This window comes from Phaenicophaeus curvirostris, chromosome Z (assembly GCF_032191515.1).
Source record: "Phaenicophaeus curvirostris isolate KB17595 chromosome Z, BPBGC_Pcur_1.0, whole genome shotgun sequence".
Taxonomy (NCBI): Eukaryota; Metazoa; Chordata; class Aves; order Cuculiformes; family Cuculidae; genus Phaenicophaeus; species Phaenicophaeus curvirostris.
Window position 1 is genome coordinate 12,443,337 of NC_091431.1, and position 144,179 is coordinate 12,587,515.

The 144,179-nt window shown below is 40.8% G+C and overlaps 3 protein-coding genes across 3 annotated transcripts; 2 read left to right on the plus strand and 1 right to left on the minus strand.

Moving 5' to 3' along the window:
- The first annotated feature begins 5,568 nt into the window (after nucleotides 1-5,568).
- ATG10 (autophagy related 10) lies at nucleotides 5,569-92,282 on the plus strand. Its single transcript, XM_069880149.1, has 7 exons — nucleotides 5,569-5,786; nucleotides 10,718-10,834; nucleotides 61,829-61,955; nucleotides 69,284-69,381; nucleotides 90,346-90,443; nucleotides 90,722-90,841; nucleotides 91,202-92,282. The coding sequence occupies exons 1-7, from the start codon at nucleotides 5,673-5,675 to the stop codon at nucleotides 91,212-91,214; spliced, it is 687 nt and encodes a 228-aa protein (XP_069736250.1). The 5' UTR covers nucleotides 5,569-5,672; the 3' UTR covers nucleotides 91,215-92,282.
- A 9,372-nt stretch (nucleotides 92,283-101,654) lies between these two features.
- Nucleotides 101,655-104,006, minus strand: RPS23 (ribosomal protein S23). The gene is made up of 4 exons (XM_069879942.1): nucleotides 103,896-104,006; nucleotides 103,516-103,675; nucleotides 102,242-102,362; nucleotides 101,655-101,850 (listed from the first exon to the last, which is right to left on the minus strand). The coding sequence occupies exons 1-4, from the start codon at nucleotides 103,897-103,899 to the stop codon at nucleotides 101,704-101,706; spliced, it is 432 nt and encodes a 143-aa protein (XP_069736043.1). The 5' UTR covers nucleotides 103,900-104,006; the 3' UTR covers nucleotides 101,655-101,703.
- A 10,603-nt stretch (nucleotides 104,007-114,609) lies between these two features.
- LOC138733281 (V-type proton ATPase subunit S1-like protein) lies at nucleotides 114,610-132,066 on the plus strand. Its single transcript, XM_069880338.1, has 7 exons — nucleotides 114,610-114,807; nucleotides 120,791-120,831; nucleotides 121,652-121,713; nucleotides 123,377-123,618; nucleotides 127,796-127,846; nucleotides 128,601-128,844; nucleotides 130,094-132,066. Exons 1-7 carry the CDS (start codon nucleotides 114,611-114,613, stop codon nucleotides 130,394-130,396), a joined length of 1,140 nt encoding a protein of 379 aa, XP_069736439.1. The 5' UTR covers nucleotide 114,610; the 3' UTR covers nucleotides 130,397-132,066.
- The last annotated feature ends 12,113 nt before the right edge of the window (nucleotides 132,067-144,179 follow it).

Here is a 144,179-nt window from a genome sequence, read left to right on the forward strand (position 1 = left end):
ATGGCTCTCCACATTTCTCCTCATTTTGCTCCTGGCAACGTATGACCACTTTTGATTACTCCTCCACTTACCCCCATGTTATGTCACAAGGCACTGCCTTGGTGTCTTGGACATTCTAATTTCACATTTCCACCTCTTTGTGTTCATTAGGGAAAAGGTATAGAATCATGTATTTATATCGTAGGGAGAGAAGGACGATTAAGACTGCAAAACCAATGAGAAACATGCAGCTCAAACTGGCACTGTTGAGCTTCTGGAAGAACAAGCAGAGGAAAAGACTTGCGGGTTGGAGACTAAAACTACAGTTTTAATGCAATAATAATAACAGCAAAGAAAATAATAGAACGTATAAGCGTATATGAAATCATGCCCGCACCTCTACCTTGTTAATGGATTTTCACCAGACAGTGCTTAACTTCAAGCTTGTTTTATTCACAGCTCAGAGCTGGGCCATCACCTCTGTGAGGGGCAAAAGCCCCCACAAAATAATCTGATATTTATAAATTTTAACATAGCATTACACAATAGGTATTTATTTAGAAAAGTTCTTGGTGTTTTTCCATGTGCTCCTAGTTCTTTATTCTTCACTAACTCGAAAATCCACCTGGATAATTCATCTCCTCTGTCTTGTTTCGGTTCTCCCTCAGAAGTGATGCTTCAACAGGTCATGTTTCTCCTCTGGTCATAAAAATCACTTGCTTTCTTTCTTAAGACACATCTATTCACCTCTGAACTTCAAAGAAAAACCTCAAGCTGTTCATTAACCTTATACCTATATCTAGTCTATGCCTTTGTGAACAGCCCCTCCCCAGCTTTCTTGTAGCTCCTTCAGGTACTGGTAGGTCCCTGTAAGATCTCTGAGCCTTCTCTTCTCCAGGCTGAACAAGCTCAACTCTCTCAGCCTGTCCTTGTATGGGAGGTGCTCCAGCCCTTGGATCATCTTTGCAGCCTCCTCTGGACCCCTTCCAGTGTCCCAGGCTGCTCAGGGGGATGGCTGAGTCCCCAGCCCTGCAGAGATACATGACGCTAACTTTCAGAAACTGAAGTTATCCAGATGAGACTTGGCTGGGTGAGAAAACTGATCCTGGTTTGGCTCAGACCACAACACTGTCCCAGCCTCAAGGAGGCTTGTGTGGGGCTTGGGGGGAGAGGAAGAGATGAAGAGGGAGGAAGAAAAGGAGGAGGAGGAAGAGGAGGAGAAGGAAAAAGAGGAAGAAGAAGAGGAGGAAGAGGAAGAAGAGGAGGAGGAGGAGGGAGAATAGGATGAGGAAGAAGAAGAGGAGGAGGAAGAGGAAGGGGGAAAGAGGAGGGGGAAGAGGAGAAGGAAGGAGGAGGAAAAGAAGGAAGCGCAGGTGGGAAGGAGGCAGAGGAAGAGGAGGAGGAGGAAGACGAGGAGGAAGGAGGACAAGGAGGAGGAAAGAGGAAAGAGGAGGAGGAGGGGGAGGAGGAGGAGAAAAAAGGAGCAGGACGAGGAGGAGAAAGAAGGAGGAGGAAGAAGGAGGAGGAGTAGGAGGAAGGAGGAGGAGGAAGGAGGAGGAACAGGGGGAGGAGAAGGAACAGGGGGAGGAGGAGGAACAGGGGGAGGAGGAGGAACAGGAGGAGGAGAAGGAGGAGGAAAGAGGAGGAGGAGGAAGAAAGACGAGGAGAAGGAGAAGGAGAAGGAGAAGGAGAAGAAGAAGGAGGAACAAGAGCACGAGAAGCAGCAGCACCACCCCTACCCTCCCCTCCCGCTGTCCCCCTGGCGGGGCGGGGCCGCGCGTGCGCGTGCGCGGGGGGGGCGGGCCCCGCAGGAGGCCGCTCGCGCGCGCGGAGGCGGCGGGAGGCGGAGGGCGCGGTACGTGGGGGGCGGGGCGCGCGCTCCTCCTCCCCCACCTCCCGACCCCCCCCCGGCCCCCGCGCTCTCTCCTTACGTGCCCCCCCCCCCCCCACTCTGGGTGTGCGGGGGGCTCGGCCGGGGGGTGGGGGGGATAAGGGGTGGGGGTGGGGGGGGTGCTTGTCACGTGACGGGGTCGCAGTAGCCGTGGGGATGGCGGGAGTGGGGGCCTCGTGGGGTTCCACAGGGCCGAGGGGCCGGCAGCCGGGTCGGGACAATCCCCGGTTTCAGTACAGGGTGGGGGGTGACGTGATGGAGAGCAGCCCTGCAGAGAAGGACTTGGGGTGCTGGTCGATGAGAAGCTCGACGGGAGCCGGCAGTGTGCACTGGCAGCCCAGAAGGCCACTGTGTCCTGGGCTGCGTCCAAAGAAGCATGTCCAGCAGGGCAAGGGAGGTGGTTCTGTCCCTCAGTTCCTCTCTTGTGAGACCTCATCTGGAGTGCTGTGTCCAGTTCTGGAATCCTCAACGTAAGGAGATGGAGCTGTTGGAACGGGTCCTAAGGCGGGCTGGAAGGATGATCAGAGGGCTGAAGCGCCTCCCATACTAGGACAGGTTGAGAGAGCTGGTGTTTTTCAGTCTGGAGAAGAGAAGGCTCCAAAGAGAACCTATAGCAACCTTTCAGTACCTGAAAGGGGCCTACAAGAAAGCTGGGGAAGTCCGATTTAAAAAAGGATGTAGTGATGGGACTAGGGGCAGTGGGTATGAACTGGAGAGGGGCAGATTTAGGCTAGACATGAGAAAGAGTTTTCTTCATAGAATCATAGAATCACCAGGTTGGAAAAGACCCACCGGATCATGAAGTCTTAACTATTACCATCAATCACTAAAACATTCCCCTCAGTGCCTCGTCCACCCCTCTTTTAAATACCTCCAGGGAAGGTGAATCAACCAACTCCCTGGGCAGCCTCTGCCAGTGCCCAATGACCTTTTCCATGAAATATTTTTTCCTAATGTCCAGCCTAGACCTCCCCTGGTGGAGCTTGAGGCCATTCACTCTCATCCCGTCCCCTGTCACTTGGGAGAAGAGGCTGGCACCCTCCTCTCCACAACCTCCTTTCAGGTAGTTGTAGAGAGCAATGAGGTCTCCCCTCAGCCTCCTCCAGGCTAAACAACCCCAGCTCTCTCAACCGTTCCTCATAAGGCCTGTTCTCCAGCCCTGTCACCAGCTTTGTTGCTCTTCTCTGGACTCGCTCCAGAGCCTCAACATCCTTCTTGTGGTGAGGGGCCCAGAACTGAACACAGGATTCGAGGTGCGGTCTCACCAGTGCCAAGTATAGAGGCTGGTGATGCACTGGCACAAGTTGCTTAGAGCAGCGGTGGCTGCGCCATCCCTGGAAGTGTTCAAGGCCAGGTTGGATGGGCCATTGAGCCCCTGATCCAGTGGGAGATGTTCCTGCCCATGGCAGGGGGGTTGGAACTGGATGATCTTTAAGGTCCTTCCAATACAAACCATTCTATGACTATGATCTCTCTGGGAAGCAGTGATAGGAGCGAAGGGAATAGCAGGAAGATGTGCAGGGAAGGGTCAGGTTGGATATTAGGAAAAGGTTCCTTGTTCAGACAGTGGGGGAGCACTGGAACAACTGCCCAGGAGAGAAGTCACAGCGCCAAGCCTGAAAAATATTCCAGAAGCATTTGGACAGTGCCCTCAGACACATGGTGTGAGCGCTGGGGTTCTTGTGTGCAGGGACGGGACTTGGTCTTGGGGATCCTTTTGAGTCCCTTCCAACTCAGGTCATTCTGTGGTTCTGTCACTCTTGTAGTGATACCAGAAATGCCAGTCTGTAAGACTCATATTGGTGTTTTAGAAAGCAAGCATCTTTTAATCAGGCCTCAGCAACAGAAGGGAGTGATCTCCATCAATTGTGTGCAACAAGACAAGAGCTGGGTACAGAATGTATTTCCCACTTGCATGCATATGTATAAATTTTCCCAGCAATCTTATGCATATTCTATTACTTTCCAAGGTCTAATTCTAATGTTACTACGAAACTTCACAACATTCGAAACTCTTACTAATTTGGGGCTGGCTCCAGCTCTCTGCTTGACTTTGTCTTTGAGGTAAGAGATTCCAAACAGAGGTGATTACAGAAGAAGAGACGTGGATTTGGCACAGATCATACTTCACACAAGGCTTTATCGTCAGAGAACGAACAGTGTCTGGGAAAGAAACTGTCTAAAAAAACCCATGCTCTTAGTGAAAGAAAACATGCCCTCAGGAGGACATTCTGAGTAACTTTCAAATAAACAAATGGCTTATATTAAACTTTACTACTTAACTAGTTCTTGTATCAGGTGCCAATGGCATGATACCTCTCTGCAGCTGCTGGTTTCCTAAAGCACGTATCTCTGTTTAAATTGTATGTGGTAACTACGCTTTCATTCTGTGCTGTACCACAGTTTCCCGAGTCCATCATCTGGACTGGGAAGTTTGGGAATTGCAGAAACATTTATTGTGTCTCTTCCACATTTCCTCTTGATGTCCAGGCAGCACAAACAGTAAAAGGCTTGGGTTGACTGGTATTGAAAATAGCACATTTTCAAGTGCTAGATAAATGATTGATGTCATTGGGCAGAGAGGTTGTGATTTAGGGCCAGATCCTGGCAAATAATGGACACTGCATGACGTGCTGTGTCCTTTGTGTTTCTTCTCAAGAAATGGTGTGGTCTAATTGTAATAGTTCCTGAGTATTTCTGTGTGGTGCTGCAGTGATACCTTATGTCGATGAATACATTGAAGCAGCTGTATTTATAATACTTTTTTCTTCTTTCAAAAGGGATGTAAAACTGGCCAAATTCTCTGAGAAAGCGTTCCTGTTATCCTTAGGTACTGGAGGAGAAGGATTTGAGGGGTACATAAGGTGCTTGTTTGAAGCACCCTGTAACCCCAAGAAGCCACAATGTTTGGCCTTTGAGGGCTGTACTGCTGGCATGAACAGGAACAGCTGCTCCAGAGGGACTATGATGATGTGTCCTTTAGGTTCTGTCTCCACAAACCCTTGAGATGTTAAGGTTTTGTGGAGCCATTCTGTTCCCCAAGGAAGAGGTGGCAGGTCCATGGAAGTAGCCCACAAGTGGATTTAGGTTTCTGGTTACCAAAGGGACCATAACACTGAAGAAACTTATGTCAAAACTGCAGTACTGTGTCCAGGTTTGGGCTCCCCGGTGTGGGAAAGACAACACCATAGTGGAGCAAGTGCAGGGAGGGGCCACAAAGATGATTGTGTCTGATGTACAAGGTGAGGCTAAAAGAGCTGGTACTCTTCAGCCTGGAGAAAAGAAATGTGAGTGGGATCTTATTCTCTCTCATCAGTTATTTGTACATATTTATAAAGAAGATGGAGCCAGACTTTGTTTATTGCAAGGAAAGCACAAGAGGCAACGAGCACAAGTTGACATGCATTGTTTATCCTTTAAACAGAAGAAAAATAATTTACTCCTATGTTAACTGAACATGGGAACAGGTTGCCTAGAGAGGATGTGGCGTTCATCCTTGGAGATAATCAAAACTCAGCTGGTAGTGATCCTGTGCAGCCTGCTCTAGCTCAGCCTGCTGTGGGCAGAGAGATTGAACTAGACAGTCTCCAGAGGTCACTTCCAACCTCACTCATTCTGAGTGTCTGTCGTTTTCTAATGTACATGAAGAAAAATGTCTTTGCTTTACTTAAAGAAGCAGGTATTTTCCCAGTGCTTTGTTTTTTTTACTATTCAGTTGTTAAAAATCACTAAAAGTTTTCATTGTTCATTTTGTTCGTCTGTCTGTACTAATGTTTAGTTTGCTTGGCAGGTGTCCTGTGGCATGGCAGGTGAAGAGGACTTCTTTTTGGAAGAAAAGAGATTCAAGCAGTACTGTGAAGAATTCATTAAACATTCACAGCAGATAGGAGATGGCTGGGAATGGAGAAGTAGCAAGGTAAAAATAATGATAATGTTAATTTTTAGGTACTCCTGCTGGCCTTTTTGAGGGGTTGACAGCTGCTGCAAGCTGGACTATCTTTTAAGGGGGGTTTACTTCATGTCAAATAAATGGCATTTTATGCAGCTGGTCCAAGGATAAAATAGTGCAGGGATGGTTTACTGAGGATTTAGGCCAGTACATGTATTGTATAGGGTTCATGAATCCAGAAAAAACTGCTGGGATGGTCTAGTGCAACTTGTGTAACAAAGGGGTAGAATTACCTGAGATGATTTCTGTTTTGATCAGAAAATGTCTTTCAAGGCATTATGTAGTCCTCATTTTCAGAGTTCTTGATCATGGGGAAGCAGTCACATCTCTCAGCAAGGCTTTTGAATGGTTGACTATATTTAAAATGGAATTTAAAAAAAGCTTTTACTTTTAATCTTAGCTGCCTGGCTTCGTGTTCCAGGGATTGGTAGCCATTGCCTGTTAAGCTGAGGATCCTTCTTTTATTGGAACTCTCTCTGTTTTGGTACTTTAGATTTGGATCAGTTCATCCCTTTAACCTTGTCAGTGTAAAGGCAAAATATGTTGAGCTCCTTGACTATTTGAGGTGTTTTCCAATATTTTAGCTAGTCTTGTGCTCTCCACTGGATCCTTTCTAGTATGTAAAAATCCTTTTTTTCAATTGCGAGCAAAACTGGACAATGAATGTTGTATCACTGTGAATTCTAAATCTTCCTATTCTGGGCAAGAAGTGTCTGTGGTTATATATCCAGGGATCACTTTAACCCTTTTAGCTGAAATAGCTGAGGCTTTGCTCTAGATGTGTGCCTTAATATTTTCAATAAAAAATACATCTTAGTTGCATACAGCAAATAGAATAATCTATATTAATGATCAGTCCTTGCTATTTGCTGCTTTCCCATAACTTTCAAACCTTACCAATAATAGTCACATACTATTTCTAGATCATTAATCAAAATTTTAAGTAGTGTGGGCCCCGGACTAGTCTCACAGGACCCCATAAGAATAACTTCTTTTATGATGGTTCCCCGTTTTTAAGTTACATTTTAGATCTGCTAATTAATGATTTTTTCATCCTTTTGTGTGTATCAGGTTACTGTGGGATTATTTTAATTTTTCAATTTCCCCTTGTGGAATCAACAGTTAGCTTATGGAAGCCTGAGCCTATAATGTCACGACTTCTGTGTTTATCGACCAAACATACCTTTTTGAATTATGCTGACAAAATCTGTTTTTCTACAAATAGCTATATTTACTGTGTATATTTCTTCTTTTAGTGTATTCTATGTTATGTCTTTGTTTTTCTTGGGATGGTGTCAGGATAATGTGTATAGAGTTACACAGATCAGGCAGTATATAAAGATAAATTGATACATGCTGGCTTTCTTCAGTGTTCTCTGAAACTTCAACAGCACTTGAAGACTGAAAAGAAAATCGGCAGTTGTTAGGTACTAATTTAAAAATACCTAAAGATAGCCGCTTCATGCTAATGTCCTACTTAACCACCACTGCGCTGAAACCATCATGATAATTATGGCTTATGACTACATAATTTGTTGTTGTTCTGTAACAACAACAGTAATATTTTGAATACTTGCTTTTTTTAACTTTGAATGCTTCTGTTATTTTTCATCTAATAATAAATCCACACTGTTCTAGGATTTCTTTTTGCCACCCATTTTTGATGGGTGTACGTTTTCATATGTTCTCTTGCTTCTGTTTTGAGGAATGGATGATTTGGGATTGTCATTATTATTATCTGTATTTCTTCTGTCTGCTGTAGAAAATTTACTTATCTAAGTTTTGGTATATTTTTTTTTCCTTGTTCTGGTTTTGGGGTTTTTTTTTGTACTTAAATAGCTTTGGTGGTTGCCCGTACTGTCATTAATTTTGAGGAGAAAAATCATGCTTGTACCATTTTGAAATGCAAAAAGGTCCTATATATGCCATCATTTCTACAAGTAATTGTATATTAGCATTTGTAACCCTTTCATCACAGATGAAACAGAATTTCAATAAGAAGCAGGATCTTGGCCTTAGATGCATTCTGTTTAGAAGTTTTTAAAAGAGTGCAAATATTAGCCAAGTGTTACAATGCACCCTTTCTTACAGGCAACCATTTGAAACTCTAGATTTCAGTCCAAGGCTGTATTTGTGAGGATTTATTCAACAAAGAAAGATGCTCTGAGCTTCTGTTGGGAATTTAATACATGAATCAAAGTTTGAACTTTGTATGAAATAAGAAGCTTTGGTGGAAATAGTGGAATGAGATAGATTTTTGTTCTCAAATATAAAAAAACACTAAGAGTTTTTTTAATGGGCCAAGTTGGTGACTTTGTGATTTCGAGATGTGATAAAAACCAGGCCATTGAGACTATTCATTTATAGTATGTAGTGTGGGAAGGAACCTTGTCATGAACAAGATGCCTCATTGTCTTTTTTGCTTTTTTTTTGATGATCTCTGTGTAGTGTGTAGTTTGGGGTGCTCCTGATTTTATTGAAGTAGTGTGCTTTGATCACATTCCTCATTCTATACTCGTGTAAGTAGACCCAATGGTAGTAATAAGACCACACAAGTAAACCAGGTTTGTAGAACTGTATTCTTGGGTTCCTTTGTTTTCTGCAGAGATTAAATTTAGGTGATGAAGTACTGATTGTTGTTGTGGAGCTGGCTCTTATGGCATAAACTCACATGGCCCAAGAAGAAACCTGTACTTACAGCTGTGAGTAAAATGTTCTAATGATGTTATTTTTATAATCTACTTTTTTTTTTCCCCAGAAGAAACCTAAAAAATCCAAGAGCACCTCTACTATAGGACTTAATGGAACTAAACTTGGATGTAGTTGTTAGGGATGGATAGTTCAGCCCTAGCTGTGAAGGCTGCTGGCCGTTTGCTTTCTGCTTTATGTTTCTTTCTTATTTAGTTAGGTTAGTCTAGGTAATCATATTAAAGGCTATATATTAGTTCATTTTTGTTTATGGTACTCACAAGGCAGTTGGAGTAGAAATGGACTCCCTTTCCCCATAAATGAGATCAAAGTCCTTGCTAAAGTATTGACTTTTTTTGTAGGGGCAGAGGTGTACAAAATATGTAACTCTACAGACAGTGCTACAGGAGAGATGATTCTCTTTCTTGCCACCTCTCCTCTAGCCTCTGACATACAACTGTCAAATACAAAGACTGCCCACTCCATGTTTCCAGCTATCCGTAGATATTTTTTCATGGCACTCAAATACTACAGGATGCAAAGGCTGTGGAGCTTGACTCCTTACTGCTGAGAGGAAGGACTGGTTCAGGGAGGCGAGTGCTGTTATCTAACCATTCTCTGGCAAAGCTCATTGTGCCTTGAGGTGTTTTACCTCTGTGGGTTGCTGTAGTACTCTTTTTTGCTGCTCTTAGGGGGATAAATACCAATGCAGGTAGCTTTACTTTTGTTGACACTCTACAGGGAGAAGCTCTACAGGGAGAGGCTTCACAGAGAGTGTTGAGAGTGAGAGATGTGTTTTTTGTATGGCTAAGTTAGGCTTAATTTTTCTGTCACTGTTATCCTCTGCATGCTTGAGTCTTCATTGCACAAGATGCAGTTGTTTCTGCAGCCAGGATGGACAGCAAAATTTGGTGGATTCATGGTCTTGATGAGATTAGTGAGAAAATAAGGCATGCAGCAGGAGAAGTTATGAGTAAGCTAATTGCTCATAGTATGATTCATGCTTAAAAATTCATGGACAAAAATACATGTAGAGAACATTATCATTTTTTATCAAGTGTGAAGCTTGATGAGAACAAAGTAAACAAACATCCCATAGCAGATTTTTGAGGTACGTGGATTATACAGTGTTCTTGAAAAGAGATAACTGATGTGTCAGAATAAAACCTGTGTTGATTAAAGGTCAGAATACATTAAATAAACTGTGTCAGCAATGGCAGATTAACCAAAAAGTTAAATTATAGTTAAATTTGCAGCCTAGTCAAGCAATTTAATGCTACACAAATGAATTTCATAGGGAGATTGTTTTGAATTGAATCCCTTTTCCTCAGATGTGGTGCATATGCTTTCTGTGTTTGTCTAGAATAAAATGTAGTGAAACAGCTAATAAAACCCCAATTTATTTATTTGATTTCAGAAATAAATTCCTAACATGCAGCTACTGTTTTTTGTTCTTCCTGCCTTTCAGAATGTACGTTTTTCCAGTGATTTGTTATTAAACTTTTGCTCTCCTCTTCTAATTGAAAAAATGTTTATATATGTTTGCATATAGTATGGCTAGCAAGGGAGGAGGTCTCCTAAAACCTTCTCCTGCCACTCTGAAATTGCACAAGGGCCTTTTACAACAGGAGATTGTGTGACCTGGGAAGCAGAATAAAAAGGGAACTGGGAGAAGATACAGCTTTGTCTGTTTTCTCTTACATTTGTTCCTCAGAGGTGATCAAGTGAAGGGAACAAATTGTGACTCTGCACACCTAGGTTCTGAAGTGTTAGGTGTTTTTTTTTTCAGGACTTTAAAAAAGTTAGAAGGGGAACAGAGCAAAAATAAACCAATCTACCAAGAACTGGGAAGTTTATACTGGCATGAATGCATTGTTTGAAACAGATAGGTCGGAATTGTTAACAGCCACTCATCTCTTCATGACCTCAGTGCATTGCCTTTCAGTTCTTTGGTCCTTGTCGTGATTCCTGGTTGTCTAATGACATTAATAGCTATATTAAATTTTACTTTTACTGTTCAGGTCTTTGACTTGCTTTAACATCGAGCACTACCTGTGAGAAGATGCTGTGAAGTAGTGCAGTCATCTGTGCCTATAAAAAGCCTTGGAGCTTATGCCTAAATACCATGCTCTGTTTACTTTCTAGAACAGTGATAGGATTTAGCATATTGATTACAGAAACTTTTTTTCTTTGTTGTTTTCTGAATACAGGACTTTGCTGATGGTTATCTTAGTAAAACACACTTCCAAGTAAGAAGCAGAAACATCCCGCCAGATCTTGAAGAGAGAAATGATAACATTGAACAAATGTTATTTACACATGTTGAAGTAAGTATGGATTTTAGACTTCTGTGTTTATAAAGTAAATAGGATTTTAAAAATGCTATACTATTAAATAAAGTCTCTCCAGAAAGATTTTAGATCTTAACTTACCAGTGGCTTTTAATTATCCTTCTTATAGTTCTTGTTACTCAGATACACAGCTATATTGGTGACAAAAACAGGAAGGAAACTGCAAGGTTTCAGCATCTTTTATGTATATTTTTTCCTTATTGCACTGTGATTCAGTAACATTAAGGAAACCTTTTTTTTGGTGTTTTTTTTTTGTGGAAAAAGGATGAAGCATCAAGATTTAATTATCTTGGAGGTAAATATTAATTAAAAAAAATCTTTGAGGTTTATGCTCATTTGAAGTGATACTTACTGAACAAACCTACTTTTTAAACTTAAAGTACTGAGCAATTTTTTGAAAGTGGTGATGGGAAATAAAATAGATTTGATGTTCTTGAAGGAGAATAAACTTCTTTCTTCTAGAAAATAAAACTCACTTATTAAACTCAGAGGGAACTGATCTGAATAATTATTTGCTTGTTTGGTTCTGTATTTGACTACTCAAGATACAAACTAGAAATTTACTCCCTTGTTATGCTGTTACCATAAATATGAAAAGAAATACTGGATTATAATTGAAAACAATGTATTCTCTATATTAAAAACTATTGGCTAGGTTGACATGGTATATTTTCCAGTACCTTTTTCTGGTACAGGACCTGAAATGAGTGCTCTTTTGTGCTGGCTTCTGAAGAAAATGGCACTTAAAACAACCATGCAGTCTGTTAGTCTGTGATGTAGTTTCTTTTACTGATTTTTGAGTTCCATTGAAGGTTCAGGTGTATTTTAAAGAGGTGTAGATATCAAAAAGTATTTGGTTCTTAAAATTTTTGTGAAAGCAGTTGACTTGGTAGGTGAAAATGACTTTTACTGGTGGATGAAAGTCTGCTTGTTATGTTCTGTCTTGCTTGTCAGTGCAAGTACAGGACTGGATGAAAGCAGCACTATGATCCCTCCGAGTTCCACAAGGAACATCTGCTGTCCAAATAACACAAATATCAGCTGAAAACATGACATGGTTCTGTTACCAACAGAATAATTCATTAAATTCACTAAAAAAAAAAATATTTTACAACCCCATTGCTGGTGCACCAGCTTTCATATGAATTGGAATCTGTGTAAACATTAGAATTTTCACCTAAATTCATTTCATGAGTATCACTTATAAGCATCGTATGTATGTCATCTGAAGGGTAGCTGAAGCATTTTCAGTTTTCCTTTAATTTAAATTCCAGTATTTATCCCCCACAACATCCTCCTGTCTAAATCGGAGAGATATGGTTTTGATGGGTGGACAGTATGGTGAATAAGAAACTGGTTGAAGGGTCATATTCAGAGAGTAGTGGTCAATGGCTCAAGGTCTAGATGGAAATCCATGACAAGTGATGTCCCTCAGGGGTCAGTATTGGGACTGGTGCTGTTTAATATCTTCATCAATGATATTAACAGCGAGATCGAGTGCACCCTCAGCCAGTTTGCAGGTGACACCAAGCTGAGTGGTGCAGGTGCCACACCGGAAGGACGGGATGTCATCCAGAGGGACTTGGACAGGCTGGAGAAGTGGGGCTGTGAGAACCTCATGAGATTCAACAAGGCCAAGTGCAGGGTCCTACACTTGGGTCAGGGCAATCCCTGTCTTCAGTACATGATGGGGGATGATATGGTTGAGAGCTGCTCTGCAGAGAAGGACTTGTGGGTGCTGGTTGATGAGAAGCTCGACATGAGCTAGCAGTGTGCGCTTGCAGCCCAGAAGGCCAATCGTATCCTGGGCTGCTTCACAAGAAGTGTGGCCAGCAGGGCAAGGGAGGTGATTCTGCCCCTCTGGTCTCTTGTGAGACCTCATCTGGAGTAGTGGTCCAGTTCTGGAATCCTCAATATAAGAAGGACATGGAGCTGTTGGAACAGATCCAGAGGAGGCTACAAGGATGATCTGAGGGCTGGGGCACCTCCCATATGAGGACAGGCTGAGAGAGTTGGGCTTGTTCAGCCTGGAGAAGAGAAGGCTCCAAGGAGATCTTATAGCGACCTTCCAGTACCTGAAAGGGGCCTACAAGAAAGCTGGGGAGGGACTATTCGTAAAGGCTTGTGGTGATAGGTCAAGGGGGAATGGATATGAACTGGAGAGGGGCAGATTCAGACTAGACATTAGGTAGAATTTCTTCGTGCTGAGAGTGGTGAGACACTGGAACAGGTTGCCAAGGGAAGCTGTGTTTAAGGCCAGGTTGGATGGGGCCTTGGGCGGTCTGATCTAGTGGGAGGTGTCCCTGCCCATGGCAGGGGGGTTGGAACTAGATGATCTTTAAGGTCCTTTTCAACCCTAACTATTCTATGATTCTGTGATTCTATTTCTTGAAGATTAGTATTAGTTCTTCAGAGGTTGTTACTTAATTGTCATTACAGTGGTGTTCATACTTCATTTCTGACATATAAGTACACATTACTGTTTATATTCAAAATTGCTTTTTATGATTGTGACTTTTTATTTTATAGTGAATCCAGTCTTCTTTACAGAGTGTATTTTAGAAGAAAATCTTGTGAAAATCTATTGAGTCCTCCTTCTGTAAAGAAGTACCAGCTGTAGAAAAGTGTCACAACCCGAAAAGGCTTCCGAGCTTGTAAGATACTGAAAAAAAGAGTTTTTAATATATTCAAATATAAAAATAAACAGTCTTTAATATACTAGAGTATGATTCCAGGCCAAACTCTATGGTATATCAACATAATAATATTAATAATTGCCTCTTGAAATATTGTGAGAGATTTCTGTGTTTTGAATCGTGGAAATGTGTAGGCCCTCTATGAGAAGAAGCCTTTTATCCTGTTGTGTATCAGCAGTAAAATTGAAGAGTGAAGCAAGAAAAATGTCTTATAAAATTGTGTAGCTTATAAGACATGAGGGTATGCTTCAGAAAAAAATTGAGTTCCTTCTCCACAACGTTCACTGACTTATAGTGATGATGTCAAATCTATAGTCTTCATTGAACTGAAAGGTAACCGAGGTATGGGCATTGTCTGGTAGCTGCATATTTCACAACTTTCTGTTTCAGAATTGCTGTCGTGATTTAGGTTTTTCTATATTGCGTCTCTACTATTTGTGTTCTGAGATATATATCCATCTGGCTACAGTCTGATATTGTCTTTTAAGGTGTGGCAGCAGATACAACACACAGTTTTATGTAAGAGAATTACTAGGAACAGCAACAAAGGAAAAATGAGGAAATAAAGGTCTGAGTAATCAATAACCATTGTTAGAAACAACCTATGTTGACAAAAAGACAATGGAAAAAAATGTACTGTAGTAAATACAGGGCATAAGAGGCCACAAGATTTTCCTCTCCTATTCCTGGTAATCCAGTTCAGAGATTACAAACAGGACATTAGTTTTGGCAGGCAAGGTGAAAATTGAAGCTGGAGGGAAGTACAGGAAAGTTATCCATAGTGAGGACGAAACTCCTATTTAAGTCATTGAACCAAAGGTGCATCAGGGAAGATACGGTGCTGAATATATCAATGAATATATCCTGTTGTAGCAAAGAGTTGAATTAGGATGTTGAAACTGCAGAGAGGCAAAATTATTTCTGTTCTGTTCCTTTTTAATCTATGAAGAGATACTGAAGTATAATGATACAGTGCAGATAATACACAGAACAGCTGAAGTAACTTTATTCAAATAGAAAATGAATTATCAGTTATCTCAGTATCAAAAATCTGCTATTCTCATGGGATCTCCAGGGAGTCCAATGAAATTATTTGAAGTGTTTATTTCAGTTCATTGGTTATATGGACAGTTATCGTTTCCAGCTTTCCAACTCATTGTCTGGTATCTAAATATTTGGAGCTTTGCTGTTGAAGGAATGATGAATAACTGTGTATTGTGGTCTTTTATACAGAGCAGTGTATATTATCTGGTATGCTTGGTTCCATTTACACAAGTTGTGTTTTCATCTGAAAACCAAGAATAAAATTTGTGTGGGTTTCTTTATGCTTATTTTAGATATCTGCAATATAAAGCTTGTCACTTAAATCTTTGTTTCAGTCAGAGGCAGTAAAAAAGCATTTTTGGATATGTATCAGTCATCCTATTTTAGATGTCTTCTCTGGGAGAAGATGAATCTAAAAGGACTATTTTCTTCCCTGATGATGAAGGGGAGCTAGATGATAAACTTGGATGCCGATGTTTGCATTTTATTATGTGAATCTCGTACAAGAAAATACAGATCTGAGCTCATTAAAATCAGTAATAGTTTTGCTAGTGACTTCACTGAGGCTGAGGTTTCAGTATGATGGCAAAGCTTGTACTTAGTTGGGAGCTGTATTTTTTAAAATAACAACTTAAAAGATTTAAAGATAAAGTGTTGGGGCAACTGACATTGGCTGAAGCTTTGATTGAAACCCTTACATTGAGACTGGCATGCTTATGTGGTGGGACGTTGTGGCTTTTGTGGTGCTGGGAGTCAGAACTGGCAGTTGCAACCAGTACATGTCATGGATCTGTGTGTGCTGCTCTGCCAAAGTACCACCCTTCTTTTGAGGGGATGGTGGTGCAAGTTGCTGTGTTCCAGCTCTTGTTGGAACTTCTCACTTGCACAGAGGTTCCTGTTCTGCAGGAATTGCAAGATGCTAAGGATCAGCTAATTGGCAGTAAGTTGCTGTAATGCTCTGTAGGACAAGCAGGAAGACAGCAGGAGCTAAGAACAAGTTTGGGGACCAGTGGTCTGTACTGCAGCAAGTTGGCATGTGATCAGGTATGAAGCAGGTTTTCCATTTCTGGAACTTGAATGCTTCTGCCATGCATGTGATAATTAGTTAATTGATGGGTTCTTCAGCTCACTGGCAAGCCTGCAGAATTCAGACTGTTTCTGTTATCCTTTTCCATGTCATTGAACCAGTAATATTTCCTAGTTTCCAGTCACAGTCTTGCTAATTCCTGGGCTGTCCTAGGCAGTAGAAGAATTACCTTGTGAGCCTGTATGAGGACTGTATAAGGTGCTGGGAGTTGTGAGAAGGCACATGTCTTTAAGTGGACACAGTGTAAGTGTTGTGAGTTGGATTTTGCTCCTTGTATTGGAATGAGCCTTAACTCAAGCTTAGGTGAAGGTGTATGTTTAAAAGGATTTATGTCGACATAGGTGCAGTGACACTATGAAGTGAGGTTCCTGGAAACAGGTATCCTTAAATGCTAATATGTACTTGGAGCAGTTTAAGAAAGTTTCTTTCTTGGCAGTAACTGAGTTGTCAAGGTATTTATCTAACCAGGTGCCTGGAAATCCTTTTTTATGCAGCGTCTATCTTTCCATTTGCTATCTTACTAGAAGAAGATTGAGAATATTCTTCTGGAATGCCATTCTCTGATTTCTGATTAGATTCTTGATTAGTTTAATCAAGATGTTTGTTTTAATGTCCAGATCTGTAAACAGAAACTACTAATGACATCATAGCTCACTGTAAACAAACTTTTGACCGAGATTGTGGAAGGCAGTGTTCTAACCAGTGAGATCAGATTCAGTCCCTAGGATATGAGCTGAAGAGTTCGTAAAGCTTTTAGAGTATCTTATAATAGAATAAAAATAGCATGAGATGCAAAACAAGGAACTAATGCAAACACAGTGTTCTATTTGAAAATTTTTAAGTTGCAATTTTGTTCTTCTTAAATTTTTATTGAATCAGTCATTGTCTTTCTGTGCTGTCCTGACTGTATGCCAGATGAGTGCCATCTATACTTCTCCACAAGCAGTTTAAATCTTGTGTAACTATTATACTGTATTTTGGCTAATTCAGCAGCAATCATCAGTGTATGTTCTTTCGTGGTGCAAATAAAATCTGTCCTGCTGAGAGGTCTGTCAGGGGCTGTATCAATGAACATGGAATTGTGGCTTATTTTGTATAACTTTTTTTACTTTTCATTGTGTAACTTATTTATTATATAACAATGAACATGGAGACATGTTTCAAATATTTCTGTATTGAAAATCTTATGTTACTGAGATTTGTTAAAGAGATTCATGTCTAGTGTTCGTTTTAAGCTCTTCAGTGAGTCCAGATGCAATGATGACCAGCTGTAGGAGGTAGTAAGTTTGATGAACTCAGTGTGGGCTTGGTTTTGAGGGTTGCTGTGGCACTGGTATCTTGTGTCAGTAGCTTCGGCTTCCACTGAAACTGGAACTCTTCCATATTTGGTTTAGTTTTGTTTTTTTTTTGCTTTTTAGTCACACTTCTTTTTTCCAGTGTAAGTTAATCACGGTGAACAGAATAGTTTTTCCTGGCTATGACTGAAAATATTCAGATACTACAGAGTCATATTTCACTCACTTTATTATGAGCCCAGGTAGCCAACTGCACTGAAATGATGCATTTCAGTCTAGACATTAGAATTTATCACCGTCCAACTCCTGCTTTTGTGAAGTGCTATGCAGGCATATTTTAAGCAAGGATGGAACAATTAGATATATTATGTGAATTGTTGATAAGGTGAAAAATACTGTACAAAATTCAAAATGAGGATAATCTTCCTGCCTCAAAGAGCTATATTCTAGGAGAGTAAAATAGGAAAATCTGGATTCACTTTATGCATTCTTTTTGTTTGTATTCAAATAGCTCAAGGGGAGCAATAATTTGAAGTAGTAACTCTCTGTGTGTGGTTTGTCTCGGCTCTTCTTGGTGTTGCAGAAGAAGTGAGTCAGCATGGAACCATTTCTGAAGCTACAGCTGTTGCTACTTTAAGACCAAGTGGGCAGGTTGGGAACGTTAAAGGGCTGTTAGTACCTGATGTTGCCTTTGAAAAATGAGCACTGAGCTTCAGAAACAGGCTGATTACTTTTACGTGGACTCCACCTTTGTTGCAGATATTCATTAGTGTTAGTGAAGATCTGCTTGATGGAAGATGTGGGAATGAGTCTGACCTCTTTCTTTAACTTGATAATACTGTGAGATTTGCTGTTCAGCTGTGCTGCTCGTTTATAACAGTTAGAAAATTACAATTCTTAGTAATTATTAATCATTTTTTCTCTAAACAAATCCAGTATTTTTAGAATTAAGAACAACTCCTTTTTCTGTGCAAAAGTAAATAAGATGAACTCAGTGTAAACATTTGCATAACCGCAGTATTTGTTGGATGGCTAAAACATGTGAAATGAAAACCCAGCAAACATTACTTAAGAAGAAAAATGTAAATACATTTAATGGAATCCAGCACTCACTGCAGAAATTAATGAAAGAACCTTAGTAAAGAGGGAGAAAATAAAGCATTACGTACTCACCTAAAACATTGGTTTATAACGAATGGATTTGAGCTTAAAAGTAGTACAGTTACTCAGAAATGGGTGAGTTTACCCCTTGTCTTTTCAGTAGTTTCCCTGTTACTCTGAGAAGGGAAGCTGCACCTTTATTCAGTCCAAAATACGCTCCCTTGAAAAACTGATGTGTAAATCTTTGGCGGCTTTGGTAGCAAGGCAGTATTCTAATTTCAGTATTTCTCATATCTACTTAGACGCTTTTCATGATGCTTCGTGTTCTAGTTCCATTAAGTCTCCCAGGAGTGAGCTCTTCCTTTGGTGCTGCTGTCCAAAATGTTGGTCAGCCTTAATTGGGCCACATTAGATGTGTATGCCCCATAATTCTGTGTTAGCCAGGCCAGTGTTTGGCCTCATCTTCCAAATTCCTTAATGCTTCATTGACTGGTGTATATACTAGCAACCTTTTCAAATGCCAGATCACAGAAAGGGCATCCAAAACGTTGATGGAAACCTGTAAAAAATAAATCAAAAAAACATTTATTCTAAGGAGATCTAAAGTGTGTTTCAAAATGCAGTGAAGTTGCTCATGATTTTGCTTAAAAATGTATTAATCTAGAAGTGGAATTAGCCTTTATTAAACCCCAAGAAAATATTCTGGTTTGGATTTTATTAACCTGAAATGCATGAAAAGGCTTGGCAAAAGAATGACGTTTAGAAATATCAAGGCTAGAAGAAAGTTTTGAGTAGTCATTGCAGACATTTGTTGAGCTGGAGAAACCTCAGTAATGGAAGAGTGCTGTGGTAATGACAGAAATAATTTGAATCGCAGATATGTCCTGCTTCCAGACTCCTTCTTTGATGTATCAGTCTTCATGGAAGAGGCTAGGTGCCTCCTGCAAAGAAAGTCCTAGAGACACAGGAAGTTTTCATTACCCACACACAATCTTTTGTAGGTCATTTTCTGTATGTGACTTCGGTATCATGGCGAATCTTGTTAACAGTAATTTACATTGACTTGACTATCATTTTGGGTGGTGGGACTCTGATCTTAATTCGCTGTCTTCTACATTCCTGGAATCACTTGTGGAGAATATGCACCAAGTGATCACTGTCAGAGAGATTTCTCTGGACTGCCCAGACAGGGTGGATGCCAGTACCTTTCGGTACCAGTTGGCACATTTTCAGACTGGCCAGAGGCATTTCTCTGCAGCACCAATAAGAAAAGAGAGGTAACTAAAACCTTACTGAAGGAAATCTCTGCCTGGTGCCCCCAGACTTCACTGCCTGTTGGCGTGTGGGTGACACCAGTTTTTCTCATTGTACTTCTCGTTCCCTTCCATCAAGTTGGCTTCATCCATTTGCTGGGAATGAAGTAACTTTCGAGTTTGCAGTTAGGTGCAAGATTTAATCAGGTTACGGAGTTTCTGGTATTTCTTTTCCCCAAATTTCTTTGTGCTATTGGTTTGTTTCAGCATTTATATATAGAGAAGTAGTGTAAATGTTGGAGGAATGCGAAGGCCTGATTCTCTACATGCTGCAAAAAGAAGGAATACTGAGAGAATGGCAGGAAGATGCACCAGGAGAGGGTATGGTTGGGTATTAGCAAAAGGTTCTTCACGCAGAGGGTGGTGGAGCACTGGAACAATTGCCTAGGGAAGCAGTCATGGTGCCAAGCCTGACAATATTCAAGAAGCATTTGGATAACGCCCTCAGGCACATGGTGTGAATGTTGGGGTTGTCCTGTGCAGGGATTGGAGTTAGAATCTATGATCCTTGTGGTTTTTTTCCAGCTTGGGATGTTCTGTGCTCTGTGATTCTCTTGATTGCTGTTCTGTTCTACTCACTAGGATATCATATAATAGGTTGGATTGGAAGGGACCTTAAAGATCCTTGAGTTCCAACCCCTCGGGGTCGTGAGCAGGGACACCCACTGGATCAGGTTGCTCAAAGCCTCATCCAGCCTGACCTTGAACACCTCCAGTATTGGGGCAGCCACGACTTCTCTGGGCAGCCTGTTTCAGTGCCTCACCACTCTCAAAATAAATTTTTTTTCCTAATTCCTAATCTGCATCTCCCCTCTTTCAGCTTAAAACTGACTGCTATTGGGTCTCCCCCAAAGCCTTCTCCACTGGGTTGAACAAGGCTAACTCTTTCAGCCTGTCTTCATATGGGAGGTGCTCCAGCCCTGTGATCATCTTAGTGGCTCTTCTCTGGACTCAGTCCAACAGATCCATGTCCTTTGTGCTGAGGGCTCCAGAACAAATTTTCATGAACCTCAGAAATCATATCAAAGCAATTACATAAACTAATTATGAAACTTTTGTGACAACTGAAGAAGCGTGTTCTATGATCTCCAAAAGTGAATTGGTTTTAGTTTAGATGTTACTGTAGAGTGATTTCAACTTTTTATCTTGGTAGAGTTTTCGCTTCACTTTAACAAATAAGTGCTATATCGAACACAGAATAAGGTGCTCTAATTCGGTCTTGGGTACTGTTCAGTTAGTGTTACCGTGACATATTCCCAGCAGAATGTTTTCCTTTTGCAGTAAATAAACCTCAGTTTCATATGGAGCACTCATTGATACTGTGGCAAGTGAAGATGAGTCTCCCAGAATCTGAACTTTGAGAGACTAGCAACACCACTGACAAAATTATTTATAAGCTCCCTTATTTGACCAGGTGATCCCATGTTATTGAAAAAGTATTGTTATTTTTTTTCCATTTACTGAAATTTTTCATTACATAAGACAGTTTTGAAAAAATTGTATGGATAGTTTTAGTCCATCTCGAGAAAAAAAATAACAGACTGAAGTCTTTAAAATTTTAACTTTTTCAGTTGAAATTTTATTAAGTAGTTTGTAACCGTGATTTAATTTCTGAAATGTAGTCTGTCATTTTTGTGCATACCTTTTAAATAAATTTTTATGAGATTGTAAAAAATAATTTTAAAAAATAGTGGCAATGTGGACTTCAACAGTATTTGTCTTTGACATGTAAATTATGCTGGCTAATTCACCTTAAAACCGTGTGGAATTACATATGCAGCAGAAGTATCAGAGAATACAGACTAGGGGAAGAGTCGCTAGAAAGCTGCCTGTAGAAGGAGGACCTGGGCGTGTTGGTTGGCAGCGACTGAACATGAGCCAGCAGTGTGCCCAGGTGGCCAAGAAGGCCAATGGTCTCTTCTGCCAAATGACAGGGGACAGGACAAGAGGAAATGGCCTCAAGCTCCACCAGGGGAGGTTCACACTTGACATCAGAAAAAAAAAAATTCACAGAAAGAGTCATTGGGCACTGGCAGAGGCTGCCCAGGGAGGTGGTTGAGTTGCCATCCCTGGAGATGTTTAAAAGCTGGGTGGATGATGTGCTGAGGGGCATGGTTGATAGGAATGCCTGGACTTGATGATCCTGAGGGTCTTTTCCAACCTAGTGATTCTATGATTCTGTGATTTTATGAATATAGGCCACACCTTCAGGTAGTTACTTACGTGGATTGTGTATTTCCTCTCTCAATTTGCTACAGTAATGCCTTTTTTTTGCAAGACGTGATGTCTTTTGCATCAAATGTTTTGATAACTGCTTGTGTGATGCACCTTGATACCAGGTCGAAACATCCAGAGTCCAGCTTCTACAGTTTTATCAGTGGAAGGGTTTTCAAGAAATTAAAATCTGTTTCTGTTTTCAATTTAAAAATTTTTCCGTAGTAGTCTTAGTAAGAAAAACTGTTGTAAAAATTATTATTTGTTGTGTTACTGTTTAAAAAATAAATGTTCACAATGCAGTGGTGTGTTGTTAAAATGTATTGTGTGAGTGTCCCCCCCCCGGCCTTTTTACTCAGAAAAATTAGTTCTAATTGAGCTACAGTGAGTGGACGAGATACTGAAGCCATGGGGTTGTCAACAGTGCTTATGTTGGCATGTATGGCCCCACTGTGGCACCCTATTATATTATTTAATGTATTAAAACTAATATGTGCTGTAACATAGGGCCATTGTGGCATTTCCTAAGCAGTGCTGTGCTTGAGGATAGCAGGAATGAAGAGTTTAAGGGATGCATATCAGTAGGATACAATGATTCACATATAAGCAAGTAGATGCTGAACACTTCGCCAGTTAAAACATCCAAAATTAGACTATTCAGCCATTGAAAAATGGCAAGGGACAGGCATGTGGTTAAAAGCTCACTAAAATGCATGAGACCCACATGCATTGCTCTCACAGGTTGATTTCTCTCTAAATTTGTATGCATTTTCATATAACACTGTGCATTTTAGGATTTAGTAGAACATGATATATCTTGGTAGTAGTTCAGAATTTTTTAATCACTGAGATATGCAAAATGTAAACGGATTATGCTCCAAGCATGTACATTGAAACTAATGGTGATCTTAAATATAATAGAAAGAAGATTAATGTTAAAATCTCTTCATTCCTTAATACAATTCTTCATGTGTTTGGAATAATCCGGCCTTAAGAAGGTGAAGGGGAGGGATTTTTGAGCAATAAAAATGCTTTTTAAATTAATTGGTACAGATTTATATTTTGGTTTGGCCAGCGTAGGGTATGGAGATGTAAGAGAAGCCTGGGTTTTGAAGTGTGTTTCTGTTCTACGCCCATACCTATGTATGAAGTTAGTGATGGTGGCTAGTGAAGATGGATGGAGTGAAGAAGAATGAGCCTTGCTCCCAGTACTCTATGGCATTGCTGCACTAGCATATTGGGCAGTGTTTGCTGTGCCAGTTGTAGATTAGAATAGTTTTCTCCCTCCCAGAGTGGCGAGGAAATCCTGAGGGAGATTGCAGCACGCAATCATAATTTCAGCATTCGGCTGCTCCGGGGGCAGTTTGATGCCCTGATGCCAGGCAAAATGTCCTCTTTTTCTCCAGTCTGTATTTTAAAAATGATTATCACATTAGCTCACAAACAAGAAACTGCAGTATTTCTCAATACTGCTGTACCCACAAAGGAAACAAAATCACAGTGTAGTCAGTTGTTAGCATATTACTTTTTAGGATGAACCTCACGTCACCTGTCTTTCGTATATACCTTCCTTTGTTTCTTTTAAAGTAAGTTGTACTGGTACAGTATTATGCTCTAATTTTCTAGGGACAATGCTCATCTGTATTGGAGCAATACTTCTGTTTTGGCCAAGTGCATGTATTTTGCAGCAGCGTTACATGATTCATCTTTCGCTGTGTTAGGATTATTTGCCTGCAGCATACACGTCATGTTGGCTTGGAGTGAGTATTGCAGATTTACATCCTTGGAGTGAGTGTCTTTCTGAGAACCAGGCAAAATGGCCAAACTTCCACATGTCACTGCTTTGTAGAAAATCCCTTGTTACTGTCCTTTTAGCTGCGAGGTCTAACTGTGAGTTTTTTTTCCTCCCCAACACCATCTCACCGTCACTGTCTCTGAACTGCTTGCATGGGTCACTCTCAAGATACATGAAAAAATCCTTTTCTCCCCTTTGTTACAATAAGGAGTTATTATTTCCTAGGCTGGAAAAGGATTCACTGTCAGACTTTTTTCCTGCAATCTTGCCAGGCTTATTAATAAAAAGCAATTACTTCTGGTTTAATAATAATATTGTAAAGACAGTGAGTTAGGTTTCTTTTTGAGGTCAGAATGTAGTGTTTCTTTAGGACATTGTTGAGTTATATTGTGTGATCAGTGTGTGATTTTGAGGTGTAGTCCTGCCTAGATATAACTAAATAGCATTGAAGTTGATTGAGATTTAGGAACTTCTGCTGCAGGAAAATATGTTCTAGTTTTGCAAAATATTTTGTTCTCAATAGTAACAATAACTTATCTTTCCTCCAGCGGAAAAGCTCACGGTGAGGAGACACAACTTTCTTACCTTGTAGGAGTCAAGTCTTAGTGTATAGCCTTTAAAAATGTAGCTATGAAGGTAAGACTCTTTCTGGTACCAGACTGGTACTTAACATGATGCTACCAAAGCAAAGTGTTGAAAATTGGTACAAGTGTGATTACGATTGCCCTAATTTCAAAATTATTCTAGTTCACAGCAGAAATGAATTTAGTTCTGTGAATTTCTGAGATATGGGTGTTTTTCTGAATAAACAAGAGAATATATCTTTAATACATCATAGGTATTTTTTACTTGAATTCAGCTTGTTAAGGTTGTGCAATCTTTCTGCTCTGGTTTGCCTGTAACTAGTTCAGACATCGTTTAGACACGCTTATTTACAATTTAAATGAGAAATTCTCACTTCTACTGAATACAAGATACTGAAAGCACATTCCAGGTAAAGGAACATTGTTTAAATGTTCTATGTTTGGGGACAGGCAGATAAACTGTTAGGCATAAACGGATGTCTGTAACTGACAGTATTTTGCTCAATGGGTTGATTTCTAGTGATGATCTGTGGTAGTAGCAATAAAAATAAGTAATTTGAAATAAACATCTTCTACTATTTTTCTCTGAGTTCTGAAGTAAGGTGTAATGTCATATGATACATTGGGTTTAAGTTGGCTTCCTGAAAAAGAAAACAATGAAGTATAAAAACTTGATGGGACTGTGAGACGGGCATTTCTGTGGGGTAGGTGCTACACTGAGATTCAGAAAGGCAGATGGCTCTAGTATGGAAGAGAGATCTCTGTGGCTTGTAAGAGGCTAAGGACTTATGCTGTGAGTAATAGGTCATACTTTATAACATAAGCTTTGTGTCCATCTAGTGATTTTTGTAATATGATTATTAGTGTTTATTTCCGTCTACATTTTGTATTTTGCCTTATTTGATAGCTTGCCAATAAACAGGCTAGACCTAGACTGCAGACTGGAAGAGCACAAAAAAAACACCTTCAAAAGAAAGCACGTTAAAAAGCTTAGATATCACCAGAAAGTGTTAACGGCTTTGTTGGCTGTTACACAATGGGATGCAGGAATTGCAGTGATGTTCCCCTTCCATCTGGTGCCTGCAAACTTAGAAGCATTCATTGCTGTAGCAAACTGTTCACTTATTCATTCATGTGTAGCTGCCCGTTATTCTTTGGAAAAGACAGGTTGAAATCGACTCAGGTCTTTGTTACAGAAGTGCTCAGTGTCAAACATATTACAAGAAGATGTCAGTCCAAATGCAAATATCGTCAAATTTCAAAGCATCTCCACATGTTATGTGTATTTGGAATGTACTGTGAAGGTGTAGTCCCAGGAGTGGGGATCTTGACTGACAATACTCAAAGGAAAATCATGCAATATTTGTGCCAAAATGTCTGTCTTAGACTGAAATTTCAATTTCTGTTTTAGATTTCTTGGCTTATGCTAGCTAACATACCAGCTTTAAAATCCCTTCTTTTCTTAGAATCTCTGTAGTTACTTCCTTTATTACATCTGGACTGGCTAATTTTCAGGAATGCTCGATAGCTGCTGACTGGAGGGGAAGGTGTCACTCTGAGAGGGAAGAATGCTTTTGTGAACTAAAGGATGAGGGAGAGCTGGAGCTGTCTTTTTTCACTCCCAGTAGCAAAAGGAGACCACTTTATTTTGGGACACACTTCCTCATTTCTTACATTGGTTGCCGGTTTAGTCACTTTACTTAAGAATGAGGACTATCTTAGGTCCTCGCAAGGAGTATTACGAGGAAACCTGGAGCTGAGCCTGCTGGTGGGGTTAGTATTAAGAGCTTTCATAAGAAAATCTTCAGAGTTCTATTTAGGAGGAAAGCAAGTGAAGACAGAGGAAAGACCCTTCTTGCCAAACCGGGAGATAGAGGAGTTGATACGTAATTTCTGACCACAAGCCAGTTTAAAATATCTGACTGTTGATCCTCCCTGAATGTCTGAACTACGTACGTTCATGTGGCAAGGGTATTTGATGATATAGAATCATCATAGAACTATTTGGTTTGGGAGGGAGTTTGTTGTATGCCTGCCTGCTGCAGTTGCAGTGGCTGGTACACTAACCACCTGTTACTGGACTGGAGAACTGTGTGAAGAAAGAGCAGTTTATAACAGCCAGAACATCACTGATGTTCACCTCCTATTGATATGTTACTTGTGAGAGAAAAATCAATATTTCTTGGAAAGGAAAAGGCTCAATTAAGGAAAACCCATTTGGTCTTATAGCTAATAAGGAAGTTTGAAGAAATAAGCTGTAATTGGTGGGATGGCAGTACCGTGGAAAGGAATGGGATAGGTATAAACAGTGTACGGATATAAAGCATTGCAATCCATGCAGTAAATGTGCTTAAAGAAGTTTTTCTAAAATTGTCCTGTGTGTTCTCCCTGCACGGCTTTAAACTGTTCACATCCTGGCCACTTTTTACAATCGGTCATTGTGACGGATTGATAAGGTGGGCATTTCTGTTTCAACAATCAGTTACTGTGTTACAAGTTGTCAAATAAATGTGAAACCTTGTATAAAGTGTGGTTTATGCAAAGGTCTATTTTTAAGGATTTCAGCATCATGGTCACTCTGGATGAAAGCACAGCTCCTGTAGGCATTAATTTGGGAAAGCCAGTGGTTGTAAGTAACTGGTTTTTGACTGATTGGCTTTGGAAATAGTCTTAAGAGATCATTCTTTCTGTTTCGTGCTCCACCACAATGTGCGTTTGGAGTTATTTGCCAAGATCAGCCACATGTGGCACGAGGTTATTCCTAGCAAGTTTTGCAATACTGATCAGTGAGATGGAGTAGGAAGGTGCTAATAATAACTAAACTCACTGACTTCTACCCAAGGATGAAGAAAAGGGGAGGGAGAGATGAAAGCCATAGTAAGAACCTGGTATTTATTTAGCTTGTGCCTTCATTAATACTGTGGTTCAAAGCAGTAGTGTCATTTTGGAGCAAAGCTCCCAAATGTCCCCACTTATTATGAGGTGGTTAGTTTGATGCACGTGAACTTCATTAGAAGATCTGTTCCAGTACAAACTGCATGGGCATCAGCTCCGAATGGGTGTTTTAAGGGTCCAAAGCAATGACTGACATTTATGTACAGCTTTGAACCACATACTGTTGGTCTTTCAGTTCAGAGAATCAGACTAAGTTCAATCTGCAGTAAAACCGTGGAGCTGCATACACTATAGGTTCTGACCTCAAGCTATTGACGCCCTCGATCTTTTCCTGTAGCAGTGTATTACTTGCTGATGCAGGCCTAGCCCTGAGTTTCCTTAGTGTACCAGCACTTGTGCTTATTAAAAGTAGTCCTCCAAAAGTAAAGAGCTAAGTTCCTTTGTGCTTTTGAGTGTCTCTAAATAAAAATCTTGCCTGCTTGAGTTGAGGCAGCAGTTATACAGCCATGGTCTGCTTTTGGAGACCTTCAAATCTGGTTGTTTCTTCACAAGCTAAGTTCAAACTTAAGGTCTGAATCTCAGTTAGTGAATCTGAGTTAGATGGCTAGCTTAAGCAGACTGAGTTCCATCTTCCAGCTTTGTTAGTTCTTCAGCTTGTGAAAATTTTTGGTTTTCCTACTTTATGCAGTCAGTCAAATCGACACTTTTGGGATGCTAGCAGATAATACTGATCATGTTAGAGTTAGAAATGTAATGTGTCAGGAGAATTTGATAAAAGTGACTGCATATCATCCCGTTTTGGGCATCTGGGCCCCATGATCTTCATCAGCCTCTAGAAGGTAAGTGTGGGTTTCTGGACTGACCTGATAGGTAGCAGTGGTGAGGCATCTGGCTTTCTTTAGTGGAACCTTCAAGTACATGGTGCTTTGGAAAATCAGGCCACATAGGCACTTAAAAAGAAACCTGTTAATCTAAATGAAATTTTCTTATTTTGAGGGGTTTGCCCATGATTTAGAAGCTAAGGCAAAAGTAATTGTCTTGAGTACTTATGTGGGTTTGTGAAAATGAACACAAGAGCAGTAAAAGCTACCTATATGAAATCCTAAATCCTAGGTAGGATGCTTGGTATACATTTAAGTATCTCCTTTGTAGGGTCCTTATGCTTCAGCAGTGTCACAGCATGTGTTTTATTATATGCTTATACTGTATGTTTAATATATGTTTAACTGGTCCAGTGATTAAGATGTAGAAATGCTGTTCCATAACAGTTGAAGAAAGTATGCAATCAAAATTTTGATCCCATGGTCTGGTATTAGGTAGAATTATTCAGCTTTCAAAAATAAATATTACAACTGCAGCAACTTAAGTGTAAATGGTAGAAACTTCTGAGTTTCTAATTTTCAAAATATTTTTATTTGCTGTCTGTTGTTAGATGCTTATTTTCACAATCCCCATTTTTTTTCCTATGTTTTGAAAAGGTAGAAAAATACTTGCCATTTAACATCAGGAATAGTTTTCATGTAAACCCTATCTGCACAAATTTGAATTCTAAGAAAAAATGTTAAACAGTGGAAAGATGAGTATGCAAAAGACCGTCTGTATGAAGGATTAGCAAGAGATAATATTCTCCTTTGGATTTTATTAGGAAAAAAATGGTTTTGATCTGATTTTCTGTGGTATGTGTTTCTGGCTCCGCCCTTGCCTCTTCTCAGAAATTTTTCCATCATTGGAGTGATGCTAACCACATTTGAGCAAGGTAGGGGTTTTTAAAGATAATTAAAGTCCTCTTAAGTTTTATGGAATTATATGGCTGATAAAGCACAGACACCATAAAAGTTCCCTGCCTGAAGGAATCTTGAAGCATGTGCTGGTAACTTACTATGTGCCAGAGAATGCTCATGAAAAACACCTTATGAATGTCCCAGCTGAAGGAAAAGCCTTGTCCTTCCTTGGACCTAAAAATCAGTTGACCACAAGATGCAGATCTGAAGGAAAGAAAAATCAATCAGACAAAACATTTGAGAATGATTCAAGGTGATTGTGAGTGTACAGTATTTAACAAGCAACCAGATGAGCAATTTCAAAACGTTTTGTCATGTGGATTTGATGCAATATCAAAACCAAACATGACTTGATTGAAGAACTGTGCTTACATGATTAACAGATTTTTTTTTGCTCTTGAATGTTTTTCCCCTCTTTCCTTGAGTGCCTTTGGGAAGACAGAGAGTGCATGTAACTAACTGTGAGTAAAGTCTCTTGATGGGCAGCCTTGCAGTCGTGTCAGAAGATGCTGAGTGTATGGATATTAAAACATCGCTTTCTTTGGTGAAGCCCAGCATACCTATAGTTGATACAACATCTGTCCCTGTGAATGGAAGATTTGAATGCCTGTGAATATTAAAACTGTATTGAACCTTCCCAGTAGCATTTTTGATCCTGCATTATATCGATGCTTGGGACTTGCTAAGTCTGTCCTAAATTTCTGGAAGTATACTGTTCTATCCAAATATGTCATGTGTGTGTCGGGTACTAAAGTAAACCTGTATTGTAAGCCCAGTGATCCTACCAAGCTTTATTACCCAGTTCTTCGTATATTCGAAATTCTTAATGTTTCCAGGGAAAACATTGGATTTACTGTACAAGCACTGTACAGTGCTAGGCATCTCTTAGAGTAGATGGCCGTCTTTGAAAATGGGATGGAATGGAGATACTCCTTTTAAGTTCAGTATGAGGAATGCTTCCTTTCTCCACTTTTTGTGCATTTGAAGATTTTTTTTCTGGTTGACTTAATAAGTCTATAGGTATCTTATTGCTTGGACATTCGTTGCTGTAGCGTATTTCAGAGCAAGTATATATTAAAATTCTACCCTTTAAGGACTTACTGTACTGTGAACTGTATCTGATTCTGCTTTACAGGTAAGAGTCTTAGTAGCCAGACACACAGATCTTTAATGTCCAAGTTTTTGAATCAAAGTAAATCATATCTTAATGATGAAGTAAAGGTATTTCTGAACAATGTTTTCAAACACTGGTGTTAGTCTAAACTTTTATTTTATAGAGAGCTTCTGGAACACTTGGAATATTCTGGCCATCAGTAATCTAGACAAGGTGTTTTTTGCCACTGCTAATCATTTGATGTATCAAATTTTATTTATGGCTCCATGTAGTTCTCCAGGTTTTTCACCTCTTCTAATAATTGTTGCCTATTTTCATAGAATCATAGAATCCCTAGGTTTACAAAGACCTTTGGGATCATCATGTCCAACTGTACCTGTCTGCTGCTAAATCATATCCCTAAGCACTTCGTCTACCTGCCTTTTAAACACGTCTAGGGATGGGGACTCAATCACCTCCCTGGGCAGCCTGTTCCGGTGCTTGATAACCCTTTCCGTGAAGAAGTTTTTCCTAATGTCCAATCTGAACCTCTCTCTACACAAAAAGAGTGTTCTGCTGCCATGGCAGAGTCTCATTATGGAATTTTATTTCAAACTCATCTCTCAGAATACCTCTAAAAATAGCTAGACTTTAATGTCCTTTTTTTTTTTAAGTCTTCTTTCTGAAAACTGCCCAGATACTACTGTGATATTAGCAAAAAGGAAGAAACAGAAAACCAACATGAATGGAGTTATTGTTGATGTCCTTCAGTTAATGCAGTTCATTATCTTCAGCTGAAATCCCTGTTGTCTGATACACTTATTGTTCTGGAAAGTGTCCTCACCGTGTTTTATTTAGCTGGCACTTTAAGGTTTTGTCCATTGGTATTATTTTGCACTGTAATTGAGGATTAACTTCTACCTGTTGTTTTCCAAAGGCAGCTCTTTGTCATAGATCTCCTAACTATGTGTAAACATCAATTTTGTAAGAGTCTGCTGTACCGACAGCTGGTTATGTTGTAGGTGTTCCAGTGAATGGTATCTCTTTTTTCAGTCAGGTCTAGAAGTCTTGCTGTGATGAGTTTTTCCCTTATACTTGTGAAGTATACTCTTCAAAGATGTAAATAATACGCAATTAGAAAGCATAATCAGTTTTCTTTAGTGACTGAAGAATATTTAATAACCATATATGAGTAATATAACAAAGTGCTTAAGCAAATCAAATAAAAATCAAGCACCTTGAAAAATTTTAAGTAATGATAATTGACAACTGAACGCTTAACATTTTGAGCTGAACTTACTAATAGTATGTATACATACAAGGGGTGAATGTATGAATAGATACAGATGTTAGAGAGTATGAGGGAACTGAGCTGATCCAGTTTGGTAAGGAAAGTTATGAGCCCATTCTAAGCAGTTAGAGACTACTATTAGAGCAGTCTCAGACTGTCAGAAGTGAGATTACAAATAGCTGCATTTTCAGAATCTGGAGAGCAGAATGGTGGTTTTTCCTTCCATTGTTTTTTCTTTCCATCTCTTTGATCCGCCTCTTGAATTTCCCACTGCCAGTATCAAAGATCAGGTATTTAAAAATACCTTATCTCCTAGGGTAGAGGAAATACGGTTATATTCATCTGGTTACAGAATAAAATGTTTATCTGTAAGTAACAATTCAGTAAAATGCTAGAAATTCAAAATGTTAAGTTTTATGAAATGTATTAAATTAAACAATAGCACATGCCACCTGGAGTGGGGAGAAACCTTCCAAAGGGATTTTCCCAGTACACTCACACAGTTTGCAGTTATGTATTGTATGTTGCAAATAACAGAGAGGGGATAAAAAGAGAGAACATTTTTCAGATGTTCGAAACATGGCTATAACAAGGAAATAACTCAAGTTGTGAACTGTTTTTCAGGGACCTTCTATTTATTCTCTTTTTGAAAGAGTTATAAGTGCTTACTTCTGGAGGCAAAGTAACTGTAATTCATGCATTGCTTTGTTTGATGTTATTAACCTAGCTGAGAAGAAGGATATTACATTAACCCAGGCACAGTGTCATACTAGTATGGATATGTTCTTTCTGGTACCTAAGCCATCTCTCTAGAAGTTATGAACGTGCTTTTGCTGAAACAGGTGATTGATTCTGATAATGTCAGGAAACCAAGCAATATAATGAAATGATTGGATACACTAAATAGTTTCCAGCTGTCTGTACCATCTGTATTTCTATTTAGTAATGTGCTATTCTCTGAATCTTACTGTAAAATAAACAGGAGTTTTCAAACTTTCCTTTTGCTGCACTTTATAAATGTTTTTCTTGAGTATTTTTAGTAATGGCAGATAAATTGCAATCGTATCCACAATATTTGGAAGAATACAGAAAGCTTCCTCAACACATCTGTCTAAAAGTAGGTTAGGGAAAATATTTGTTCTGAAACTAGAAATCAGTTCTGGAGGATTTACAACTTTTTAAGTTAAAAAAATAGTTGAAACAAGGAGGTTTTCCATGTCAATAATAGCATTTGAAGGCAAACCTGTAGAATTAATTTTCCCCTCTAGACTATTGCAAGTGATTTATTGATAACTATGGCATTATTAAATCTAATTATTTATGTGGTAGCATTTCTAAAAATGGTAAGTCTTCTGTTTGTAACTGCTGATGGATTTTTTTTCAGCAGTTGATTTTCATAATAAGCAAAACCTGAGAGTCTTTCAAGTTTGGTTTTAACATGTAGTAAAAATTATGGAATAGCTGGCTTTAGAGAGTAAGCATGAACTATTCTGTTAAGAGTAAACAGACGGACAAGTATTTAAGTTTCTTAATTCCAAAAGGACAGATTGTAATTTCTTAAAGATATTTAATGACTTTGGTTGAAGCACGCTTTGACTTCCTTTCAGCTGGAAGTGCAGAATAGTCTGAAATCTAACCATTGCAGCAAGGTCATCAGGAAAATAAAGCAACCTTAAGGAATGGAGCAAGGATATACGTTAGATGTTTTAGATATAAAAAGAATTCCCCAATAGAAAACCTGCATTGTATCTTGAAAATAGGACTGAAAAGGTGCTGAGACAAATGTCAAAAGGTTCCATAACCCTGCATACAGGAAGATTAAAGGAAGAGAAGCAAGCCCAGGGCAAAGATGCCAGACAAAATTAGATTTTACTCTCTCCACTGGGTAAATGGAAATGAATTCCCATTTTCAGTAAAGACAATTTCAGAGAAGGCAGGATGGCTAATGAGAATGGGAGTGTATATAGACAGAAATACTTTGGTCAAGAGGGAAGTAAAATTCGAGAGATTTTGAAATAGAAGGTGAGAACTGCCCTAGAATCCCTGCACGTATCTATCTGGTTGGTTGATAGTGTTGGAATGCAAAGAACAAATATTTTTTTCTGTTTAAAACGGCAAAGAGATGTAGATTTATTAGCCTAACATCAGTGGAATTCAAGGTCTTTGAATATAAAATTCTTAAGGAAGAAACAAATAAAGGTTGAAAATGGAATTAGGATGGAACATAGGATGGGTCTACAGAATATAGTGGATATATTGAACCATTACCTATTGTTTGGCAAAATAACTTGTTTGTTGGAGAAATCATTGTTCCTAATCCATTTTGAGATTAGCATAACTTTTTACATTAATGACACACAGGAAAACAAAGCTGAGTGATAATACCACAAGAATTCATCCTTGGAGAAATCTTATGTTTTAACTAGAAGTTCTCATACAGGAAGTAGGAGAGGGTTAATTAAATTTGCTGATGGCAGAATTTTTGGAGGCACTGTCAATACAGCAGAAGATAAGAAATTCCTGCAGAGAGACCACAGAACCTTGAGGACTGGCATAACAGAAACAGGATGAAATTTAGTGGTGCAAAGTTTAAGGTCAGGTACTTGGGGAATAAGGATAAGGTAATTCTGTTTCAGAAGTTCATGGCTCATTAGATGGAAATGACTGAGGAGGAGAAAGAAATGCAGTTTTTAGTTGATCGTAAGATTACTGTGCTAATGGACATGGATGAATTATAGACAGTTTTAGGTTCTGTCTGGGTGTTGCTTGGAGCTGAAATTGGTATTATACAACAAAGATGTTGAAGACTCATCTGTTGTGATGTATGTTTAATTTCAGTTACTCCCACTCAAAAAAAAAAAAAGAGAGAGAGGGGATTAAAAAATAGAATTGTTACAGTGATTTGAAAAACTGGGCTGGGAAGAACCTGTCTTGTGAGAAAAGACGAGAAGAATTCATCTTGTTTAGCCTAAGGAAAAACAAAGCCTGAAAGGAAATATGATTTATCTCTGTTAATAAATTGGGGGAAAAAAAAGGTTTAAATGCCAGGGAATGAGAAAGCTATTTAAACTAAATTAAAATGTTGGCACTGGAATTAAAACCTATAAACTGAACTTGGATAAACTTGCACTAGAACCAGAGAAGTGAGGTACTGGAATGGCTTTCCAAGAGAAACAATACTATCCTGAAGCCAGTTAGTTTTCAGTGAAAATGATATAAATTTAATAAAAGGCATGGTACGATGTTTGATAATTGTGATAATAAGATACTGAACTTAATGACCTGGAAGGTCCTTTGCCCTCCTATTTCATACATAATTATTATTCATTTTGTGTTATCCATGGCTGTGGTGAAAGATGAGTATTTAGATTTAATGCCTTTGTTGAGATATACATATCTGCTTCTTTCAGATTTTGCAAGGCTGTTTGGAGGGTCACAAAATTAGAGCAGAGGTTGCACAAGAATGTGGATTTTCCCTTGTAAAATACAAATCTCATCTTTACTTTATGTGTGAGAGAGATTTTCAGTTTTGTCCTAGATGTGGTCCTCAAAATCTCTCAGATTTCATTCTTTCAAAACCTGGGTCACTAGTTCTTTTTTCGTTTGAAGTTTAGCTAGGAATATGTTCCCAAAACAAATCAGAGAGATACTTTACTTTTATGGCAGAGGAAACTGGAGGAAAAAAATGCAGGAAGTTTATCAAGAATTAGGCTAGCAATTCGTAGTTCTATCTTGCTTTTTCTTTTTATATTTAGAGTCCCACTTCACCACTGAAACTCTAGTGCAGCGTGGGGAATGCCTCTTTCAGGATAATTTGATTTAGCTAGAGGAAGCAGGCTGAGAATTTGTGGGTGAGGTTGCATGTGTGGTCACCCTTCTCATGTGTGATAAAGAGGGCAGGAATGTTTGGTACAGAGGAACATGTAGAGGAAGTCTGGGTTAAGCTGACAGTCGTGGGTATGGACTGAGATTGTTCCCTGCTAAAACTTGCATAATGACGGTATACATTGCATTTTTTTCTCCAGAGGCTGGACAGGAATGTTTGTGTTTCCACGGTTCAGACCTGATACTGCTACTCAGAAGTATTATGCTGTTATTAGTAATGCTAAGCACTGCCCATGGGCTTCAGATAGCTTGTGTCCACTTTGTAATGAACATTAGACATTTAGGAATTCTCATGGGATGAGACCTACAAATGGCTAAATCCCCTTTGGTAATTTTTGGTTTCTTTTTTCCCCCTAGGATTGGGAATGTGAGTTGTCATAGCCCTTTATAGTGTATCAATCCAAAAACTACATTATAATCTGATATAAAGAACCAGAAAGTGATTATTAGGCCAGGGAACAGAGGGGATGAGGGGTGCTATCCTGAACACGCAGCACAGAGAGAGAGCGAGCACTGCTCTACGCACTGCTGCACTAAGCAGCCTCAGAGGGTGGAAGCTTGGTCCCTGCCTGGTCCTTGCAGCTTCGCTTTAGAACTGAGCTGTGATGGATTAAAGAGGAGGGATGCTGCAAGGTTAGTCATTTATTTCACCTTTGTAGCTGAGCTTTGCCTTGAAGCAGAGAAACACTCTGGTGGTTAGAAATGCTGTTTTTAATGAAACACAATTTTAGATTATCCAGAGCTTTAGATTTTTAACTTTTTCTTAGTAATCTTGTTTCCAAGATTCCAATTTTTGTTACCAAGAACATAATCTTTTGCTTTCCTAGGTGAAATTTGTTTTCATTTGTAAGTCTTCGGGTGTTATAAATGAACAGAACTGACAAGACAGGGTTCTCAAGAGAAGATATATCCTAGGATAGCAGCATATAAAGCCACCAGCAGCAGGGATCCACAGCCTGAGAGAGGAATGGGATTTTCAGGAGTTGTGCATAAGTCTTGCCAACTGAGGGAGTTTCATGTGCACCTGGTGTCAGCTGCGGACTGGTAGGAAAATGTTCTGGCAGGCAAGGTACAGGTGGAGTAAAGCAGACATCTGGGCAGTCCCACAGATCATTACACACTCCTGCACACTTCCAACTTCAGAAAAGGATTTCTTACCCAATCTTTAACAATTACTGGTATTCAGGAACTATGCTACATGTTGACTCGTATGTGCTATTGAATTGCCCATATTGCCTCCCTTCTGGTGGCTAAGTGCAGTTTTTTGGGAAAAGAATGAATGTTTTTGAAAGTTACTGCTTCCCTGGGCAGACTGTTCCAGTGCTTTACCACTTTTTTTGGTACAGATTTTTTCCCTAATATCCTGTCTAAGCCTCCCCTGACACAACACGAGGCCGTTTCCTCTTTCCTCTCGTCCTATCACTTGTTAGGGGAGACCAGCATCCACCACCTCTCTATAGTCAGTGTCTTAGGACAGGTTTATACTGCAAAAAAATCCCACTAGCCTTGATTATTGAATTACAGTTTTATATGAGAATATCTAATATTTATGTGCTCTTTTTAGGTTGATTTTTGTCTGAGTGACTCAGACAGTTCCCAGTTGTGATTGGCAATCAATAGCAACAATATGAGCACCATGTCATGTCTCTTCACTGAAATTACAAGCCTCAGATAAAACAGTGTAATTGTTTGCTTTTTTGCACAGATAGAGACATGACTGCTCTGCTTTTTTTTTTGTTCATGAGGGCTGAAGAAACTGATGTGTAAAGTACCAGAGACAAAGCTGTAGGCAAGAACAGAGACATGTACATGCAAAAGAGAGTGGACATGTAAAATGTTATGCTAAACATTTGCATTAGTTCACGACACGTGTTTTATAAATACCCCTCAGAAATTTGAAAAAGAGTGGAATCGCTACATGATGACTCACAGACGCTTGCTAATGTGAATGTAGAACAATGTTAGGTACATATGTATGTTATCTTTTAGGAAGAGAAACATGGATTTTAGTGTTTATGCAAGTAATATAACTTATGCAACTGCCGTTTCTCAGAGGTGTCTAACCTTAAACTTTAAATCCCAAATAAAATCTCTAATAATTTTTTTTAACCTTCCCAACATGGCATATGATTTTTCCTCTTTTCTTGAGCCTTATCTCATTAGCAGACAATTAAATATTACTATTTTCTTTCTATTTTTGGTCAGCAAAGTTATATATTTCTATCTAGTATCTGATTTGGTTTTTTTTTGTTGTTGTTGTTTGAAATAGCATGTATCTTTTGGCTTAGTTATATTCATATTACTTAATATCTGCAATATCAACAGTTCCTTCAGTACCACTGTGATTAACAGATAAGCCAGAAGAGGTTAGGCATGAAAGCTACAGAAATCCTATTGAAAATTAGATTGTTTTTCACTATGAAGCTTCAAGACTGTCAGGAGGAGGAATGGGGCAAAGGAGACGTAATGGTTTTAAAATGAAGCTAGCATCTTTAAGAAAGTATGTGATGTACGGTTGCTCTTTGAAAGCAGTAGTAGGATTGATAACACATCCTGTTCCTTGTTCTTGATCATCTAACTCACATTTCATGTATTTCAGTTGATGTGGGGGCAGGAGTTTTATCTAGCATTTATGCATCTTGGAAAACCTGAACCTCAGTAGATCACAACATGCAGTCTGCTAGGCTAACATGATTCAGATCTTCTGCATTTATTTATGTTTTGTCCTTTTTATTCCTAATCAAATTCCTAATCAAACCGCGGGAGATTTAAACTGCACCCCTGGAAGCACCGCGACCTGGAGCACGGCGAAGAGGAGCGTGGCAAAGAGGTGCGGGGCAGTTTGAGCGGCAGTTCGAGAAGGCAGGGCGCAGAGAGGACCTAGGGAATAGGCAGAAGACACTGAAGACCATGGTGGCCACCCGGCAGCAGGTTAAAGCTGCTCCGTGTGCTGCAGCAGGCAGGGTGGATGCTGCCACCCAGACGGAGCCACAGTGGGTGCATGCAGCTACCCAGACCCTGGGCTGCAGGCAGTGCCCCCCTCCCACACCGGCTCGTGCCTCTGGTCCTGGCCCCACTTGTGAAAGCTGCGCTCGAGTGGGGGAACTCCTTCACATGGTGAAGGAGCTAAGAGAGGAGGTGAAGAGACTGAGGACCATCAGGGAGTGTGAGAGGGAGATTGACCAGTGGAGCAGGGCCCTCTCACAAACTCAGCAGCCTGCTGGGTCTGGAGTGTCCGAACATCATCCACCTGCAAACTGCAGGGTTGGGGGAACAAGAGATGGGGAATGGCAGCAAGTTCCTGCCAGAGGAAGGAAACCTACTCCCCTCACCCAGACAGCAAAGCCCCAGATCCCCCTGGCGGACAAGTACCAGGTGCTGCAGGTGGAATCCAGCCCTGAGGATGAGGATGGTGGCTCCCACAGCCTAGAATCCTTCCCTAGGCTGCACCATTCTCAGAAAAAGATAAAAACATCCTCCATCAAGAAGAAGAGGAGGGTGATTGTTGTAGGGGACTCCCTCCTAAAAGGAACGGAGGGACCCATTTGCAGACCGGACCCGCTCCACAGAGAGGTCTGCTGCTTGCCGGGTGCATCAGGGAAGGAGGTAGCTAGAAAACTTCCTTCCCTGGTTCACGAGACAGACTACTATCCTTTGATAGTAGTCCAAACTGGTAATGATGACCTAACAAACAAAAAGGCCAAAGCCATCAAGAATGGCTTCAGGGCAATTGGGAAAGTGATGGAGGGCTCTGGGGCACAAGTAGTATTCTGCTCCATCCCAATGCTAAATAGAGAGGAGCGGGAAGCCAGGATGAAGAATTCGATTAATACCTGGCTCCGAGCCTGGTGCGAGGAGAGGGGCTTTGGCTTTTTTGATCATGGGGGGGCTCACGCACCCCCAGGCTTTCTTGCTAAGGGTGGGACACATGGGTCTCCTAGGGGGGCTAAAGCCCTTGCCAGAAACCTAGCCAAGCTCATAAATCGAGCTTTAAACTAGATGTGAAGGGGGAGGGGGTTGAGCCCAGGCTAGACAGGAATGAGCCTGGATGTGGGGAATTGGTGATTGGGAGAGGGTGCGCGGGCGAGGACCACCAGTACCTCACCGCACAAAAAGTGGGGGAGAACACACCTCGGGGTGTTAAGGGAGATGCAGGCACTCTGGTGTCAACTACTCCAGTTACCAGGCAGTTGGGAACGAGCCCTGTTCCCTCTAGGAGGGCTGAAGGCTCGGCAGCTCAGCTGAAGTGCATTTACACCAATGCACGCAGCATGGGAAATAAGAAGGAAGAACTGGAAGCTGTCGTAGGGCAAGGGGCCTATGATGTCGTTGCCATCACGGAAACGTGGTGGGACGACTCATATAACTGGAGTACGGCTATGGTGGGGTATAAGCTTTTCAGGCGGGACAGGAAGGGTAGGAGAGGAGGTGGGGTAGCCCTCTTTGTAAGGGAGGACTTGGACATCACTGAGATGGATTGTGGAGATGTGGAGGTTGAGTGCCTGTGGGTCAAAATCAGAGGAGCCCACCAGAAGGTAGATTTTGTGATGGGAGTCTGTTACAGACCACCCAACCAAGGAGAAGCAGCTGATGAGCTCTTCTAAAAACAGCTGCGGTCAATCTCTAGATCGATGCCTCTCGTTCTGGTGGGAGACTTCAATCTGCCTGATATCTGCTGGGTGTACAACACAGCAGAAAGGAAGCAGTCTAGGAGGTTCCTGGAGTGCGTGGGAGACAACTTCCTTGCACAGTTGGTGAATGAACCAACCAGGGAAGGTGCCCTCCTGGACCTCCTGTTGGTGAACAGAGAAGGCCTTGTAGGGGATGTGGCGGTAGGTGGACGCCTAGGACTAAGCGACCATGAGATTATAAAATTTTCTGTTCTAGGTGAAGTGAAGAGGGTGGTTAGCAAGACGGTAACATTAAATTTCCAGAGGGCAGACTTTGATCTCTTCAGCAGGCTGGTTGGTGAAGTCTCATGGGAGACAGTACTCAAGGGCAAGGGAGCCCAGGAGGGCTGGGAGCTCTTCAAAGGGGTGGTCCTAGCAGCTCAGGAGAAAGCCATCCCCGTGGTCTGGAAAAAAGCCGGCAGGGGAGAAAGCCAGCTTGGTTGAATAGAGAGATCTTGAGGGATATCAAGAAGAAAAGAAATGTTTATGGCCTCTGGAAGAAGGGACAGGCCTCTTGGGTGGACTACAGGAGGGAAGTGAGATTGTGTAGGGAAAAAATCAGAAGGGCTAAGGCTCAGCTAGAAATTGGATTGGCCAAGTCAGTGAAAGATAACAAAAAATCTTTCTACAAATATATAAATAATAAAAGGCGGACTAGGGAGACCATACAGTCCCTATTGGACACAGAAGGGACAACAGTAACAGGGGATGAGGAAAAGGCTGAGGTACTTAATGCCTTCTTTGCCTCAGTCTTTAGTCGTAAGGAGGGTCGTTCCGTCTGTGTACTAACCCAGGAGCTAGAGGAGCATAATGAGGCTCCCATGATCCAAGAGGAGGTGGTCAGAGCCTTGCTAGCCCGACTGGACACCCACAAGTCTATGGGGCCGGACGGGATTCACCCTAGGGTACTGAAGGAGCTGGCGGATGTGCTGGCCAAACCCCTTTCCATCATCTTCCAACAGTCCTGGAAGACTGGGGAAGTCCCACTGGACTGGAGGCTGGCTGATGTTGTGCCCATCTACAAAAAGGGCCGCAGGGAGGACCCAGGAAACTACAGGCCTGTCAGTCTGACCTCAGTGCCAGGGAAAGTCATGGAACAGGTGATCTTGAGTGCTATCATGAAGCACATGCAAGAGAACCAGGTGATCAGGCCCAGTCAACATGGGTTCACAAAAGGCAGGTCTTGCCAGACTAACCTGATCGCCTTCTATGACAAAGTGACCCGGCTACTGGATGAGGGAAAGGCTGTGGATGTGGTCTTCCTGGACTTCAGCAAAGCCTTTGACACAGTTTCTCACAGCGTTCTGCTTGAGAAACTGTCAGCCTCTGGCCTGGACAGGCGCACACTCTCCTGGGTGGAAAACTGGTTGGATGGCCGGGCCCAGAGAGTGGTGGGAAATGGTGTGAAATCCAGCTGGAGGCCAGTGACAAGTGGGGTTCCCCAGGGCTCAGTGCTGGGTCCAGCCCTGTTCAATGTCTTCATCAATGATCTGAATGAAGGCATCGAGTGCACCCTTAGCTCCTCGAATACTGTGTTCAGTTCTGGGCCCCTCACCACAAGAAGGATGTTGAGGCTCTGGAGAGAGTCCAGAGAAGAGCAACAAAGCTGGTGAAAGGGCTGGAGAACAGGCCTTATGAGGAGCGGCTGAGAGAGCTGGGGTTGTTTAGCCTGGAGAAGAGGAGGCTGAGGGGTGACCTCATTGCTCTCTACAACTACCTGAAAGGAGGTTGTAGAGAGGAGGGAGCTGGCCTCTTCTCCCAAGTGACAGGGGACAGGACAAGAGGGAATGGCCTCAAGCTCCGCCAGGGGAGGTTTAGGCTAGACGTTAGGAAAAAATTCTTTACAGAAAGGGTCATTGGGCACTGGAACAGGCTGCCCAGGGAGGTGGTTGAGTCACCTTCCCTGGAGGTGTTTAAGGCACGGGTGGACGAGGTGCTGAGGGATATGGTTTAGTGTTTGGTAGGAACGGTTGGACTCGGTGATCCGGTGGGTCTCTTCCAACCTGGTTATTCTGTGATTCTGTGAAATGGAATTGTATAAAACTCTGTCATGTATCAAGCAGGTTGCTCTTGTACAACCACTATGAACCATGGTAAAATGAAACAAGGCAAATACACCATAACTGGTCATTCAGTTTTGGAAAGCTCATCCCAGCCCTATTTTACACAGAATTCATCGTTCATAATTTTTAAGGGATTTTATGTGTGTTTAGTTGTTATAAAATTAATGTCTCTTTTTTGTTTCCCATTTTCATCTTTCATCTAAAGATTATGTTAAGAATTGAGATTTTCTACTACTGTTTTACTTAAAAAACTTCAGATTCTTTACCATGAGGAAAAATTGTGCAATTGAAGAGCTAACAGAGGAATATGTGGGAAGAGAATTGTTGATCAGAATAGGTAAAGCTTTGTTTTAAGTATACTTTCAGTACGTGCTTCTGTGATTAATTTAAGTTATTTGGTAGATATTTTCAAATCACAGTTTTGACAGTGGCTAAAGCTGTCAAGGTCCCAGGATGTATTAAAAGGCTTTCTCAGATGTGGTTATGTTAATGTTGTCCTGTGATTAAAGGACCTTTGATAAACCATATTTTGCTCTGATTTCAATTTTAAAATTAAACAATTACAAAAAGAACTTACTAAATATGTTGATATTTTACCACTGAATGATTACAGATTGATAATATTTAATCTTCATTTTGGAATATTTGCTTTTGAAAGCAAAAACTTCTTTAATATGTCTTGTGTCTTTTACTGCCATCCCTTGTTTTAACGGTTGCTAATGTTCATAAACAGTTTGCCTGCAAAGGTTTCAGAACTGATTTTCAAGTAATTTTGCTGAAATACTCAGTTGTAAGGTAGCTAATTATTGTTTTGATTGTTTGGAAATGCACCGCGTTTTGGCACTAGGAATCAGAATAATTAAACTATGCTCTCAATTCTGTTGTGAGTTTACCGTATAAAGTTGATCAAAGCACTTCACCTTTCTGTCTCAGTTTTCACAGAGCAGCTTGTGTTTGTAGGGGGTAGAAGTTAACAAAATAAATAACTTTGTAAAAGAGTAATCTTGATACAGAATATGTAGTGAACTTTGTAGTGCCTCTCTTCATCTGGGCAAAACTCCTTACAATATCTGATACAACTACTAAGGCAAGACCTTTATGTTCAGTTAATCCCTGATTGTGTTGTAATGTTTACTTGCCTTTAACTATTCCAATCTTAAAGAAGAAATAGATATATTTAGCACCTTGCCTGTCCCTGTTTTATCTCAGTCCTGCTGGGCTTATTACTGAATATTTTGCCTAATTTTTTTTCAAGCTGGAACTGTAGAATAAGAAAACATAACGCAACTATAAAAAATACGTCATAAAATTAAAGACTGTCTGTGAAAATTAAAATCTCAGAACTAAGCTGCCTGGTATTTATGTTAACAGATAATCAACCTGTACATTAAAGATAGAACAAACTGTATTTCACAATAGAACTGCATATAACGAGTGTTAGGACAATGGTGTACATTCTTCTTCTGTGCAACACGTTAAAGCACACAGAGTTAAGCTAGAGATGAATTGTCTCCATTTTTATTGTCACCCGATTTTAATTTTACAGTTTTCTGTGAGCAAAGGAGAGGGGGAAACATTACTTTGCTGAGATAGAACACATTATATGATGTGAGGAGTTCCTACTGCATGTTCTATAGTAATGAGGGCATGTATATCATTATGGATTCCCCTGCTGAAGGTTGTTTATTCAGCCTGAATAGCAACCATGTTTTCTATTTGACTGCTAACATACTGTATTGTAAGTAGTTACGCGTTTCTCTGGTGACCCATATCTCTGAGAGACTGGAGGACAATTCAAAATGAAGAAAAAGAGGCAGCAGTAGAGAAGAAATAGAGGGCTTGTGTAACCCTCTCTGCCCTCAAATTTAGTTTGAAATATGACTTCCTGTTGGCAGTCTGTGTCTCTGGTGGGAGTGGGAGGAAAGTACAATTTTGTTTGTACTGGATGTGCTCTAATTGGTGGGAAGGGGGAATGGGTTAGTGTGAATGTTTATACTCAAGGGAAAAGCAGTAACATTTCTTGTTCAATTGAAATAGAGACATTTTAAAGACCTCTAGTAGAAAAATGTGAGAAACTACTTGGAAGCATCTCAGTAGCATGACAAGTCCACACTGGGCATGCTCTACTGTCAGGCCACATCAGCAAGGTGCTGCTGGTGTGGGCTTGGGTCAAGGGCCTCCATTAGCCATTTGAACTGCGGTAATAGGTAGGATTATCCCCAGCCCCAAATGAGACAGTCTTGTTTGATAAAACTACATATTTATCTGTGTGACTGCTCCTCCCGCACTGTGTTAGAGGCTGCTGCTCTCTCACTTCTTCATGTTATTATGCAGCTTAGATGTTTTAGGTGATATATGAAACAGATCTGTAGAGGTGGTAGATGCTTTAACTGTAGACCTTGGGGACAGGCTGTTTTGAGGTGAGTCCTTTGATTTTATTTTCATTCAGATTTGTGTATTTACAGTTGTTTTCAGAGGCAAGGAACAAAACTGGTTGTAACTGTAGCCTTCTGCATGGTAAGCTGCAAGAAATTGATGTTGTTTTCACATTCTGTCATGTAAATGTATACTTTGGCTCTTGAAGTACTCTTTCAGTATGCTCAGTATGTCTATGTAGTAAAAGCCTTGTAAAAGGATTTGAAATGTCCCTGATATCGATATGAAGTAAGTGAATTTTCTCTAACTAGTAGGTGCCTTTATTGTTCTTTTTTTCACAGTAATAATTGTTGTCAGGTTTGTAAATCTGCAGTTCTCCTTTACTTATTGCTGTATAGATACTGTGGCTGCGGTGAAGGTTTGAGTAGATATTTTAGTAAAAAAATTAATTTTCCACAAACTCAGATTTTCTTCAATTAATTTTTCTAATTAGACAAATGAAACCTAAGTAGTTTATCTAGGATCGGTTTAATCCTACTGAAAGTGTGACAATATGTTAAACTTTCTGGCATGTTTTTTTAGCAACAATTCAACACTGTGCTGCATTGCTCAGCAGAGATGTAATTTTTAGAGCTTTCACCACCAATGCTCTGTTGGAGAAAATGACATTACGCTTTTGGTGCTATAGTATTTCCTTTGTCTATATGACCATTAGAGTAGTGAAATGAATTTGAATGCCTCAAAGTAGAGATAGGATGATTAGAAACCCTGTTTTATGGGTGAGAATCAGATGTGTTTAAGTTTATGAACACTACTAGGATTATCAAGCCCAATGTCCAGCTGTTTCTAAGTCAACCGGTTCAGGAGATTTATGAGCCATGCTTTAATTTGGAAATACCGACATTTTTGTTTTCTAACCAGAATTTTTTTGTTGTGAAAAATGTTCATATTTAACTTTTTTGTTGATGAAAGGAAAAGACATGTTAAAATACTGGAATCTCTTGTGGTATGGAAATTGTAGTCTTTGGTCAGAGCTCAGCATTTCAAGTTCTCTTTTCTTTGTGTAAAACAGGGTTGAGAAAATGAGATCTGTGAAGTGTGGGGGGAATCCCTAGTAGCAATAGAAGAATGAGGGGCGTTTGTCTTTTGATTTGTTGATACTGTCAATACTTTTGTGACAAAGAGGGATAGTAGAGCTGAGATCAGTGTAATCTCCATGTGGCAACACTTGTGTTATAAACTCTATTTCCTCTAACAGTTTTTATCTCATGCTCTATTGACCGTGCTTCCCAGCTTTGTATCATCAGCAAAATTTGTCAAGAATCCCTTGCTTTTGTGCTGAGGTTATTGAGAAATATTTTAACTAAGATTAGCTTTAGAGGCGCTTAGTTGGTCGACTGTCTCCTAATAAGTCTCCTTTTAGCATGTCACATTATTATCTCCCCTTTTTCCAGCTTTGTATGTATTACACTTCTAACATAATCCCCATCTTCTCCAGTTTGAATAATTATTTCCCATTTGGCGCATTATCAAGTGTTCTAGTGAATCCAGACAGACTGTATCTTCTGCATTTCCTTGTCCATTAATTTATATAGTTATCTTAACAGAGGAAGATACCAGGTTATTTTGGCATGCTCTTTCTTAGGTAAAACAATGTTATATTTTATCCCAGTTTCTGTATAGCTGTGTATGTTTAATTATTCTTTCCTTCAAAAATGGTTCTAACACCTGTATACACTGAGGCCAGACAGTGGTTATGTAAGTAGCTTTCCCCCCCTTTCTTAACTTAATTTGTTATTTTATATTCATGTTTTGCCACTCCAGCATGATTCAGTTGTAAATAAACTTTGCTGCTGAAATCTTTACCTTGCTGTGTCCATTCTTCTAGGCTTTTTAGACTGGAGTTTGTTCTGGTCCCCCTCCTTGGCTCTTCCACCAGTGACCAAAATGTGTGTTGGCCATCTAGCATGGGATGAATGTAACCTCATCCTCATCAACCATTACTTTGTACTCCCATCTTATACCTTAGTGCTCTGAATTGGCATACTGTGCACTGAGACAAAATCTGAAGTTAGACTTGGAGCTGTTCCTCTGTTATTTTTAATTGGAAGCTCAGTCTTACTGCATTTTTATACCCCTTTTGTACCTTGTTCTGCTCGTATCTGGTGAGCCTTTTGCTGTTTTTAAGTGTAAATCCAGCTTGAATTTTGGCAGTTTTCACTTTCTGCTTCTAACTGATGATGTAGCTTTTTCGGCTTGCAATTTCTCTTTTGTATTCTCTGTAGATTTTTTTGCATACTCTTGGTATCCTTTCTGAGGTGATTATTCACTCAGTTAAATCTGCAGCTTTCTGCTGCAGTGAGGTTTTTTCAGTGATCAGGGTATACATTTTAGGCAGGTTTTGCATCTCTGATTTAAATAAATTTAAGCCTTTTCCAAATTTCAGTCCTTCAGCTTTTTAATTGGGCTGCTTTAAGTCATTATCTCCCTTAATTTCTCAAATATTTTTTTAAATCTTAGCATAGATGTAGAAAGGCTTGTCATGGACAGTTTGTCTCAACAGATACTCAGTACAGTAGGACCCATAAAATACCTATTGTGTGATCATTTGCACATTGCAGGCCAAAACTCATTTCTTAGTTCATCATAGAATGTAAAGATCGGTTTTAAAACACCAACAGCCGCTTCTTTGATTTGTAAAATTCCTAGCTGATCCTAGAAAGCAGAGCTTACTGTGATCTTTTGTCTGAAGCATTACAATTTCAGTGATCTCTGCCAGTCTGACAGTGGGAGATTCCCATCTGATTTGCAGTCATACAGTTGGTTTGGTTTGAGTTTCATCAAGACACAGCAGTCAAATAAGCTTAATATAATTTATGCTGTTATCTCTCTGTATTTGTTTGTACTCATATGGAATTGCAGTCTTTAAGTAATTTATATTACATAAGCACTTATCCCATAATAATCTCGAAACTTTGTTAATCCACATAAAAGTATTTTTTAATTAATGTAGTGACTTTTTAATGAAGAAATAATTCAAGGAGCTCATCTAAGAAAACCTGAGACTTGGCAATATTAGAAACATGGTCTCCGGCAGTTCCTGGCAGTATTAGTGTCTGCTAACAGCATTTGAGAGACTGCTATCCAAATAAAATTCTGTCAGTCCTGTTTGTACTCCTGTAGTCCCTTCTTTTTTTCACAGTTCTTCATCCAAGCTGATGTATCGTCATCTGCATTACTTCCTTTTCTCTGTAGCATTCACAGCTGGAATATAGGCACTGGAAGCACTAGGTCTCAAAGGAAGAACCTAGTGTATTATCTTCTTCCAAGTCTTGCACTAAGTGTCCACCAGAAGTCTCTGGTTCTTCCTGTGTTGCCAGAGTTCTTGAAACAGGATATCGACACTGTGAGTGCTTCCCTCTGAGCTCTCTGGGTCTCCTATATCACTCTACTATAGACCTTTCACTAAACGAGCTAATGATGCTTACAGCACTTTCCCTTTTTCTTTTATTTGCATTTCTATTTTAATTTCATAGAATCATTGAATCATAAAATGGTTTGAGTACGAAGGGACCTTAAAGATCATCCAGTTCCAACCCTCCCTGCCATTACCCTCTGCTATAAAAAAAATCTGTTTATCTACACTCATGCTGTTCATAGGTCTGTAAATGTTGTGAAAACATACGTGTTGTAATAAAAAGCCAGTATCACCTTTTTTCTATAAACTGCATACAGTTCTGTGAAATTTGACATATGAAAGACCTGGTACTTAGGAACTCATTTCTATACCTTCAACCGGATCAGGGGTCTCAGAGTCTCAACCAGCCTGGTCTTGAACACCTCCAGGGACATCCGTGACTTCTCTGGGTAACCTGCCCCAGTGCCTCAGCACCCTCACAGTAGCAACTTTCTTCCTAATACCTAATCTATATCTCCTCTCTTTGCCTCTTCTTGCCCCTTGTCCTATCCCTACATTCCCTGATAAAGAGCCCCTCCCCAGTTTTCTTGTAGGCCCCCTTTAAAGTTCTGGGAGGTTGCTATAAGGCCTCCACAAAGCCTTCTTGTTCTTCTCCAGGCTGAAACCCAACTCTCTCAGCCTGTCTTCATATGGGAAGTGCTCCAGCCCTCTGATCATCTCTGTGGTCTCCTCTGGACTTGCTCTAACAGATCCACGTCCTTCTTGTGCTGAGGACTCCAAAACGGTACACAGGATGCCAGGTGAAGTCTCATGAGAGTGGAGTAAGAGGGTCAGAATCCCCTCCCTTCACCTGTTGCTCACACTTCTTTGGATGCAGCCCAGGACACAGTTGGCTTTCTGGGCTGCAAGTGTACATTGCTGGCTCATCTTAAGATTCTCACCCACCAGGACCTCCAAGTCCTTCTCTTCAGGGCTACTCTCAATCCATTCTATTTTACTCTCTATCCATTCTCTTTCTTCCTTTATGTTTTTTTCTCTTTGCTTGGATGACAGACAACACTTTCACATCACTTTTCTCCCAAGTCCTGTTATAAAACGCTTAGTGACCATACTAAGTGTGACTCTAAACATCAGTGACCTGTGCTCAAATAATATCTTTTTGTTGAGGAAATTCGGTTTTGTGTGAATGCCTGCCAACGATGAAACTTTCCCAAACCCTCCCAAGTTAATTGGAAATTTGTCTACTAATCTAGTTATGCGTCCTCTTTCCTTCCCTTGAAAAGGCAAATCCCAAAGGATCATGAAATTTCCACCTCAAGTTCCATGAAACTTTTGTTTCTTTGAGCGCTTTCCTCTGTCTGATGTAATTGTCTGTGAGTCATTTCTGTAGAAATGCGGGTTTATGGTTTGCCTCAGTATCAGGGACACAGAGCAGTGTTTCCCACACTTCATCTCCATCTGGGGCTTGGATGTTGCTTATTGAGTGACAAGAATAATAAATATGATACTGCTGCTGACTCTCTGTCCTGTGTGCTGGAAGAGGCGAAGAGTCCTTTGGGAAAAAATTACCCTCTGCTTTTAAAAAAAAAATCTATTTATCTACACTTACAGTGCTGTGCATAGGTGTATAAATGTTTGTGAAAACTTATGTGTTGGTTTAAAAAGCCAATATTTGCCTTTTTTTCTATAAACTGCATAAAGTTCTGTGGAATTTGACGTATGAAAGGTCCTGGTACTTGGGAACTGATTGTTACAGACATAATTCTTGATCTGCTCAAATATTCCTTCCAGAATCAGCACAGCTGGAAATGCAGAGGTCCTCCATTAACTGAAACTTTATGGGGTAGAGGCCTCAGCAGTAACATTTGAAGTATCATGTGGACACCAGGCCTTTATTCTGAAATTATTCTTTCAGGGATTGCAGGTGAGTCACAGAAACCTATGGACTGAAGTTAAGGAAAAAATCAATTAAATTGTGTCATTGAGCTTGGTGTAGCAATACCATTTGTATCCTCTGCCTGATGAATAAAGTTTATTGTACAGAATGTTAAAAATGTATTTAATGTACTCTTAGTTGCATTTTTGTCCCCTGCATCCTGTTTTGTGTGTGACTGAACTTTAATATTTAGGAAAGCATGCTCATAGTTCATTCTAGATTGATTCCTTTCCGTAACCAGAAGAAATTTAAGTAGTAGATATCTTGTGGTTTCTGTGGGGCCCTATTTGGGGTACACGCAGCAGCATGCAGTACAGTAAAAGGTTCTTTCAGCAAATGCTTAGGAAAATACTTTCCATGAGATCTGCACATGATTAGAATTACTAAGTCCTCTCCTCTTCTGCTTCCTGTTTTGGAATTAAATGCCTTCGGGATGCTTGGAATATCTCAGTTTTGAAAAGCGAGAGAAATTTAACCAATTAAATACATCTTCATCTTAGCTATGATTTCAGTTAGTTGTAAAAAGGGACGAAGATATGAAATAATCCCTGAGATACCTTAATAGAATTGAAGGAATAAATTAACTCCAGTAGCTTTTGAGAGAAACGAGAGCAGATGAAGTGTAGGAACAGTCAAAGTGGTGTTCTGGCCCCCTCTCTGCATGTGTGTACAATTACTAGCCCTTTCCCTTCTTCTTGTATCCTGTGTTTCCAATCCTGTGGGGTGCTTGGAGCACTATTTTGTGATACTTTCGAGGAAGTTGGGGCTGTGGAGCCTCTCACGCTTTGTGCCCTCCAAATACAAACATCACCTGCAGAAGCTGGTATGGAATGGTGTTGCTCACTGGGGCCTGGTTTCCTGCTCCAGTGAACGTCTGGTGACTCATGCAAAGTGGAGCAGGAGAGGCATCGCCTCAAGTGCTTTGAGGCTGGGTGTCTGAAGTGCTCTTCTGAGGGAGGAGAAATGTGCCTTTGTGTTTGCCCATGTAGAAGGGAGGAACTGTGCAAAGTGAGTGAATGTAGCACTGAGAGAGAGGAGGCAAAGATACCACCTTTCCTTTTCCTTCTCAAGCATTCTGCTCTTCCTCCCCCCAAAACTGAACATTTTTGGGTAACAACTTGCTAATTGCTTGAAGTGTTTTATGTAGCTTATTCATAGAGTTTAAAAAAAAATTTGATGTGCTTGTTGAACAGTTATGTACAGAACAGTCTCTCCAGGTCTCTCGGTTTAGTACTGAGCATTCAAATACAAGAAAAATTCCCTGAAATGAGATAAATTAATGTATTTAACAGCTTGCCTATTATGTGGATATTGCATCTGTCTAATATCTCTATGGTAACACTATATGTGAGTTTGGCCAAGTGTAGCTGTGTAGAGTGTGTACCATTCTTGATTTGTGTAAATTTTCTGATACAGTGATGTTGTCTGGTCATTGTATTTATGTATTATTGCTGACCATAACAGGTGTTTTCCACCACATACTGCTGTTGAGGTGTTTGAGTGTTCCTAGTCCTGTACCAGGCTTTCTTGTGACTAAAACAGAGTTTGCATGAAGATGGAGACTATTAGAGGGTTTATTCCAGACAGAAATGTTGTAAACAATTCATAAAGATTTTCTGCTGGGCTTTTAAGAATTGTAAAGCATATCCTGAGTTTTGGAGTGTAGCCACCTTCAAGGTGCAGTTGTATTGCATTGTATAAAACCCTTAGTGGAGTAATATTATCGCTGAGATCCTTTTCTACTTATATATTTTATTTGCCTGTAGAGGTCTCCTGATTTAACCATAGGAATATAGTATAACTGTCTTTATTGTTAGGTAATGCTTTAACAGGCAAGTTCTAATTGCAAGAATGTGTTGCATTGTGTCTTCTCATTTGAGTTTGTGAATTTAGCTGCGTTTTGTCAAACTAAAATTACCTCTTTGTAAAGCTTGCTACCAGTTAAATTTGCATTGAGATCTATTATGTAGTGCATTCTTGGATATTAATAGTATCATGTAATACAGCATGGCAGTTTTCATTTGAAATCACATTAATAAAAGAACTAATTCAGTACTTTCTTTGCAACCCGTATGAATGTCTCCGGTATACATTCGAGCTGATTGTGATCAATGACATTCGATAACATTATATGTATTAATACTTAGAATATACGGAGTATTTTCTTTGAAAATGAGCTGAAGAGCTTTTGACCTGCCCAAATCCAAATTCAGAGCTTTGCATTTCCTATGTAACAGTGACTGGAGAGTAGAAAGTACATCTCTATTACATCATATATTAATGAAATAAAGAGTTTTTCAGAGCAAGCAAAAGCTGAACTCCTTTGACCTCGTGGGATCTGGCCCTTTTCAATTTAAAAATATATTTATTGTATTTAGACATTTAAAAAAAGAAAAGATCACTGAATCCTAATATACTGCTAGCTTTGATTTAAGTGTAGAAATAAATACAGGGTGGTTTTTTTGTAATTTAGATGTAAATTCGTAGTTATTTGAATGATGGTTAAAATTCTTGAACTAGGGCTATTTTGAATTTGAAATAGATAATTATATTTTAATTTTCTCTTCCTGCTACTTTAATAAGAGAATAATATATGTACTTTAGCTTTTACTTATAGTTAATGTAGTTGAATCTCTCCTATTCAAATAAACTAATTGTAATTGAGCTATATTGTTTATCATTATTGTTTCTAATTGTTGTGCTTATATAATACAGGCTATGGCCAAACTTAGGTTAGCATCTCAGGTTTATTTTAAGTTGTGTCATTTTGACAAACATTGACTATTGCCTTTTTCAAGTAGAGAAGATGCAGATATTGCACTTAGGGCAGTAAGTTGCTGTCCTAAGAGACACTGCCTGTCTCTGATGCTGCGCTGGGGGAGCGGCAGTGCAGACAAGCCTCCCTGAAGCTCTTGCCTCTTCCCACTGTGGCAGCCAAGCCCATCACACAGCAAACAGCTCCAGAACTGCACCATCCCTGCATCCCCCTAAGCCATTTCTAACTGTAACCTTTAACTTCAAATTTCTTTTTCTTGTAATGCTAGATTTTGTGACAATTTGAGTATTTCTGCCTGTTGCTTTTTTACTTGAATTACTGCTTAACACTGTCTGTTATCTTGACATCATTATCATACAGTTTCCTGTCTGAGAAGTTAATGAGGAATAGATTTGGCCTTCTATACAGTAAAGCTTTGTATGCATTTGCTGTCAGTCTCCCCATTGAATTAAGCATGGCCAAAACTGGGTTGCTGCTGAGATTCTCAAAGCAGAAATAATAATCCATGTTCCAAAAAAAAAAAACTGACCTAAAATACAGCTGAACTGCTACTGTTGTTTTCTAGTGCAGCAATTTTTTTTTTCTTTTTGCCTGTTGTAAATCACAGAGCCCAATCCTGGGAGCGCTTCAGCTCAAAAAAGCAACAATCTTGTGAAATATTACTTAATCTCAAAGTAGTAACTTATTCCAATTTGTACAAACGCAAGATAATGGCAAAAATAATGGGCATATGCTGCAATTTAGTTTATGTGTGGATGAAATTCTGTGATATAAAACTTAGCTTGTGTATGTTTAGACTAGACATAAGGAAGAATTTCTTCACGCTGAGACTGGTGAGGCACTGGAATAGGTTGCCCAGGGAGGCTGTAGGTGCCTCATCCCTGGAGGTGTTCAAGGCCAGGTTGGATGAGGCTTTGGGTAGCCTGATCGGGTGGGAGGTGTCCCTGCCCATGACAGGGGGGTTGGAACTAGATGATCTGTAAGGTCCATTCCAACCCCAAATACTCTATGATTCTATGAATTTTAATTGTTTTACTCTAATAATTACTGCAAAGTAACTGCAGCAACCTGTAGTGACAGCTACTTGATGTGGTTTTCATGAGCCTTGAAAACTGTGTGCTCACACAAAGAATCACAGAGAATCACTAGGTTGGAAAAGACCCACAGGATCATCGAGTCTCACCATTCCTATCAATAACATGCCCCTCAGCACCTCATCCACCCGTGCCTTAAACACCTCCAGGGAAGGTGAATCAACCACCTTCCTGGGTAGCCTGTTCCAGTGCCCAATGACCCTTTCCGTGAAAAACCTTTTCCTAATGTCCAGCCTGAACCTACCCTGGTGGAGTTTGAGGCCATTCCCTCTTGTCCTGTCCCCTGTCACTTGGGAGAAGAGGCCAGCTCCCTCCTCTCCACAACCTCCTTTCAGGCAGTTGTAGAAAGCAGTGAGGTCTCCCCTCAGCCTCCTCTTCTCCAGGCTAAACACCCCAAGCTCTCTCAGCCGTTCCTCACAGGGCCTGTTCTCCAGCCCTGTCACCAGCTTTGTTGCTCTTCTCTGGACTCGTTCCAGAGCCTCAACATCCTTCTTGTGGTGAGGGGCCCAGAACTGAACACAGTATTCGAGGAGCGGTCTCACCAGTGCTGAGTCCAGAGGGAGAATAACCTCCCTGGACCTGCTGGTCACACCGTTTCTGATACAAGCCAAGATGCCATTGGCCTTCTTGGCCACCTGGGCACACTGCTGGCTCATATTCAGTCGGTTGTCAACCAACACCCCCAGGTCCCTCTCCTCCAGGCAGCTCTCCAGCCAGACTTCTCCTAGTCTGTAGCACTGCATAGGGTTGTTGTGCCCCAAGTGCAGGACCCGGCATTTGGCCTTGTTAAATCTCCTGCCATTGGTCTCAGCCCAGTGGCCCAGCCTGTTCACATCCCTCCTGTATATATGTGTAGCTTGTTCTCATATGGTAGCACTATGGAAGACTGCTGTGTTTTGCTAGTATTTTTTATGAAAGTTTTTGAGTAAAATTCCAAATATTTTTATTAAACATTTTTTTTTGTTGCAATCCTAGAGTAGGAGAATTCACACATCTAAATTACTAGAGTTTCTATCTACCAAAGGACATGGATGTACTTGGCAGCAATGGCCAAAATTTGGTCTGACAGAGTCCCTTCTCACCTGCTGCTTACCTGGGATGTGCCTGGGGGCCCTAGGAGTCCAATCCCAGGTTGGTCATGTTATGAACTTTCATGGCACATTTCACCCTCAGGACTGGATCCAGCAAGGTGTCTGAGAACATGAGTGACAAAATGTGCCCTACAAAAGTGGAGGAGGTGCTGGTTGACCTGCATCACCCTGTAGTATAAGCGAAGTTATGAGCAATCCCAATTTTGGTTCTCTCCTTTGGCAGAGATGCTGGAATCTGCTTTGAAACCACCGGACTTGTTGTGTGTTAATGTATTGTGGAAGCTATTCTGCTTCATCTGGAATAATTAATTATGTAGTGGATGAGAAAGAATAAAGGACTTTGGATTGATATTTACAGTACCCAGAAAAAGAGGCTCGAGTTTCTGTCTCTACAGAGGGACATAGGCGGGTTGTCTCCATACCTTATCTGTCCTGCATGACTTTTCTTACAGAAATGCTGGTGGCAAAAATACTGAGGTGCAAGTACCACCATCTCTAGTTACATCTTATCTCACCTTACTTCCTTAGAAAGTAGGGGCAGCTGTAAATACCTAATTTCAAGGAATAGCATTGACAAAGAATATTGGTTGGAGTTAGTGGAAATAAATGAATCCCTATGGCTTACAAATGAGGTTGCGCTGTTCTTTTGTGAGGTGTGTGTCCATAGCTTTGAGTGGACCCTTCTTCTGAGAATTTCGAATAGTTTCAGTTAGTCTGTTATCCCTCAGCATGTGGACCCTGTCCCTCCTGCTCCTTTGACTGCGTTGCCTGGTTTCCAGGCTTCGCTGGGTGTTAACTGTAGTTTCCACCAGAAGATGTTTCCTACCTTATTGTGCCTTAGTGCTTCAACCCTGTTCAGAATATGTTGTTCTACTTCCTACTTAAAAAAACGACAACATGTTTTCTTCTGGGGAAGAGAGAAGCCACCAAATTCTTCATTTTATATGTGGCAACTCGGGGATTATGAAGAGTGATTTTGAAAGAATTCTGCACATTTACTTGAAGAAAAAATTTGCAACTGTTCTGTTTGCATGGTCCACTGCTCCTTTTGCCAGAATAGATTTTGTTTCACTTCTGATAGTGGTTTTAAAGTAATCAAAAAACAAATCTAATTTCCAGCTATTAGAGGCAATTATTAATGCATGAAGAACTACTGCATTTTCATATGCTGTGTCTTTTGGGGTGGAATTCTTGGATTTGATATTTTGGTATGCCTTGAATGACAAAAGACTGTGGTTTTCTGTTCATAACTTCTAATTATTGTAGGAAAATAGCCATTCTAATAATGAGGGGGTGCTTTAACAGTGTCACGGTCAGGATGCTGACTTGCAGTCGTATGATTTTCCTTCAGGAAATGGAAGCCTTTCAGTGATCCGTTGCCTGTTTACCTTAACTCACACTGAGTTTTCCCATTGGTGGCATAGTGACTTTTCGGGGTAGCCGTATCTTCCAAAAGAAGTCTTTTTGGACAATGTGTTTAGTATCATCTCTGACTGATTAATAGGACACTTTTTATCTCAGTTATTGAGGAGCAGTGTTTATCCCCATTTTTCACTTGGCCAGTGGAATTGGCAGAAATCCAAGATAGTAGGAAGTATTTTGTAGCTGCACACAGAAGATAAATCCACAAAAAACTTCATTATTCAAAGACCTCTTCTGTCATCCTCATGTTGCCTCATCTGTCACTAACGATGGCGGCACCAGGAAACACGTGGAGGTTGTTGGATTCCTTGTATATACTTCACTTAAAAGAGTAATTTATTAATGCATATAAAGATGCTGCAACTGGTGGCAAAGACATTTGTACACCATTTAACTTACACTTAAATTATTCAGGAAGATGCCCACATTTTTGTGCATTTTTACAGGCCATGATACAGCGGGGTAAATTTGATTACAGCTTATAAATTTTAGCACAGTATGAATATATAATAGTGAATGGAAAGTACTGGCAAACTCTGAATGCAAACTGAAATTCTTCTGCCATATTAAAGTAAAAAAAGGCATGTGCTAGCGTGGCTTTGAGGTTCTTGCAAGTCTTAGTTAGCTGGGGTTTTTTTCCTCAGCAGGTTTAGTTTTGCAAGGAGATTTTTTTCATTTCCTAGGCCTACTTGCAATTTTCAAGTAATATTTCATTTTTAGGTTTGAGTCTAGGCATTGGGCATGCTGTCAGGTCAGCCTTCACTCAATCAATCAAGCTCCCATCTCCTGCCATCCTCCAGCTCACGAGGATGATAGGAACCGTGCATGAGGTGGGCTGCTGCCCGGAGGTCCAACTCTCCTCCTCTCTGACCAAGGTTACCTCACTGTCTACTGCAGCTCTACACTGTGTTTTCAGCACTGCAGGGAAAGGGAGGATCAGATCTGGAGATCTGAGGTCAGCAAAATGACCTGCAGAGACTAGACCTGTAGGGGCTGCAGGCAAAAGAAGTAAGACACGGTCCAAATAAATGTGGAGAACACCCAGGAGGAAGAATAAAGAGCACAGATACAATCTCACCATGCTGCCGCACCCTCCCCATTAAGTTCTCTTTTAATTCTGATGAACACTGTCCTGCCATTCAGTTTTCATGTTCAGATCTCCCTATTTGCCAAAGGGGAAGTGTTGAATGGGGTGGGGGAATGCTCCCTGAAAACTCTTGTGTTTCACACGGTAGCTCCAAATCATGTCTGAATAAAAAGAAATGTTGTGTTGGAGAAACAGTGATGCATTTGTTTTCAAATTTAGAAGCTTAAATGAAATTGAGAATAAATGTATTCCAAACAATGAAATCAGATTTGCTTACTAATCTGGATTGCATCTCCTTTTTTTGCCCCCCCTCCAAGACAAAACTGGCAGTACAAGTAATTGTGCCTGCGTCACCTCTTCCTCCCTTTCCTGCCTGCAGCCCAGTCCTGCCATGCTCTTGCAGGAGAATTTCCCAGGAGGCTGGCCTGCGGTAGGAGAAAATAGAGGTCAAAATAACAAGAAAAGAGTGGAGGAACATGGGAATTGGGAGAAAGGCAATAGTGAATTGAGATCCAGGAGAAATGTGCCTGCTGTTCTTTAAACCGCTTCTTTTAGCTTTTCCCCAAAAAAGGGCATTAGAGCCTGCTTCTGCATTTCGTAGGGATTTGGGGCTAAGTGAGGAATGCTGGCTCATGAGTGAGGCTCTGCAGGTGAGGTGGGAGACGGAAATGTTGTGTGTCAGCAGAGAAGAATCCCAGTTTTGTCAGGTTAATGTGTCACCTTCCCAGTTTACCCTGTCAGTTACTTCCCTGGCTCTTCTCTTTCCTTTGGAGCCCTCCCTCCAAAGGTGACCTGCCTTAACCCATACCTTTCTGCTGCTCTTCAGTCTGTGGAGCACGGCAACCACTAAAGAGAATCAAAACACTCTATTAACTCTCTCCTGTTGTCAACTTAACTTACCAGGGTTTTAAACTTACCTTCTTAATCAGGAGAAGTAAAACTGGTACAAATATGTTACTTTGTCTTCGGAATGACATGTGGCATAATTTCTTATCTATTGATTTAAATAATTCAGCATTTTAGAAGAAACAAATGGACTTAATTTGTTTAGGGATGCTGAGAGGTTGAGAACAATTTTATATCAATTCAAATTTGTGATAGTTTATTTATGATGGAACTAATGTAATTAAGTAGTTGCCGATTATCTTTTTTTCTAAGACATACGCTGCTTTTGAACATCTGCTCGGTAGTCCATTATGATAGTACGAGGATGATTTTACGTGAGAGCAACAGAGGAGCAGATGCTACTGATGGCAGCTTCCCTATTTGTTTAGGAAACAGTCAGTGAGTCCTGAATTCACAGTTTTAACTTGAAGCACAGCAACCATGCCAGTGAATTGGCAAAGCAGAAACAAAAAAATGATAAATTACTTCATAGCATTTTTAATTACAGCAGTTTTGTGAAACCTCCGTTTTTGTTAATCTCTTAATTTTTAATAAACACAGGTGTAGTTTGTTTTGTCTTTACAAATAAAATTATGGATTTGTTTAATTACACATGTGCATGTGTCAGTGTTTTACAGCAGTTATGAAATCTTGCAAAGTTAAAATTTATTTTAAATTATCTATTACAGTAACTAAAATTCAGCATTAGCTCAAGAAGAGACAGAACAACAATATACGTAAAAAAGGAAAGTAGAACAATTACTTGAAGAAAAATATTAAAATAGGTCATCATACAACATACATAAAAATAAAATCATGTGGAGTTTTTTTTGTGTGAGTTACATCTGCATTTTATATGTATGTTTTTATCAGTAATTGGTTAAAGAGTGAAAAATAAATCTCTTTGGGCTGCTGTAAAACTTTCTGAAGATCCACGGCTTCATTCATCCATGCATAGAGTTTTAGATGTTCCAAAGATCGCCTAAAATGACTGTACTCATTTTGTTAATCTCATCAACAAAGTTCATCTCATCAGCCAGAGAGATACCATCAAAACTTCAAAATGTGCTTTCCCAGCATAAATACAGTGCGTTGTATTTACAGAAACTGTAAAGTACAGGTTTATACATGGATGCTATATCTTTTTATGTGAGAAGTCTCGAAACTGCTGTTTACTGAAAAAAAAAGGGATTAGAGGATTCAGCCCTTGCATGCATATTACAAATACAGTGCACCCACTTCTATGAGTATCAGAAACTTACTTTGGGTAAGAGTAGAAAGTTCGTAGCAGACAGAAGCCCATCTTGTTACAGAGCAGAAGATTGTCAGTTTCAAAGTTTTTTTGAGCTTTGCCTTCAGCTGAATGCTTGATTTTGGAAACTGCCTAAACTATGAGTCAAAAAAAATGCAGGATAATGCAAAATACATGTGTGTTCTCCTCTGATATGTGTACATATTCTGCTCGCCAGAAGAGCAAAGCATTAAAACTGCCACCTCCCCTTCTCTGCTGCCTCTCCTGCCATCTAACTACATACATTCTGTGGGAAGGCCACTTCTGATAAAATCACCTTTTTCTGGAAGTCATAGGGTGTTTTGGAAAGTACCTTACTGTCTGATGTTTGTTTGATAATGACAGAAGTTCTTAAGATTTCTCAGTAGCTACCTCAAGGAACAATGAAATTAGAAAGTCTCTCTTTTCCTTTCCTTTTCCTAATCGAGAAAATGTAGACGGAAGTTCTCACCAGGAAGCTGAATTCTTAACGATGAAATGGTTTCTGGCTTAATTTATTACTTTCTGACATAGTAAGTAGGGGTTTAAAAAGCATGTTTTCCCTAATGGAATGCAGGTTTGAGTACTTAATTTTTAAGTGAGTATTAGCTTGCCCAAGTATTAGCTTACTAGCTTTCCTAAGTATTTGGAGGTAATAAAGAATGTGGCTTCTTTATAATTCAGTCTAAAATTGTCACAGATAGCAATATGTGTGTGAGGGTATAAAGCCATTTTACCTATACATTCAGAAAGCAGGGGACAGAACATACATTTTTTTTCTAGAACAGTAGTGTTTAATACATGAACAGGTAGTCTTGTAATTTCCTGGAGAAGTATTTTTTTGAGCAAGGTAAGCCAGTGACTAAGCGATAGGCAAGACCATAATGTCTGATAAAACATTAATGTCTGTAAAGCAATATGATTTTGGTTCCAGGAGATTGATCCAAGAGGCTTTTGTATATTTTAAGGCAGGCTTGGTTCTGAATATGGACTCTTTTTCTTTCCCACCCCTGCAAACATGAAGCCAATCTGTAGCTGTTTTTTGTTTTCTTTTACCACATGCTACTGCTTTTTTTTTCTTATCCTGTTATCACTAAAGGATTGATACTGGATCAATTTAAAAGAAACTTTAGCTTATGGTAGAGAATAGATTTGTATTTTCCTCAAGATATGTTAATAACCTGTATTTCACATCTGATCAGAGGATATAGCATGTATGAAGAGGAAAAGATCTTGCCTTTTTACTCTGTTACACATTTATATGGGAACTGGGCATAGCAGACCTAACTTTACCTGGACTGTGAAGTCAGGTACTGTAATCATTGTGCCTTCTGGCATGTTGTCTTGAGTATCCCTTCACATACAGTTTTTAAAACTAGGTTACTGCAGAGTGCACTTTCTTTAACATTCCCTTTCAGTGCTTTCGAAATCTGTGTCCTGATAAGCTAAAATCAACTATTTCTACAGCTGCCCAGAATTTCCCAGAAATCTTCTGTTCTGTGAGCATCTATGAGTTATTCATTTAATGTCCAAAAATGTAGGTACAGCACTTGGGGTGTAGCTTCAAAGGTCTGGGCTCTCCAGTAGTGATCTTCTGTCCACGTGCCTAAGCAGCATCTGGTTGTCTAATACACTAAATTTGGGGGAAATCACTTCTACGTGGGCTGTCAAAAAATATTTTGTGTGTCATTATTGTTATACTTTGTGAGTTCTTGCTTCTCTTCATAGGTTGATTCATGACTGAGTTGAGTTAAGGATATGAGATAAAAATGCAAAATGAAATTTCTTGTGTGTTAAACCAGGATGGTGTTCAAGGGATGCTGGCTCTTCTTGGTTCAATCCTTTTTATTGTGCTTGGACAGAGACACTAAGCCAGTATTCACAGTTGCTTGGCAATAGTCAAGTTGTGAAATGCACATTCAACCCTTGGGGCATTATGGTTGCTTAGTTCATGTGTATAAATTTAGGGGATTGGAAACTGAACCAGGCCACACCCACACTGTTTTCTTGGAGAGTTTGTTCTAACATTTAATCTTAATGGCATTATTAATTTAATGGTTCTATTTTCAGAGATGTTGAGTATCAACAGTTTTTTAAGTAGTCAAAACAACTGGTGCTTAGCACAGTGTGAGTATGAATTTGAAATGTTGGGAGACTTATGCTGCAACTATAATATATCTCAGTGCAGTAAGTTCCATCTCTTCTGCTTTATTTTGCATCTGCAATAAACTTTACTTATTTTACACCTGAAATATAATTGAGAAAAATTGCCTCAGTATTAGAAGTATTATTAGCAAAAACAACTTCTGGCAAAACCCCTTCAAAGAAAGTAGAAAAACATTTTTTTTGATGAATATATTTGATTTTGTCTTTAGGCAAGCAAAACCAGATTATGTATAGATACAGTTTAAAAATGGTCTGTACTAAAGGTAGTGATGAGATATGCAGCTGTAGTCATCTTATAGTACCAGTTACTGTGCCGTAAAGATTTGAGAGCACTTTTATCTTTTGCTTACAAAAGCAGCCTGCGCTTAGAAAGACCTCAATTCTGCAAATGCTTACGCATAGTTCACAGTTTGTGGAAGAATGTCTGTAAGATGCCTTTGTAGGTTTTGGACTTCTGTGATTTTCTTGCTATTATTGAAAAATTCCTTAGGGAATTCAAATGAGTAGTGCTGTGAAAAGGGTGATTGACATTATTTTTCTCTTCTGTATATTTATTGAATTTATTACAATAGCAGTAATTATACTTCTCTTGATACAAATACAAAGGTTGAGGGACTGCTCTGTTCATGTTTATTGTTCTAGGAGGCTTTGGATGATTCTGAAGTAGCTGGAATTTGTGCAACAGAGGAAGTGATTCGCTATGAATACCATGTCTTGTACTCCAGCAGCTACCAAGTACCTGTGCTTTATTTTAGGGCGTGCTTTTTAGGTAAGACCAATCTTCTACTAAACAATAAAGGAAGAATGAAAAAACGTTGGATGCAATAAATGTTAAACCCACAGATTTTGTATTGCATTAAGAAGTAGAGTAAGGAACAGAGTAATGATCATATGTAATAAGAAAGTAAGAGATGAGTCTGTTCACCAGTAAATTTTTTAATACTCCCAGCACAGAGCTTCAGGACCTTGAAGTAGATGATATCATCTCATCCTGAAGGAGGCTGATCTTTGGCTCCTGGCATCTTGCCTGTGGCTGAATAAAACTGCTGGTCATTTTTCTTGATCTTTTCATTAAGCGAGTACAAAAACTTAAAGCTGCATGTTTGAATTTGGCTGCAAAAAAAGTGGACATAATCACAGTGCTTAAGTGGAACTTTGTTTCCTTGGAACATGAATTTGAGCTGCAAGGCCGAGGTTTAGATGTACCTTTAAAAGTGCATGCTGTTCTATGTTTAAATTTGCTGCTTAAAAAAAAAATAAACCAATGAAGAATTGCCTGTTTCCATCTATTGAAACTGGCTTTCAAAACACTAACTAATGTTCTTTCCTCCCTGATACGTACATCATGTTACCCGTTACTCAATTGCTATAGCCACTGCAATTTCACTCACCATCCTGTCAGGAAGGAAGGAGGAACGTACAGCCTCCCTCCAAGGCCACTGTTAGTGTCACTTATTTAATCAGCAAACACAGAGTGATCACACTGCAGCACTGCCTGTGCTCTGTTCCTTTCTACCCGAAGACTGTGTTCCTAGGGTGGACGGATTGAGATCTTCAAGTCATTTCATTCAGTCTCCTGCATGGTAGCATCAGCATCTTTTGTGTTTTGAATAATCTCCTAACTTTATCTAGATAAAGATGTATGAATGTTGCCAGTGATATCTTTTCCTTTTTAATTAAAAAGTAGCTTAAGCTGCTTTGAATATGTTTGGTAGATTTAATCACCTTCTGCCTTATATTGTTTAATGGTTTCTAATTTTGCAGTGTTAGCGTTTTAAAAGGCACTTTAGATTTAAAATTGAAGAACATATTCTCATAGACTCCCTGGTGGAAAGATTTTAGTCTGAGGTGCAGTTTCAGCAATAGATAATCTGGGGTAAATTTTCGGACTGGGATGTGGGGAATTGGGCACATTGTTCTGCCTTTACCACCAGCAGAACTCATTTGCACGCATCCTGCTGCAAATTTATTTCTGGAATTATTACAGACACTTACAAATGTGCACTGTTTTGCCTTAAAGCTAGTTGTGGAGACAGTAAGATAAAGAAAGTTTTGCTGTAAGAGACAGATTAACCTATTTGTGGTCCTGAAAAATGTCATCTTCTTGGTTTTAGCTGAATTAATAGTGAACTGTCTCTACAGAAGACGATGGAGATGCTGCAGGTAGAGGAAATAGGACACTATTTCTACTGTTCTGTACTTTCATATAATTAGTATTCACCATAAGCAGTTAATCACCAGAGAAGAGCTCCCAGAGACAAAACAAGTTGTTTAGCTTGTCAGCATCAGGGAATCGGAGGTGTTGAAACATGACTCCTTATAGCTGGAAGTAGATATTACAGAAGCTAGTGGATGAGCTAATGCACAGTCATAGTATTATGTGCCAACAGCTCCCCTTGCAGTACAGAACTGTAATTGTTCCTACAAGTACAATTATGTTTTAAAACACTTCTTAGGATCCTTTCACAATGGAAAAAAGGACTGATTTTACATACTTACTAAAGTCACATGGGTTGTTTTCAGCATTTAACGTAGTTTCTTAGCATTTAACATTCTTTGACTCTTTGAAGAGAGAAACATACAAAATGCTGGAAATAAGACTTTTCCTATAGTGTTTTCAACTAGTATTCTCTGATTTTAATTATGGATAGCTAACTTTTGAAAACAAAAAAATTCTGTCATCCCTGCAAGTTATTTGCCTGCCTGTGCCTCACTGTCTGTAGGGCCCAAGATGGGGTTTTTAGGAATGCGCAAGTGACAGTCAAAGTTGCTTGATTTATCTGAGCAAAGTATCTTTTGTTTTGTCCTGAACCTGGTATGAGGAACACTCTAGGCAATGCCTAGAGATTTTTTCCATTGAGGTAATAGTCTTCATGTGATAGGCTCCTCACCTTGTTTCTCAGACAACTAGTAATATTCATTGCATTCCTCGTCTGAAATAATCAGGGAAGAATCTCCTGAGACCTACCTACATCAGTTTCTCAGTCTAAATTCCTACCATTATTTGTAGATTAAGGAACAGAATCAGTTTCTCACAAGTGTCTTGTGAGCTGTTTATGGTTTCCCTTCAGTCTTGTCCATACTAATCCCCATGTTAATTAGAGCTTGTTGCAGGAGAGGAAGATGAGCTGTAATCCTTCCAGTGTTTCCACAGCCCTGTCCCATCTTGCCTTCCCCAGCAGCAGGGCACAAAATTCAAAATTATTCTTCCTCTCTGGCAGTATTTTAAGTGGCCATTGCACCTCGGGGCCTGCCTAGGAAATAATTATTCTTCTGTTTGACCTGACGAAGTAGTTCTGCTTGTTTTGCAACTGATACCAACCTATCCAAATCTGTCCTCTTCCAAATAGATTCTTTAGAAACTTTTCAGTGACAATTAAATCCTGGTTTTCTCCCATTGTACGTGAGTCCATTTTTCATTGACTTGGTGTCTCGCAGGAAAAAAATATTCTAATAGAGTTGCTGGGGAGTTTTTCCTGTCATCTTCAGTATGACTGGCGTCTTTAGGAGCATGTGTCAGTGAGGACATACAGTTTTCACTCTTCACTGCTAGCAGTCATGATGGAATATTATAGACCAGTACTGCCTGAAGAAGTTGCATTGTATCCTTATCCTTGTTGCTGTCTAAATTGGATGAAATAACCTCTTTTTTTTTTTTTTGACGAGACGAAGTTTGATATGTAAGGTAGTGCAAGGTAAATATTTGAGATTTTAATTGCAACAGAACTAAAACATTTTGGGAGACATCTAAACTTTTTGGTAGTCTCTGGGGATAGATATACAGGGAAGATATTATTCTGTGCAAGGAAAAATACTTCAGCTGAAAATGATGATTAATTGTGATGACTCTGTCTGGAAAGGTGTTTGGGAACGTTATCAGATACAAGAAGATAATTTTAGGCTACGGTTATATACTTAAGAAACATTTTTCACTGCCTCCTGATACTTCCCACGCGGCATACATTCCTAAACTCAGACCTACTGTAATCCCAGTCTGTATCAGGAGCTCAAAGCAGTGGTCCTTGATACCTCATAGTCTCAGAGAACAAGGAGTTGTTTCTCTAAAATCAGTCTCATGCATCCATACCTTTCAGAAACAGGAGCCCTTCTTTCTTTCTCTGACTTCTTGAGATTACCAAGTAGGTAGCTGAAGAAATGCCTGAACCCCCGCTGATATCTGATGTCAGCAATTAGCCCTCTTAGAGACAGATGGTATAGGCAATTAGTCTTCCCCTTCAATGCTGACATCAGCCAGATGGGCTGGGCTAGGTCCAGTAAGCTTTCTTTAACCAGCAGAGTATTTCCCCATTTTCTTAAGTCTTTAAGATGTTAAGGAACTGTTGTCTTTTCCTGAACTGTCATCATCTGAGGCTATAAATTCAAAAACCTCTTGCACCAATGGTGAGACAGCAGCAACACCATCACATGTAGACACAGGCAGCATTCAGCAATTATCCTATGTATCAAGAAAATAATGGATCAACTCACACTTCTCTTCGTAGTTTCCCCACAAAGGTAGATAGTGGTTCATGAATGCTGGCTAAACACTGAAAAGAACTAGTAGCAGTCAGTACGGATTGTAGCCTAACAGCTCTAGAAAAGAGAGAAGGAATGGGGTTTTCAAGCTGACCTGCTCAAAGTATGTCTAACTCTCTGACATGTAGATAGATCCCTGCCAATAAAAAAACCTGCTAATCAGTGGTTAGAGAGAGGTAGCTTGTGAGACAATATAACTTCCTCCAGCCCTGAAGGCGTGACTTTCTGTATTCATAACTGTACTGGGCCTGACTGTTACGTTTCCCAGAATATAGAAATACTCCTTGAACTCAAAAGCATGTAACCAATATGTCCTTTTTCCAAAAAATAGCTTCTCTTAAGATCATATCCCATATGAACTAATTTTATCATTATTTTGGACATAAGTAAAACTGAATATTTTCTATAATCAGATATCTTCCTAAGATGCAAAGGTGGTTTTTTCTTTTGTGACAATGGTTTCTTAAGAGTACAAGAATGAAATATTTCCTCAGAAAGTGTGGCAGTATGAAGCCTCAAAACAAGTTCTGCATAACTTCATCAAAATTGTCAAATAATCTTTAATCTGAAATCTAAGAAACTATTAAAAGCCCTCAATAAGCATCGAAAAAAAGGAATACAGCAACTTGGGATGTATGAAAATTTTCTCTGAAATTATACGTGAAATTAATGTTTCTGAAGAATTTCTGCTCATTGCAGAGATTAAGGTGCCAACTCAGCTAGGAGCTGCAACTCATGTGTTGCCTTAATGCCACACCTTGCTGCTCTGAGGGGGGACTCAGGCATCTGCATTTTAACTGTTTCTTAATTGGGATGACTTAAACAAGTTAACTCCAACTGGGCCACCAAGAAGCAATTCTCAGAGAAGTTTCCTATATGGACAGTTTAAATAACAAAAATCTGCATTTGTGGTAGGAAGGCTGTAGTTGCTCTTGCCTGACTATTCAAACAGATAAAGTTGATTCAAGCCCATAGTTAGTTAAGGCAGAGGCAGAACCTGTACTTAGGAGTTCTTAAGTCCCATCCTTTATATCCTTTCTCTCAACAAAAATCATGGTTTCTCCCTAGGCTCTTTTCACCTTTCTTGCTGGGTAGATGTCAGGTTTATTGGATCAGTCTCCATTTGAGGGCCCAGATTGGTATCTATGAGCTGATGATGTGGCTTTACAGCTGTGGAGCTTCAGACAAAGGTACAGTAAATCTGGCATGACCTACAAGTAGTTATTTCCTTTCACTGTCTGTAATTATTTAATGAAATGAAATATAGGAAACTATAACCAAGCAGTAAGCAGCTGTGCCTTCGTGGGTAGATGATAGGTAAATGTTCTGCTGGGTGAATCTGCAACCTTTGCCTTCCTCTCCTGACACTCCTCTTGGCTTGATTACACAGTTGCCTTCTTTTTTTCTGGCTGAACTTTTGAGTTCAGCTCCATTGCAGGAAAGAATCAAACAAGAAACAGAGGCTGCTTGGCTCAGCAGGTGCCACAGTGGCTCCTTGTTGCTAGCAGCAACAATTACAGACTGCTCTGTCAGCCCAGCTGGATGTTTGAGGTCTCAGTGGGTTGCAAGAATATGTAACAGGGCTGCTAAACATGTGAATGCTGGCAGCCCTGGAAAAAGGAGTCTAAAAGTGCCTGAAGAATACAGATGCGAGTTTTGTGCAAGTCTGGGGTCTTGTGAATAAAATGGATTTAGTTACATCATCTTAAGTGGATGACTATACAAACTGAGGAGTTTTAAAATACAAAACACACACCCAGCCTGATTAACTGAAATGAGTGCTTCTGTCAGTCATTTTAAGACCTTAGTGTAGTTATTTTATTTTGTTTTGAGGGAAAACTCAATATACATTCAGGTCTTCATCCCACAGAAATGGATGGGGAACTGCCTATCTGCTCCCTCTCCATTTGTAGGGGTCTTTCAGTTCCCAGGTATATAGCTAAATCTCAGATCCATTTTAAGTATTAATTAATTATTCTCTCCTGATGCATTTGGCCTCCCATCTTCTAGAAAACTGAGCTAGTTAGCTAAGTAAGAATTTACAGCAACATAATATATGTAGAAGCATATATGAAAGCTCACTCAAGTTTAAAAACCACACTTAATTCAAACGCATTTAAAGCTTGTTGAAATACATTAAAATAGTGCAGAAAATTCAAAATTTAAGGAAATTTAAATCCAAGCCTATTTCAATATGTAATTGCATAATCAGAATACCCAGATCAAATTTTTGTTCCTGTGTGAAACATTGCACTTACTCTGTATTAACTACTGAAGTACCTTACTGTCTGTGACCTCCCGCCAATGTGAAGTGAAACTGCCACTTCGGATGTATTTGTATTTTTCTCTGAAATGAAAGTAAATCTATACTGAAATATGATGGAAGATATACTTCTTCTTATATAGGAAGTAAAAAAAAATCCATAAGGTAAAAAAACCCTCAGTTTTAACTGTAGTATGATTAATGTTTCAATAATATTTGATTGTTTCTGTAAGTGATATTGAAGGTTAGAGTAAGCCGTTCCATGTGTATGATCTGAATTTGCTCAAGTGTGAGTATAAAAATTCACAAAGGAAGGTGTACATAGCAAAATCAAGAGTGGCAAATAAATTTTTTTGTTAGAATGTGTGTTGTTCTAGATTTTACATTTGGAATGTTTGCCACATTCTTCTGCTTTATGGTGCTTATGTAAGTTCAGAACTGGTGCTTTTTTATGAGTATGTACATAAAATAAGATAAAACTGAGGCCATAGACAGCTGGTTTTAACTTATATCTAAACATGGCATTCAAATGTTAATTGGGTGAATAAATCATGTTCACTTTACAGACATGAAAATGTCAGTAGAATAAAACTATTTATCACAGGATAAGGGTTTCTGACACCTAATAAATGCCAAGATGAAGTTACTTATTGAAAGGATATAAAAATATTCTGTTGCTATTTGTCAAATCCAAATATTAAGGAAAAACTGGCATGCTTATTTTCTAAGTGATTGACACTAATATCTTGGCATAATTCTAATATGGCAACTAAAACTCTGATGCAACAATGTTGTATAAATGCAGCTTAAAAAAAAATTATGGGCACCCGAGTTACCAAAATGCACCAAACTTTTGTCTGCAGAATTTTGTTCTTTAGATTTTTTCCACTCTTTCGTTATGCATTACATATATTTACATGACACAAGTGTTCATGATATTATTTTGTGGTTTTAAATTTGTCTTATCTAAGCATTGTTTTACAAAATCAGTTTAACTTAACACCTTACAGCAAAGGCATTAAGTTGTTACTCTTAGATGACAGAGAAGAAAATTATCTGAGTTGTTACTCTCGGAGAACAGGGAATTTATGATACTTTATATGCAACTTCAGTCTGGATTTGAGCAACGCTGTTTTGGAGTTATGGGGTCAGCAGTGGCTCAGTCACGTTTTGCTGTTATTTTTTCCATCTCCTTCCAGATGAATCAATATTTTTAGAATTACTTTTGCTATTCTGTATCAAAGATAGAGCATGCTTAAGAGCTTTGACGGTGGGTGGTTGTTTCCTTCCCCTCACAGATGGAAGACCTTTAACTCTGGATGAAATATGGAAAAGTGTTCATGCATGCTACCAAGCTCGTCTGCTGGAGGGGCCCTGGGACACTATTACACAGCAGGTGAGAAACCACTGGTCCTTTACAAAATTGATGAATGCTATATATGCCTGAATCCTCAATGGCCTTATTTCCCTCCTGGATACAAGTGAAATAATATAAAAGTCTTAACTGAAGTTGTGCTGAGCAGCGAATTACCAACAATAGTTTTAGTCCTGGACTTTGAAGGGTACATACAGGTATTTACCACATGAGGCTTAATGCGACAGTATCTCTCATTTAAAATACTTTTCCAAAGCCAATCCTGAAAACTTCAGGCAATTTCTGAGAAATCATGGATTTAGGTAAACACAAAAGTAGACTTACTTATGTAAGTAAGATATGTTAGCGTAACATCTCACAGATTGTCTGTTAATCAAATAACCAAAAAAGACTGTCTAGTTTTCAATTTTAAATAGGCTTGCAATCCTTAGGATTGAAGGAGAGAAAATCGGTCTCAATCAAATAATAAGTTATTGCAGACTAATGTGCTTAAGAATCAGTAGTTAATGAGTGCTGTGTTTTACAAGAGGAAGCAGATTAGTAAACTGTGATATCACTGCCTTCTTTTGGAGTTATTCAAATCATTTTTGTGTAAAGTGGTTTTAAAGTCACCAGATCATTTCAGCAACCATTCCCAGACTTGTGATGGTGGCTCTCTTGAAACCAGCCATACTTGTTCAAGGAAGAATGAGATGGTTCAGAGCTGAGTTGGTTGCTCTGGTTTCTTACCTTGGTTCCATGCCTCTAGTGCAAATTTGAACAAAGAATGGAGACTCTCCAGACATGAGTTTTTTATCATCAGACAAAGACTCCAATGTACCCTTTCTTCCCCAGCTTTCCTTCTCTGACTTTTTGATTTTAGCTGTTTACAGGTATGCAGGACTCTTGCCACAGCAGCTGGCACAACACAGATATAACCTCAACTGATTTCTACAGGTGTTTCCTTAATCCCACTAAACCAATTTAATTCCAGGATGCTTATTTGTAGATGGTACTCAACCGTGGGAATACAAGCAGCATTCATGTTTTTGCAACCACAGACTATTGTTTATATTGTAATAGCTCCCTGAGAATGCAACAAGCATTGGTTTTCTGATGTTTGCTCTGTACGTCTGAATTCCAGTTGTGAATTTGCAGATTCCCGTAATACATGCTTTTAAAGAAAGTATTAATTACCTGACTTGTCTACTGTGGAATGAAGATGAGAAAATTAGGTTTTAATAAAATGATCTAATATGATAGCAGATAGCCAATCTTCCACACAGAAAATATTACCGTTCAGATTTTTCAGTGAAGTTTTATGATTTATATCCGAAATTTAAGATTTGTTGCTAAATCATGATTGCTTCTGCACAGAGAGGCAGAGGATTCAATTAACTTTGCCTTCACTGCATCCACAGTCTTGCATTCCTAATAGACAGAGACCGGTGAGATGATAGGTATCCTTTAGGGCTGACATCTCTGGTATTTTCCAGCTGAATTGTTCTGACTTGTGGATACTTTATACTCACATCTGCAAAAAATGTGCAGAGGAATCTGCTCTGTATGCTCCAGAGGTGGTGTAACTCTTCTACACTCAGATTCTACGGTGGGCAGAAGCCACATTCAAGCTTCTCTCTAGAAAGCTCAGTCTCTTTCTGTTCATCTGCAAAGCACTGCAGACCCTACAGCTCAGTATACGTAATAAACCAAAAAGCAACCTAGCTGAGAATAAAGCATAAACAATACATCTAGAATGTATAAAATGAGAGTTGTGAAAGCCAAAAGGATAACTAGGTCACTCCCACCCAGGGATTATTTTTGCCTCTTAAAGAACAATAACGTAAAACTGTCCTTTATCTAATAACTAGGGATAGATACACTCAGGGGCTTGCAGGGACAGGTTTTATGGGTGGTAAATGTGGGGTGTGCTGAACCTATTGTCTCTGTGATGTTTCGCAAGAGGCAGCTCAGCCAATGTGAGTCTAATGACAAACACAAACCAAGATATAAGGAAAAACATGTCTGAGAGATTAGCAAAGTTGTAGCAGCAAAATACTGTTGAGTATAACATCAAGGTGACTTTCTGTGACATAAGAAGATTACAAAGTAAAACTATTTATACTAGAGTAATATGGACTGTACCTCAGGCTGATGGCAAAGTGCCGAAACTGCTGGCAGGCAGCAGAAGCCAGAGCGGTCAAGATCCTCCAGCAATCCCATAATTTGGAAGATTCTCCTTTTTTACTACACTATTTATATGTACATGTTCTCCCTGAAGGCCATGTACCTGTGGCTCAAGGGCATCGAATTCCACTGACTTCAGTGAGGTTAGCCTGCCTTACATCAGTATTGAACTCAGTCCAAAGGCTCCAGCTGCGTTCTTGGGTTGGAAATGTAGTTTCCCACATGGCTGCAAGAGAGCCTCCGGGAATACAGCTTCAAGAGGTCTACAGTTTTAATTTTAGATGAAAGCAGAAAGGCATCAGATACTGAGGATGCATTTGCTTATGGTCATCCAGTGAAGTGATAAGAATACACAGGAAGGCATGGTTTGTGTAAGTGAACACGTCTGGAGCTGAATCAGAGGAGAGGAAAGCACCAGTACAATGAGCAGCGTGAACACTGTTGTATTTTCAGTGCCAGCAACCACTGATGCTGCAGACACTTCTCCTTGTAGATGGAGAGATGCATATGCCAGTCAAATATCAAACAGCAGTAAAAACTAGAGTATTCTCAAAGGAAGTATTAAAGTTAATCAAACCGTACTGTTAGTGCTAGCCTGCAAGGTCCAGTTTAAAATAAGAGCTAGGTCTTCAAGAAAAAGAGTATTTTCCCCCCTCAAATGAATCAAGGTTCTGAATTGAAATACAGAGTGTTCTCCTCCCTTTCTGGTGACCCATTTTGTTATGTGGGTTAGGCTTTGCCTGCAGGGACAGAGACCATATAATGCAAGTGACTGTGCAAACTTGCCAAATCAGGCTTGAACTCCCAGTACGCATGAACAGCAGAGAGAAAATATTTAGGATTTTGCCTCTAAACAGGTACAAATCTTAAATCCTACAAGCAATCCAACACTGGAAGGAAGAATGGATGATTTTGCACTTTGATTCAGTAGTTGGCAATTTAGGAAAAGCAAGTTGTACTGCCTTTTTTTTCTCCCAGAACCAGGATCTTACACTAATCATCTGAGATTCCATGTATTTTTATGAAATGGGGGTGCCATGCCCATGCACATTTTTGATACAATTATATTTTGGCTTATACTCTCTGTGGTAAAATATATCTGAGAATAGGAACTAAGACATTGCCTGAGCGCCAAAGAATTTAGCTGTAACCAAATTTTAGGTAAAATTAGAACTTTTTAAATTGTTTTTGTTTATTGTGGAAAGCCATGCTTATTTTCAGAGAAAGCACCTTCAAATACTTTTAGCGACTAGATTATTTTTATTGCAAAAAGCAGAAGTCAGCTAGTTACCTTCTCATAAATAAATTAGTATGAGAAGGTTGCGTAGTATTTTATAATGATAATTGATAAATGGTGATGATTTAATTGCACTTCCTCTAGTAATAATTTTCAAATGAAGTTCCTGTGATTGGCTTTCTTCTGAGTTAAATCTCCCTGGAGTCTTCAGTCATCCCTTTCCTACATCCGGCGATAACTTGCTTTAGCTGTTTTAAATAATACAAATCAATTATAACACACAGCTGTTTAACAAAACTTCTAAATGTTACTATAGCTCTCTGTGGGTATTTCCTGATGGCTTATAATGACATCAATTTAGCACACCTGTTAATATCTGTGTTAGCTGGAAGTAGCTAATTCTGCAGTGACAGGAAAATTAAGGAATATTTATGGATTGCTGTTCCATATCAGAACCATTGCCAACTGTGATTTTAGTTTCTTTTCACAAAGAGTCAGAAATGAAATTGCAGACAAAACTGAATAGTTTACATGTAACTTAGTGAGTGCTTTTGGATATCCTGTGTTAGTTATTTCTCTCTACACATTCTACACAAAAGAATGTCTCTTCACCTTTTGAATGAATGGATGCTAGAAATGTACTTTCTATGAGAAACTTCCCTCCAAGTCTTCGTAGCCTTTCCTGAATGGCAGACAAACAGCTTTCCTCAGTTGTTCCTCAGTTGGATTTTCCTGTTCAGCTTGTGCTGGGATAAAATCCCAGCCCTGTATGCATCACACCACCATGCTGGGTAACCTCCTGGGCTCCTCCAGCTGCCAGCCCTGGTGTTTTTCCTGACTGCATTACTTTTTAAAAGTGCTTGATGAGCCAGTTGTATATCAGCCACAGGAGCAAATAAGAAATCTAGATGTTTGGAAGAGGGCAAGGAGAGAAAAAGAGATATGTCACACTGAGAGAAGTAGCAAATAGGATGAATATAAAAATATCACAGGGTCCTGGAGAGATTTTAATTAGTAGTGGGAAACAAAAACCCAGGTCAATGTATCCAGCTAAAAGAAGGCTACAGTAAATGCAAAGAAAATTCTAGACAAAAGAAGGATGAAATGAGTCATCATGGTAATGGATGGCAGCAAGAGAGACACATATTTCTCTCACATGCACTCTGATATTCAGCGGAGTAGTTCAGTACAGTTTTAGGTAAATATACAGTGGCGTTGTGTTAAACAGCTCAAACATAATGGTCCTTCTTTGTGTAATCCAAGAGCAGGGCCATTGCATTAAAATCTAAGTTTGGAATACCAGAGATGTAGTTAAGTTGGCAGCAGTCCAAAAGTGCTATGGTCAAATGCTAAATAATAATAAGATAAGGAAAAGGTTCAAAACCAAAAAACAGAGAGTAGAAAATAGGAATGAAACAAAGCGGGAGAAATCTTTCTGATTATAGAAGTGAACATATTTTACTACTTGATAATGCATGATTTAACATTCAGGAATTTAAAAACCAAGAAATGTTTAGTTAATCTGTGAAGGTTGTAGTTTACCTTTTATAATTTTGGAAGTCTCCCCCAGCTTGAACGGGAGATGTGAAGCAGCAGAAGCTAATTATATGATTGTAGCCAGAACTTCTGTCTTCAGACTATGTAGCATTAGATCTTTTCTGTAGAAGCTGGAACTTTGGAGGCCATAAATACCTGAGAATACCAGGTTGCATAGAGCAATAAATCCGCTTTGAAAATTATAGTATATGTCTAGTGGCCAGAATTTCAGGTAGTAATTGAACTATTGTCATGGTTTAACCTCAGCCAGCAATTAAGCACCACACAGCTGCTTGCTGACCCTGTGCCCCCCTGCAGTAAATGGAGGCGAGAACTGGAAGGGTAAAAGTGAGAAGATCCATGGGTTGCGATAAGAACAGCTTGAAAAAACAGTCAAAATAAAAAATAACAACAATAATAACAATACTAATAATAAATAAGAAAAGGGAGAGAGAAATAAAACCTGAGAAAAACAAGTGCCATCTGGCCAACTCCCTCCATTTTATATGCTGAGCATGACAACCTGTGGTATGGAATATCCTTTCGGCCAGTTTGGAACAGTTGTCCTGGCTGTGTCCCCTCCCAGCTTTGTGTGCATTTCCCTTCTTGCTGGCAGGGCATGAGAAGCTGAAAAGTACTTGACTTAATCTAAGTACTATGTTATCGACATTATTCCTGTTCAGAATCCAAAACACAGTACCATAAAAGCTACTAAGGAGAAAATTAATTCTATCTCGGCCAAACCCAGGACATCTATTTAAATAAATAAATAAATAAATAAAAATATATATATATAAAAACAGGCCAAAGTTGCTTAGGTGTCTTAGTGATCCTTTACGTTTTTTCCAGCTATAAGATAACTGATGTTCTATAAAAAGTTGCTGTATGACGATCTACAAGACTGAAACCCTTTTTGGTTAGGATGAGTATGGGATAGGCATTGGCAGTGCAAGAATTTTGATCCTTCTGTGGCTACGTGCTCCAAACCTATTTTGAAGTGCCTGCATCAAGGACCAAGACAACACCCAGTTGATTCATTGGTTTCTCCTGATGGTGTGAACTGGGACTGGATTGGTGATGAATACAGTCATGTATTAGAAGGTACATGGTGACCCATTCATTTCCCAGGCACCTTCTGGAAGTTGTTTAAAGATAGTGGAGTGGAAAATGGATGAAAGCACTAGTAATTTTTCACTCTTCTTCGTGCAATTTCTTTGCCTTGGTGGTATTTATGAAAATGTATATAAAGTAGAACCACTTCAGCAAGGAAAAGGCAAGCATTTCCACCTCAGAATAATTTGAAGGTTAATGGTGAACTGCTGTCCTAGGAAGTAAAGAGGCTTACTATAAATCAAGTGGAAAATAAATTTGAATCTGGGTCCCTTGTGTCTCAAGTGAGTTCTCTACTTGCTTGTAGAGTAAAAGGGAGGTGTAACTGCCTTCTTGTCTTTCTTTTTGATATGTTTTTGCAAGACCTGCTTTGGTAGGGATGCTAGGTGAATGCCTAGGGTCTACCTGTATTGCTGTCACAGACATATGCTCAGAGTCATATCAGGACACAAGCCATAAACTGATCAACTTTTCAAGATGTAATTATTTATGCACATGTCCAGTGACAAAAATGTGGAATTCTTTCCTGTGGGGAGAGACAACACTCTGAGAAACACGCATTTCTATGGCTATGATGAAGCTGAGTAATAATTTTATTATTTTTAGGTACAATCTCTTGATCATACATACCTAAGTCCCTTTTTGATTCTTGTCACTTGTGCAATTCCATGCCTTTGTCATTTTTTTCCAGTGTGGAAGCAAACTAGCAAGAGAATTTTAAAATCTGCTGAACGAATATGATCACAGCTAGTACCAATATCACCAAAAATGGGAAAACAAAATTACAAACACAACCAGATGTATGTGCCAAGGCTTAATCAATGCTTAGTGACATTGGAATGTAAAGTCAACAACCATGGATAGAAATCAAATTGCATTATTACAGGAGGCTCAACATTTGAAAGACTGCCTAGTAAGAATGAAAGCTTGGTGATTTGAAAGTCCTGCAGAAGTAGCCTAAAAAAATAATCAGAGAGTCAGGACTGTGCAGGACCATGGAAGTTACAGAACACGTGTACATACGTCCTGTCGACCTCCCCCCAAGCCCCTTCCCTTTTTAACCAAAACTGTTCAGAGGGAGTTACTTCTATTACCAAATTGTGACTTAGAGGTGTGTGTGCAGGGCACGAGAGTGGATGTGTTTCATGTCTGATACATTGCTTCTGGACCTTCCAGTAATAAATCAGCATTTCCCTTGTTTAACGCTTTGTTGTCACTCTGGAAAAAGGCGTTCACAATATTGTGGTACTGACTGTAAATGCAGCAGTTTGTGAGGACAGTGTGAATTTAAGCCTCAGGATTATATTGACTCAGATCTGCCAGTCTGGAATTCTGCCTTCAGAAGGGTACAAAACCAGTCAAGATTTTTAAGAATGAGAAGGTTCCTGTGTTTGCATTGATTGTGTTACTTTGTGACTCTTGTCATCACATTAAACTTCTCTACAGCACTGCAGAAAAGATAGACCTAATGATCTGACTTAATGAATAACCATCTCTGCAAATACACTTTCCTTCAAAGTTATTTCTCCTTTAGTGTGTTCCTGCTTTTCTATAAACTTGAATAAATTCTTAAATATGGGATGTCATTGTTGTCTATGTGGTGGTCTGTTAAAAGGTACTCCACAGTGTTTCAAGTCTTAACGTAAAGACTCACATTAAAATAAAAAGGTGTGGCCAGTTGATACCAGTTCCAGTCAGGTGAGGACTGAAGGTGATTTTGCTGGTTTCCTTCTCCATTGTTCATGCATTTTCAAGTGCAGACTAGTCAACCCTGTCAGAGGCCTCCTCTACCGTGAACAAAGCTGTTTCCATTTACTAGAAGCACTTCTGCTACAGAAATGGATGAGTTAGCAAGTCTGTCCCAACAGTATTCTGTATTACTAGTCTGCATTCAGTATTACTGTTTACACTGTTCAGATCTTAAGGTTCAGAATAGTAAGTGATAAGGAATTCTCCTGTGTCTTTTTTTTCTCAGTATTTATTTCTCAATTTCATTGGAATGAGGTGTTTTTCTTCTGCATTTGTTACTCATCAGGTAGTTATAATATCATCTCTGTTATATGTCCATTCTGTCACATAAAAAGTAGTCAACCAAACCTAAACTACCCAAAATAACAGCACAGAACCATGCTATTTCTGCATTAATCCAGAGTATGCTCTTTTTTCAATATGTAGTTAAGAATCTGGAAGACATATTCTTTACAGTACCTCAATAATCCTGTCCATTACATCACTTAATTTATAGCAGTGTTAACAGAAAAATCAATAAACATTATTTTGAAAATGTCAGGGATGTTAACAGTGTGATTTAAAAAAGAAGAAAGATTCAGAACTCTGAACAGAACACACTGATATAGTGTTGTAGAGGCACATCTTGCTGAAGCTGTGCTAGGGAGGATTTAAATCATTATGGTGCAGTCGTCTTGAAAAATCTGTGTAGGTAGCTATTCTTAGACATTCAAATCTTTCTTGCCATATTGTGGGATTTTGCTAAGTGGAGGAGGCTGTATACAGTATATCTTAACAGAAGGTTGCTAAGATCGCTCTTAAATCATTTTGAGGCATATCAACAGTTGCTATGGATTCCCTGCTAATATTTTTTGAAAATTATTAGCACAGCTTCCTGAGGAAAGGAAGTCTTATCAGGATAGACTGGAAATCTGCCTCACAGGGAAAAATCTAAGAATGGGAAACCAGGGTGGATATTTGTTTCTAAGTAAAATTTTCTGTGATGTATTGAACTTCTGTTGTTTAAACCAGGCAGTATTGTACAAGCTAGCAAGCAGGTTTTACTTTAAAACTAAGCATTAATTAGAAATATGTAGATGCCCTATAATTCAGTCATGCTTTTTCCTAGTGAGTCTTTATGGACATAAACTTAGTCTGACAGATTTTGTAGGAGGAATAGACCAAACAGTGGACTAATACTAAATGATGTAAAGTAAATACAGAGGCTTAATGGTTAATTTACATGTAGAGATAAAAAGCAGTAGGAGGATCCTTGCTAATTTCTAGGGCACAATTCAGAGCAGACTTTGAAGTCCTGGAACTGTTGTTCCTTGAGTTGATCAGTTATTCTGAAATGAAGATTAAGTAATATTTTCTACAAAGATATGTAATTAATTGAAGTAGTTACAGTGTAATAGTATTGATTCTGTTGATTCTTTTCTACTTTATGGAAAAACTGTTTCAGCACTACACTGCATTTACAGGTAATTGATCTAGCAGTGGCTTTGCTTCCGCAGAGTTTCCCAAGCAGAGGTTTTGTGGAAGAGGTTGTAATAGCAGGTTCCCTCCTTGATCTGGCATTTGTCCTTGCAGGCTGAGGTGGGTTGCTCTTCTATCTTCCCCCTGCCATGACGTCCAATAATTCACTACTGGAATGAAGCTAGTTACTGAACATTCCTCCTTATTTAATGTTGTTGTGAAAAAATCTAAAATACACAACAACATTGATTGCACAATTAGAAAGAAGAGGGTATCATATGTGACACATTAATCTGTGTTAGAGAGACAACTGTTATGGTCACAAGGTGTTGACAACTTTATAACAATTTCCCTTTGTTTTTCTGTAGCAAGGACTTTCAGTCAAATCATTTGGCAGATTTCTTATTTTTTTTTTAATAAAAAAGCTTTAAGTGCCATTTAGATGGATGTTAGGTATCCACGTTAACAGAAAATGATTTACGCCTAATCACCTGTGCCCTCAAGTTGTAGAAGCAGACGATATCAGCAGTTCACAAGCATTTAGGCAAATTCATGTGGCCACGTGTCCGTAAGTGGAAGCAAAATTACCGGGAAGGAACATGTCCTCCATTATCCTTAATACGGCAAACACACTGGAGCGGTAGAATGCAATTGAACCACAGAAGGAGGCCAGGCTTGTGTTCTCCCAAAATAGCCATTCCAACTGCTGCTGTTGGAGACAGGGTGCATTTCTAGATACATTGTTAGTCCAATCCAGTCAGGCACTTCTTACATTTTTAAGGCAGTCTGAGGTTCAAAAGAAAGTGAACTCAAGGGGGTGAATTTTGTCCATATAGCCAGACTTGTATGTGAAGCCATATACAATCTCCAGGACTCCCAAATCCAGATGACAGTACTTGATGTTTAAAGTTGAAGTTAAAATGGGAGTCCCTTTTTGGCTCCTCTTTTTGTATGTTGATTTCTGACTGCATAGCAGCCTGATTGAAGAACAAGGGTGGAGACCACTCAAAATCCCTCTACAGATTAGGCACTGTGGCTTCTATAGAAACGTTGGGTTCAAGCTTCCAGAAGCTGTAGCTCTTCTGTGCTCTCAACAGAGAGCTTGGTGTTTCAGTAGCGTGTTGACTGAGAAACTGATGCGATTGTAGTCTCCGAATTCCAGTTTCATCAAAGCATTTAGGTACAGTCCTGAGATGCAGAAGGCAGTTTCAGTATCCTTTTGCCTTTTACTGTTGCCTGCCTTTGTCGTGCCAGAATTCAGTGTTCTTGTGATTGGTAATCCCTGTTCAAACCTCTGACTCCATCATGCTGTGCATAGAGATCCGCAGGCAAACTTGTGATGGAACTGGCTTTAGGCAGTATGAAGTTTGTAGCATTACATTGAGCCTATCATTAGGAGAATTGCCATAAATATTGACAGTCCTGCTGTGTCTGTGCAAGAACATCAGATATTCAGATTCAGTGGTGAATCAGAGTCCAGCAACTGTTATTTCAAATGATAGGTATTATAAGACACTTTAACTGGAGGAGGGGAAGACAGACATCTGCAGCTATAGAGAAAGAAGAGAACCAAAGACATTCTTCCCTTAGCCTGAGCTCAAAATGAGGGTTGAGTCACACATCTCTGGGCACGTCATTGCCTCCTTATATTTGATGTAGTTATATTAGTGTTCTGCTGCTCTGCTGCAGTAGAAATTTGCTTTCCATTCATTACCTTGTGGTGATTGTCTGTCTTCTGAATGTTGTAGCAATCAATCATACCACCTTCTTGATAAACTGTAAAAAGGAGGTAGGAATATATGCCATCACATTTGATGATGACAGTATTTAAAACTCAGAAATCTTATGAAATGTCTCTTCCCAATATTTCTTTGTCCAGGAATTCCTGGAATTATAAAACAAACCCATTTGGGGCACATTTGTCAAATGCCAGTATAGATGTTTTTTTCTTAACTTACCATTTTTTAATCAGGGTAGGAAATCTGTCTCCAGTATCTTTTCCATACTTCCACAGCTTGTTGTATCTTTCAGTTTTGCTCTTGAGATGAATCTCTTTACTTAAGAACAGATTTTAAATAGTAATTAATTAAGACTGTATGCTACATAACGAAAATGGTGACAACTGAATTAGTCTTATTTTGGCAAGCATGGAAGAGGAATCATCTGTTTATTTTCTTAGGAAAATGGCTGAGATGCCATTTCTTGACAATATAACTATGGTCCTGCCAATTTTAAATATAAAGTTTTCTTAAAGAATCCTAAATGCAAGTTACATGCCTGTAAGAAGTTTAAGCTTTAAAAACATAGTTTTGTCTGAGCGTCACCTAGTGCTTTGATTCGTCTTGTTCCTAAAATCAATAATTCCAACCTTATTCTTTATATGAATATAAAAATAAGTTTGTTTATAAACATATATATGTAAATATATCCCTAAAAATACATAGGTAGAAGCAGTGTTGGCTGTTCTTGATAGATGTTGTGCCTGTCCTGCATTACCTCTTAGTCATGCCTTTCAAGGATATTGTGTTAGCTATTAGATAACTTTTCAACAGAAAATAAAACTATGCTTTTTTAAAAAAAGGAATACCACCCCCTCAAAGCTGTGACTATTCTAGAATCAGGCAGATAAACTGATTTGTGGGATGAAATATGAAATTGATCTTGGTCATCTATTATATTTTATGTTCTGTAGTATCAAGTGTTACAATGATAAGTTAGCTCTGCACAAAAAATGCATACTCACATCTGATTTTGTGGCAGCTTTCTATGTTGTTATTGTTATCCTAGTTATAGAAATGATTTTAAATCTTTTTAATGCACCTGCAGTAGGAAGGGTCTGAAGGTGTAAGGTAAACTAAAGTAAAACTTCAGATTCAAACCCATTTCCATGTGCCACCTTCGAAAACACTATACTTCTTGCAAACCAGCTTTGTCTGTGGTTTTCTGACTTGCAGTGGGCATTGTACAAAAGAAGTAAAGCTGTCTTCAAAGATTGTGGATAGAGGCCTTGCTCCTGTTTTGGATCCACACTAACAGTTCTGGTAACTTTAAAAATGGAAAAGCAAGATTGATCGCATCAAATCATCGACATATTCAGCTGTCACATCCAGCAGAAGCTGCAGCTGTCAACATAAGTAGCAAGTCATGTGTGGTTGGTGTGTGTGGAGCATGGTGGTCACAGCTCTGTCCAAAGGAAAAGGCAGTTTTATTTCAACCTGTAATCCAGAGGCAGCCTTCAGGCTGTGATCAGCCAGGCTTAGTGACAGTAGCAAGGTTTTAAGACGTCCTTTATGAAAAGAATAGTTTGTGCCGTGAAGTGTTTGTTTCTCGAGAACCTGCGTTTCTACCTTCGCAGCCATGATGGATTTGAAACAGCAGGTACAAAGTGGTTGGTGTGGTTCTTACAGAAATTCTGGCTCTGTTATGTCCTTGTGTGTTTGTGTTGTAGGATCTGCCAAAGCAGCTCCATTCCTCTCAGAAAAGCTTAGCCGTTTGATTAATTGTCTCTTCAGTTTGGACTTAGACGGATAAGATCCAGCTTGGTTTTCTGCATGGGGATGGTGGTAGTAAAAGTATTAATAAAAACTTGTCACTAAAGATAGTTGGTAGGTCTTTAGAAAAACCTACCAGACAGAGGGAGCAGATACAGTAATTCATAAGGACATTGCAGCTGCTTGTCAGCAAAGAACTTAAGCATAAATCCAAATCCTTCTGAAGCCTTTTTCTTCAAAAAGAGGTTAAGTAATAACCAAAAAAATTTCTTTTTTTTATTCTTTGCACTTCTTTGTCTTGTCAGGGTCCCTTCAAGTTTGTTCTTGCTCAGTGCCATTGCAGATGTATATTGATTGCCTAGGAAAATGCAGGAGAACAGTGGCAGTTGCACTTTCATAGTCATTGCTCAGTATTCATTACAGACAGAAGTAGATTGTTTGATCATCAATGGTTTTAGCAGTAGAAGCGCTTTTCTTGGTTTTACAGTAAAGTTACAAAAACTTTCCTTAGTTATATCAGTAGGATAACTTGGTTTCTGCTTGTATTGAAAATAAGGTGACTATAAATATGTCACCTTTCCTGGTTAATAAAGTGTCCATGCCCACTAGGATAAATGGCTGTTTTGGAGTGGTTGACTTTAAAATTCCCTTTTGGAGTTGATGGCTATTACAGCAAGTGTGTTTCCTTTAACAGCCGTTTTACCCTCTCTGATCTTTTTTCAGTTGTGATTTTTCTGTAGCCAATATCAATCCTATTACTAAAATATTATTTTTATGAAGTGGCTGTATTAATAGAAAAGCTGTGACCTGTATCAATAGGATGGAGAAGCCTTACACAATTAGTATCCTAACAACAGCTTTATTACAATGATCTATACCTTCTATCAGGATGATAGAAGTTCCCTGTGCAATTACAATTCCTTAATGCTGCCTTTGTAACATCGTGATCCCATAGTAAACGAGTTTCTCTTGTAGTAATTCCATTATTAGAAGAAAGTCTTCTGTGAGGAGAATGGGAGGAAGAGAAGATTGGAACATTTTTCTCGTGACGACTGTTATTGTCCTCTTGCCTTTGCAAGCACTGTTACTGGTCTTTGTAAGCGCAATGTGCTTATACTCATCCGGCTTCACTGCTCAGGCTAGAAGTTTCCCTAGCCCTCGTTCATAAAATGTTACTCACTGTTTACACCCAGGCCTAAGCACATTATTCCTTTAACCTCAAGTTCAACACAGTTTAAGTTCTATGTGTACCCTGTTACTTTCTTGGTTGTGGGGGACACAGTCAGTCTGAAGAGTGAAATTTCATTGCTTTCTTTATAAATGAGTACAGTTACATTATTAAGTCTTATTGATGCATATAAAAATCAGGAATGCAAAGATTTTGTCCTGGTTGTGGTGTTTGATGGTAGTATCCTGCATGAAAGTTAAGCCACCGCTCCATGGACTTATTTTTGCAAAGCAACATCATGCAAAACTGGATTGGAAAAGAAGCAGTTTTGGGCACAAGTACTTCATGCTATTATAAATGGAGAGACCGTAAATGTTATGAGGGATGCTCAAAAGCAATTTATTCATAGAATCATAAAATTATGTAATGGTTTGTGTTGGGAGGAACCGTAAAGATCATCCAGTTCCAACCCCCCTGCCATGGGCAGGGGCATCTTACACTGGGTCAGGTTGCTCAAAGCCTCATCCAACCTGGTCCTGAACACCTCCATGGATGGAGCATCCACAGCTTCTTCAGGCAGGCTGTTCCCATGTCTCACTACACTCGCAGTAAAAAGTTTCTTCCTAATATCTAATCTGAATCTCCCACCTTTCACCTTTGAATTGCTGCCCTTTGTCCTATCCCCACACTCCCTGATAAAGAGCCCCTGCCCAGCTTTCTTGTAAGCCTCCTTTAAGTACTGGAGGGCTGCTATAAGATCTTCCCAGAACCTTCTATTTCATCTCTAGGCTCAACTCTCTCAAACCCATCTCAAACCCAAGTCTCTCAGCCTGTCCTCACAGGGTAGGTACTGCAGCCCTCTGACAATCTATGTGATCTCCTCTTGACTCACTTTAATGGGTCCATGTCCTTCCTGTGCAGAGGGCTCCAGAGCTGGACACAATATTCCAGGTGAGGTTTCGTAAGAGCAGAGTAGAGGAGCAGAAGCTGCTCCCTCAACCTGCTGGTCACAATTCTTTGGATGCAGCCCAGAATGCTGTTGGCTTTCTGGGCTGCAAGGGCACAGTGCCTGTTCATGTTGAGCTTCTCATCCACTAGGACCCCCAAGTCCTTCTCTTCAGGGCTACTCTCAATCCATTCTCTGCCCAGCCTGTAATTCTGTTTGGGATTGACCCAAGCCAGATGCAGGACTGTTTGCTTGGTCTTGCTGACCTTTGTGAGGTTTGTGCAAGCCCACCTCTCAAGCCTGTCCAGGTCCCTCTGGGTGGCATCCCTTCCCTCCAGTGTGTTGACCATGCCACACAGCGTGGTGCTGTCACCAAACTTACTGAGGGTGCACTCAGTCCCACTGTGTATGTCTGTGACAAAGTTAAATCTAACACAGGTCCCAGTATCAATCTGCAGAATGCCACTCGTCACTGGTCTTGAACCTTGAGCCATTGACTACAACTCTTGGGAGTGTGACCATCCAGCCAATTTCTTATCCACTGAGTGGTCCATCTGCCAAATCCTTATCTTTCCAATTTGTTGACCATAATATTGTGCAGGACAGTGGGAAATGCTTTGCACAAGTCCAGGTAGATGATGTTAGTTACGCTTCCCTGTCCACCAATACTGTAACCCCATTGTAGGAGGCCATGAAATTTGTCAGGCAGGATTTGTGCTTGGTGAAGCCATGTTGATTGTCACCAATAACCTTCTTCTTCTCCATGTGCCTCAGCAGAGTTTCCAGGAGGATCTGTTCCATGATCTTGCCAAGCACAGAGCTGAGACTGACTGGCCTGTAGTTCCCCAGGTCTTCCTTTTCTCCTTTTGTGAAAATGGGAGTCATGTTTCCCCTTTTCCAGTCAGTGGGAACTTCAGTGGATTGTCATCACTTCTCAAATACAATGGATAGTGGCTTAGCAACTTTGTCCACCAGTTTCCAGAGGACCTGCAGATGCATCTCATCAGGTCCCATGCACTTGTGCACCTTCAGGTTCCTTAGACTGAGACTCTCTCACAGTGGGCAGTTCTCCCAGTCTCCCATCCTCCTAGTCTTTGCCTTTGCTTTCTGCAGTTTGGGGTATGTGGCTTGAGCCCTTGCCAGCAAAGACTGAAACAAAAAAGTGGTTGAGCATATCAGCCTTCTTAATATCCTGGGAAACCAGGTCTCCCATTTCCTTCTGGAGGAGGCCTGTATTCTCCCTAATCTTCCTTTAATCACTGACATACCTGTAGAAGCTTTTCTTTATTCCTTGACACCCTTGGCCTTTTTGCACCAAACTGAAAAATCTGCTGCTCAACTGAAATGTTTTTCAGTCCTCCAGGAACCTGTAGTATTCAGTTTTTTGTTCTTGTTGCTGAGGGCTCAGGCATGCTAAATAACATAAACTTCACTGGAAGAGGTTTGAGCTCACCCGTTTCACCTTTCAGTCAGGGCAGCTCAGTGCCTGTGCATGGATGGTTAATAGCAGCTCAGCTAGTGTATAGTAAGATATCGTGCTTCCAGTGCTCAGTCACACTCTTCAGCAGCGCTCCTTGACAAAACTACGTTAATTTTCAAACTACCCGATGAAGGACTGTGTGTCTTTCATCCGTATATCTCTTCCACGATTTTGTATGGGGGCAATTGAGGTAACAGCTACAAAACCGGGCACAGAACATGTTTACAAATCTTTCTAGAAGCCACCTACTAAAGAGGTCTTTCTACAGAATTAAATGACGCAAGATTTGGAGCTTTCAAATGCAATGGAGTAAAAAATTTATTTCCTATGAAAGCTGGGTAAGACTCAGAGGCATATGCAGATGTCTCATGGCCTCAGTGTGCAGTGCTGAACAGAAAGATCAGCCTCAGGGATAGGCAGATACAAGATTATAGAGAAATACAAAAAAAATAATGCTGTTGATTTAAAATAAAATGGGTGTCAGCGTATTACTGTCCAGAAGAGTTGTGGAAAATCTGGGAATGAGTTCTTGCTGTACAATGTCAGTGAGTAACTGTGAGGATTTATGTGAAAATCTCATACACTTTCTAAAATTCATTGCATGTGACTGATTGGAAAAAGATGAATTGTCAACTAAAAGTGGGAAGACTCTGTTATACTATTTAAAGTGGGGGTTTTCGCATGACAGCCTGGTAGGACTTTATATTTTTCATGTAAATGGTTCACGGATCAGGCTAACTGAAAGCTAGTATTGCTGTCCTAATATTTTGCTCAGGATACATTTCACTCCATGTGGGTGATTGTCATTCCACTGGATGGCTGTAGCAGGTAGTAAATACGCTCATGAAGCTGATGCAGCACAAATTTTCATTCATTCTCACATTTCTAATGTTGTTTGAGAAGGACTTAGGATTCATCGTACTGCAGATGCACAGCGGTCTCTCAGAGCTTGCCATGATCATCCAATGTGCAAGTTCCCTGCTTTTCCTGACTTCAGAGCTGACCTGCAGGGACTGGTGACAAGAGAAGCCACCTTCCTCAGTTCTGGATTCATCCGTAGTGACTACCAGCAAGGGCACTAATTAATGGTGCTTAGACTGTGCAAAACCTAACAATTCCATATACAGCCATTGTACAGTAATGAGTTCTAGCAACCGCCAGACCAGGCCACATCGGACTGGTGACCTAGCAATGAAAAGGCTCTGTAGCCCATTACTAATACTGAAATTTTTCAGGGCATTGATAACTCCTGTATTTTTATTGGCAGCTGTCTGGTATTTCCTCCTCAGAGCTGCTGTGCCAGTGATTTAACCTTGAGTGTACATTAAAGCTTTGTGGGGATGCCATTATGTACAGGATTGGAAATTTAGGATTTGACTGAATCAGATTTGATGCTCTCAAGAGTGTTTTCCCTGGTGTTCAATAGCTCTTCTTCCCTGTCTCAGCCATTTCCATTTTTAGAGGCTCCTGCTTAATGGGTCTTGGCTCAGGATTTCTTATGCTTTTGTGTTTTCTCCTGTCAGTATGTGGCATATTACTGTCTTTCAGGTTCTGAATAAACAGTATGTCATTCTTGCAATTTCATCCCTTTTGTCTGGGCTAAGAAAGGTACACACAGCAAGTTTATTGAAAACATCCCACCTTGAGTATAGCTATTTTGCATGTCTTCATGTCTGTGGACTTTCAGTGCTGAAGGATCTGTGTAAGAATGAACTCCAGCTTCCGGGCTTAGAAGTAAACAAATAAGTGATAGTGCTCAGTTTTTAAAAATAGCCTGCTAAAGGGAAACCGAAGCAGCTCTTCCTGAATGTATAGACATGCAGCTTCAATGTGCATGCTGTTCTCAGAGCCCTGCCAAGGAGCAGCAGGAGTTTAACTAAAGCTCTGGGTCATTTAATTGTTGCCATTTGAAATTCTCTGGATTAGAGTGAGATTTACACTACTCTGACACAGCTGTTACTTCAGGACATGTATGAAGCAATCCTTGATAATCAAAGAACAAGGAGACAGGTGAAGATGACGGTTTGACTAACCAAGTGTCCTCAGAACCTTCCTATCTACCCAGAAGTTTGTGGCTGAGTCCTGTAGTGAAAACTTCTCCCTTTACATCTACTGGATCCAGAGGTGAAGAAAGAGTCTTTCCATCCATTCAAGAAGAATGGAGGAGAGATGGCAGAGGATTCAGAGTGTGAACATTTTTCACCTCTATCACACGCTCCTGCATCACAGATCAATGCCCAGAGAGGTTGGGACCAAGGATGTTACCCTTTTTTAAAAACAAGTAGCAATGCACTCTGCTTTTTCATATGCACATCTAATTGCTAGAGTTTGGGAGGTTTTTCAGTGTCTTTCTGTCACGTTGTAAGAAGAGGAAAGACTAAAAGAAGAAAGATGTAGAATGTAAATTTACTAACCTATTTTAAAAAAAAAATAGAGTCTGCCTCCCATTTGTCACTCACTGGTCATTCGCTGAAGCAAGAAATGCAGTATGGAATCAAATACCAGGTGACAGGATGGTTCCAAATGACTTCAAGCTGAATATTCAGCTTTGAGAAAAATCTTTATGCCTTGTTCAGAGTGCTAAGTCGTTTAAAGCCCAGATTATCTGATAGTGTTCTTTTTGGGAGTGTGTGCTACCTCTTCATGCTCTTTCTTTGTGTAAGGGAGATTTTTTCATTGCTTAATAATTTTGTAAATATTAACTATCTTTTTTTTTTTTTTTTGCTATCTTTGGGGAATAACATTGGCACAATCCAGGTATTTTCCAGAATTATTTGGAGACTTAAGGTGGTTTAAGCTAGTGGATAATGAGAAAGATTTTTTTAATTCAAACTACCAATTTTCTCAATAAAAATGGCATCAGTTCACTTTTACTAACAGCAGATGGTAGCATTCTTGTGCAAGTTATCTGTTTGGACTGCAGTGTAAAAGAACACTTTCTCAACATAACTTTTTGTGATTTTTTGAAGCTGCTGGAAGTTTTTTTTTAAGTTCTCTTAGATATTAAATGATTGATCCTCATGAGTACGTTTTCAGCATAAGAGCCAGTGTCCTTCAGCTGTTGGAGAGCCTGTTTAATATAATAGATTATGTCCTGTTTGCTGAACATGTCAGGCTAGGATTTGTTTTCTGTTTCTAGGCAAGGGAAGAAAGAGTTTTTCCTGTGTATCAGGAAGACTTTTTGAGCATCTTCTCTTCAGTGCAGGCAATTTACTAAACACTGAGGTAAAATACCATGACAGAACTGAGGGAATCTGGCTACAACTGTATAGTCTTGGACAAGGGAAAGCTATATCAGATCATAAATTTAGTGTTTCTTCTTCTTTGCCATTGAGAAACACAAGAACCACAAGAAGCACACCTAAGGAAAAGGATCTTTACCCAGGATAAAATACCTATAGTGTGAATTCTTGTAGTCAGTTGCTGCTGTGGCTCTGGTGAGTGAACCAGGCTTACATGGCTGAATGGGGAAAACTGGTGTTCAGGGGTGGTGTTGCTTTTGCTTTCTCCATCATGGTCCATGCCTTCTCCTATGTGCTTCTTGGCTTTAGCAGAGTCCTGGACTTAGCAACATCTAACCACATTCTGTGCTAGGCTCTAAACAGGCATTTTATATTTGACATCTTTCTTGTCTGGAATCCCTTTCTAGCCATTCTCTGCTGTGCTGTTATGCCCCTTATTGCACCTCGGGATGAGGTAGGATTTGTTTATTTTGGTGGAGAATTAGTAGCAGTGACCTCAGCAGCATTAAAGGAAAATAATTTCCCTGGGGCATGGTGCATGAGACAGTCAGATATGCTGATCTTGTGGTATCACCCACGTAAAAGCTGATGAGATCACTGTTATGGCTTTGCATTGAGTTCAGCTCTGATTAATTCAGAACATGTATTCTGTTTGAGTGCTGGCTGGAGATGAAAATGAAAGCTTTATGGAGCACTGGATTGAGTGAGTTTTCGTCAGCGCTTTGTGCAGTGCAATGGTGTAGAGGTACAGACAGCCTTATCGTGTTGTAGGCAGCGTGTCTGAATGCAAGCTTAACTGTCACTAAATTATTTTCTTTTTTCCATCAGGACAGCCTTGACTGGTCTTCTTGAAGAAGACACATTTAAGGACATTTTTGGGTAGAATACCCTCAAATAAGGATATGCCACCTAGTGGAAGTTAAAGCCACTTCAAAGGTTCTTCCTTTCATCTTGCTCAGAGGCTCCAAATTAAACTGTTTACTTGCTAGCACCACTTTGAGAAGACACAAGGATAGTGAATCAAGGTTCTTACAGAGCTTTCCCATGGAGCAGATTTCTTTTATGTATTACATTTGAATGGATAGTTGCTTACATGGTACCTTTGCCTACTTGCATTCAGACAATGCTGATGCAGGAACTTGAGTTAATTTTGAAAAACATTATATTTTAACTAAAATGGCAGCATTGCCTGGTTGGTGACCTTCTTTGCTTTATAATGTAGGAGAATGTGGTCTCAGGTATTAATTAGTCAATGACTATCAGAAGAAGAGCAATGTGGGTTAGATTCTGAAATGAGAGAAGTTGCATCACTGATTAATTGGCCCCTGCTTTGTCTTTTCCAAATGAAAATGGTGTCTTTTCTGTTTTCTTGCATAATAAAGCAACTTCTATTACCTTTCAGGAGCACCCCTTACTTGGGCAACCGTTTTTTGTTCTGCATCCCTGCCGGACTAATGAATTCATGTCTTCTATACTGACTGATTCGCAGAAACAGAACAGGTGAGAAACAGTACTGTGCCTTGCAAGGCTGTATGCCGTGCTGATAAAGTAAATCAGCTGGAAAGTGAAAATGGTCAAAACAACTTCCTCGGTCCAAACAGAATAAGATTCCAGATTGTCACCTAAGGGCTGAAAGTTAAAATACCCTTGATATAGATAAAGTGAAAGAATCGCCCCATCTGAAATTATTTTATGACTGTATAGTGTGTCTGCAGTGCAGAAAAGGTTGAGATAATATTCTAATGGTGCTTTTTTTGTTGGTTTTTTTTTCCCCCTAGACACACAAATTACGTTATATTATGGCTCAGTATTGTAGGCCCAGTTGTGGGTCTAAATCTGCCCCTGAGTTATGCACAAATAGCACCTGAGCAGAATACAAATGCTGATTCAGTTGAAAGGTAAGAGAAAATGAAATCACCTATTTTCTCTCCCATCCTCCTATGAAATTAAAAAGATCACGTGGATGGCCTGCAAAAACCCCATTATCTTCTCCTTTGAAGCTCCTGGTTCACTTTGTTTAGGACTCACCTGTTGATACTTTGCTTACATAGCTCCCTTATTGATTTATTTACTTTGCAATGAAAATTTGTGTTGAGAGAGATGTGCTTGACTGTTGGAAGCTCCCTGCTGTCTTGGAGTCTTTCTAAAGTGTTTAAAAGCATTTTATGGTGGGCCCTCCGCCATGTGGTTGGTGGTATGATCTGGCATAACTTTGCTAAAATTATTTAACTTCTCTTAATTCTGTTTGATGTCTCCAGACCTCTGAGCTGAAGGACAGATGGCAGCCGTAGTAAAGCTGCTGCAGACTTACCCAGTGATGAAATCAAACGGACGAATGTGGAAAGATTCATGCCACTTTCTTTGGCAAGAGCTTTCCTGGTTGCAGCAGAAGACCTAAGAGTTGGCTGTGGTTGTGACAACAACTCTCAAGGATTGCCAGGAGCTGAACTCTATTTCGATTACACTGACTATTTGAAGTCACTCACTTCCTACCTCTGTTTTACTGTGGTTGTGGCCTTAGTAATGCTGCACACAAATGCACAAGCCTGTGGTTCCTTGAAACAGAGATGCTGGGTGTGGAGCTGTTAAACGTCTCTACTAAAAATCATCTCTTTAGAAAATCAGCACCATCTGTGAGGATATGTACAGCAAAATACTTGTAGGATATGGTTTAAGTTTGTGATAAGCAGTGTGTGGGCTGAGACTACTTCATTTAGGGACAACCCTCTGACCACCTTCTCTCTCCACCACAGCCCGATGCATGAACCATCCTTGTGTTCCATACCACACACAGAATATCTAATCCAAAAACTGACTAATACTTTGCTGAGAATATTTTGTGTGTGTCATGCTTCAGGGAACAGACAGAATCAGGGCTGTAGACGAACGGAATACTTACAGTCTACATTTGACTGAGTATGCGGAGTTCTAGAGTTCGAGATGTCTTGTGCTATTTTATGAGAACATCTGGCTTTTCTGTGCCTCACTGCCTCCAAAAGAAGCTTTGCCATACTCTGTGGTAGTTACTGTTATAGTCAATTAGTATTTCTCATTGTACTAGTAGTTGTTCACAGGTTTGGTCCTTATTCTGCAGTCTTTATACATGCCCACCCTGACAGCTGTTGAATTTTGGGCAAGTAGAAAATGCATAGTAGTGCAATCAGTGAAAAACAGATTAGAATTAACTTCCATACAAATCAGCTTGGATTCCTTCCCAATCACGTTCTATTTACAGTGTAAACCAAACCACAAGTCCCAAGCAGTTGAGATGGAATTACAAATTGTACTTCATATGCTCAGCAATATGTCACTTGAGTCCAGAGTCCAGTGTATGCCACATGAGAGCTGTAAATGTGAAATGCATCAGGTTTCAGATTCTGTATTTTCAGGTATTTTAATTGGTTTCATACTCTTAATTTGCATCATATCTTATTGGTGGATTAAGACAGTGCAGTCTTTAAAACTCCATTGGTGCAGAATGTTTTGTCAGCCGTTTGGAATTAGTAGTGAAAGCACATAATTTGTCCCATTCTGGCTCATGACAACCTGAAAAGCCACTTTTCCGTGTAAGATCTATAAAATAAGGCTTTCCTTTCATGTACCATGACAATAGTTACATTGTCTTTTTTAACACTTCCAGTAACATATGCTTGATAATTGTGTCTGTAGCCCATTTTTGAGCTTAAGGGAGACTTAACATAGAAGAAAAAAAAAGCCGTAACAGATAGCAGGAGTTTTAAGAGCTGTTCATTCCTGCTCCTTGATTTTCATTTTTGTCACACTGGGATGGAAGAGTAAAAGCATTCAGCCCTCCTCAGCCGCTCTGTATTGCTAAGCAGCTCTCTGTCAGCTTCTCCTGCTTCTGTCCAGTGTGTTGACGTACTCACACTGTGCTGGCTGGCCCTTGGGACCTTTATTCCCAATATAACCTAGAACTGGCCTCACATATCATTATTTAAACAAAGGTCTGAATTAGCTCCTGCTGACCTTAGGATCAGGGAAATGGAAAGGATTGATGGAGTCGTTCCCTATAAACCATCAGCACTAAATGCTGCATCATCATATCTGAGGATCAGTTATGCTTATTTTCCCAAAGCATCACAGCTGTTAGCTGGTGCTGCACTGAGGGCTGAATATACAGAAGAAATTCCACTTTTAGAGAATAAAATAATAAAATGCCATCTTGAGTACAGAGTGGTTTTAGAATAAAGCTGAAATGCTGGTTTTAGCATTAACATATACTGGACAAGAACTGTAAAGGAGAAAAGTCTGGCACAACTTGGAGTCTTATTTTCAGTAGTAGCTGTTAGACCTTGAGAAGGTTCAGCTGCTAAGATGCTGCTGTGCAGAATTTACAAGTACATTTTCATAGACGTTTCTTGGAACCCAGCCCTTCTTGTTTATGTCTTGGAAGCAGAAACTCTAGTAAAAATTTTATTCATAATAAGATTTGGCCAGTTGGATTTCTTCACTGTAGGCAAAACTTCTTATTGGAAGTCTGTGAAGTATCACTGCACTACTCAGAATATCAACATCTCCTCTGTGTGACACTCTGTGTCAGACTGTAATTTACAGGTTGTAATTACAGATGGAAGAAAACAAATGTGAAATAAGTCTGGGAGAACATACTTCAGTCACTATCTCCGCTCCATCAGCCTTCCATTGCACCTTCATCTTTTTTTTTTTTCAAGAATTGCCAGAAAAGTGGAATTTGTTTGTAAATAAAAAATAAAACTTTTGGGTTTTTTTACATAGAGGAATTCTTAATGCTCGTTACTTTCTACATTATTTATCATTTGCAAACAAATAGTGTTTTTTTGGACAGGGCATTGCACATTGTACCAGACCTAAGATTTCCTCTGTCAGAGACAACCCTAGGCACTTATCTAATGATGGCTGCAGACAGCAGGATACTGCTTTGTTACTGTCCTGGCAGGCATGCTCTAACTCCTGTATGTCCTCTCCCCAGCAGTCGCTCCACCACCTAGTTATCTTACAGCCATACATTCAATTGGATGAACGCTCAAGTTGTTCCCAGTTCCTGAAACTGTCTCTGTCTTGCTTCTTTCCTGCTGCTGATGCCCCTGCAAATTCCTCTGCAGTACCTTGACCCTGTTCCCACAGTTACTGAGCCACAATGATAATAATGGGGAGCATGAAATGGATAAGCAAAATGACAGTTCCCCTGACCTGCTACAGTCCCCAACGGTTTAACAACATAAACAGCAAAGTAGCAAGAGCAGAGTCATCATCATTGGTGTCAGTGTTTCCCTGAAATTTGTCCAGAATATCACAAGACAAAAATTCAGCTCAGTTAATACAAATACACTAGGCTTAGATTGAGAAACAAATGTGGGATAACAAATATTTTGGATCAAGGGGAGATTTAATCCTGTTTAGATATCTGCTTTCTAGTGGCTTAAGTGGGAGGTAGTCATCTAATTTCCTGTTTATATCTGTGCATTTAATGACCTATAGGATATTTTACACAGAATGTTTATGTACGGAAATCCTATTTTATTTCAAAATCAAGTTACTTGCAGCATTATTTTCTGATTTTATTTAGGGAATCTATTGGAGATTCTTAGATCTAAACTTGTGTTTTGGCCGCAGACTTTGGCTGCGTGTCTTATGCAGCCTACCGAAAAAGAAAATTTCCAGTACCAAACAGTTTTGTGAATTTGCTCAGTCATTCATCCTTGCTAATCTGGGAAGACATATTGAGGACCATTGCTTCTGGGGACTTCTTTTTAAGAGAACTGATTCATTCCTGCCCTTCGTGACAAGAATCAGCAAGAAGAATGAATTTTACATGTTCAGCTGAGCCAAAAATATGCTTTTCTTTGGAATGTAATTGCTACCTACATAATCCCTCATTTGTGTCAGCACGATCAGGTTAGAGTTTAACCCCCATCTGGTCTGCCAGAAGGTTTGTAGTTGGTTGGTTTTGGTTACTGAGATAAACATTCCTTCTTTCAAATTGCATGCTTGTTATCACAACTGTAAATGTTGAGCTAGTTAATTAGACCTGAATATAGTCAAGTAATCAATATCAATTCTTGTTGCAACTACATTAATTTCAGCAAAGCTTTTTCAGTAACTCTTTTTTTCCCATTTGCCATGACTCTAATTTAATGAGCTTCTTTGGACATCTATATTTGTGTTGCATAGCACTTCAGTTCCAGCACAAAGAAAAGTGATCGCTCTTTCCTCTGAATAGTGAAGTTACAACTATTTCCTGCAAAACACTTCATTCTAGAGAACAATGTCTGTAAGAGTATCTGTGCATTTTTAGTCACATGCGGGCTTTTAAAAGTGTTTCAGAGAGTTTAGAACATTTGTTAGCCATATGTTTTTACTGTCTAGAATAAAAAAAAAGTGTATCTGAAGTTCATTAGCTGCAAAACTGCCACGTAAATTCACTGCAGCTTTAATTCCAAAATTTCAAAAGCCAGGCTGACAAAGAGGTATTCCAGGGGAGTAGCCCCAAAGAGAGTAACTGTGTATTGAGTGCTTGGGAAGAATTTGGAAGGTGTCACTCCAGTTATCTTTATATCCTGGATTTCATTATATTCTTAAAAATTGTTGCATCACAAGGAAGCTTTCATTTCACCCCATCAGAGCTTGTTGCAATAGTCACCTACTGAAGATGAATTTCAGCTTACAGAGAGAGAAGAGTTTACTGCTGTATTTGAAAAGAGAATGTTTTTACAGAACCTTGCCTTGAATGTCTTTTTCCTCAAGCCTGCTAGAAAAGAAGGCATTTTCTTGTAGTATTATTTTTCAGTAATGTTGTCAGTACAGCAGGCTGAAAGACACAGTGCTGTCTGAAGAGATTAGGCTGTGTGCTTTGTGCACTGCCGGGTTCAGCAGACGTTCTCTATTAGCCTCAGCAGCAGAGGCCAGATGGAGTAAGACACTCTTCAGGTGCTTCCTTTCTCCACCTTTCTGCCCAGGATTAGGTTATAGAAAAGAATTCCATGAAGGGGATTTTAACCAGCACTCATCTACATCACCAGGAACAAGTCCCCATGTCTCTTTTGGAATACATCACCTTATAATTCTAGAAACTAGCCTTACTGATTTTTGTTTCTGTAGAGCAAGCACCAAAGTTGATGGCACCCTCCTTCCAGGCACAGGCAGAGCCCACAGCAGGGAAAAACATGGGCTGAGCCTATGTGGAAAAAGATGTGGCAAGCTGTGGAAATGAAATAGTTTTTTCCTTTGCACCTGATGCAAATAGAACTCCTGAACTGAATCTTCATGGATTCAAGCTGGGCCTCACTCCATCAGGCACTGATTGCTTCTATGGGATTTGTAAAGTTAGTTCTCTGGCATCCAGCAGACAGGTATTGTTAGCTTCTTATCATCAGCCAAGTCTTTTAATATTTTCACATGCTTTGCCTAATGAATTAGAGACATGGACTGCTGTCTTGCGCTGGTCAGTTCCCTGATGTCTATGAATACCCTTTTGTTAGAGAGGATTTGGCTTGTGTAACACACAGTTTCAGTGCTTCTTCATTAGGCTTAAAACCCTTCTAACAGTGACTTGGTGGTGAGGTTTGGCTTGTCTCATTTTCCTTTGACTTCTTTCTACAGTGCAAAGATGTCACAAGTTATTCCTGGGCACCAACAGAATCCACAGACACACTTGTAGAAGAATCCTGCTGCCCAAGCGTTGATTAGTTGTTATGTGCTAAACATGCTTGTAAAACAAATAATGAAATACAACTCAAATTGTGCAAATAGTTTTAGTAACATTGTGCTTTACTTGTCCTGCTTCCAGTTCTGCATGTTCTCCTACCCTTGGTAATTCTTATCATCGCTTCACCTTAATAGCAGACTCACCTCTGCTACACTGCAAGATGTTTAAAAACCAAAGCAAAATAAGCCCAAATTCAACCAAACCTGTATAATATACACATGCTTGATGAAGTGATAAGCACCTGTGTTATTCTCATCCACATTTTTGATCTAACAAGATTTCAGGTAAATTTATTCTGTAAGCTCTTGTGCTTCTATTCAGCTTTTAGCCACCATTTAGATACACAAAAGCAACAAGGCAGAAAGTATCGAGATTTCTTAACACTGAATCAGGTAAAGGCTAAATTCCCCATTTTCAAGATTTCCTCTGCTGAAGTCAACGTAAACAACGTTTCAGCTTACACCTTTTATGTTTGAGCTTTTCCCCTCATTGTACTGACAGCAACATCTAGTGGCAAGATTACCTCATGACAATGCCCTACTTCTGGAAACTGCTCTACCTCCATTTACCGCCAGGTAAACCTTCGTCTCCTCTACTGCCAGACTGACTTTAAGGATTTGAAAAGAATTTGAACTCCGAGGCCTTCGGGGGTTCAAAGGAGCATCACTGGCAGCCCTACTCCTAATTTTTGCTATTCAAGAAAAACAAATCAAAATAACAAAACCAGATGGACTCAGTTTGCTGTAAATACAAACCCCAAAGCTGCTGATTTTCTTAGTCGAAGTAATGTATCTCCTGTAGAAATTGAGCTGGAATCCTAACGCTAGCAGTTGTGTCGGATAACACTGGATATATAAGCCCATGATTTCTATATTAAACAAGCTGGCTGGGATTTGTCTTTCCCACCAGGAACTGATGTCACAGGTGCAAGCAGTGAGTCACAGTTCAGCATTCAGGTTCACTCATCCAGTAGCTTCCAGTCTTACTGTAATCGAGGACCACCTGAAAAGAATGGTGACTTTCTAGCTGTTTTACATGTAGTTGTGTACCAGATTTCTCTCACATGTATTCCTGCAGTTGGTTTGATGCATATTTTTAGTAAATACAGCTGTACTGATGGCAGCCAATTCTTTCAAACTTGGCTGTCTACTTGCATCATTCTGATCCTAGATGAAGACTGGATTTCCAAAACTTTGTAGTAGAGTATGTATGCTTCTCTACTACGTACTACCTCCAATTCCTGCATATGTATTCCAAATTTCACAGAAGCATGAGGCAGAGCCAGAGCAGACGTAGTAAGGACATATCTGGGATTTCTGGGTATACAATAGCACGGTTGAAGTTACTGTGGATAAACGTGGCTGTGATTCAGTGAAGCTGAAAGAAATACTGGGCAGATGTCAAAGATCCTCAAAATCCATCTGCAGTACATTTTTGGTAACAAGAGAACACATCCAGAACACACATATGGTTTCCTGAAAGAAAAAAAAAATTGCCAGCAGCTAAACCTGCACTACCTGAGTCATACAACCATAGAAGCACCAGGTTGGAAAAGACCCATTGGATCATCGAGTCCAACCATTCCTATCAATCACTAAACCATGCCCCTTAGCACCTCATCCACCCGTGCCTTAAACACCTCCAAGGATGACGACTCAACCACCTCCCTGGGCAGCCTCTGCCAGTGCCCAATGACCCTTTCTGTGAAAAAGTTTTTCCTAATGTTCAGCCCGAACCTCCCCTGGTGGAGCTTGAGGCCATTCCCTTTCGTCCTGGCCCCTGTCACTTGGGAGAAGAGGCCAGCAACCTCCTTTCAGGTAGTTGTAGAGAGCAATGAGGTCTCCCCTCAGCCTCCTCTTCTCCAGGCTAAACATCCCAAGCTCTCTCAGCCGCTCCTCGTAAGGCCTGTTCTCCAGCCCCCTCACCAGCTTTGCTGCTCTTCTCTGGACTCACTCCAGAGCCTCAACATCCTTCTTGTGGTGAGGGGCCCAGAACTGAACACAGGATTCAAGGAGCGGTCCCACCAGTGCCGAGTACAGAGGGAGAATAACCTCCCTGGACCTGCTGGTCACGCCATTTCTGATCCAAGCCAAGATGCCATTGGCCTTCTTGGCCACCTAGGCCACTGCTGGCTCATGTTCAGTCGGCTGTCAACCAACACCCCCAGGTCCCTCTCCTCCAGGCAGATTTCTAGACAGACTTCTCCTAGTCTGTAGCACTGCACAGGGTTGTTGTGCCCCAAGTGCAGGACCCGGCATTTGGCCTTGTTAAACCTCATGCCACTGGACTCAGCCCAGCGGTCCAGCTTGTTCAGATCCCTTTGGATCCCTACCCTCCTCTGAAGAAACAGAAGGACTAGGAATCCAGAAAGCACAGTAAAAAGAAAGTGGTAAAGGTGTCCCCAGGTAGCCCCTTCACGTACGCTCCAACATGCTTTTTGACTGCAGTGCGCTGCAGGTACTGTGCATTTACACTGTGTCTGAGATCAGTCATGGAGTTAAGGCCTTGCTCTGAAAATATTAAAAGGGAATTTAAAGCAGATTCCAACAGAGGGAGTCTTAATTGTGGAATCACAGAGAGCAGCTTTTCCATAGTTACCCCATAAAGCTGAGACGCAGCTGCAGCGAAAAACATCTTCACTGTGACAGGGGCTACTGTGTTCGCAAGGGTAAGGGAAACCCTGGTTCAACGCTGCTTTGGTGCTGAACAAGGATTTGAATCCAAATCTTACAAAAATACCCAGATGACTAAGCCACAAAATACTCAGTAGTAGAAAGACTTAACGTGTTCTTAAATTTTACATAAATTTCATATAAATTAATGAATAATATTTGAATCGGAGTATTTTGGATGAAAAGACATATGTATTTTGATTATAATATAGGAATTATTTACACCATAACTTCAGCCAAATAAAGAGGTTTTACTGCATAAATTAGCTCTAACATGAGACAACCTAGCACTCCACTACGAGCTTGTGCAACATGTACTTTTAAGCGGCCAAATTCAAGATAAAATATACGAGTGTAACTACTGTCAGAACTGAAAATTTGGCAATGATTTAAAGGCTGATTCAGAGGGGCATGCTGGGTTCTTTATTGATGGCCTGTTCTATAACATGGTATCAGTTCAGGCATCTGCATTTTAAAGTGAATTTTAAGAACTGGACAATATAGAGAAAAATTATTGGTGATGTGAACTGATGAAATACTTCATTTTTTTCAAGTAGCCTCATTATGGTGTAGATACATTTGAAAAGTTAAAAATAATCTAACTGTTTTAGAAGTTGGTTTTATCTGTCACAGACAGCCAAAAAGCCCTACGCAAAGACACACTGAAGTCAGTAACACAGCAGTTAAATGAAAACAGCTGGAATAAACTGAAGGAGACAGGTGTCCTCAAATTGAGCAGACTTGCTTATGTCCAACTTGTTACAACTTAATTTTCACTTAAGCAAAATGAAAGCAGTTCTTGAAGTCCTGTGGGCTGAGCAGGACAGAGATGAGGATAGATGAGACAGATTTTTCAATAACCCTTTCAGGATCTAAACCTGATGAATCCTGCGTTAGGTCCTGTTGCATGTCTTCACACTAGGAACTAGAACTGCTGTCATCATTTGAAGACCATGAATAAATATCATTTGCTACATTTACTGTGACCATTTTTGATTTGAGGAAGGCCATTTTCCAAGTAAGCACTAAAATTCATTAAATTTCGCCTCCCAACTTACTTGAGGGGCTGTTTTGATTCCTGATTAATTTAATAACCCTAGAGGAATATTGGGGGGTTTTATGGCCAGATCTAGCAGTAAGAAATTTCATTTGTTACTACGAGTTTTATGGTGGACATGATGATTGAAGATAGATAAAACTCCAGTTACAATGGAGTCTGCTTCTTGAGTCTGTAATTAAGTTCTGGATTGTGTATTAGAGTTAATAGAAGCATCTTTCAAACAGTATGTACACTCAGCCACTGAACGGAACGGAAAAAAAATCAAGGGGAAAACTACTTCAGGCTTTGGGAGCAAAAAACCCTAACCAACCATCTTTACATAGTTCTGCAATAGTGAAAATGTTTATTGTCCAAGAAAAAGTAGTTATCCTTTGTTCTTTTCATCATAAGACTTATCTGTAAATGCTGTGCTAACAGCCACTAACTAGTCCAAACTTTTACTGACCAAGAAAAACAAGGAAACATTAACTTTCCTGCAAGATATGCCAGCAAACTTGTTACTCCCCCAACCCCTTCCACTGCAGAAGCCATCCCATACAATACGCTGGTTTGTGATTATGCAGGCCTGTGCCACCACAACCATCGTTAGTCCATTTTCACTTTTGGTGTGCAGAGCTGCACCAGACCCCATGTCCCAGTGTCAGGGTGACAAGTACTTTCCTCCTCCGTGCCCTCAGAGCATTCCAGCCCTCAGAAACTCCATAAGCAACAAAACAAACACTGGAGACCTTTCCTTCTCCTACAATGCAGCCTACTTCCTTAGGTCAGAGCCCCAGTTAACTGGGTGTTAAGTGTCATCCTTGGAGACAAACTCTGAGATCTCCATGGTTCGGCACAACAGGCAGTGGAAGTTCAGAAACTGTTTTGCAGGCCCCTTTCTGAGATAGCTTCCAGAAAGCAGCTTGTGAGGACACAGAGGCCTCGCAGAGATCTACCAGTCTACCCTGACAGCAGCACAGTTGCAACTCCAGTTATTCACTGAAGAAGCCTTCCTGAAGGTACTGGCTGTCAAGAGTGGTCCACAAAGCACTAAACCATCTTTTTGTCCTATGAAGTAAACCTCAGATGCTGCCCGCAGACAGCTGTGTTGCTTCATACAACACAAAGGTCAACTTGGAAATGCTGTGCTGCTGGTTATAAAGACGCTCTGGCTCTCTTCTGTCATTCAAGGGCAAAGCATCTCTTACAGAAGGAAAAGCCAGCTGCCAACAACACCCTAGCATCACTTGCAAATACACATGAAAAACATAACCCTTAAGTAACAAGCACAGAAGTTTTTCCAGTCAAAAATTTTATTGACATTCTTGTCAAATTGATCTCAATTTATGATCTTGGTCTCTCTTTCTTGCCCTTGTACAAGGCCAACAGAGAAACATTGGCCACTTTGACAACCTTGAAGCGAACTCCAGGAATGTCACCAACGGCATGACCCTTCCGACCAAAACCAGCGACCAGAACTTCATCATTCTCCTGCAATGAAAGACCACGTAGTTACCAAACTATAAACATTAAACCCATACATGCTTCCAAAATGGGCAGCACTAGGAAGTCTGAAGTGTGGCTCAGATTTAAAGAGTAGAAATACTGAAGGCTACTGGCAGACACACATTAATGAAGGACAGTTATCCCCTTCAGGGTTTTGGAGAAGGGACACATGAGCAGAGACATCACTTGGCTCACAGCAGCACAGCTTTGCTAAGGGATGGGATAGGACAAGAACAGTTTTTTATTTGCCACCAGTTTTAAAGACACACATGGTGGAGAATGCCATGAATCCTTGTTTGACCATCCCCTACACAGGTCAATGATGTGTTTCTTGAATACACAGCTTTTTACAGAACACTTAATGAAAATAAATTACCTCAATGAAGTTCAGGCACCCATCGTTGGGAACAAAAGCTGTTATTTTTTTACCATTCTTGATCAGCTGGACTCTAACACACTTCCTGATGGCAGAGTTGGGCTGTTTAGCTTCCACTCCACTAAAATGGAAGCACGTGAAAATGAATTAGCAAAACTGATGAACTAGTGGATATTCATTACACCACTGCAAATTACTGTGTTATGATAAGTGCAAGTTGCATCTGTACTTAGAGCTAGCCTTCATATAAAATCTCATTTCCTAAAATGAATAAAAATTGAAAATTAATCACCTTAAACCACATACAAATTCAGTAAATATAAATCAGGAGGAAAGGGTGTTAAAAAAAGATAAACACCTTGAAGCCCTGATACTGCGCCAATGAAGCTCATAAATTCTGAAAAAAAAAAAAAAAAAGCCAAAACCCCAGCAACTGGGATCTCTGAAACAATGCAAACATGTGGAATCCACTAAATCCTAAACCACATTAAGTGGTGCTTTTGTTCTTACTGGGAGAATTGAGAAGTTTTGCTGCAGCTGGTTTGTATGTTTAATTATCTTGTAACATAAAGCTATCTCACATGAAGAGACAATACACAGGCAATCTCCAGACACGGATGAATAACCTGAAACACTAAATGCTCTCTTAAGAGTTGCAAGAATTTATTGATGTTTAATTGTCTCGCAAGACTTAGTTGTCTTAGGTCAAAAGATAACCTGAAGAAAGTCTCCAGATATGGTTAGATAACCTAAAAAAAAAAAAAAAATTCTTTGAAAACTTACTCGATTCTTTGTCTAGAATTCATATATATACACTCACTGCTTTTGTAAAATGGGATGCCTTACATAGAAGGCCATCTGATTTAGTGACAAATAGGAATGGCTAGACTCGATGATCTAAGAGGCCTTTTCTAACCTAGCGATCCTATGATTTAGTGCTGAATTGTAAAACGAAAATAATATTGCCTTTGCTTCGAAGGTTTTGCCATTTTTAATATTTTAGCAGTGAATAAGTGTTTCTCACACCTTGCTTCTAGAAAACCAGAATTTTTAGGCCAACACACGTGTGAGAAAAAAGTACTTTTCAGCAGTACCGCCACGTGGAAAACTAACCCGTTTCCCACCGAGCACGCATGAGCTACTAGATATGGCAGCAAAACTTCTCCAGATTTCGAAAACCGAGCGGCTCGGAGCAGCTTTGAGCCCACTCCTGGCAGAGTTTCCCAGGCAAACTCCCATTCCCTAGGGGATCCCGGGGCACGCGTGGTACCCACACTTTCTCCAGGACGATGCCCTTGGCGTGGGAGGCGCCACCGAAGGGATTGGCCTTCAGGGCCGTGCCCAGGTGGGCCTTCTTGTACTGCTTGTCGTGCCACTTCTGGTCGCGGCGGTGGCTGCGGAGCTTCCGGGCGGTGCGGAGCCCACGGCACTTCCCTGAGGAGAGCGAGCGGAGAGAGAAGTGAGCGGGGGAAGGGGGAATAGCAAGGCCGCGAGGCCGCGGAGACACCGCGGCGGAGGGGGTGAAGCGCTACGCCCTCCCTATCCTCCTCCCCGTCCCTGTCCGTGTCCGTGTCCCCCTCCCCAAGCCCCCGGCTCGGTTCGGTTCAGCCCCGGCCCGGCCGCGGCTGGGCCCCTCCCGCCCGGCCACGCTCACCCATCCTTCCCCCGCGGCTGCCGGGCGCGAAAGAGCGAGCCCCGCCCCGCGCGCGCCGCCTGCACTCGCCCGCGAGGACCCGGGGCTGCCCCGCGCCGCGCCTGAATGAAAATTCCCCAGCCCGGCCCCGGCGCAGGGAGCGGGACCCCGATACGCCGACGCGCCATGCGAAGGACCTCAAGGGGCGGCCCGCGCCGCGCCTGAAGGAAAGTGCGCCCGAGTTGAGGCGGGAGCTGATGGTGGAATTGTTAGGAAAGTTACACTTAAAGTAGGATAAACACTGATCATCGACTAATCAAGAACTAAGACGGAATGTAAAAACTGCATGATTCTGTTCATTCTTAACGTATCCTAGCAACAGACCCCAAGGTACTTGCTCAAAGGACCTCATGTGACAAATAGGATCCAGGTGTGCTCAGGAAAAGTACGTACTAGCTACCCTACCCGAGTAGAACATACACCTGCAACAGCCAAAAAGACCATCATAAATCTTGTGAAAGACAGAAGAATAGGTTTCAGGAGGCAAGAAAGATATACCTGAGTGGTCAAGTGGAGATAAGTGCGGGTCCAGCCAAGAAAAACTGACGAGTTTGCCAAAAGAACAAGAAGTAATAAAGACAAATGCGAGGAAGACTACTTACTTCATCTGAGGAAGACTACTTACTTCATCAGGACGACCCCCAGAGGGGGCCACACAGGCACAATAGAGACTGATGTCGCAATAAGGCGATGAAGTAACCTACCTATGCATATGTATTAGATAATGAAGTAACCTGTTGAATATACAATAGGTTGCAAAACTTTTAGAGAATAAAAAGCGGACGCGATGTGACGGTCTTTGGAACCAGATCTGGGTGTGGTTCCCTGGTTCCCGGGGCCTCGAAATAAAGCACCACATATAACCTCCTAGTGTGGTTATGTGTTTGTCATTCTGCTAACAGAATCGTGCGCTGGTTTGGGCTGGAAGGGACTGTAAAGATCAGCCAGTTCCAGCCACTGGATCAGGCTGCCCAAGGCCCCATCCAGCCTGGCCTTGAACACTCCCAGGTATGGGGCACCCACAGCTTCCCTGGGCAGCCTGTGCAGTGCCTCCCCACTCTCAGCGTGGATAAATTCTACCTTATGTCTAGTCTAAATCTGCCCCTCTCCAGTTTATACCTATTGCCCCTAGTCTTACCACTATATCCTTTTGTAAACAGTCTCTCCCCAGCTTTCTTGTAGCTCCTTTCAGGCACTGGAAGGTCACTGTAAGATCTTGGAGCCTTCTCCAGGCTGAAGAAGCCCAACTCTCCTCATATGGGAGGTGCTCCAGCCCTCAGATCATCCTTGTAGCCTCCTCTGGACCTATTCCAACAGTTCCATATCCTTCTTATGTTGAGGGTTCCAGAACTGGACACAATACTCCAGATGAGGTCTCACAAGAGAGGAATAGAGGGGCAGAATCACTTCCCCTGACCTGCTGGCCATGCTTCTTTTGATGTAGCCCAGGTTGCAGTTGGCTTTCTGGGCTGTGAGCACGCATTTCCAGCTCATGTTGAGCTCATTGACCAGCGCCCCCAAGTCCTTCTCTGCAGGGCTGCTCTCTATCATATCATTCCCCAAGCTGTATTGAAACTACGGACTGCCTGGACCCAGGTATAGGACCTTGCCCTGGGCCCTGTTGAACATCATGAGGTTCTCACAGCCCCATTTCTCCAGCCTGTCCAGGTCCCTCTGGATGACATCCCGTCCTCATGGTGTGGCAGCTGCACCACTCAGCTTGGTGTCATCTGCAAACTTGCTGAGGGTGCACTGAATCTCAGTGTCGCTATCATTGATGAAGATACTAAACAGCACCAGTCCCAGTACGGACCCCTGAGGGACACCACTTGTCACTGATCTCCATCTGGACTTTGAGCCATTGATACCTGATACCCCCTGGAGGCTGCCCGTGCTGCCCGTTAATGAAACTGCCTGAGGGTGGGGTGGCAGGAGCTGATATCGAAAATGTCTGCAAACCCTCTTAAGACTCTTTTTGGTGTCTTAGAAAGCAAGCAACCTTTGTCAGGCCCAAGCAACACGAGGGAGTGATTTCCATCCGTTTTGTGCAGCGAGACAAGAGCTGGGACAGGATGCATATCCCACTCACATGGATGTGTATAATTTTCCCAGAAATCTTATACAAATCCATTACTTCCCAAGGACTCATTTTAATGCTATTACGAACTTCACAGCAGTCAAAATTCTTGCTGATTTGGAGCTTTGACTCCAGCTCTGCCTGACCTTCCATTTGAAATGGGAAAAGGCTGCAAACAAAGGTGATTGTGGAAGGAAAGGGATATGTTCAGCATGTATCATACTGAACACAAGATATTATCATCTTTGAAGAATGTAATAGTAACTTCTTGTATCACACTGAGCAGGATCCATCCCTCCTCTCAGCTTGTTTAATCCAGTTCCTCTGGGAGTGACCCCCCTCAGGTTTGTGAAGGAGACTGCAGGCCCTCCAAGGGAAGAGAGCTGGTGAGATGCGAATGGCACTGTGTGTTGGGTTGGCTTCATTGAGAGGCGTTTGTGCAGCCCTGCTCTTCACCATGTGGTGCTCTCCGTCGTCAGGATACTGTTGCACCCCGAAGGTAGACAGAGTAGGACCCAGAATTGTCTTTAAACATTTAGTTTATTACCTATAATGTTACAATTCTAAGTCAAGACTATAAGCTTAAGTCTAGACCAAAATTAGCATCCTATAAGGGTTTGGAAAGGACCATATGACCTGCACAGAGTTCAGTGACAGAGTCTTTAGATGTTTCCTTGAAGCTGCTGCGAGTGAAGTTTCTGCAAATGCTCCGGTGAAGTGCCCATGGGTTGTGAATGATGTCGGTGGGGGCTCTCAGGCCAGCTGTGAGGGAGCTCCGATTTGTGCTTTCACCTGTCATACTCTTATAGTCCGTTCTGTAGTGATAACATCTGGGATGCCAGTCGGCCCAATGTTATCAGTAGTGCCAGTGGTAGGAGAAAAATGGATTACTGCGCAGCCCCGACCAGTCTGTACGAATCCAGAGAACTGCAGTCGTAGATCAGGATGTTTCCATCACAAGAAACTCATAAATCTTATGAATACTTCTGTTTTGAGGACCACCTCTGAGTCTTGTGTTTTTGTTTCACAGTTATGATGTATCTCTGTATACCTTTGTTGGTATGTGGGAGAGGGGGGTGACCATGGGCCAGTTTGGTCATCCTGACAGGCAAAACGAGTGGCAGAGACATAATCGCCCATTCTCCCCAATTTTATCTTTGCTGCACAGATGGGGTTTGATACGGCCACTGATGTGGAGTGGCCACCAGACCTCCGCCTGGCCCCTCTTCACATCACGACTGAGCAAAGCAGGAGCCCGCTTCAGTAGCTTGCGTGGGGGGGAGGATATGTCAGACACATAGCAGTGGCTCCTGCACCCCAAAGCAAGGTGGGCATGGTGGCATCACCCCATCCATCTGGAGTGGCCTCAGCTGTGGCTGGAGTGGTCTCCTTGTTCCTCACAGAACCCTTAGAGCTCTCCCAGCCCCTTGGCTCCTCCACATCACTTGCCCGGTCACTCACAACATGAGCAATGGCAGGAGTCTGATGTATGATGTATTTAGGGTGAGCAAGGAGGGTACCAAGGAGCTCTGGTGGCACCTGAGCCAGGATTTCCTACTGTCAGCTGTTTAAATAACTACATCACCTGAAGTCTTCTGTGGAAGAAAATCCTGTAACAGAACCAATGGTTTATTAATTTTGAAAGGTGCTGTTAGTCCATACTGCTGCACATGCAATCTGCAGGTGCCAAACGAGCAGGCACAGCTGCCTGTCTACAGCAGTCCTCTCCCCAACAGAAAACATGGACATTCATTTCACTTTTTTGCAATTACTATGAGGGGGCAGTCATTAGATCTAAATGTATCTCTGCTAACACAACCTTTATACAAATCTGAAATACAAATTACATACTTGGTGTGTTTATGCAGGGCTGGTTTTACATTCAATCTAGAGACAATAAATAATCAAAAAGCATTAAATAAATAATAATAAAAAATCAAAACAAACAACAAACAAAACCCAGGAAACCCAGCAACAATTGTAGGAGCAAACACTACTGTTAAAAAAAGCAACTGTTTAGAAGGCGCAACTGCAATGTGGAGAATGAAATCACTATTTGGTAATTTTATGAACAAGGAGGTTAATCCTGTAAAAATGCTAAAGCTTTGCTTTATTAAGAATATTAGTAATACTGAAAAGCTGACTAGCAAGGAAATTGAGGGATAAATGAATATACTAAAACAAACTGGCATTTGGTGCACAAATAGTTATGCATTAAGATCTAGGAAAAGGATGATCTGAGATGACAGGATGTGATCTATCTGGACTTCTGTAAAGTCTTTGACACAGTCCCCCACAACATCCTTCTCTCTGAATTGGAGAGATGTGAATTTGATGGGTGGACTGTTTAGTGGATAAGAAATTGGTTGCATAGTTGTATTCAGAGAGTAGTGGTCAATGACTCAAAGTCCAGATGGAGATCTGTGACAAGTGGTGGCAATGTGCACTTGCAGCCCAGAAGGGCAACCACGTCCTGGGATGCATCAAAAGAAGCGTGGCCAGCAGGGTGAGGGAGGGGATTCTACCTCTCTTTTCCTCTCTTGCGGGATGCCGGCTGGAGTGTTGTGTCCAGTTGTGGAATCCTCAACATAAAAAAGACGTGGAGCTGTTAGAATGGGTCCAGAGGAGGCTACAAAAATGATTGTAGGGCTGGAGCACCTCCCATATGAGGACAGGCTGAGAGAGTTGGGGTTGTTCAGCCTGGAGAAGAGAAGATTCCAAGGTGATCTTACAGCAACCTTCCAGTGCATGAAGGGGCTACAAGAAAAAGCTGGGGTGGGACTGTTCACAAAGGCTTGTAGTGATAGGACCTAGGGTGATGGGTATAAACGGGAGAAAGGCAGATTTAGACTAGACATAAGGAAGAATTTCTTCATGATGAGAGTGGTGAGGCAGTGGCACAGGTTGCCCAGGGAAATTGTGGCTGCCTCACCCATGGAGGTGTTCAAAGCCAGGTTGGATGGGACCTTGGGCCCATCTGACATTGGCACAAACAGGACACCCAGCAGCAGTTTCTTTGTATGGGTCATCCCACGGCCAGTTCCTGCCAGCACCCCTGAATCCATGTTCCCAGCAGGGATGTGGCCCCGTCCCTGATGCTCGTCTGGGCTGTGAGTGCCCTCTGGGCTCTGCAGAAGCTGCTTGCAAAGGTGGCTGCCAGATGCTGCTCCCGTGGGGTCCTTCCTCTCCCTGGCTAGGTATTTTTGCAGTGAAATATCCCAAATGAGTAACTCTGCTGGTAACAGCCTTCTGGAAGTGCTGCTGCCAGCTGGATGGAAGCAGATTGTATTCTTTGGAGAATGTTAGCACACTACATAAACACTTCTAAATGTTTCTGTTCACTGAACAGGTCAATCCACTTCAAACCCCACAATTTATCTTAAAACTCTTGGTATAATCTGATCTCTGGCATTCTCATTCCCGACGTCCTGCAGAGCTGTAAAATGAATGCACCCTGGGTTGTCCCTCTACAGCAGGTCCCTTGCTCCCTCGCTCCCTGCTACCCATGCCCATTGTCCCCATTGCCTGTGCAGCTGCCAGCTCAGATTCCCATCCCGGCAGCAACTCCTGTTCCCCGTCCTGGCAGCAGCTTAGCTGCATGGGTCGGTCTGGTCAGGAACTACGTCTTCCACTGTGCCACCACCACATCCTGTTCCCTTAGTGCTGCCTCATCTGCGTGAAGTGCAGTGTTTCCTCCTGCACCTCTTCCAGCAGGCAGAACAAGGAAAAAGGAGTTTGAGGAAAAAGCAGAGGGGATTTAGGGCTGTGACCACCTTGAAGCCTGTGGCTTGCCCTCTCAACAGCAGGTGCTTTACAAAACCCTGATGGGTGTAGAACAAACCTGACCCCCTGGCTGGCATAGGTCCCTTCTCCAGGGCAGTAGAGGTACACAAATGTGGGAGCCCCCTTCCATGGTGGGAGATGTGCCTTGTGATGCAGAGCGAGACTAAGTGTGTGTGGGGTTGTGAGCATGGATGTTATTCCTCTTCCCTGAAGGCAGCCCAAGAACTAGCAGCTTTATCGTTGATCCCCTTTCCATCCAGTGCCCCTGTGGTGTGGCTGTGTGGAGTCTGTGTGGAGATTTCTCAGAATGGGATGACATCCTCTAGGGTTGTGGGGAAGGGTGCAGGAGCAGCGAGGAGGCAGGAAAGGGTCAGGCTTCTAACAGGATTAATTTTTGCATCATCCCAGCATGCGTGGTAGAGATATAGGCTGAAGGGCCTGCAGAAAATGAGCACTTTTTTGGAACTGAGACATGCTTTGTCTATAAATTAAGGTCAATTTTCTGCCTATGCTTTTGTTGTATTGTCAGTGTGTAGTGAATTTATCTGAATCAGAGCAAAAATGCATGTGTCAAAGTGAAAAAGTGTTAATACCTCATACAGTGGCTGAAACCTCATACTTGGCTTGAGACACGTTATTTTAGAAAGTGGCTCGGTTCATGGTGACCTCATAGGTCATCTGAAGGTCACTAGAAACTCTGCTGAAAATAAATTGTGCCAATGTGTGCCTGAGGAGGTGCAGCCAAAGAGATAAATTATCCATGTTTAAAATTACATCTGCAGTCTCATTCATTGCATGCAAACCCAGCGTGTGTGTAATTATTGCAGCATCAGGCAGAACAGCTGTCATCTTGGGGTCTCCATCAATGTTCATGTCATCATCCTGTTCGACAGGGGTTTGCTGGGCTGTGGTGACATAGTCAGGGATGTGTGGAATGCCAGCAATACTGATGGGCAGACCTATCAGTCTCTGGTTGCTTGCTTCACAAAACTGTGAACGCTCACACTGATTATAACTGTCAGCTGATTCATTAGCTACCTTTTCTGCAAAGTAGATCCAGAAAAAGAGCATTGTTCGCAGTGCAGTAAGGTCTCCTGCTGTGCCTCCTCCCTGCTGGTGGAAACATCTGAACTGGTGTGATACCAAGTAAAAAACAACTACATGGTATCTGCTTTATCATCAAAGGATGAGTTTTCCTTAATCACGAGGAAGAACTTATTGCCGGATTTCCCATTGACTTTGTCTTGCATGAGGTTCATCACATGCCTTTGTGGAATAGAATGTGATTTCATGGGTTCAGTAAAACAGTGTATGGACTTTGCCTATGATACTCTCTTCAAATTTTGTCCACTGCATGTGTATACAGTTGAAGCATGTGGGTGAGAAAGCTTGCTGTGGTTGATTTAAGCATAAACCAGGCAAATGTAAAACAGTGATTTATCAACTGAATTGCAGAAGTTCATCTAATCATGCCCTTGCCAGGACCGCTGCATGTAAGGCTCCATCATGTTTTCTTTTTAAACTCAGTAATGTAGGGACAATAACTAAGCTGGGTGGAAGTGTTGATCTGCTGGAGGGTCGGGAGGCTCTGCAAAGGGATCTGAACAAGCTGGACCGCTGGGCTGAGTCCAATGGCATGAGGTTTAACAAGGCCAAGTGCTGGGTCCTGCACTTGGGGCACAACAACCCTGTGCAGTGCTACAGACTAGGAGAAGTCTGTCTAGAAATCTGCCTGGAGGAGAGGGACCTGGGGGTGTTGGTTGACAGCCGACTGAATATGAGCCAGCAGTGGCCCAGGTGGCCAAGAAGGCCAATGGCATCTTGGCTTGGATCAGAAACGGCGTGACCAGCAGGTCCAGGGAGGTTATTCTCCCTCTGTACTCGGCACTGGTGAGACCGCTCCTCGAATACTGTGTTCAGTTCTGGGCCTCTCACCACAAGAAGGATGTTGAGGCTCTGGAGTGAGTCCAGAGAAGAGCAACAAAGCTGGTGAGGGGGCTGGAGAGCAGGTCTTAACGAGGTGTGGCTGAGAGAGCTGGGGTTGTTTAGCCTGGAGAAGAGGAGGCTGAGGGGAGACCTCATTGCTCTCTACAACTACCTGAAAGGAGGTTGTGGAGAGGAGGGTGCTGGCCTCTTCTCCCAAGTGACAGGGGACAGGACAAGAGGGAATGGCCTCAAGCTCCACCAGGGGAGGTTTAGGCTGGACATTAGGAAAAAATTCTTCACAGAAAGGGTCATTGGGCACTGGCAGAGGCTGCCCAGGGAGGTGGTTGAGTCACCTTCCCTGGAGGTGTTTAAGGGACGGGTGGATGAGGTGCTAAGGGGCATGGTTTAGTGATTGATAGGAATGGTTGGACTTGATGATCCGGTGGGTCTCTTCCAACCTGGTTATTCTATGATTCTATGATTCTATGACTTCTTTCCTTTCATTGGATCTCATTTCTTTTTAGATACCACGTGTGCCTGTTTATGCTTGAACCTCATAAAACAACATTTTTAAGAAGTGCATCAATTGTCTAATATTGTTGTTATTATTATTATGAAGTGTCAAAAAGTAGAGAAAGACTTCTCTTCGTGCTCTTCTACTGTTGTTTCAGATGATGATCACTGATTAGTAAATTGCTAGCAGCACCCACAGAATTAGTGCGTAGTGAGGAAGTTAGTATAATTTTAATAATTTTTATGGGTTTAATCTATATTAGCCATTTGGTGTTGCTGGTTTTCTTAGTTGCCTGCAAATGCTCCCTTGATTCTGAGCAAACTAACATGTATTTTTCCTCTCTCACTATGTGAAATCGTGGTCTGAGAAGGCAGGTTCCCTGTAGGAATTCATAGCACTGTGGAAACACAAAGGCTAGGAGTCCAACTGAAGGTAAGTTGTCACAGAATGAACTAGAAGATGTTATCTTGGATTCAGCTTGTATTGACTTAAGATGCAGCCTAGCGTGTATTGTTTGTACAACTTTTTCTGACTTCCTGTGCCCTCGAAGGACACATTAGTTGTTCATCTGTACCATACTGGTTTGTGTGTCAGCATTTTTGTTCTTAGGTTTTGCTCCCATCCTGATGATGAACACTTAGAAAACAACAACATCTGAATGAAACCTGTAGGTGCCATCAAAAACCCTCTCTGTGCCTTCCTCTCTTCCCCCCCAAGCTGTTTAAGAGGGACTATGGGTCATGAGTACTGAAATGTTTAACCGGTCAGGTTCACAGTTTTAAGAAGGGTATGTGACACTTCTGCATCTTCCCGGGGTTGCTTAAAATTTTCAGCTGCACCATGTCTCTGTACTGGTGTAATTATTCTAAGTTAAACATCATATATTCCTGGTGCTTCCCAGAAAACTTAGTAATTATTTTCATCTGGTACTTGCTTATCATTATGTTCCCTCATGTCATTTTCCAGGCTGGGATTTTCACATAAATATCTGGATTTCTCCTTAAATTGGATAGAAGCAGTACTGGTAAGGATAAGCTGCTGCGAGTTTTTTTAAGATTAGCAAATACTCTCTGTATCACTGAAGGAGAAATGGAATACAACAGACAGGAGCTCTTAATCAGTGGACCAGAACTTACTGCGGGATCACATCAGCAGGTAGCTGACGTTAGCTGCCGAGCAAGAAAGCAGTAGGTGTTTGTGGGGAATGTGTGTACATGGATTGGTGCACAGGAGCAGGCTGTGACTATGTCCTGTCTTATACATAGGTGGCAAAGCGTGCAGTGTGAGGAAATGTCAGTCAAGCCCTGGTCTGAACTTCCTTTTGAGAGTGAGCTGTCTGTGCTGAAGGTGAGTACCAAGAACCCATTTCTGCTTGGGCCCCAGAGTTCCCTCCAGATTGGTCACAGGTCCACGGCTGCGTTCATGAAGGCGGCCACACTGCACATGAGCATGCTGCAGAGCGCTGTTGTTGTCGTTACACCACCAGTAAGTATCCTGATTTCAGCTTTCAGCTTCTGTGTAGATGCTTGGAATGCAAGCTGCAGTTAAGGAGCACTGTGTGGTGACCGCATGTAGGTCATCCGATTTGAAGAGATGGCTCATGTTCCTTGCCCTCTGCTTTGCCATCATGAGCACAGCTGATGTATATTTTGAGACAGCTGACAAGAACAGAGGATCTGGAGAAGAGGTACTGGTGCCTGAAACCCAGGTATTGTTTCAGAATGACCTGTCCGAGAACCAACCTGCTGTATTCACAGTGGTGTGTGTGCACCCTAGTGTCTCAGTCTGATTGCCCAGAAACAGAGGTGTTGTAATTGTATGAGCATTTAACAGCTGTGATCTGCTTAGAGATATCTCTAGATATAAAAACAGTTGAGCCAGAAAGCTGGGCACACACAAACTGAATTAGTGCTGAAGAAACAAAACCGATTCCAAATGCTTGACTTCTGAGCTTGCTATGTCTGCTTTCACGTCTGTAGAATGAGGATAATAGTATTGCTCTGAAGGTATTATAAGCCTTCAAAGTACATATAATTCTTCCTCTGGTTGTCATACAGAGGAAGAAATTTCAGAGCTGTCTGGAAACAGCACCTTCACCTTTTTTAAGGTTAGGGTTGAGTACAGGTAAGAAATGCTCTTTGGAGTGATATTAGAGCCTGGAGAGACCATCTGGGTTTGTTGTTTTTTTTCTTAGCAAACAGTTCACATTCTAGTGCAATTTAATTTCCTCAGAATGTGTGATCTTTAATTCACAAGGAAGCTGGGACGTGCCAGCGGTAGGTGTCAGCTGTCAGAATAAATCTGACTACAGGATGAATTTCTCCCGTGGGTACCGATATGGTGACGGTGTGGTGAATCCTGCCTGCGATTGGCTGTATGTACTGGTCATCATGCTGCCAGGCAGAGCGTGGGCGCTCAGCTGCCCGCTGGACCAGAGGAACAGATGTACTGGGTGTGGAGGGACTGGATCTCTTCTCAATGGAAGGAAATGCTGCTGTTAGCTTCCTACTGCTTTTTTTGTGTGTGGGGTTTGCAGGGTCTGTAGAGCAAATGATTGCAGCAGTGGATGGCAGGTCAGTAATTGAATGTGCATCAACAAGCTATTGGTGGAGTTGAGTGCATGTTTTAAATGCTGTCATTTGGTCATCTGTGCTCTGTGGATGTGGATTTGATTGCAGTTTAGAATGTCAGGACATTGTTTTAATTTTCTCTTCAGATTTGAAAGCAGCTAATTAGCAAATAATCTCTGTATCACTGAAATTAACCACTGCTAATACAGAAATTAATTATTTCAGAGCATACAGTGCATGAAAAAAATATTTAAAACAACTTGATAAACAGTACTAGAAATGGGTTTAAAATTTGTGTTTTCTGGGCATATGTCTTAAATTTCATTGCATTTTAATGACTCTCACACTGACTCCCTGGTCAAATGTAGAAATGAAGTTATAAATAGAACAACAGCAAGAGTGTGAAAACTACTCAAACTTAAGAGCTGAAATAGTCTACTTGTATAGAATGAATATTCATGGCATTAATCCAATATTTCAAAGAGGTATTAAACCTACGGAATTACTAGAAATGTGGATTTATCATTGTTTATAGTGCTGTTTCATTCTCTAATGAAATATAGAATGGAAGCACAAATCACAGCAGGGAAAAGAGTGGACTTTCTAGAGCCAAACATTGCAAAAGTAAAAACGGCCCAAACTGTATGTATTGAATAATACCCCAAAGTCACTAATAACACACAGATCAAATATGCTGATGAAGATCACAGCTGGCAGTAAAATCTGTGCATTTAAGGCAAGAAGGACTTGTGGTGATTTGCTTAAGCTTGTATTAACAGATCTAGTAGTCAGTTATCAACAAATACTACAATATGTTTTCATTTAAATAGCTTACTTGCTGTTCTCCTCGGCCAGTTTTCAGATGTTAATGTCTTCTTAATACATTTACACTTTTCTGCAATCATATCCGAATTTATTCCCATAAATACTGAGATATGAAGTTGTCATCTTGATGACAGTGAATTGGATGGGAATTTTGCCTTTGCATTTAGTGGAGGTGGGATTGTGCCTGCACAGTGTTAATCTGCTGGAAGTTCTATGAACGCGATTTCTTTTCTTTTATTAAAAATGAAACCCTGAATATATTGTCATTCTGATCTGTTAAAGTATAGATCAAATCCCAGTACTGAGTATGTTGTAAAATAATTATGTGAATTTGTCCCCCTGTGTCAAATCACACATAAGTCTATGAAAATATGACACAGAATATGCTAAATTTAAAAACTCTTAAGAATCATGGGGTTTGTAAATACTTCTTGGTGGTAGAACTTGAATAGATAGATTTAAAATTTAATAATAGTTCTTGTTACGCTGCTTCTTAGAAGGAACTAGCTTTTGCTGTGAATCTGGGCTCCCAGGCTTACAGGTTTGTAATTTCAATAACTTCATTGACATTACTCATAACCAGTGTCCCTAGGACTAAAACCATCTAATTGCTACCAGGCACTTGGCAAGCATTCATCACCTTTCGTTCTGACTTTGTTTTTAGTGCATTTGAAGGTTCACATGTTATTTTTCAAATAAATGCTTCATAAGTTAATTAAACCTAGTTCAGCGTCCAGTGAGGTAGTCTTCATCTGGGCGATATTAGTGGTATAATGATAATTCTGAAGTAAGCAAAATACTGCAGTAGAGTACATTTTGCCATTCAATGGAGTTTGTCAGAGCAGCAATATGAAGAGTAAAAGACACTATGAATGTAGATTTTTTAACCTGGTGGCCTGAAAACTGTCCGTGACTTGCACAATTCCTCGGTTTTGAGTGCCAGACTTATATACACGGTTTGTTTGAGTGGACAAAAAACTCGAATGCAAGTCTGCAAGGGCTGGAGTCTATATGAACTTTTTCAGAAAAACAAGCCAGACTTTGTTGCCTTATGGAGATGGATCATGTCATCTGATAAGAGGGAATTTACACTTCTTTATACTTATAATCTTATTTAATTGGGTTTTACATAGTGATTAGTCCTCCCAGGGCTTTGTATTAGGGCTAATCCAATTTCATGTGGGTTCCTGACATACTTGATGTGGTAAATTCAACATACAACATGCATGTCTCTGTGTCTGGGCTAGTATTTACTAATTGGTCAGGAAAAATATTAGTCCTCAAAATGTATACCACGTATGCAAATGAATTTGAAGTCTTGGGGTAGAGTGGCTGGAAAAAATGCCTAATTTAAAAATCTAGGCTCTAATTCAATGTGCTAAAAATGAATTGCTGTCACTGATTTGCAGTCCTAGCTGTGGGTTTCTGATAGTTTTGCAGGCAATGGAGAAAAATGCTTTAGTACTAGCTGTTTTCTTGTCTCTTGTACATGTAATTAACATCTTTTATATACAAGAGGGAATACATATTTTAAAATAATTGTTATTTTCCCATTTTTTCTTTCGATGTTTTCTATGAAACATACTTCAGCTGAGGACAAAAGGGCGTGATTGCCAGAGATCACCTGTAGATTCTCCAGCTTGCCTTTTGCTTGGAGAGGCTGCTGATTTGACAGCAGGATGGCTATTGAGGGCCACCGGTTCCTGTCCCAGATTACACACTTCTGTGACACCTCAGGGCTATAAGTGTCGAAGGCAGGACTGATAACATCAGGATCAACTCATGCTTGCTCATAAACCAAGAGGCAATCCTTCCTCTGTGCCATAGATATGCTATGCCATATTGATCTTGCAATAGCAAGGCAGAACAACAACTTCAAGCCTTGCTGTGATGACTTTCCCTTTTTTTTCTCTGTTGGGGCTGAGTGCATTGCATGGGAGGTGAGGAGGTAGCTGGTATTGCTAATAAACAGAGTAACAAACAGGAGTACCAAGGGGTGGGTTACTTCACATGTGTGCTCCCAAGTGTGTGCTGGCTCCCAGGTGTGCTTGCTGCGTGGCTGATCCTATTTGTCTTACTGTGGTACTTAGCAGTGGTTCCCAGGTCACTCTCTCCACTGCATTCACCGTGAAAGCATGAATGTTTCATTAGCTGTACACATTCATCTACGTTTGAGCATCTTCATGCTGAGAGCAGAAACTTGGCATTTCTTCTGTAGCAGTGTGTCTTGTGTATTGCTGTGGTTTTACATGCGATATTGAGGAGTCAAAATGCATTGTCACGAGCCTGTACCTGAGGGCGGTGTTATAGCTGTTCAGGTCAGGATGTAATCCCACAGAGACGTTTGCAATGAGTATGGCTCATGTATTAATTGTAAGCCCTTGATAGGCTTGATATTGCCTATCAATTAGCATTCCTTAAGGTTATTTCATTGGCATGACCAAGATATCCTTATCCCAGATGGGAATGTTGTTTTTAACTGAAGCATTTTTAATTTTTTAAATGAAAACACAACCAACCCTTCCTCTTCCTAGATTAACATAAAAACCTTTCAAGTCAAGTGAGGGAATAAAGCAAATTGTGCTATTTTATACTAGTTTCCCCTCATCCCAATGTTTTAGTCTGCATGCTACATCATAGTGATTTGCAGACTGGAATAATGGGCTGTGAGCTTTTAACTACATGCATAGGAAGAAGATAGAAGCACAACTAAGCATTACTAAATATATATAAGAACAAATAAAAATTTAAAGTTAGTATAACTAAATAATTTACCTTAGTTTCTTTTGATGTGCCTCATCTTTGTAGGCATTATCATGAAAAAATGCCCCAAAATTAGCGTATTCCAGCCTGAAGACACAGTCATGAAGACTAGAAAAGAAAAATAAAACTGCATCAAATCACAAGCCCCATGTTTCAAATTGTTAAACAACCTAAGAGAGTTTTGTCTGAGACAGAAAATAAGATCTGGTCCATTTTAGCTTTGTCTTTTGCTGCCTGTTTGTTAAAATGAGCATTATTTGTACCACTCTCTGAAGACTGCTCATTGTTGGCAGCTTGGACACCTCAGCCGAGGACTAAACCTGGCACACAAACTGCAGTAGATGGAAGTGGGACCCAGTCTGAAAGTGCACGTTCTCCTTGCAGTCACTGGGATTTAACAGATATGACTTGACGGGAATGTTTGACTTGAGGAGGAAGTTGGTCTCGCTGTGTTTGATATAAACTGCCAGATTGATTTTAAATAGTGTTCTTGACATGGAACTTCTTTGAAAAAGATCTTTTTAAGGTTCTTTTGGCTCAGATTCCAGTCACTCCTGTGGTGCTGCAGAGCCTGGTGCTCTTTTTGTGCTGTTATGTTTTCTCTGGAGACCATCGTATGTTTTGTTGACCTAGTTGATGAAGGGACTGAGCAGCCTGCCCAGCGGTCTGGGGCAAAGCTGCTCATCAGACCTGGTGTTTGGCAGCAAAAAGACAAGCTGGAATACAGACTCTGCTTCACTTTTGCCTTTTTTTGCTGCCTGGGTCTGAAGAGTTTGCATGGGGATGCAACCAATCTTTTTGTAGCAGCAGAAAGTACACCTGCAAAAGGACATTTTTGCTGGAGAGACACTAATCAGAAGAAAGAGCCTGCTGCTCTCTTTGAGTGTAAGCAAGACACTGCATGTGAGATCTGGGCTTTGCTGAAGCTGGTAACATTGCTGTGGGTTTCAGGCAAGCCCATATTCAGTGTGATTGAGCTCCCTGACTGTCAGGCAACAAGCAGGACATGCTCTAAGCTGTCCCATGTTTCTCTACTGGTGGTGTTCACATTGTTTGGACTCATTTATCTGTGATTAAGGATGCCACAGTGGAAATCAGGTTGGAATCAGTCCCACAGCACACGCTCGTTGGTAACCCGGACTTCCCTACCCAGGGTGTCCGTCGGGGAGTGGATTCACCCAGCTGTTCAGGGCCTCCCCAAAGAGGCCAAGGCTTGACTTTGCAATTCAGATATCTTATGGTACAATTTAGACATTAATACTGAAAACTGCTTTTATTCCTAGTCCTTATATGCTGGTCTTAGTGTATATCTCTTCAAGTATTTTGCTTTTGTGGTAGACTGGACTGGCGATAAGAAACAAGGCAAGAAAAGAAGTTAGGAATGCATTTCCATGTGAGGTGATGGTGAAGCAGGTCTGTTCCAACTATCACGTGTGGCTTGGAAAGCGCTGTGCAGGCAGAAGTAGGGCAGAGTACAGAGTCCCTGTGGGACGATACTCAGCTGTGAAGGTCAGTGTGTTCATTTGCTGGGGAATGCTAGCAGCACGCTTGAGAAGCTGAGACATGTCAGGATCAAGCCACTGCAAGGCACTGCAGCTACCAAGGAAGCTGCCATGTTGTGGAGGGGACAGGAAGGTGTTCCTGTGACTTAAGGAATGGAGTGTCTTCCTAGGGGAGAGCTGGTTCTTGGGCTTTGCTTGATCTTATAGATCTGGTGATGTATGTGAATCTAGTGGCTTTGATTTTCTAGTTCAGGAATTCAGATCATACTTGCATCAGCTGAAGACTGAAATTATACAAAAGGAAAAAATCAAAGGCTGAAAATTTTGCAAGGCTGGTAGTAGTCATTTGAGATGTGCTGCACTTGCTTCCTACATTGCAGCTGACTTCTGTGGGATTTGGGATTGCTTGGAACCATTCAGGAGATCTTTATATGACTGCTCAGTTGGGCTTAAAGCATAGCTAGCTCAGTGCATTTGCTCAGTCCTGGAGGAATTCAGCATCTTGCTTCTGATCCTCACTGGGGGCTGAGGATGGTGCAGTGCTGTCCTTGTATTCCCCTGCTTATGCACTGAAACTGGTTCAGTCTCTAAACTGAACTGATGTTCCATGGAAAGGGGCAAGAAGGGTAATGAAGCTTTTAGTGATGTGTTAAGGACGTGAGAATGCCTGGTGGGGTTGATCCACCTGAGGGACATCTGAAAATGAGTCATTTTTAGTCTAGGTACACTGGCTCTGGGCTTATTTTGCCCTTTTTCTGTGACATTAACTAGCCAAGGATCTGAGTTTGTTTTGAATGCTTTATTGAATGAAGCAGGACCACAAGCTCTCCTAGTAAACTTGCTGCAGACTTTAAATCCAGCTGTTGTACAGTAAATATGTTTCTCCTCTCTTCTAGTTCACCTGTGTCTTCAGATCTAGAGTCTCTGCAAAGAAATGGTAAGACTTTTAGTGGGCTGAGTGCCTGGATACTGGTTCTCTTAGTGTGGCAGTAAAAGATCTTCATTGCCAGCTGCTGCTTCTGTCGACATTAGTGACTCTTCTGTCATGTTTTGTTAAAGCATATCCCTTCTTAAAAAATACCCTCTAAAGGATTTGCCTGGGTAAAATAATGATTTACTGACTGATTCTGGGATAACAATAAGATTTTGGAAGAAAGAAGTATTCACTCTTTTTTTTTTAAAAATCAAATTAAAAGAGGATGAAATGGTTGAAGGTGGAGCTGTGAGATGGTCCATGAAATGATCTATCACCTGTGAAACTTCACTCTCCTGGCAAGCAGCTGAGCCATCAGGTTATTTGTCACAGTTTCCTGTCTCTGGCCAGGGCAGGGAAAGATATTCTTATCCATAGTTGTGCTCTTTTGCCATGCAATTCAACTCGCAACCTTTGACAACAGAGTTTGCTGTATGAAGAATGAAGGAGCTTTTGCTAAGTGTATTTGGGATGAATAAATACATGTACAGGCTGAATCCTGTCATTTTGGGGCTCTGGAGTTATTCCCAGTGAGGGTGACAAGAAGTTCAGTGAAAGGAAGAGGAAACTTGTTGTATGAGCAAGGTAAAGAAAACTAGAAGATGGAATCAGAATTGAGGCAATATTTGCACCAAGCTAAATATTTTTTGAAACAAAATCAGGTGTTCTAAAATGCACATTTAGTGCAGATATTATTATTGTTTACATAAGAATGTGTGAGATTATGCTTTTATAAATGATTGGATGTTTTCTTTGTGGGCTTATAACATCCTTTCTTCTGCAGGTCGACGTTTTGATGGTGGTGTGAAGCCAAAATTTATTGTAAATCAAGCAGCCATTACACAGGTAACGTTTGAAGGACTATATCTGTAAAGTTTTTTTCATGGCGTGTTTATATCTTTTAGTTTGGATTATTGAATTAAATAATATGTTGCTTATAAGAAAGAGTCAACAAAACCATCTCAATCATTGTGATGTGGTACCGATTCACTGCCTGCTGTACAAGATACCTTTTGCTTTTCTGAGAAGTGAGGTCAGACTTCAGTTGCTGTTGCTAGTGCTGACTAGCAGTGGGTTTGGGCACGGGATCTTACTGAAAGAACCAAATTCTATCATCCATATTCTTTACAGTGCCTTTTGATTGCTGTGGCTAGTACTTTGCTTATATAGCTTGGTACTAAAAAAAAGACTTCCTTGAAAAAAGAAAACAACTGCAGGTGATGCAATCTAATGTAAACTGTTGATTAAGTCTGTAACCTGAACATCCGAGAAGACAGACTTACCATTTACACAAATGACAGTCATAGTCAAAGTTTCTTGCTGGCTGTGGAATCACGTTTTCTTATGATGATCTTAACTTGCTTTCAGCTTGTCGCTGAGAGTACTTACTAATTTTATTTCTAAAGCAGTCTTGTGCCGTATGTAAGGTCAAGTATCAAAAGGGGTCCTTCAAGGTCTGGGCTGGGAGACAGGATTCGCTAATCTGAACAGCAGAAAAAAAAAAAATCTCTCTTTAAGCCAAGACAAAGCTTTGGGGCTTAACCGCGTCCCTTCTGGAGCTTGGTAAGATGCAATTTATGACTAGGACACAGAATACTTCTTTTGTTTATACATGATTTGAACTTTCTTGATCATATGGCATGCAAAACTGCCATGCGTATGTTATAAATGATATTGTATTCAGATATGTACACATATGTAGATGGAGGAGAGGTGGTGTCTGGAAATTTTAGTTTGAAATAGGGCAATGACAGCTCAATTTTCAAGTCTTTTCTGAGCCGTAACTTACTGTCTCAAGTTATATTGCCTGACAGCCAAATTGCCCTCCTTTTGCTATGAAATTTGGCTTAGAAGATGTGGCATTTTTCTAATGTCTACAAATGACATAGAAGCTGCAATCCCCAGGTTCTAATCTTGTGGAAAACTGATTTTGTAATGGCAGGGACCCATACTTGAGCCATCCTCTTCTGCAGCATGCATTTTCCCAATTTTAGAGCACTCGGGAGCCAAATTGTCCCTGGATATGTGTAGACTTAGATGTTTTTTTCACCTGCGTAGCATGCTTTCAGCATAGTAGACTGTTCTTGGCCCAAGCTGAGTCCTCTTCAGTGTATTGAAGAAATTCTTACAGGTGTCCTAGAAAGTGTCCTGATGGGGTGAGTAACATGTGATTCTAGCTTTGCTTCAATTTTTTTATATTGGGCAGCTCTACAGTGAGCTGGGGTGAGATGGGAGCATGCTAAGAATGTAATATTGCCCTGGTAGACGAAATATAACTTAAGCTGTCTCTCTGGCCAGTTGTGCTGGAGCTAGAGGTCTATATGGACCCATTTCCATGATGGTAAGTCATTAGTTAGAGACTTCGCTGCTTCCTCAGTTCAGTACTGCTGCAGCTGAGAACTGTCTCTGCAGATGCTCTCCAGGTGCTGGCCTCATTTATTCTGGTAGTATGGAGGATGGCTCCTAAAATACACATCATCTGTTACTGGTCTTTTATGTGGTCAATCAGGTTGTCAACTACAACTTGAGCAGGAAAGCACCGTGGGAAAGAACGTCCTGGAGACCGTTCACCTACAGCCACTACAGCCCTCTCAACGTCACAGTTAATGGCATCCCCTGCATTCTCTTCTGGGCCAAGAGGATCATGATCAAGTTTGAAAACCACATGCAGCTGGATTTAACGGAGAAAACATTTGGTGTCCATGCAACAGTGGATGTTGGAGATTCCAATTGCAGTGAAGACAATGCAATGTAAGGTGGCATTCTACTCTGCCAATAGAAGTAGTACTAGATAACAAGTCTAGTAAATAGATACTGAAGAAAAACAGTGGTGTAGAGCTGCAGGGCCAGGATCCTCCCTATCATGTCTGGACGTTGGAGGCAACACAGCAGCATGTGTTAACTTTCTTTCAGACTAGGCTTCCATGGTACATATAGATGTACATAGCTGTCTTCCTCTTTTGCAGTGGTGTAGTCAATCTTCTTGTCCAGCCAGTTTTGCTCTTAGTGCCTATGAAGCTGAAGCTGTTGATCTCTTTAGACTTCATCTGTTTTACATAGCTGCTTGGGAAATTGAATAGTGCTGAATGTGGGGACTTAAGGGTTGGTGGTGCGTGACTGCTTGTCTCTTCACAGGATGGGTGCTGACAATAGTGTAAACCATAGGCATAAGATGCAGATGTGTATTTAGAAGCAGAATTAGTTAGCCCCGAGTCCCAGGATTTGGTCTGTGAGTTGCCAATGCCAAAGAGTGAATTCATTACAGAATTGCGTGTGAACTTGAAGATCCTCTGAAAACCCAAACTCTGCGTCCCAGTCTGTCATGATTTTTTTTCAGCGTGAACAGGGTTGAGCAACTTTGCTTCTGCTAAACCCAAGTGAGAGCTATATATTAATGTATTGAAACCAAAATCCTCTAATCTTGTGGCTATACTAGGAAGGCATGTAGGGTTTTTTTATTTCCCTTGTCATATGCCTGACCACTTCTTTCCCTTCATGCTGTGTGCTGACTGGCTTCATGTCTAATATTACATCATTGATTCCTCTCTGGTAGGCAAGAGTCTAACAATTAGGAGATGGATACCTAACTGGGCACGCGCTGAACATGAACATTGAGTCTACCCCATAAATTGTGTTTAAATCTGTGATTAAACACAATAATAAAAATAACATGACTGAAACCAGCAGTTTTGTTTACCTTCTATACAATATTTCACCTGTACATCTAAAGACATTTCCACAGAAAGTAGTTGTTTCCTTTTTCTCATTACATATCTGGGAGAGGTGACACAAAGTGCACAGAAATTTTAATGAACTTACAAGGAATCTGAAAGTGTAGTTGAAAAAAAATCAGATTTTCTGCCTGTGATATTGTGTTCAACAAAGGAGGTCTGAATTTTACATCATCAGTGTCTGAACTAATACAGCACTATTTTTAGGCAGGCAGAAAACGGAGTGGTATTATTATAAAAATAAAAAAAATGTAATAACAAACTTTCATTCTTCTATTTTGTCCTGCAATTCAGAAAAAAAAAATCTTATTAGTGATGATTGTAGCCTTTGGCTCTACAGATGAATCTGTAGAGGTGTGGCTGGCGTTGATGATCTCAAAAGACTTTTCCAACCTAATGATTCTAATAGAAAATACACTTGCATGAAAGTGAGGATTTCAAAACACAAAGCATATTTTTATACTTGTTCAGAAGGCTTGAAAAATCAGAAGAGCGGTACAGTGGTGGACTGCAAACTCCTACTGGAGCTGCTGTTTGGAGGCTGTTGGATTTGAGCAGGTTACTCTGTCTGCCCGTCTGTCATAGATACTTCTGTCAGTTACAGTGGCGATGATTCATTCTATAAATACAGAATTCTAAGAAATTAGGACCTGTCCTGTCTCTGGCTGGGAGGGAGACAATTCTCTTGTGTTTTGGATTTATAGCTAAAGCAGTGTGGATAGCACACTGCTTTTTTTCTATGTTAATGAGCAGTGCTTGCACAGTGTCCAGGCTTTCATTGTCACGCTGCCCCCACAGTGAGTAACTTGAGGTTAGCAAGGGAAGTGGGTAGGGGTTGTATCTTCCAGGGTGCCCATTGGTCTGAGATTTGCTGAGCACTGTTCTGCATGTGGGAAATAATCAGTGACTGCCCTTGCAAGACCTCAGTGTTTTTTCCCCCCTCTTTCCTTCAATTATTAAATGCTATCTTGACCTATGAGTTCTCCCTCTCTTGCTCTTCCTACTCTCTCCCCTGTCCTGCTGTGGGGTGGGACAGGCAGAATGAGTGAGTGGCTGCATGGGTCTGCTGGCTGAGATCAGCCCACCATGGGGCTGTATATTTGACTTGATGCATTGTGTTGGAAGATATCTGGGAATTTGTAGAACCCATTGTTAAGAAAGCTGCAGGAAGAGTCAGGAAGCAGAATATCCACGGCATAGCCTTGATTAGCGCTTCTCTGTGCTGGGGGTTTGATCTCAAAATCTGAGTCCAATGCTGTCTTATCTGCCATGTCTTCTGATCTTTGTGTTTGTCCCCTCACTTTCTGAGTAGCCTCAAACTAGAGACACAGCTGCTAGAGGCAGGCAGGACCTTGCTGCTTAGTTTGAAGCTGAGACTGCCATTTTTTGCTGGTGTCGAGAGATACACTGTGATTACTATGCCTTTTCTCCTCTGCTTTGTGAAGTGAGAGAGAACGGGGAAAACGCTACCGCTTCCCATTGGTTATGTTTTCTTGGACATTCTGTGCTTTGCTTTTTTGGGATGCACTGAGAAATACTAGCCTACTGATTCCTGCCCTTTGAATGGTCTCCAGAATCCTAACCAAGAAAGGCCTGGCCTATTCTGTGCTCTTGCTAGGATGGATTTATGAGGACATTTGGCAGACTGCATGAACAGATCTGTAGCATCCCTGCTAGATTCAGCTGTCAAGTCATCAGAAACTGTATGTTTCAAGTATCTGTTCATTCATAGCCACTGATAGCATCTGAGTAGTGATTGAGATCCCTCGATGTAGAAATCATGCTCCGTGGACAGGAAGATGTATAATCTGGGCTCCTGAGTCGGGATTAGACTCAGTGTAATTGCAAAATTCAAGTTTTGGGTTAGACATTCATCAACCTGTGTTTGACTGCAGCAGAGAAGAAACGGAAAAACTGCCTTGAATGCTGTACTGTAATCTCAGGCTTAAGGACTGATCTAAATTATGCCAGTTCGTGGCTGAGTGCTCAACAATGAATTGGCCAGTTTTTCTCATCCCAGAAAAGTCCCTTTATCTTTTGCCACCCTTCTTTGTTAAGACAATACTCTGTTGTGGCTTTAGGCCAGCTTTCAAGCTGGTTATACTGCAAAATAAATGCAAAGCAGCTGGGGCCATGAAAAAAAATACGACACTGAACAAGTGTGCATTTTCTAGATGAACATAATAATCTAACCTTCAGGGTTTTCTTATGCATCCGCTTCTAGATCAGGCCATTGAGTTGAATGCTGTGTTTGCCTTTGTCTAATCCTCCACTGTTTATCATTTACCTTTGTAATAAAGCAAGGGGTAGGGTCGGTTCAGTGTCCTGGCTTATTGGACCAGTGTTTGTCAAGGCACAAGAAATCTTCTAGGTCTTGAATGAAATAATAGGGCTAGCGGTTTTTTAATTTTTTTTTACAGCTTTAGGTTTGGAAGTCTTTTGGATGCTTCATGGTTTCACCATCTATTGTCTCTAACTTAGTCTGAAAATGTTATGTCAACACTGGGATCTATTATGCAAGTTTTAGGAAGCAAAGTATTATTGTTAAGCCAAAAAAAGAGCATGCTACTCAATCATGGAGTGCTACAATGCATTAATTCCAGAGATGGTAGAAGGTTGGCAGAGTATATTTGGGTTTACAGTTAACTGGCTAGGTCCTTTCACTTTAGGAAACTTCAGGTGCCTGTGGTCACCACAGATAAGCTTTGCAAACCTACCTCACAGCTGGAGTATTTATATTGCTGTAAAGATGCACGTGTGGAATTTGAACTCAGGTGTCATCTGTATTTGTTATGCTTTAATATCTAAAAAGATAAAACTGTTGTGGCTGTTTGCACTTTATAATGACATACAGAAGTGATTAATGAGTAAGATATCACAGCTTGAGAACCAGAACACAGAACAAATTAACGTAGTTATCAACTGATGTTGGAAGAAGTAGGATTGAAGTGTGTTGGAAGTTGAGCATGCAGTTCTCTTCGTTTTGGATAGTCTAGGCCTCATTCAAATTAACAGCAGAACCACTGGATTTCACTGGAGGAAGATTTAATCTTTTCAGGGTTTTTTTTCTATTGACTTCAAAGGTATACCAAGCAAGAAGCTGTATGTGTAACTGTGCTTAATCTTTTGTGCTGCTTTTTTCTCTTAAGATTTCTGAAGTATTTATTTAGCCTGACATTACTTGCTTTTTGACCTAGGCTTTCTTTGAAGTTTGGAGATGTTGGCAATCTAAAGGGACTTGTTATTAGGTAAGTTTATATAATAGAGAAAATATTAGATGTTTAAAGAAAAGATAAAAGTGATAAAGAATATATTATGTGTTATCCATTCTTATGCAGTTGCTTGTGCAATTTGTTTTGAGAGAATTTATGTAAGCAAAAATAATGTGGTAGAACTGCTGATTGTGTATTCAAGACATCTGTGTTTAACAGGTCTGTCATTTTACAGATAACTTCTGCCTTGTTTTATTAAGGAATTTCTTCTTCTTCTGTGTCAACTTTGCTATTCACAAGAAGAGTTTGAGTCATCTCTTTTGAATAGAACCTTTCCGTGTCAGAGATTTTTGCTAAGCCTTACTAATTAGTTACCTTTTTGCCTGGCAATTTTGCCACAAGTACTGATAGCATGGGCTGCTGAGGCACCAGACTGTAACCTACTTTATGTTTGTTTCTTGGCAAAGAAAACATTTCTTGATAAATAGTTTCCTGTATCTTGGATGGATGTGCAATACCAATGTTGCATAAAGATTTTTCTCAATCGTCTTTAAAAAAACTCTGACATTTCTTCTCCCTGTGTGAGAGAGCAGAAAAATCCTTCCACTGCAAGAGTGATGAAACTCAAATCACTTACCAGACTTAAAAGAAGGAGCTGGTGCTCACACTGGTATAAATTAATGAAACTCAAGTAATACTAGTGTGACTTCTAAGATTGCTCAGTGTAATAGTTAGGACTTTTAGTTGTACTTGTTTTCTTACTCATATTCTTCCCATACAACATTTTCAGATTTTTGTTGACAACGAGCTATTACCAGCTGTCTGTTCAGAACTGGTTCAGTTTACACAGCCTGCAACTTCTTTATAATCACTCTATACAAGCAACGTTTAATGCAACCAGAATATATGCACCAGCAAGTTACTCCTACCACTGTGAACATGTGAGCAGCTTGCAGAGATATGATGCCCTCCTCATACCCAGCTCTGCAAATGATCTTTCAAAGCTTTGGGAAGTCACTTTTACTGATTTCCAGGTAATACAATGGAATTAAGTCAAATGGATCCTATACATAGACTGATGGGAAACTTTGCACTTCACAGCCAAGAGAAGTGACCTACCATGTACAGTCTAAAGGATCTTCATGGAACTTGAAATGGAAATTGAGCAGAGATGAAAACAAACTGTTATACTTCTCTTCCTGTCAAAGGAAATGAAAGGCTATGTAGACTATCTGTAGACTCTCACTTAGGTTTCCCTTTAGTGCAGAGCATAAATTTAACTTCCAGTGTTCCACCACTCTGAGTGGGGCTCTCAAACCAGCATCTGTAACAGCATTGGTCACCAAGTATGGGATTCATCTCCCTTAACTTTTGATGCCTGGTAATTTTAACTTTGTGCCCTGATTATAGTCACCCCAGTCTGCCTTTAAAGCCAGTGGATAATTCCTCTGACTCATCTTAAGTTCTTATTTTAGGATGAGATTAATCATCGTCTGAAAGTGCCTATTTTTCTGCATTTGAAGCCTAAGATGACTTTACTAGGATGCCTTGCTTTTAGATGCTGAAGTCATAGGCAATGAAGAGCTGAAAAAAGGGTTTGGGGGAAAGTTGATCCCCCTTTTCCCACCATGTGATAAATACCCGTGAACATATCTAGTGGGGCAGACAGTCAATTCCCTGAATTCTGGTGGTAAACACCATGTTAGAACTACAGTCCTAAGAAAAACTTACCATAGTTGAATGCAACTTCATGTATTTTAGAAGATTTGCTGCGTTATATTGCACACTTGGAGGTGATGAGAAAAATCTAATTTTAGGGTAGGCAATTGAGAATATTTGCTTGTCATGTTGAAGTTTATGCAGTTGGAAATGCAGACTACGGAGATTCTCAACAAATGATTCTGCAAATCTTAACCATTAACTTGATAGATACCATGCTTACAATTATAAATGACTAAGCTATCAAGAGTAATCATAGAAGAATTTATTTAAAACATAACTGTAAATTCTTGTGCAGTAGAGTGAAGGGGACTAGGATAACTGATGCTGTCTAGAAGACTGACCTGGACAAACTCAGCATTATGATAGGAACTATTTTGCAATAAGCAGATATTAAATTAATTAAATAAATTAAATTTTAAATTAATTTAAATTATTAAATAAATTAAATTAATTAAATTAAATTAAAAATTCTTACTGGCATCAGGAGCAAATTCAGGAAGTTGTTTGTAACCAGGACAGCAAATACTTCATTTAATATAAGCCCTTTTGTTCTCTTTGTAGATTCAAGGTTTTAACGTTCAAGAAGGACATTTTGCCTATGCAAAAGACTGTGCATCCTTTTTCTCTCCAGCAATACTTATGGGATTGGTTATGTCGCTGATTCTGCTCCTGGTTCTTGCCTATGCTCTTCATATGTTGATCCACCTGAAATCTCTTGAAAGGCATTATGAATGCAAAGCCTCTCCTGCCTATTTTGCACAAGTGAAAGATAATGACATAGGGGATGAGAAAGAGCCACTGAGAAGCAATGCAAATGAGTCCTATGAACTTAGAAACCAACAGTTTTGTAAAATCTATATTTAGCAGTATGCATCTGTCTCAGTGAAACTAGTGGTATTTTAATCTGCTAGCAGTCGTATGTAGTTTGTGCAGATTTTTCACAAACTGATAAAAGGAAAAATACTTAACAGACTGTTTAGCCAGTTAATGTCTGTTCTATATTGATGATCAACTCAAGAATGCCTTGGGAAATGAGATGAGAGAAAAAAAATCGCTTGTAAGAGATTTCATGTGATGGGAGTTTGTTCCTGTAGTACCAAACCAAATGCGTATCTTTTCAGCCAGCTTGACAAGTTCTGGAGAGACGATCAGTAATAGAGCCTTTGGAATGAAATAAAGATATAAAAACTTGCAAAATAAAATCTTTTTACTGTTTTTTTTTTCAGAAGATAAGATTTTTCCTGGCTTTGTATCTGCTTCACCCACCCTGCTTTGTGTCCTGACAAAATAGCATCCATTCCTTTCTCAGTATCTGTTTTCCTTTTATTTTCCAAATTACAGCCTCTCCTCTTCATCCTCATAGACTATTTTTCTTCCTTTGGAGCCTTCAGAGCCAAATAAGCTGAGTATTATCCACTACACTGACTAGTGATGGCTCCAGTACAGCAGCATCTTGATCCTTTTCTCTGTCTAAGCTGGAGGCTTACTATGAGGATCTAAGTGGGAGAACTGTAGACATCTGGTCAAAGGCTTACCCTTAACTTCCCGGCTCAACTCCACGCCAAAAGACAGATTATGAGCGTTATACCTTGTAATTCTAGGTTAATTCTTTTCTATCAAATCCCATCAGTCTCCCTTGGGAATTGTACATGAATGGAGATAGCCGGTGCTATAATTTAAAATGTGTATAAACAAAGTGGTGGAAGCTCCCCAGCAGTGAAAAGGATACTGTGATATGATTTTCACTCTTTCTTCTGAGCATTTAAGATATCATTGTCCCACTTATCCTTTCTTCTGTTAGAGAGAAAGTCTGGGAACTCCAAATAAGCCTGTAATTTGGCACTGATTTCTAGCAAGGAAGAAGGCAATAATGTACTAACTGTAGCGCTTTTAATTCACAAGTAATACAAACCCGAGTATTTTAGAAAATCTTTTGCAAACCCAGATTTAGTAAACAAATGACTTTTTAATTTTAAAGAATAGATCGAAATAGTTGTTTGTGATCTTTGTAAACTGTGTTGCAGTGGTCTTTAAACACCTTGAGAGAGTTCCAGAGATCTTTATTAGCAGAGACAACACACAGGCTGGATGTGGATTTCAGAGCACTTAGTTGCTTTATGAAAGCACTTCAGAGGGAAAAAAAGCCCCAGACATCTTTGGTTTATAACCTGACATAACAGACAAGCTTCTGGGGACTTGGTGAGGTTGCCTGTGGCCAGTTACTGCCAAGCGTTATCTGCTTCACAAAGGAAACAAGCAGAAACATGAATGTCTGGGAACCTGAATGAGAGTAAATGAGAAGGTGCAAATACAAATCACAGTATTCTGCATGGAGTGGCAGAGCATGGGCCAGCTTGTTTCCCTCTGCTTACACACAGGCATGATGGATTTAGGTTGATGACAATGTTGGAAGCAGTTCAGGGTGCCTGTGCTACTAAGTAGATGATCTTGCTCAGCATCTTGAGAGCAGTGGTGTGCCTGTGGTTTGCTTGTCTGTCAGACAATAAAAACCTGAGACTAATCAGTGGTAGCCTGTCAAAATTACCAGCTGTAGTGGTGTAAGATACACACTCTACACTGCTGTGCATAGTAGCTTTGGGTATGGCAGTGCCCTCTAAAGCTCATGTTTTCTGAGACAAAGTGTGCTTGTTCATCCTGCAGAGCTGATTTTACCTTCTGGTTATTACCAGATGATGCTATCAGTATAATCCATACCAATCCGTTTCTTGCATATTTTAAACAGGCAGAATTAGCACTGTTGCTGTAACAGGTTCTCATGAGACTGATAAACTGGGAATAAGGGAACTGTCTAATCATGTGCCTTGCTCCTCTTGTCCTTCTAAACCCCCTTCACTAGCTATACTGGAGGCTGGCTGATGTTATACCCATTTACAAGAAGGGTTGGAGGAAGGATCCAGGAAACTCCAGGCCTGTCAGTCTGACCTCAGTGCCAGGGAAAGTCATGGAGCAGGTGATCTTGAGTGCTATCATGAAGCACATGCAAGAGAACCCGGTGATCAGGCCCAGTCAACATGGGTTCACAAAAGGCAGGTCCTGCCAAACCAACCTGATCGCCTTCTATGACAAAGTGACTCGACTACTGGATGAGGGAAAGGCTGTGGATGTGGTCTTAGAATCATAGAATCATAGAATCATCAGATTGGAAAAGACCTTTTGGACCATTGAGTCCAACCATTCCTATCAAACACTAAATCATGTACCTGAGCACCTCATCCACCCATCTTTTAAACACCTCCAGGAATGGTGACTCAACCACCTCCCTGGGCAGCTGCTGCCAGTGCCCAATGACCCTTTCTGTGAAAAACTATTTCCTGATATCCAGTTTGAACCTCGCCTGGTGGAGCTTGAGGTCATTCCCCATTGTCCTGTCCTCTGTCACTTGAGAGAAGAGGCCAGCTCCCTCCTCTCTACAACCTCCTTTCAGGTAGTTGTAGAGAGCAATAAGGTCTCCCCTCAGCCTCCTCTTCTCAAGGGTAAACAGCACAGGCTGCCCAGGGAGGTGGTTGAGTCACCTTCCCTGGAGGTGCTCAGGGACGGGTTTAGTGGCAGATAGGAATGGTTGGACTCAATGATCCAAGAGGTCTTTTCCAACATGGTGATCCTATGACTGTATAATTCTATGATTCTATTTTCTGACCCACGTAGATTCCTCTTACCTTATCTTGGTTTGAGGGTGAAATGTTGTCTACTGGCTTTATGGGTTCAACTCTACAAGTCTCCAGCATGTATCTGTACAAAAGCTTTGGTGCAGAATTCAGAGATGGATGGGGCCCTTTCTGCAGGATTACACTTGAACCAAAAGATATGAATTTCTACCCACTGGTTACAAAGCAAACTTCACAAAACAAAGAGACTGCAGATAAAAATAAAAAATAATAAAGAAAAAGAAAATTCCTCTCCTTTTCTCAGGTTTTTTTTTTTTATACTGTAACACAACTGATACTACACCCAGAATCTTTTGGGTTGAGGAGTACAGGCAGTGGTTATCTTCCCTGTTGCAGTCCTGCCTGCAGAGGCAGATGATTCTACTCCACCAGGTATGCTCAGTGTCATCACATTTCTACAGGTGCCAGTGGGAGTTAGAAAGGATAAATACACATTTGAGTTAGAGAGGAAATACAATGTTCAGTCATAGGACTAGAATTATGAGCCATGTATTTGTAAAGAGTTAAAGTAGCTTTGGTGAAAAACAGCACCAGAAGGAAAAATCATCTGTACAGCTTCTGTCTCTTCATGTCTCATGTAAAAACAAGCATGCATGGTTAAAAAACACCACATAGATTTTTGCATTTTCTGTAGATTGTGTTTTCTGTGAGATAAACAATCCTGATCAAATGCAGAGTCTAGAGCTACAGAGACATTCCATTGCTCTGGTCTTGAAACAAAAAAATCAACTTAAATTAATTGCTTGCTACAAAAATAAACTACATTGGCACCAACAGACTCATTAATAAAAGATAAGCCTTCTAACATGGTCCACATTCTGTGTAATTTCATTGATGCATGAGAACACAGCAGTCTTTTCAACTTGGGTAATTTCATTCCAACAAAAGTCTTATATTATCTTTTCAAAACTGATAGGCTGTTTCAAATTCAGGACATCATCCAGCCTCACTCAAAGTCAAAGGGCAGAATCTAATTTCCTTTAAGTGAAATGGGATAAATTTCACAGACTTTTCAGTGCTCTCTGTGCAATGGTAACACTGAATTGAACAAATGAAACATTTGTTTATTGTACATTTAACTACAGATGCTGTAGTTAAAAACGGATGTAATTGCCCCTCACTCATATATTAGGCAATTTCACGCCTGCAGAATACCAGTATTTCAGTACATTAAGTTTGGTTGTTTGAACTAAAATGGTGGACTGTTGGCATAGTATTTTTTACAAATGCACAAGCAATAATCAAAGCCAAGGCCATTGTGAAGACAGGGAGAAAAGCCATGAGTCCACTATTTCCAGACAGACAGAGAAAAATAGATTTCTTTCTTTCCTTCAAGTCTTCAAGGACACTTGTAAGGCTAAGCTTGACAGGGCTCTGGGGCATCTCATTTAAACTATATATCACCTAAATGTTGGGATCAGATGATCACTGAGGTCCTTTCCAACTTAGCATTTTCTGATTCTGTGAGTTTTAAAATGGTGGCAAAAAAAAAATAATTGTGTTGCCTAAAGCAGGGTGAACAAATTAACCTGCCTAAGGGAACTTGAACTTTAGAGCAACAGTATATGATGCAAATAATTCCAATAAATGTAATTTATTGTAATTTATTGGAATGTAATGTAAATGTAATTTATTGGAATGTATTGGCAATAAATGTAATTTATTGGAATTTATTCTAAATAATTCCAGTAAATGTAATTTGCTGTGTGTGTAGAATTTTCCTGGGTACCATTGGTGTATTTGCGGATGCTTCTGAAAAGGAAGGCAGCAGCAGAGAGAAGGAAGAATAGCTATGCCAGTAATCAATTTTTCCAGAAAGATGGCTGTCAATGCAGGTTCAGGCTCTGCTGAGAACTCTGTTTTTCATGAGAATTGGCTCTTGGCCTCTGTGGGAACCTACAACAAAAGCTAAGGAATAATACTATGCATTTTAGGTACTGGCTTAAACTCAGAGGAACATTTTGTTAACATCAAGCCACTCATGAGACAAAAAACCAGAAGAAATTGGTAAGCCTTGCATATATATTTTTCATCTTTCATTCCTTCAAGCTGATAATAATTTGTTAGAAATTGTAATTTGTTTCTTCTGAGTCAGTGGCATAAATTTGTTAGTGACCATCTTTTTTTGATGCCTAATAAAGAGATACAATTCCTGCAAATTTTTGGAACAACTTTCCGAAAAGTTTTTCATCTGCCTAATTCTGAATGCTTTTTCTGGTCAAATTGTATAATTCGAGTACATCAGCATGCCCTGTGCTAGGTACCTAAGGACTTGAAATTGGTTGTTGCAAATAATTTTTTAGAATGTAGGTAGTGCTGCGTGGGAACCTAAAAGACTATTGATTTAGAATGGAAACTCACACTGGTTTCTGCATACAGCTCTTGTTTTCCTGTTCATTTATCTGCTCTATAAATCTATCTGCTTACATATGACAATGCTTTTTCTTTAATATCATGATTAGATGTTCCATTTTCTGAACTAATTTGTCAGTGCTCATAATCAGAGCAAAGTGCTTTACTACATTTATTTCATTAAATCCTGCTGTATGAGGCAGAGACAGATTTTTCTGGCTTGCACTCAAACAGCACCCTTGGAGCTATAAGCCCTGTTATTCCTCTGGGCTGGGAGAAAAAGAGAGAACCCGATTGTGAGCAAGTGCCATCTCCCCACCCATGACATCCCCAGTAAAGCACTGCACTGGGACACCGCTGCCTCTGGCTCCATGGTCCATCTCTGATGAGTGAGGCCATGAAGCTGCCTCTGGGGACAGACCTCTACTCCAAGGCAAACTCCTGCGCATCCAGAACTTGGTGCTCTTTTATAAAAGTAAGTTTTCCAAATAAAGGACTTCTTTTCCTAATGAATCCTAGTGAACTTGTTTATGTACAGAACATTTTATTAACACAAGCTACTTGGTCACTGCAGCCTTTCACCTCCCTCTCTTCAGAAGGAGCAGTCTCCTGCCTTTAGCTTGAACGTTAAGTGGATTGATCAGAGCTACAGAAGGCAACATATTTTGTTTGGACCCTTGCTGCCTCTCAGGCTACTGAGTTGCTTCTCAGATGTCCAGGAGCCAAGCTAGTTACCCCGAGAGGCAGCAGGTTTGGATGCAGATCTCTGGAGGCAATCTGAAGAGGCCATTGGTGGTCGCTGGACCCTTTTCTCTCTTCCACATCCCTGCCAGTACTAGCATTTGTTATCTATCTCTCTGACAAAAAAAAAAAAAAAAAAAATTAAGCCCTGGACAAGATTTCTCATTATTTCATTCCATCTAATGTTGGTCTTCCCAGTGAAAAGGGCACAGAAAAAGTCCTCTGATGAAAAGGGTCCAGCTCCACCCTAGCAAGAGTGGCACCACAGCAAAAGCTCCTGTATAAAAAACATCTTTAGGAGATTGACTCTTTGGAGAGGTTCAGTCCACAATACTTGAGGCAGAGGCAGCTTTCTCTGTCTTATGTGCAAGTGACACAACACAGCTAGGTTTTCATCAGGCTCTGAAGGTTTGCTCAGAATGTTGGTAATGTGGTCTGGAGGCAATCCTGGTTCCCAGGAAGCAGTGTGGTGTAGTGAGCCATGAGAGATCAGTGGGATGAGGAGGAGAGGTGAGGACCTGTGGTAATGTGAGGGACCATGGGGAGGATCACAGAGTGCATTAGCCAACACTACCACTTTGCAAGTGCCTGCCCATAGCTTTGCAGAGCAGGGCAGGCTATCTACTTGCTTTAAACAGCAGTTTTCCAGAGTCAGAAACTCTCCAAGTTCCTGTCCTTGAAGTTGCAACATTTTTTATCAACAACTAGACAATTTTTAATTCCCAGCTGCAGTTTTCTGTCACAAAATATTAATCAAGGCTTTCCAAGACACTGAAAAGCTTTGTTCCAGTTACAACTGAAATATCAAAAATGTGAAGCCTATAAGAAAGGGATAGTTTTAGCCTCACTTCTTGAAAATCCCACATTCAACCAATCTGAAACCATAGCCTGTGAAATGAAGTGTGGAGTTGTTACAAACGCTGCCCCTGATCAGTGAGCCATGGAGCAGAGGTTCCTAGCTCTAAGTCTGAGTGCTGAACAAAAATAGCTGCGGTCCAGTGCCCACGTCCCTGCTGGCAAAGTGATGTCCCTGAGAAGTGTGGGAATAATATGCTGTCCTTGCTGTATTTTATATTACATAGAAATGTTCTTCCAACAGTATGGCTGCTCTTCAGAGTAAAGAATCTGTGGTATTACAGAAGACAAGTATTCAGGTGCAAGGGAGAACAGGCAGAAAATAAGAAAAATTTGGAATAGTGGAGAACTCAAATTCAAAAACACTGTGGAAACACCCTACAACCTAGACATGTCTTGCTCTGCAAGTATCTTTAAAAATGCCTTCTGTTGGTTAAGTTTATCCTATAAACGTTGTTATGTTCCTGGAGAAATCCTTTCAGGTCTTTCCATTTTGGATATGAGTGGAAATCCCCAAGCCTATACCCAAAGAAGCATACCCTCAGTTTTTATGTTCTTCCATTTTAAATGTGTTTCTGTGTCATGTAGTTTGAGGTAACTTGGCTCCATGCATAATACAAGAAAGAGTTTTAAATCTGTCAGTTCATCTCATGGATCCCTTTCATTGTTGTGACTGTTGCTTGTGGTGCCAGCTGTGGATTTCTAAGGGTTCAAATCATAGAATAGCTTGAGTTGGAAGGGACCTTAAAGATCATCTAGTTCCAACTCCCCTGCCATGCAGGGACACATCCCATCAGATTAGGATGCCCAAGGCCACATCCAACCTGGCCTTGAACACCTCCAGGGAAGGGGCAGCCACAGCTTCCCTGGGCAACCTGGGCCAGTGCCTCACTGCTCTCATAGTGAAGAAATTCCTCCCTATGTGTAGTCTAAATCTGCCCCTCTCCAGTTTACACCCATTGCCCTTTGTTGTACCACCACAAACAAACCTTTATGAACAGTCCCTCCCCAGCTTTCTTGTAGGTTCCTTTCAGGTGCTGGAAGGTCATTGTAAGGTCTTCTCTGAGCCTTCTCTTCTCCAGGCTGAACAACCCCAGATCTCTCAGCCTGTCCTTGTATGGGAGGTGCTCCAGCCCTCGGATCATCCTTGTAGCCTCCTCTGGACCCATTTCAACAGCTCCATATCCTTCCTATACTGACAATTCCAGAACAGGACACAATACTCCCGAGGAACAGAGGGGCAGAATCCCCTCCCTTGACCTGCTGGCCACACTTCTTTTGATGTAGCCCAGGTCACGGTTGCCCTTCTGGGCTGTGAGTGCACATTGCCGACTCATGTTGAGCTTCTCATCCACCAGCACCCCCAAGTCCTTCTCTGCAGGGCTGCTCTCAATCATTCTGTCTGACCACAGCACTTGGTGAAATCACAGCTGGTTTTTGACATGCATGTTGAAATTTATCTCTCTTTTTTTCCTTCTGTTGTTACCTTCTCTTCTGGGACCCATATTGTTCATGCCTAATGGGATAGGGGCTTCTTTGAGTCACCCTCCCTGGACGTGTTTAAGGCATGGGTGGACAAGATGCTGAGGGGCATGGTTTAGTTTTTAATAAGAATGGTTGGACTCGATGATCTGGTGGGTCTCTTCCAACTTGGTGATTCTGTGATTCTATGATTCTATATCATCCCCTATCCTGTATTGAAACCGGGGGCTGTCCTGATCCAGGTGTAAGACCTTGCACTTGGCCCTGTTGAACCTCATAAGGTTCTCATAGGCCCACTTCTCCAGCCTGTCCAGGTCCCTCTGGATGACATCCTGTCCTTCTGGTGTGGCACCTGCACCACTCAGCTTGGTGTCATCTGCAAACTTGCTGAGGGTGCACTCAATCTCACTTTCTATATCATTGATGATGATATTAAACAGCTCTGGTCCCAGTATGGACCTTTGAGGGACACCACTAGTGACAGGTCTCCATCTGCACAGCAAGCCATTGACCACTACTCTCTGAATATGACCATTCAACCAATTTCTTATCCCCCAAGCAATCCACCCATCAAATCCATATCTTTCCAATTAAGAGAGAAGGATGTTGTGGGGGACTGTGCCAAAGGCTTTACAGAATTACAGATAGATCACATCCGTCAGTTTTCCCGTGTCCACGGCTGCGGTCACCCCATCATAGAAGGCCACTGGTTTATATAAACAGTCAGAGTAAAATCAATGCTCTGCCAAACTCACTGGACATCTCTGTTCCTGGGATATCACAGAATCACAGAATAACCAGGTTGGAAGAGACCCACTGGATCATCGAATCCAACCGTTCCTATCAAACACTAAACCATGTCCCTCAGCACCTCGTCCACCCGTGCCTTAAACACCTCCAGGGAAGGTGACTCAACCACCTCCCTGGGCAGCCTGTTCCAGTGCCCAATGACCCTTTCTGTGAAGAATTTTTTCCTAATGTCCAGCCTAAATCTCCCCTGGCGGAGCTTGAGGCCATTCCCTCTTGTCCTGTCCCCTGTCACTTGGGAGAAGAGGCCAGCACCCTCCCCTCCACAACGTCCTTTCAGGTAGTTATAGAGAGCAATGAGGTCTCCCCTCAGCCTCCTCTTCTCCAGGCTAAACACCCCCAGCTCTCTCAGCCGCTCCTCATAAGGCCTGTTCTCCAGCTTTGTTGCTCTTCTCTGGACTCGCTCCAGAGCCTCAACATCCTTCTTATGGTGAGGGGCCCAGAACTGAACACAGGATTCGAGGAGCGGCCTCACCAGTGCCGAGTACAGAGGGAGGATAACCTCCCTGGACCTGCTGGTCACGCCGTTTCTGATCCAAGCCAAGATGCCATTGGCCTTCTTGGCCACCTGGGCCACTGCTGGCTCATGTTCAGTTGGTCGTCAACCAACACACCCAGGTCCCTCTCCTCCAGGCAGCTTTCTAGACAGACTTCTCCTAGTCTGTAGCACTGCATAGGGTTGTTGTGCCCCAAGTGCAGGACCCGGCATTTGGCCTTGTTAAACCTCATGCCATTGGACTCAGCCCAGCGGTCCAGCCTGTTCAGATCCCTTTGCAGAGCCTCCCGACCCTCCAGCAGATCGACACTTCCACCCAGCTTAGTGTCATCTGCAAACTTGCTCAGGGTGCACTCAATGCCTTCATCCAGATCATTGATAAAGACATTGAACAGGGCTGGACCCAGCACCGAGCCCTGGGGAACCCCACTTGTCACTGGCCTCCAGCTGGATTTCACACCATTTCCCACCACTCTCTGGGCCCGGCCATCCAACCAGTTTTCTACCCAGGAGAGTGTGCGCCTGTCCAGGCCAGAGGCTGACAGCTTCTCAAGCAGAATGTTGTGAGAAACTGTGTCAAAGGCTTTACTGAAGTCCAGGAAGACCACATCCACAGCCTTTCCCTCATCCAGCAGCCGAGTCACTTTGTCATAGAAGGCGATCAGGTTAGTCTGGCAAGACTATAAGACTATATGCCATGCAGGTTCTTTAATTTTGCACTCTACAGTGAAAAATTAAAAAAGACAGAGACTTGCACATATAATTTGATTGTAGCAAGATGGGAAGTAGCCTGCACGTAGCAAGATGCTGTAGCGTTGGGAAAATAAATAGACCACTGCTGCAGGAGAAAGGATAGCATAAACCTCTCCAGAGGCAGTTTTTACATGTAATTAGAATGATCAGAAAAGCTTCAGCTCTCCTGAACATCCTCTGAGTGGATTACATAAAACCCTTGTAGGAATTTGTGTGGCTGAAGCACATAGTCAAGTAGTGTCTGAATACGTGTTGTCTCTATTGCTTTGGCCAAGTGCTGGGAAGACACTTTTAGGTCGTGTTGTTATGTGGGTTTTTTTCCTGTTGTGCGTTCACAGGGGAGCAGACTCCATCCCCTAAGCGGAGCTCTGGTGGCTCTGCAGCCGAGCTTTGTCTTTGTCCAGAGCAGCACAGCCCTCTGCCGAGCGCCCCTCCCACTGCAGATCCCTGCAGGTGAAGAAAAGGAGAGTAATTCCCCCATCCTCTTTTTCCTGGGAAGCCAGGCCATGCTATAGGAACACAGGCACACTGTAGGAAAGGAATGGTCTTTTTATTTGTCCGTGTATTATGGAACAATGTATGATCTGTTGCTAAAGGATGCAAGAAGGAGATGGAGCTGTTGGAACAGTCCCAGAGGAGGGCTACAAAGATGATCTGAGTGCTGGAGCACCTTCCCTATGAGAACAGGCTGAGAGAGCTGGGGATGTTCAGCCTGGAGAAGAGAAGGCTCAGAGAAGGCCTTACAACGACCTTCCAGTACCTGAAAGGACCTACAAGAAAGCTGGGGAGGGACTGTTCATAAAGGTTTGTGGTGGTATGACAAAGGGCAATGGGTGTAAACTGGAGAGGGGCAGATTTAGACTAGACATTAGGAAGAATTTCTTCATCGTGAGAATGGTGAGGCACTGGCCCAGGTTGCCCAGGGAAGCTCTGGCTGCCCCGTTCCTGGAGGTGTTCAAGGCCAGGTTGGATGTGGCCTTGGGCATCCTGCTCTGGTGGGATGTGTCCCTGAATGGCAGGGGAGTTGGAACTAGATGATCTTTAAGGTCCCTTCCAGCCCTAACTATTCTATGATTCTATGATTCTATGATTCTATGATTCTATGATTCTATGATTCTATGACTGAATTTCCCAGTTACTGCAGAAGCCCATTTGGACCCATGAACAAGGCATCTGAACAAGGTGTTAGAAAGGCATACAGGCAGGTACAAGAGTGAGCTTCTGATGCCAGCCTGTATCTTGCAAGCTTTTCCAGGCAGGGGGAATCTGTAATCTCTATAAGCCACACTGAAATAGGAAGGTTACAGGTCTAGGACATTGTAGACCATTTACATCAAACTAGAGACTACTGCCACACCATCAGCTTCAGCAGCACCTGATCTCACCAGGACTTTGCTTTGAGTGCAATGTTTGTGGGATCTGGGATCTATCTCATTTTTCTACTGTACTTTCAAACTCAAAATTGTGTTAGTGGTTGCAAATATTAATGAATGTTTTGTGGTTCACTGGGAGGCTTAATGTCCTGATTGTTCTGAAATTTTTAAAGTCTTGCAGCTTCCAGGGCACACTACCAAGAGCAGCTGGGAATTTTAAAGGAAATACAAGTAAAGTTTTTGAGCTGAGTTACAGAGAACAAACCCCCTCACATGCTGCTCCTGGAGATGTGCTGGCCAGCTGTGCCTGGAGCAGGAGAGGATCTGCAGCACTGAAGGCCAGACACTGATGTACCACCTGAACCAGCCTGTCTCCAAGGCTGGTAGTGGAAGGATTGGACCTTAGCTTTGATCTAATGATGCTAACTCATCGCTTAATCCTATGTGCTCCCCTCGACCCTGCAGTTCTCCCAGCAGGACACCTGAGATCCCTGAAAGTCTCCTACCACGTGGAAGCAGGTGCCACCTCCAGTAATGCGGAGGCAAATAGTAGGGGTTCTGTGCAGGGACCCACCTGAGTTATTTAGTGTGATATAAACCGGGACAATCATAGTACCATTGCTAAGGTGCAGTGAGAGTTGCATCCTGAGAGCCAGGGAGATGTCCCACAGTCCTTGAGCATGAGAAGCAGGTCTGAGGGCCTGGGCTGGGCTTAAGTGGAGCCCTGGGGAAAGGGGTGGATAAGGCTGGTAAGGGACAAGAAAGTCTGTTAGTGTCCTCAAGGGCTCTGACAGCTGTTTTGTGATCTCTTGATGTTTTCTGAACAGCTCACTTTCTTCTACCTCTATTCCTGGAGGGAGAAATGTCTTCAGTTCTTCATTGTTAATAAATGCACAGAAAGATTTGTGCCAATAAATACCTGAGTCTGATTAGCCCTTCATGATCTCCCTAAGTTTCTCATGATGCAAGGGTATTTCACTGCTTCAGTTAAATATTTTTGAATTGTTATTAATTAATTATTATTTAGAAGTTTTCTTCAGGTCATACATTTTATCAGACAACCTTCAATTCCCATAAACTAAATAAAATCTCATGCAACATCCCTAAATTGCTAGACTAGCCCTGGCTCTGCAGGAATTTCTCTGTAAGAGCAATCTGAAATTAATTATAGTTGGTGAAGCTCAAATAAGTTATGTTACTATTGAAATTCTACATCAGTGACCTGGAAAAATGTCCTCACTCTCTTGTATTAAAATTCTAGAAAAAGCCCAGCTTCATTAGGTCAATCATTTTGCATAAATATGTTGACAAAGAGACTTCACCATGGGGAAGGAAAAGTTAATCTGTAAAATCAGTCCCAAATTCAAGACTTAATTTACGGGCTGCTTCTCTGACAACAGTTTATTTAAACTTCATCTAGAATTATTTTTCTGTTCTTAGCTAAAGGCCTTATTTGGTCTTCTTAGCCAACTTGCCGTACACTATGTATTACCGGCAGAGTTTACATGAACTCCTAGGACTGAGATTTATAAAACACCTCACATTACAAATTAACAGGATATTCCAAAATATTTAATGTACTCAGGGCTATGACATTTGCAAATCAGCAACATCCCACTCCAGGCAGCCCATGGCATATTCTGGCACTTTTGAAACCTTCTAAATGGTGAAACCCTGGTGCTCTGTGGCTGAGCAAGGGCTTGAGATGTGTTTTTGTTAGTGCAATATTTTTATGCAGTGCACTGTGAAGGATTATCATAGCACCACCATTATTACTACTACCACAGTGATCTTCCAGACTTAAAATTTCTTCTCAAAAGCCTGAGAAAATGTCTGTTGTGGAATCTATTATCTACGGAGCCAACAACTATGCAAACCCAGAGCTGCTATCTGATGCCTACCTGTGAGGGTGTGATGTTGGTGAATGTCATGTAACATATGTAAAAGACAATTATATCGTCTCATTGACCAGCATGTGGTGAAAAAGAAAAGTACATTGGCAAATTCTTAGCAGCTGCCGCAGCTTGTTTGGTCTTCAGAAAAGTTGAAGTACTAGAGAAATGCAGAATGGAACTGCTGAGGTAGTGATGTTAATACACTCC

What these genes read in the sequence shown, in the direction of transcription:
- ATG10 (XM_069880149.1), top strand. Translation starts at nt 5,673, where the DNA reads ATGGCAGGTGAAGAGGACTTCTTTTTGGAAGAAAAGAGATTCAAGCAG. An exon ending in GGGAATGGAGAAGTAGCAAG is followed by an intron (nt 5,787 to 10,717) that starts GTAAAAATAATG and finishes TTCTGAATACAG; the next exon opens with GACTTTGCTGATGGTTATCT. An exon ending in GATTCGCAGAAACAGAACAG is followed by an intron (nt 90,444 to 90,721) that starts GTGAGAAACAGT and finishes TTTTCCCCCTAG; the next exon opens with ACACACAAATTACGTTATAT.
- RPS23 (XM_069879942.1), bottom strand. An exon ending in GGCATCGTCCTGGAGAAAGT is followed by an intron (nt 102,363 to 103,515) that starts GTGGGTACCACG and finishes CTTCCATTTTAG; the next exon opens with TGGAGTGGAAGCTAAACAGC. An exon ending in GGTGCCTGAACTTCATTGAG is followed by an intron (nt 101,851 to 102,241) that starts GTAATTTATTTT and finishes CTTTCATTGCAG; the next exon opens with GAGAATGATGAAGTTCTGGT.
- LOC138733281 (XM_069880338.1), top strand. Translation starts at nt 114,611, where the DNA reads ATGTACTGGTCATCATGCTGCCAGGCAGAGCGTGGGCGCTCAGCTGCC. An exon ending in ATCAAGCAGCCATTACACAG is followed by an intron (nt 121,714 to 123,376) that starts GTAACGTTTGAA and finishes GTGGTCAATCAG; the next exon opens with GTTGTCAACTACAACTTGAG. An exon ending in TCACTTTTACTGATTTCCAG is followed by an intron (nt 128,845 to 130,093) that starts GTAATACAATGG and finishes TTCTCTTTGTAG; the next exon opens with ATTCAAGGTTTTAACGTTCA.